Below are 130,694 nucleotides of genomic sequence, written 5' to 3'. Positions count from 1 at the left end.
GCTCAAGCCCAGCTTCAGAAGCAATCGTTAGGCAAGGGTAATTTCAGTGTAGGAAAGGAAGAAACAGCGTCTGTGCCACCAGTAAGTACAGATAGTAACGGTAGTATAAATCCCCCCGCACTGTCCCGCAGCCGGACAATTTTCTCATGGCTTCTGGAGGGAAATGCTGTTGGAATGCTCAACCGGTGTCGCTCATTCAGCCGACAGAAACTTTCAACCGGTTTTCCCCATTGAGTAGCGAGTCGGAGTCTGAGGCCGAGTCTTCTCTTGTCTCTACTCCTCCCGTTACGGGGTCTGAGACGCCGAAGGCTCCCCCATTAGCTCTGACAAATTGAAAACCCTAGTCATTGGCGACTCCATTACCCGCAGTATTAGACTTAAAACGAATCACCCAGCGATCATACACTGTTTACCAGGGGGCAGGGCTACCGACGTTAAGGCTAATCTGAAGATGGTGCTGGCTAAAGCTAAAACTGGTGAGTGTAGAGAGTATAGAGATATTGTTATCCTTTTACCAATGACCTGCCACTGGCATTAAACAAAGCCTGTGTGTCCATGTATGCTGATGATTCAACCATATACGCATCAGCAACCACAGCTAATGAAGTCACTGAAACCCTTAACAAAGAGTTGCAGTCAGTTTTGGAATGGGTGGCCAGTGAAACTGGTACTTAACATCTCTAAAACTAAGCACATTGTATTTGGTATAAATTATTCCCTAAGCTCTAGACCTCCGCTGAATCTGGTAATGAATGGTGTGGCTGTTGAACAAGTTGAGGAGACTAAAAAAACTTGGTGTTACCTTAGATTATAAACTATCATGGTCAAAACATATAGATTMAATGGTTGTAAAGATGGGGAGAGGTCTGTATGTGATAAAGATATGCTTAGCTTTTTTGACACCACACTCTACAAAGCAATTACTGCAGGCTCTAGTTTTATCTTATCTTGATTATTGTCCAGCCAGGTGATCAAGCGCTGCAAAGAAGGACTTAGTTGAGCTGCAGCTAGCCCAGAACAGAGTTACACGTTTTTGGTCTTCATTGTAATCAGAAGGCTAATATTAATACTATGCATGCCAGTCTCTCTTGGCTAAAAGAAGAGGAGATACTGCATCGCTTCTTGTTTTTATATAAAAAATGAGTGTGTTGGAAATTCCCAAATGTTTGCAAAGTCAACTTACACACAGCACAGACACTTACCCCACCAGACATGCCACCAGGGGTATTTTCACTGTCCCCAGGTCCATAACAAATTCAAGGAAACGTATAATATTATACAGAGCCATGATTGCATAGAACTCCCCTCCATCTTATATGGCTCAAGTGAACAGCAAACCTGGTTTCAATAAACAAATAAAGCAACACCTCATGGCACAATTCCTCTCCCAATGTGACCTACTTGTTGTGTGTATGTACTGACATGGAACTGATAGATGCACACACACACACGCACACTCACACGCACACGCACACACAAAAGTCTTAAAGTCTTTTGTCCGTAATGTCTTTTTCGTTATGTCGGACCCCAATAAGACTTGTATTTATTTATTTAACCTTTATTTAACCAGGAAGGGCTCTATTTAACCAGGAAGGGCTCTATCTATCAATTGCGACTAGCTGTCGCAATTGGCGTCAGCTAATGGGGATCCTAATAAATTTAAAAATCCCCCTGGTCAACACCCACCTCTCCCTGGTCTGTCCATTCCAGCCTCACACCCACCTCCCCCTGGTCTGTCCATTCCACCCTCACACCCACCTCCCACTGGTCTGTCCATTCCACCCTCACACCCACCTCCCCTGTCTGTCCATTCCAGCCTCACACCCACCTCCCCCTGGTCTGTCCATTCCACCCTCACACCCACCTCCCACTGGTCTGTCCACCACGTCACTCGTCAAACAAACTAGAATGTACTGTAAATAAATGGCTGTTGGTATGGCTGTTGTTGAACATATGGACAGAAAGAGCTAACATGGGCATAAACTACAAAAATAATTGTCTTGAATATTACTTGCAGTTAAGAACTCATCTCTGCCGCTCCATCTCCTCTCCCCCTCCCCCCTTGGCTTGGCTGTGGGATATTGAATGCACATTGATAATTCTAATAGAACTGTTAACAGGCATTTCCCAGAGATTGTGGTGAATAACTCCCTGCTATCAACCAATCAGCATCCAGGATCCAAACAACCGTTTTATAATAAGTTATTCAGTATTCTTCAAGAATCGAAAGTCCAACAATTTATGTAGCAATCCTGGACTTCCCAACAGCTGTTGGCATTAACTAGTGTTTATCTCCAGGTTTATTTGGTTTTCCAGTTCTCTGTGTAAGGCAAAGTAGAAGCAAAGAGCAGGCAATGATTATGAATTGCTTATGAAGAGAATACTTGTATTCAATCAACTATGGATATCAGTATTTCTGAACTTTCATAACTGAGTTTGATTGGTACAGCAGCTTGTCTTTAATAGAGCGAGTCGATATTTGATTTAGAAGTCTTACATCAGGTGGTGTGTTGGCCTTCACAGCTGAATGGATCATGGGTCACACCACAGAACTGTCACTTTATAAATGAACAGTCAACTCTCTCCATCCAACACAGTGCTGGCTGGAATGCCCAGCGGCGATTTTAGCATGTAAATCTTGCTGGGGCAAAGAAAATGATATGTGGGTTGCGTGCCAGCAAAGCCACAACACAACACTAAACAATACATTAATTCCACTATAACAAACTGTTAGGGCCTACATAAAGCTGTGCCAACAGCAGAGTCCCAACAGCAGTCCCAACACCTTACCACTGCTACACCTGGCTATCAGCGGAGCCTTGTCTAGCAGCGAAACAGTTCATTAATAATCTTCATTTACTACCTTTTAAAAAAACATAGCTGATATGGATGACTTGCTTAAACAAATGTGGTTTCTACTGGGAGAACACTAAGAACGGCTCATGTTCTGAATTCTGTCGCCGTACATTTCAAAAGTGCTGAACAAATAGTTACATTGACTACGTCCGTCCTAGTTCGCTCATGAATGTCTTAAGCGAAATTAAGGATAGCTTCTTATCCGCTTGTCTTGCCCTTATGTCATAGTTTGTACATCTCAATTGTCAGTACAGAGGCTTGTGAAAGTATTCATCCCCCTTGGCATTTTTCCTATTTTGTTGCCTTACAACCTGGAATTAAAATGTATTTTTGGGGGGTTTGTATCATTTGATTTACACAACATGCCTACCACTTTGAAGATGCAAAATATTGTTTATTGTGAAACAAACAAGAGATAAGACAAAAAAAATGAAAACTTGAGCGTGCATAACTATTCAACCCCCCAAAGTCAATACTTTGTAGAGCCACCTTTTGCAACAATTACAGCTGCTAGTCACTTGGGGTAGGTCTCTATAAGCTTGGCACATCTAGCCACTGGGATTTTTGGCCATTCTTCAAGGCAGAACTGCTCCAGCTCCTTCAAGTTGGATGGGTTCCGCTTGTGTACAGCAATCTTTAAGTCATACCACAGATTCTCAATTGGATTGAGGTCTGGGCTTTGACTAGGCAATTCCAAGGCATTTAAATGTTTCCCCTTAAACCACTCGAGTGTTGCTTTAGCAGTATGCTTAGGGTCATTGTCCTGCTGGGAAGTGAACCTCCGTCCCAGTCTCAAATCTCTGGAAGATTGAAACAGGTTTCCCTCAAGAATTTCCCTGCGTTTAGTGCCATCCATCATTCCTTCAATTCTGACCAGTTTCCCAGTCCCTGCCGATGAAAAACATCCCCACAGCATGATGCTGCCACCACCATGCTTCACTGTGGGGATGGGGTTCTCGGGGTGATGAGAGGTGTTGGGTTTGCGCCAGACATAGCGTTTTCCTTGATGGACAAAAATATCAATTTTAGTCTCATCTGACCAGAGTACCTTCTTCCATATGTTTGGGGAGTCCACATGCCTTTTGGCGAATGCCATATAAGCTRTGTTTTTTAAAGGCAGTAAATGAGGCTGAATGAACTGTTTTGCTGCCAGACAAGGCTCCGCTGATAGCCAGGTGTAGCAGTGGTATAGTGCAATTAATGTATTGTTTAGTGTAGTCTTGTGTAGTGACTTTACTGGCTTTACTGGCCTTTAAATGAACCTGAAATCAATGTTTTATTCAGATTAATTTCTTGTTTATATATTTGAGCATGGGAAGTGTTCATGTTAATTTAATAAATAAACTGAACACTGAAATAACAAAAACATCAAAGAGATTAAACGAAATGAAACAGTCCTGTCTGGTGCAGACACAAAACAGAAAACAACTACCCACAACACACAGGTGGAAGAAGGCTACCTAAGTATGGTTCTCAGAGACAACGATAGACAGCTGCCTCTGAGAACCACACCCGGCCAAACACATAGAACTAGACAACATAGAACAAAACATAGAATGCCCACCCCAACTCACGCCCTGACCAAACCAAAATAGAGACATAAAAAGGATCTCAAAGGTCAGGGCGTGACAGCATCACACATGATGTGAGATATATCTTGATTGATTGGGCCAGTTACTTTACTTTATTAAATGTAGCTTTAAAGGACTGTGCACATGAATCAACATTACTGTAAACATGTTAGTGTTAGCCAGCCAGTTAATTCTCATCTGTAGTTCCTGGGCAGATTATTAACATTAATTAAAATGACAATACAGACAGACAATGAGCACATGCAGAGCAGCACAGAATACAACAGGACAAGGAAACATATGACAACCAACCCTTAGCAGGCAGACAGACAAAAAGCAACCAAACAATACAACAGAAACATAAGGTATACAAAGCTCTCAAGCTATTTGGGAAAGAGTTCAGTTAATAGTTAGCTATTTCAAAGCCCTTTCTCCCCTACAATGTTGCATCATGGGTGCAGGGGTTCCCAAATCAAAGTTCATGAAAGTGTATATATAAGTTGAGATTCAGGTTAGAGTTACTCACTTCACAGTGGAGACACTCAAACAGGTAACATGTAATTACCTCAGCATTACAGTACTAGAACATAAAATAATAACTCTGAATCTGAAGAGTGTTGTCTCTGGTTAATGCTGTATTGTATCTGTAGATATCTGAGGACAAAAAACAACTTATCAGTCACACTGAAGGCCATTGAAGCCAGTTGCCAGAGGTAAGTGCTTTCTCTCTCTCAAGTAAAATCTAGACATTTTWAAAAAACCAAATTAGGATTCCAATTATATAATGTAATTTATGTTTGCATAACTTATACAAAATGGCTTTGGAGTATGAGGACTCTACTTACTCTAACTTCAAATATTTGACAAGCGTTGACAATTTATTTTTCCTTGTTTGACATAAAATACTGTAAAATCACCAGGAAATCATCTAAAAGTAATTTAAATGTATGACACCTGTTCATAAGTATTCCCACGCATAAATAGAGGCATATGTGATCGTATGACAATGTAATCAAGGTCTGAAATTATTCTGTTCTTCTCAAAATACTATATCTGTTTGGGAATCTTGCTGTCAATTTGCAGGGAACAAATTATTTATTTTCCAGTCCCCTGACCATCTGAAAAATCGGACCATGGCTGAATGTAATTGGGGACCCCTGGTTTATGGTCTACACTGGTACAGTAATTAATAGTAATAAACTAGTAATAGTCTAACTTACCCCTCCTGTTTCTCCATTTAGTTGATGCCATGGGGTTCCTGAGGGCTTTCCTGTTCCTGGTGTTGATGTGTGTCACAGTGATGGTACACGGTCAACCGGCCGACATTAGCCGTAGTTATACACACTTCCTCCGACAGCACGTCAAGGAGGATATGACAATACAGAAGTGTCAGGGTGTGATGGGCTACTTGGAGTTGACTGAGTCTGATAGCAAAAATTGCAAAGTAAAAAACACATTCATTAAAGCGAACTCGAATCAGGTCAGGGCCATTTGTACTGGCGGTGGCACACCTATTGGCAACAGTCGGTTTGAAAGCAATAATCGCTTCCCTGTAGTCATATGTAAACACAAGTGTAAAAAGAAAACGCTATGTCAACACACTCATCCCCGATGTGAATATGAGGGTTCTTCGTCCACCAGGAAAGTTGTCATTACTTGTGAAGGAGAATGGCCAGTGCACTATGGCGACGATATTCTTATTGTCTAATTTAGCTGATTGCTATGAACTGGTTCTCTGAAATAACTAATAATATGCCTAATTTGACACCTGAATTACTGTATCCTGTTTTGTTTTTCACCATGACGACAACACATTACTGGGGATTTTGGACCAATCTTCCTAGTTTTATTAGTTGATTAGTGTCCATTGATCTGGAAACATTTAATTATCTGAAAGAATGACCAAAGTAAATCTCAGGGTTTGATTAAATTTCAGTCCATTTTAGTCTTTGAAGGGGGCATACATGATCGTTGGATATTTATGTCAAGGCTTGCTTAATTTATAGGCCATAGTCCCATATTACAGTAATGCTTAACTAGACAGTAAACAAATGTAGCTAATTTCCAAACAAAAGAACAGAAGTGTTACCATAACCTTTGAACTCTTGTTTTCTACTACGAACTGAAATAAAATTCCAGATTATGTTTAAGTTTGTTTGATATAGATTTTTCACCAAATATCCTAATACTTTGATATGACAATTTTTATCAACCAAAAACAGCTTGAAATACTGTATAGAGAATTGCAAACAAGATGTCTCACAACTTGGTTTCATAAAGTTAGAAATGTCACATGCATACCATAAAACATTGTTAAAATGTTTTAGCCAAACATTATATTCAACCAGAGGAAATCCCATTGTTTACATATAGATTTCAATAGGCTTTGTGTGTGGTGCTCCCACATAAAGCGGTTGCTTAATTTTCATGTGTATTTCTGCTGTCATTCCAGGTTCAAGTTCGACATGACTAAATTAGCTGAAGTTGGCTAGCTATAGCTATCAAGTTACAAAATGTTATCCAGACTCTATAGCAAGCATTTTATTTAGAAAGGACGACCAGTCCTTTCGCAACTAAGGAAAAATAATACGACTGGGGGTGCGTTCGTAAATTCAGAGTGTTGTCAGATTGTCCTTTCGTAAATTCAGAGCGGATCGCTCTCGGAGAGTTCAGAGCGCTCACTGACTCTCTGGCTGAGGAGTAGGGTTGATATGAGCGTTCTGACAGTCAAGCACCCAAGCTAACTGGCTAAAGTTGGCTAGCTTGCTAGGTACTTCCAGACACAACTGGTTAGAACTGGTTAGGGTGTTTCCATGTTATCCAGAGCATTAGTTTCCTGAGGGGGAATAGACTCTTCACGACTGTCTTGGTGTGTTTGGACCATTCTTGGTGTGTTTGGCTCACACCAAGACCATTATCCCAGAAACCCTAGACCCACTCCAATTTGCATACCGCCCAAACAGATCCACAGATGATGCAATCTTTATTGCACTCCACACTGCCCTTTCCCACCTGGACAAAGGGAACACTTATGTGAGAATGCTATTCATTGACTACAGCTCAGCGTTCAACACCATAGTACCCTCAAAGCTCATCACTATCCTGGGATCCTGGGGCTAAACACCTCCCTCCAACTGAATCCTGGACTTCCTAACGGGCCGCCCCGAGGTGATGAGGGTAGGTACAGTTGAAGTTGGAAGTTTACATACACCTTAGCCAAATACATTTAAACTCAGTTTCACAATTCCTGACATTTAATCCTAGTAAAAATCCCCTGTCTTAGGTCAGTTAGGATCACCACTTTATTTTAAGAATGTGACATGTCAGAATAATAGAGAGAATTATTTCTTTCAGCTTTTATTTCTTTCATCACATTCCCAGTGGGTAAGAAGTTTATATACACTCAATTAGTATTTGGTAGGATTGCCTTTAAATTGTTTAACCTCTCTGGTACGCTAGCGTCCCACCTCGACAACAGCCAGTGAAAGTGCAGGGCGCCAAATTCAAAACAACAGAAATCCCATAATTAAAATTCCTCAAACATACAAGTATTATACACCATTTTAAAGATAAACTTCTTGTAAATCCAACCACAGTTTCCGATTTCAAATAGGCTTTACGGCGAAAGCACACCAAACGATTATGTTATGTCAGCGCCTAGTCACAGAAAACCATACAGCCATTTTCCAGCCAAGGAGAGGGCTCACAAAAGTCAGAAATAGCGATTACATTAATCACTAACCTTTGATGATCTTCATCAGATGGCACTCACAGGACTTCATGTTACACAATAAATGTGTGTTTTGTTCAATAAAGTTAATCTTTATGTCCAAAAACCTCATTTGAAATTGGTGTGTTATGTTCAGATGTGCATTGTCTCAAACAAACATCCGGTGAAAGTGCAGAGAGCCACATCAAATAACAGAAATACTCATCATAAACATTGATAAGAGATACAAGTGTTAAACATATGAATAAAGATAAACCTCTCCTTAACGCAACCGCTGTGTCAGATTTCAAAAAGGCTTTACGGCGAAAGCACACTTTGCGATTATGTTAGGTCAGCTCCTAGCCACAGAAACCCATACAGCCATTTTCTAACCAAGGAGAGGTGTCACAAAAGTCAGAAACAGCATTAAAATTATTCACTTACCTTTGATGATCTTCTGGTGGCACTACCAGGTCTCCATGTTAGACAATACATGTTTGTTTTGTTCGATAATATCCCTCTTTATGACCAAAAACCTCCTTTTTGTTTGCGCGTTTTGTCCAGTAATCCGAATGCACAAGGCGCGTGCACTAAGTCGAGACGAAACGTTTTTAAAAAGTACAATAAAAGTTTGTAGAAACATGCCAAAAATGTTTAAAATCAATCCTCCAGTTGTTTTTGTCATAAATAATAAATAATATTTCAACCGGACAAAAGCTTCGTCAATAGGAAAGGAGAAACAAGAAAGGCGCGTTCCCGATCAGGCGCATGGCTGATGTCTGGAAATTTCCACTGTCCACTGATTGAAAGTGCTGTATCTGGCTTTTTTATGGCAGTTTTGGAGCAGTGGCTTCTTCCTTGCTGAGTTTAACTGTGGATATAGATACTTTTGTACCTGTTTCCTCCAGCATCTTCACAAGGTGCTTTGCTGTTGTTCTGGGATTGATTTTCACTTTTCGCACCAAAGTACGTTCATCTTTAGGAGACAGAACGTGTCTCCTTCCTGAGCGCTATGACGGCTGAGTGGTCCCATGGCTGTCTCTTATACACATCTAGATGTGTATAAGAGACAGCACTGGAATTGTGATACAGTGAATTATAAGTTAAATAATCTGTCTGTAAACAATTGTTGGAAAAATTACTTGTGTCATGCACAAAGTAGATGCCCTAACCGACTTGCCAAAACTATAGTTTGTTAACAAGAATATTGTGGCGTGGTTGAAAAATGAGTTTGAATGACTCCAACCTAAGTGCATGTAAACTTCCAACTTCAACTGTAACTGAAGACATCGATGGAGTGGTTGGTGTACGTCGATTGACCTGTATGGTGGAYGGAGAAAAGAAGTTCACGTCATCCATGCTACTGTTCTTTGATGAAGAGTCTCTCCTTCTCATATAAAGTTAGGATTCATGAGATACCCTGTAAGCGTTTGTGTCAAGTGTGTGCAGAAGGGAAGAATATCGTATGCCAGAAGAAGGGAAATGCTGCAAATGTGGAGGTGAACATGCGCTTGAATTCTTGGAGTGCCCTGGTGAATGACAATGAGGTGGCGAGGGTGAGGAGTGTTTTGCGTGTCTCCTATCCGGAGGTGATGAGAAAATTGAAAGGAACGAGTGGCGGCGAAGAAGCAATGGTAGTAGAGCCACCACGACCAGTGAAAGTTTCTCATCAACGGAGAGATAGTAAAATGCTAAATGTTAAAAAGGTGGACTTATTATTATTTATTGCAATGGCCATAAACTGTACCGCACAGTCAGAGAATTCGAAGAAAATTGGAATCATTGTGTATACTGTTTTTGGGTCTTCGTGATTACCAGTTATTTAAAAAATATATATAAGTTGACGTTTTATTTTGTATGATATCATTTTCCCCCTTTCCTGGAATGTTATTTAAGTTTCTTATTGAATACCCCGACCAGCTCGTGGCGGTAATGCACCATTAACATTGGATGCCAACCGCCGTTAAACCCCATCGAATAAGTTTTCTGGGCTTGGACTTGAGCGGAGAAAGTCTCTGTGGGAATCGGACCCCTATGCAAGTGGCCATGTGTTATGTGATCGCACTAACCCAGTGTCTGCGGGAGGAGAAGTCTTACTGGTGTAACAGTGTTGCTTCCGTCCCTCTCCTCGCCCCTACCTGGGCTCGAACCAGGGACCCTCTGCACATCATCATTGGTACAACGCACATCTAGGAACTTTAGCTCCGCCAAGTAATGGACGTGATTTTTCCTGTATTCCTTCAGTTTGATGGCGTTTGCTGTCTCAACTAAATACTGTAAAGTAACTTCAGTTTGATGGCTTGATCATGTGTTTGCAGGTGAGGCTGACAGGGTCATTTTCCTCTCAGTAATGGTAGGACTGCTCCTGCTGGCTCTATTCGGCTTTCTGCTGTGGATGGTAACACAATGTGGTAATTCATACTGTGGAAGCCAAAGGAGGTTGGTGGGAGGAGCTATAGGACTGACTCCTTGAATGTATTAATGGAACACAAACGCCTCAAACATKAAAAACACGTTTGACTCCGTTCAATTGAGTCCATGCTATTATTCCATTACAATGAGCCCATCCTGCTATAGCTCCTCCCACCAGCCTCTGGTGGAAGCTGAATATTGAAATGTCTGATCTTTTGTTTTGTGTTTACCCCAGATACAAATAAAGTTGTCTATTTTATCCTGTTGTCGTGCAGATGCATCAAGTACCCTGTGGCTAAGACGTACCACATCATGCATAAGAACACAGAGGAACGTCACCCCATTAGAGACTCCTCTTTGGATCCAACTGGATAGGCACAGGAACTTTTATACACTTCAATACAATTAATTGAACAAAATAGTGAAAAAGCTAATTTTAAGATTGTGTATTGTGGGGGCTAAACTCATGACTATGATTACATTTCCATTATTAGCAGCATCTAGGCTTTCCACTTTGAAGAGCTGAGACAGAATGGCTATATAAGGAATGGAACATATAGGACCAGGGCCCGCTACCATTATAACATATACATCTGTCAGATGTGGGCATTAACAAGCAAGAACTGAGACGGAAGATAATGGTGGAGAAAAGTCAAGGGAAGCTATTTCATATAGAGGGAGGGGATTATATACGTTATGCAAATACGGAATACTATAAAGGCAGGGCTCTGTGATATGAGAATTGAGCTTTTTCCATGGAATTGCTCGGCTGTTACTCTGTAATAAAGTCTAACTGAATCTAARTTCCGGTATCGGTGCTAATATTTGACTCAATATTTTTCCACAACAGTATGTACACCAATGTTTACAAGCTTAGCAATTCTTTTGAAGAGCCCCCCCAAATATACATAATTTCATGGTTTTCCCTTTTTTAACTTGTTTGTTTTTTAGTGGTTGTATTGATATCATACTGTACCTGTGAATCTGTCTGACTGCCATGTGGATATTAATACAAAAATGAACACTAACATTATCCCCACTAGTAGCAAGAATAAAGTTACCAGAAGAGACTTGAATTCTGAAAACAGTAAAAATTGATTTACAGGCACAACATTTTCTTGACAGTTTAATAAAACAGAGTAGTCTATTTCCCAAAATTGTTACATCTTAAAGTTGTACTATCCTTTTACAGTAATGGAATGTGGTATCTTATATGGGAGTGTTGATATGAGGTCATAGTGGTTCCACTAACGGACTAGAAACCAAACGTTTTTTGAATAAAAACAAATCGCCATCCAGTGACCACTCATTCATTTGAATTGTGCACTTTGATAGTCAAATGCATCTATCATCGTTGAATTTAATAATGATGCTTCATTAATAAACAGTGAAAATCCATATTTAGACCTGGCATACATAACCACTCCCACACAGACTTACTATCCTAACGTACAAGGTTAAAAACCTTAGGAAACATATAATCCCCTCAAACAAGGGATCCTGCAATTTTTCATTAAAACAAGAAAAAAAAGGTGTGCTTGATTGTTCTCAATACATTGTTATTGAATTAACCATCTTCACTTTTCTATTACACTTCTCTTTTTACACACTTTCATTACCTTTTCAACCTTGCGTCTCTTGAATCAAGTCGATTTGTAGAGCTTTTTCTATTAAGTTATGATTTAATACTTGCTGTAAATGTTTGCTCTATGCTTGGTGGAGACTTGAATATCGTTGGCTACTTTTTCTCATCTTTAACCAGTCTTGTGTCATATCAGTTTTATTGAAGTTCCAAGTCAAACACTCACTTTCTCTCAACCCTCGCTGTTGTGTTAGTAAATGAGACATTTAGGAAAGAATTGTCTGAGGTACATTTAACGTGGCTTTTCTTTAGGGTTAAGACACTCACCACACCTCCATTATACACTTTTATCAATCACACATTTCTTTAACACTCAGAGCTCATTCAACCAAGCGGCCATTGGGATTTTGTTGCTTTTTAGAAAATTTCATACAAAAGTTTAAAGACTAAGAGCACCATTTTGTAACATCTATCAACACCCCATTCCTTCTTTCTTTACTAAGCCTTACTCAAACGATACAAAACCACAGACACACGCTGCTCCCAACCTATCATGAGTCTCAGGTACAATCTTTCCACGGAAGATCTCATGGGAAMATTTTGACGAAGGCTATTCCAGTGGTTCTCAAATATCCCTGGTTAATATCCCGGCTTCAAACAAAGACACATGAAATGCTTGTCCAGCGGTGTGGTGAGGTGAAATTATTCAGTAAAAATGCTATTCTACTTTTTCAAGGACACGTTATTGTAAGCTTTCTGACAGACAGTGCAACACAATCCTCTCCTTAATGCACTGCTCCCATAAAAAAAACATTGGCTTGCTTTATTTACACATCAGTTTGTCTGTTTAGAAGGAGACCTAAGTTTGTGATAAGCAACTGATTCCACAATGAAGTGGCAATTGATGAACAATGAAATGGATATTAACTTAACATGCCAATGTTACAAGGAGGTTGTCATCTGAGATGCACATTCCATAGAAACCAGCATACATAGGGGACCTCCAGGACCAGGATTTGGGGGAAATACTGCCCCTAMAACTTCCAATCAATTCCTGCATCGACAAAAAACAACACTTATATCAATAAATAAAAAAATACAAATAAACTGAATAAATTAGCAATCACTTCAGGGCAGGCTCCACAAAATGGTGGCATGCTCTAAGCACATTCCTAATAAGACCCTGACCTTACCGTTTATCTTTTCTTTCACTACAAGTTATACCTTCCACAACTGACTAAAGTATGTGGAGGCTTTAACATTAAGTTGTAATTTTATTGCTGAGTGGACAGTGCTCGTGTCTATTTCTATGGGCACAAGCACTGTCCATGACACAAACTGTTCAYACCCCTCTAGTTGGCAAAGAACATTTTTACTATTTTAAAGATAATTTCCTGCTATTCTACACGTTTTGCCATGGGGTGGAGAGAAAATGTTGCMGTTTTAAAGCTAATTAGCTGCAATTCTACACATTTTGTTCATGTAATACCTGAGGGATTCAAACATTACAACAAATTCAATGGGCTAAAAAACRTTAGCTGACATGGGTTAGTTCAGGGCTGCCCAACCCTCTTCCTTGAGATCTACCCACCTGTGGGTTTTCAGTCCAACCCTAATTTAAAACACCTGATTCTACTAATTAGCTGCTCAACAAGACCTTAACTAGCTTAATCAGATATGCAAAATTAGGGTTGGATTGAAAACCTACAGGACAGTAGATCTCCAGGAAGAGGGTTGGGCAGCCCTGGGTTAGTTGATCTGCAACTTGCACCCCACAGTTTGGGAACTATTGGGATAGGCAATCATAGGAAATSTAACTTCCCTTGTGCTTGAATACTTTTTCCACAAGGAGATTATTTTGTGCTGGATTCATGCACATTTTAGATTCAACTCCTCTCTTTCTCCTGTAGAATAAGCAAACGTATCTACTGTCATTGTGCTGATGATTAAATATCCCTCCTCAACCAAACCTCAGCTGGATCGTATTCAATAGGCACCAAACAGAAGAAACTGCCTGAAACAAGGTGGGATTGACTGGATTTATCCAATAAGAAATGCTTATTTTCATTTTGTGTTTCAAAAAGTTTTTTTTTCATTATTTGCCATAATGAACACAACCCTGAGCTTCAGGCTGTAGTAACTGGCTATCTCCAAATGGGGGCGACAGTGACCATAACTGATAACCAAAACAAAACCGCCAGCGAGAAGGCGGCTGGCCGGCTGACCGCTGAGATGGACCGTCCCTTGCTCCTGTTCCACTTTGATCCGGTTCGGTCTCTGACCCGCGGGGGCTTGATGGGTGTCTGGGGGTTAAGTGGGGGCTTACTGTAGGGAGGGGAGTAGGGCCTGTAGCCAGGCCAATCATCACTGTACCTCTCCCCTCCGCCGCCTGATCCACTGCCCTCATCGACYTCACCTTCAGGGAGAGACATGATATCAGACAGACAGAGCGACAGGCAGACAAAGGGCAGTTAAAGAGTGCAAATGTTGGGGGAGACAGTAGTAATAGGATTAGAACGGGATGACGAACCCGTCATAATATTTCTGTGGGTGGTGGGGGGGGGGACTTACTGTCCATGAAGTCAGTATCCTGTCCAGCCTGTGCATGTTTCAGTCTGTTGGTGGCTACTCTGAGCTCCATGATGAGCTGTCTGGTCCTCACGTCTGGCCTGGCAGTGTCCACCTCTACCTCTGGGTTATTGATCTGACTCATCAGCCCATCGCCTGCCACGTCAGGGAGGTACCTGATACACACACATCAAAATGACATAGCTACAGCACTGAAACTAATATCAATATGATAACAAAACACTAAATATCAGTATGATACATTCTTAGTTACCTGCTCGCACGCACAAATCTCCATCTTCTCTCTCCCCCTTGGACTAACATCCTCCTCCACCTTTACATCTGTCTCTTATCAAACACCCACCACCCCCTGGTCCACACCCACCTCCCCCTGGTCTGTCCATTCCAGCAGCGGTCCTCGTTGGTGACGTCGGCGGCCAYGTTCTTGTCGTTGCAGATGGTGTGTGGGAGAGACACCCAGAAGCCCCGCATGGGCCGCAGTCGCTCCTTCAGCTCTGACACCTGGAGGCGGGCGGACGGAAACTGGTTGATGCAGGCTGTAAAGTAAACCCTTATATAGCTGTTGAACATATGGAGGTGGGAAGCTCATTTTAGCCACGTCCTCGTCATCAAACAAACTAGAATGTACTGTATATAAATGGCTGTTGGTATGGCTGTTGTTGAACATATGGACAGAGAGAGCTAACATGGGCATAAACTACAAAAATAATTGTCTTGAATATTAATTGCAGGTAAGAACTCATCTCTGCCGCTCCATCWCCTCTCCCCCCTTCTCTTCCCCCCTCTCCTCTTTCCTCTCACACCTCACTCTCCTTTTTCCTCCTCTCCTTTCCTGATCTTCCCTCTCCTCTCCCCTCCTACCAGTCGGTCCAGGTTGGTGCCAGCAGCAGTGGTGGGCTTCTCCTCAGGGCTGAACGTACGGAAGGGTCTCCTGTTGCCCCCTGACTCCTTGGGGGAGCGCCGAGAACGGCCCGGGGCCAGTCTGGGACTCCCACAGCCCTGGAACACCTAGAGCCAAACCACAGAGATAAAGCTATGTATCTACAATGATGTATCTCTGCAACAATAAGGGTGAAACATGGATTTAAGAAAAAATAGCATCCCAATATYATCACGTACGTTAATAATGGTAGACAGTGGATACTTAAATTAAGAACAATATGAAGAATAATATGAAAAGTAGTAAAATTGCACTATGCAGTTTTTACAGGTACTTCCACAATTGATCAAGCAAAACAAAGGGGTTTTGGACTCAAAATGGTCTACCATGAGCAGTAATACAACTGTTAAACGTTAAGTCTTGTTTCAACCTAGGATGACAGCTGATGTGCATCTTATCAGCCATTCTATTATCTATATTCTATGATGTACATTCTATGATCTATATTCTATTGCACTGTGGATGTATAGCACATTCTTTTAATTTCCCTCCATCCCCTCCTCCCTCCATCCCCTCCTCCTCCCTCCATCCCTGCCTTAGTGGAGGTGGCGATGCTGTTCTCCTGCATGTGCATGATGGCCTCGGACACTTTAACAGAGATGGAGTCTGCAGCCAGCTCCATGTTAAAGGGCCCCTCCAGCTTCTCAGATACTTGATACAGAGCATCTGACAGAGTAGAGAGAGAGAGAGAGATGAAAGATGGAGCATTGAATAAAAGTGTGAAAACAAAAGGATGAAGGTAGGAAAGGGAAGAGATCTAATAAGAAAGATATACATTTTGTTTTTATGATGGGTGCAATGTTAAAAACGTTAGATAGAAATGCAATGTATAGAATAGGCATGACTAATTTATTCTGTAGAATAGAAATGCGAGTAGGTTCTATACAGTACATTTCTACATGCATCAGGTTTAACATCCCCTCTACCGAATCAGCCCAACAAAAGCCACCCACACCCCCGCTAATGCCCGCCTCCAATATCCACTCACCAATGAAATTGTTCCACTCAGTGTCCAGATCGGCTGTATTGGCCAGGCAGCCCTTCATCACGTTGAGGCAGAGGGCGTGGCAGGGGCGCAGGGAGGGCATGCCTCGACACAATGGGCAGTACCACTGACGCATCAGGGCACGCACACACCCCGCACCAGCACTCAACTGAAGGAGGAGACGAAGAGCAGAAGGTGTAGGATGTTAGGGAGAGCAACGGAACCACTAAAAGCAGACCAATAGAAGACAGAGTATTCTTCTTAATATAAGTGCACGGCCACATACACACAGTGTACCTTTGCTGCCTTGTTGACAATGTCACGGCCTATGGCCAAGCCTTGAACCAGTGCTCTGGCTGCAATGAATGCCCTGGACACCTGAATGAAAGAGAGATCAGCTAATAACTTCTGACACAAATCTACTCTACTGTATATCAATGCACTCAGTTCATTGTTTTCAAATAGTTCTCTCTAATACGATCGCCTATGTGTTACTGTAACGTTATCGTTGAGTTTCAGTGGTGATTTGAATTACTTATCACACCGGCTTCTTTTGTTAATTATGGTGACAAACATTACAAATTGGACCAACTTAGACGGATAATTCAATCAAATTACAAAATAACATATTGGTTTTCTTACCCTGTAAGCAGTCTATGGACAAGGTAATACCAGTCTATGCTTTGGTTTTGTTAACCCAAATTCCAAAATGACATATTGGTAAACTATGCCTTTAATATTATTAAATATAAATGATGTTAGTTTTCAGTTGATATACCAACCAAGTCTGCCTGACCTGTAAGCCTAGTTTCCGGGGCAGGTCCCCAAAGGGCTGCAGCTGCTCTGCATGTTTGTTGACACACTCCAGGTACTCGTCACTGAACTGGTACTGGGGGTTGACCAGAGAGAAGACCCGCTCCACCAGTCTGGACCAGAACTCTGACAGCACCTCTGTCAGGCTCACACTGCCCCCTGTAGACAAAAGAGGGAAAACATTTAGCAAAATAAATTGAAAATTTGCATTTCTTGTTGGATATGTCCAAGTACTCATTCCCTGTTTCAGTCAGTTTGGTGCCTAATGAAAATGTCCCTAGGTTAGGTCAGTCTGTTTCTACTTGTTCAGACATTTTGTTGTCGTCTTGTCAAACAAGGCAAAGATGTAGCATTGTCAAACTGATGAGATGGTGAGGGACATGTACTATAGTGACACAAGTACACAAATGCAAAGTCCAACAAGAGAGAAGAGAGAGAGAGAACGGTGTCCCCACTAACCTGAGTAGTATCGACGGAGCTCCACAAACAGCTCCTGGAAGACATTGGCGTTCTGGGTGAAGAGGCGCCCGTAGGTCTTAGTAAACATTTGATTCATGGACTTTTCAGACAAGTCTATGAGCTCCCTGAAGAACTCTGAGAGAAGAGAGGAAGGAATGAGATGGTCAAAAGCACGATACGGGGTAGACAAGTTCGTAGTCCGACACCACTGGGATTCAATACCACATTCTCACCAGTTCTCCACATCCCAAAGAAGAATTCAGTACCACTAAACCACAAGTTGTTTTGATTCAGTGGTTTCACTGGCAGTTACTCAGGTCTCAAGAACCATTGTCAAGAATAAGCTAGCTATGACTAGCTGATCCCCAATATAGGATATTAGTCTAGCAATAAAGGTACTTTTAGCCCTCTCAATAGAGAACATTTTACATACCAATCCTCAATGTTGTTGTCATTTTACATCACACTATTTACAGTGTTCCCTTATGCATCCTTATTATGATTGGATTTGCATTCCAGCTCACCGTCAAACTTGCGGTGCCTCTGTGTGAAAGTGGTGAGAAGGAACTGGCTGGTGTCGTCGATGGCCGACAGGAAGTCCGTCTCACTCTGATGGGCCAGAGTTTCCTCCATCTGACTGGAGCAGCAGGTGTAGTCCTGGGGACACAGACGCAGATGCTCGCCTGGACCAATAGAAAAACAGACAGGGTCAGATGCGAGCCAATCACAGACTTGGACAAGAGGTGTGTTGGCATATTGAGGTGTTCACCTGAACCAAAGGTAAAACAAGACGGGATCAGATACGAGCCAATCAGAGACAAGAGGTGTGGGCAGATGCACTAATGGTGAAGACCAAAGGATACAGCAGCGCTTGCTTTGACGTCATCAGCACTGTGAAGTCAACTTATGGTTATGGTTTAGGGGAGACATTTAGGCTACCTCAAATAAATCTGTATTTTTACCTCCTTTAGAGATAGTATGAAATGAGAGGGGGAGACGTAGAAAGAAGGGCTGATTCGCACCCACACTGACGGTGATGCATATGTGCTTGATGCGACCGCGTTACCTGCTAGACCAGCCTCAGAAACAGGTTTCTTCCCAAAATGACTTACCACCACTGCACATAAATGAGCAATGTATTAGGGCTTTGGTGATAACAGTATCGCAATATTTTACATGGATTTTTTTTCTTTACACGAAGAAGACCAAACTCTTTGGTCCTTTAAAAACCTGCTCCATGTAAAATATTTTGTGCTATATCTTGGAAAGTAAATRAATGTGGATGACAACATAATTATGTTTGTTTCCAAAATTAGGGCTTTTTTCCTAAAGAAGTTAAGTCCACTTTGTGTTTTGTTTCCKTGSCCCCMGCCCTACAATGTATCATATGAGAAATTCCACATTATCAAGAACTGATCATTCTACCCTGATTCTACCTTTATTGGAAAATGTCAATTACCCTTCATTGTGCCATGCTACCATGATTTTTCAAATGCTTTCATTCAATATAATAGCTCACAAATTAGGCCTACTTTGTTCATTCATTGAATGTCTATCAGTTTAGAACACACACCAACACTACCAATGTGGCAGTGGTTCTTCTGATCAGGCACTTATCCTTCTTCTTAATCTGTCTGTCATTAATACAGCCTTATTAAACATAAGGTAGTAATTGAAAATGGGCATTTATAAACATGATTTATTAAAACACAATCCATGGTGGCATCCCAAATGGCTCACTATTCCCTATATAGTGTACTACTTTCGACCAGGACACATAGGGAAATTGTTAAAAGTAGTGCACTAGATATGGAATAGGGAGCCATTTGGGACGTAACTCATGTCTTTGTTCACCAATACCCAGGTTGGACTGGGTATTACCGGCGGTAATGATATGCAAACATTAACGACCAGTAACAAGTCGGCGATCTCCAATGTCTCAACATGGGTGGAAAAAACATCTTATTGGAGGCAAACATAATATTACTCAATGATACCAACACCTGATTATTTTTCCCCCGAAAAACTTGGAGTGAGGATCCCAACTCCAACCTTTTATTTTTGGCTCTAGCTTTGATTTCTCCTCTGTTGCTCATTACCAGCCCTATCTCATTCCTCCAATTCTGCTCTCCCTCTCATAATCCCTCCTTCTCTCGGCCATCTGCTCCCCTGGCCCACGGGACAAGAGCCAAGACCCAGACAGAGATAACCAGACACACAATCAATATTGCAGTTCCCACATTCAACAATCACATATAGCCTACAGTCAAACCACTCAAACAAACCCTCATACATACGAAGGCGTGCAAAGCAGTACAACAAAAATCAACATTTGCCTCCCAAATGACACTTTAAAAAAGGGGCAATCAGCAGTTGCTACATACATTTTTGGACTTATAAATTATTTATATATACCCATTGATTCTTGAAGAATATAACTTAGAAATGCCTCATGAGCTTTGTTCAACTGTCATACCCCATCAGAACCAAAAATACACTACATGAACAAAAGTATGTGGGACACCGGCTCGTCGAACATCTCATTCCAAAATCATGGGCATTAATATGGAGTTGGTCCCCCTTTGCTGCTATAACAGCCCACTCTTCTGGGAAGGCTTTCCACTAGATGTTGGAACATTGCTGCGGGGACTTGCTTCCATTCAGCCACAAGAGCATTAGTGAGGTCGGGCACTGATGTTGGGCGATTAGGCCTAGCTCGCAGTCGGCGTTCCAATTCATCCCAAAGGTGTTCGATGGGGTTGAGGTCAGGGCTCTGTGCAGGCCTGTCAAGTTCTTCCACACTGATCTCAACAAACCATTTCTGTATGGACCTCGCTTTGTGCATGGGGGCATTGTCATGCTGAATCAGCAAAGGGCCTTACCCAAACTGTTGCCACAAAGTTGGAAGCACAGAATCGTCTAGAATGTCATTGTATGCTGTAGCGTTAAGATCTCTCTTCACTAGAACTAAGCGGCCTAGCCCGAATGATAAAAAACAGCCCCAGACCATTATTCATCCTCCACCAAACTTTACATTTGGCACTACGCATTCGGGGAAAGTAATTCGGGCAGGTAATGTTCTCCTGGCATCCCGGATTTGTCAGTCGGACTGCCAGATGGTGAAGCGTGCCTCATCACTCCAGAGAACACGTTTCCACTGCTCCAGAGTCCAATGGCGGCGAGCTTTACACCACTCCAGGTGACGCTTGGCATTGCACATGGTGATCTTAGGCTTAGGCTGTTAGGCCATGGAAACCCATTTCATGAATCTCCTGGCAAACAGTTATTGTGCTGACGTTGTTTCCAGAGGCAGTTTAGAACTCGGTGGTGATAGTGTTGCAACCAAGGACTGACAATTTTTACACGATCCAGCACTCGGCGGTCCCGTTCTGTGAGCTTGTGTGGCCTACTACTTCACAGCTGAGCCATGGTGCTCCTAGACTTTTCTACTTCACAATAACTGCACTTACAGTTGACCGGGGCAGCTCTAGCAGGGCAGAAATTTGACAAACTTACCGGTTGGAATTATATCCACATTGATAGTCACTGAGCTCTTCAGGAAGGCCATTCTACTGCCAATGTCTGTTTATGGAGATTGCATGGCTGTGTGCTCAATTTTATAYACCTGTCAGCAACAGGTGTGGCTGAAATAGCCRAATCCACTAATTAGAAGGGGTGTCCACATACTTTTGTGTGTGTGTAATTTTATATAAAAGCTTCTTTTACTCCAACTTTTGTAAACAAATAAAATGTAAACAAAGACTATACAGCCTCAAAACATGGTTAAAACTATAATTTCGATATCATGGATGGTCAGTCCTTGGATCCATAGCTCTGTCTATGAATTTGAGAGTGGTTATACTTCTCCAGCCCCTTCCCTCAGCTTTTTGCGGAAACAGAGGCGGGGATGCTGTTTTGTTATTGTTTCAAAATGCCGATTGCCGCTTTAAATATCCACAGCTCACTATCTTTGTCTGTCTGTTCTCTCACTTGAGCTCTCACACACACCCATTGCCAATGTCCCATGATAATGCAACAACTAACAGCAGTTCTCAAGTGTCACATGCACAAAACACTAATTATAATAAAAGCCGTCTTCAAAAAAATAAAAAAAGGTTGACAATGATTATTTTCTTTCAGTCATTCCCAGATCAGTCTAAAACAGCCATACTAATTAGGGGCGAGGCTCTTTGTTACACACCGGTGTTAGCAATTTACTCATCCCATAAATAAGCCTTACTGACAGACAAACCTGTTAATTCTCAATTTCGCTTTGTTCAGCAGTTTYTATCACATGGCATATTATCCAGTAAGGCTATACCAAGCAGTCTCTCAAACCCTTCATGTTGTGTRAAATAACATATAGCCTACGTTTGATGATTATTTTAAATCAATAACCACCAGTTTACTTTGAATAGCCCGTCTTACCGGAGATTTGAGTCAGCGGGGCAGTGTTCGTACTGTAGCCCTTCTCTGCGTACACATGCCGTGTCTCCGAGCAACTCCTACCCGCTGTTACCGGGCCCCAAGTCCATGACAGGGCAGCCAGCGTGCAGAGCAACACCGGGGGGTACTTCTGAGCATATAGCCGGGAAACCATCTTCCACTGTGACAGTGTCACTCACGGTAAATAGGCGAATTAATGGTTGACAAAAGATTGGCGACCAGGCAGCTCAAAAATGCCAAAAGTATCGAGATACAAACTAAGGCAAATAAATCCCTCGGAAAATCTATGGAATTATCTCCAGTTCCCCATTTTGTCTGTGAAAAGAAACACCCCAATAACTTCCAAAGATCAACTAGTCTATATTTTTGCAGAAGAAAAATAAATACATTGACAATTGGTCTGGGTGCTGTGAATAAATGCGCGCCTGGTTTGTCGGGTGCTCAGGTCCCACCCGGTGTTTTCTCCATCCCTTGTCTAGCTATCTGCTTCAGAACAATGAGCGGTGCAGCACGAGGAGGGCCGAAAGGGGTGAGGTGCGGCCATAGGGGGGCTGTTATAGGAGAGCCACCGCAAGGTCCTAAATTCGCAACCGCCAGTCTGAACTATTATTTGGAGCCACTACAACCCACTGCGAAAAAAATAATCACCCTTTTCTACATTAAAAAAACCCCGCAAATCTATTGCCGGCACACAATTTAAATAGACTCGAATCAAAATCTCGCTGTTCTAAGATTTTTATAAGTTTATTGACTTGCATACCTGAAGAATAATTMATCCCGTATTTGCATTTCTGATGGTCACATGCAAAATAATGTTGTCCAGCCACCAGACAGTTTTGCAATTTGGGTATGTCATACAAGATGCAACCGTTTCCATTGCCAGCAAGTAGGTCTATTTACAGAAAAAATCCATTGGCTAATGCAAACATGCTTTTCCATTGAATTGTTCTTTTTTAAATTATTATTAATTGCTTGATTACAGTAACAAACCAATGCAAATGTGATCAGCAGTCCAGTACTAACACTGGCCCATTAAATGTCAATTGAGAGCTATATTACTATAATTTGAGCCCTATAGGCCCCCAGAATCCAGATGTAGCCTATTGTGAGAAAGACATAATACCCAAAAGTAACAGTATAGCTTCAGTCCCTCTCCTCGCCCCAACCTGGGCTCGAACCAGATCAACTAGTCTATATTTTTTCAGAAGAAAAATAAATAAATTGACAATTGGTCTGGGTGCCGTGAATAAATGAGAATAAATGCACACATCGATGACAGCCACCCTCGAAGCATCGTTACCCATCGCGCCACAAAAGGGGAACAACTACTTCAAGGTCTCAGAGCAAGTGWCGTCACCGATTGAAATGCTATTAGCGCGCACCACCRCTAACTAGCTAGCCATTTCACATCGGTTACACAAAAATGATTCCATCTTCATTAACATTCTGCATTCACGTTGTTGTACATGAAATGTTATAATCAAAGTAGCTAACACGTGACCTGGAATGAGCCAGTGATCATAGGCCTACAATCCAGTCTACCACAGTGTTGAGTTGGCCTGGGCCTTAGTACACTTGCTTGAATGGAGGAAAACATATTTTTAGGTCTAGTGAAGACCTGCAAAAGGGGGTAAACTTGTGTGTGTTTTCATGCCAGCACTGCCTGTGAAACAGATGTTACTTTTCAACCACCCCCAGAAATTCTTTGCCTTATTCCGTTATTGATCAGTATTGGTGAGGGTAAATAGGCTATATGGATGTAGGCAGTGGGTAATTTAGAGCAGTAAAAATGTTAAGTCATTTAGCAGACATTCTTATAGAGAGCAACGTACAGTAAGTAGTGAGTGCATACATTGTTGTACTGGTGCCCCATTGGAATCAATCTCACAACCCTGTTGTTGCAAGCACCATGCGCTACCAACTGAGCTACACAGGGCATAATATACAGTGGGGAGAACAAGTATTTGACACACTGCCGATTTTTCAGGTTTTCCTACTTACAAAGCATGTAGAGGTCTGTAATTTTTTATCATAGGTACACTTCAACTGTGAGAGACGGAATCTAAAACAAAAATCCAGAAAATCACATTGTATGATTTTTAAGTAATTAATTTGCATTTTATTGCATGACATAAGTATTTGATCACCTACCAACCAGTAAGAATTCCGGCTCTCACAGACCTGTTAGTTTTTCTTAAGAAACCCTCCTGTTCTCCACTCATTACCTGTATTAACTGCACCTGTTTGAACTCGTTACCTGTATAAAAGACACCTGTCCACACACTCAATCAAACAGACTCCAACCTCTCTACAATGGCCAAGACCAGAGAGCTGTGTAAGGACATCAGGGAAAAAATTGTAGACCTGCACTTGGCTGGGATGGGCTACAGGACAATAGGCAAGCAGCTTGGTGAGAAGGCAACAACTGTTGGCGCAATTATTAGAAAATGGAAGAAGTTCAAGATGATGGTCAATCACCCTCGGTCTGGGGCTCCATGCAAGATCTCACCTCGTGGGGCATCAATGATCATGAGGAAGGTGAGGGATCAGCCCAGAACTACACGGCAGGACCTGGTCAATGACCTGAAGAGAGCTGGGACCACAGTCTCAAAGAAAACCATTAGTAACACACTATGCCGTCATGGATTAAAATCCTGCAGCGCACGCAAGGTCCCCCTGCTCAAGCCAGCGCATGTCCAGGCCCGTCTGAAGTTTGCCAATGACCATCTGGATGATCCAGAGGAGGAATGGGAGAAGGTCATGTGGTCTGATGAGACAAAAATAGAGCTTTTTGGTCTAAACTCCACTCGCTGTGTTTGGAGGAAGAAAAAGGATGAGTACAACCCCAAGAACACCATCCCAACCGTGAAGCATGGAGGTGAAAACATCATTCTTTGGGGATGCTTTTCTGCAAAGGGGACAGGACGACTGCACCATATTGAGGGGAGGATGGATGGGGCCATGTATCGCGAGATCTTGGCCAACAACCTCCTTCCCTCAGTAAGAGCATTGAAGATGGGTCGTGGCTGGGTCTTCCAGCACGACAACGACCCGAAACACACAGCAAGGGCAACTAAGGAGTGGCTCCGTAAGAAGCATCTCAAGGTTCTGGAGTGGTCTAGCCAGTCTCCGGACCTGAACCCAATAGAAAATCTTTGGAGGGAGCTGAAAGTCCGTATTGCCCAGCGACAGCCCCGAAACCTGAAGGATCTGGAGAAGGTCTGTATGGAGGAGTGGGCCCTGCTGCAGTGTGTGCAAACCTGGTCAAGAACTACAGGAAACGTATGATCTCTGTAATTGCAAACAAAGGTTTCTGTACCAAATATTAAGTTCTGCTTTTCTGATGTATCAAATACTTATGTCATGCAATAAAATGCAAATGAATTACTTAAAAGTCATATAATGTGATTTTCTGGATTATGATAAAAAATTACAGACCTCTACATGCTTTGTAAGTAGGAAAACCTGCAAAATCGGCAGTGTATCAAATACTTCTTCTCCCCACTGTATGAGACTGTAATATACAGTATCAAAAGATTATCCTATCAGAATTACAATAATTTCTTTACCCTATTAAAATATATGCAGACTCTAAAAGTATGTTGAAAATAGCACAACACAATCAGTATATTCTTCCTTTTGTAGTTGGATGTGAGAGTTTGTGTTATATACATAGCCTATGTTGAGAATTAATGGGGTCCTATGGTAATACAATCAATGCCTATATAATTCCAAATCGACTTTTCAAAAGTGTTAGGTTGTACTTTTTTAACGGAATGTCCCTTTTATATATCATTAGAGCTGACATGTGGTCAGTATTCCTTCTGTATCTTACCATAAATACAATTGTTAAGGGTGTAAAGCCTGATCCTAGGTCGGTTGTCTTTAAGGCCAATCCGTTCACAATTTTTCGTTACCGTGCAGAAATATGTGYTAACAACCAATCATATGAACCACATAACAAATTGTGAGCCAATCGCTGAACTCCACTGAGAGTTGTGTGATTTTCGCGCCGGCAGGTAGTGTGTATTTTTTTCCAGTGATCGTCTGTCATCGGATCTGAGGGAAACCTGTTCTATCCAAAATAGTTAGCTAGCTACCAAGTCATTACTTCAGATTAACACTACACTATTATCCAGGTAGGTAGCTAGAGACAATTTTGTATTATTTAACACATGTTTGTAGTTAAAAATGTTAGCTTGCTAGTTTGAATTTCGCACTGTTGACTAACTTTTACGGCTAACGTTAAACAGCTAAGTTAACTGTAACAGTAGCTATCTAGCTAGCTGTAATGTTAGCTAGCATGTTAGCTCTTGTCGGTTTTGCTTTTGCCAAGGCAGAATTGTAATATCCCGAACTCAATATGCTTGATCATATCCTAAAACTGTTGTTTCTTCTAATCGCCAACCTGTTTAGCCAAAGTTCCTGAATCCAACCCTCATCTACCTTTGTGAAGTGAACTCTACAATAACGTTAACATTACTGCCTGACCAGAAATATGGAAGTGCAACACTCTGATGAATCAAGCCATGACAGGTAAGTTAGGCTAGCTACCGGTAGCTAAACATGACAGTCATAGGTATCACAAATATAGAAAGAACCAGCTAGCTAGATAATTATGCAGACTTATTGCGTTAGGTAGATAGTGTGATTGTTTTTGACTTGTGTTGGCTTTGTTCATTACTACTTTTATTTGCAGTCTTGAGGAGATGGAGGACATCTCAGACTCTGGCAGTGACTTTGAAGTCCAGCTGAAGGCCATGAAGCGGAGAAAACAGACCACTGCACTACTAGGACCTCGGGTCTGTAATGTTTTTTTTCTTCTCTCACACACACACACACGCACACACACACACACCACACCACACCACAGGAGGTTGGTGGCACCTTAATTGGGAATTACAGGCTTGTGGTAATGGCTGTAGGGGAATGAGTGGAATGGTATCAAATTAGGGATGGGTGTGGGTAATCAAGTTCTGGAACTGACTTCAAAAATTGATCTTTAACCAGAGATCACATTTTGTTCAAATACTGTAAAACTATTTGGTCGAAATGTTGTCTTCAAGACAAAGTTAATGTGCTTTGACTAGTGTTCAATTTGTACATGTGCATTTGCGGAACACAACAAAAAAGAAACCAAGCCAAGCATCACAAAATTCTGCTCCCTAAAGGTCCTTTCCACTTCATGTCTCACTCACTCAATTGCGTTTCCACCGCTCCCTCTACACAGGAGTGCTGAGTGCACCTACAGAAATAAATGACCATAAAAATGTATCTAACTGATGGGATACACAAGCTACATTCCTTGCCAAATGACTTCAGTTTTATCACAAATTCAAAATGGACTGGTTAACTGAAGTAGGGAAATATGTGTTCCAACAAAGTTTTGGAATAATTGCGTAATTTTTGTTTAGGGTTCTTTCCGGATGTCACTAGCTACACAGCCACAAAGWCAACATTGGCTATTAGAGGTCGACCGATTATGATTTTTCAACACCGATACCGATTTATTGGAGGACCAAAAAAAGCCGATACTGATTAATCGGCTGATTTATTTATTTGTATACAATACTGAATGAACACTTTTATTTTAACTTAATATAATACATCAATAAAATCAATTTAGCCTCAAATAAAAAATGAAACATGTTCAATTTGGTTTAAATAATGCAAAAACAAAGTGTTGGAGAAGAAAGTAAAAGTGCAATATGTGCCATGTAAAAAAGCTAACGTTTAAGTTCCTTGCTCAGAACATGAGAACATATGAAAGCTGGTGGTTCCTTTTAACATGAGTCTTCAATATTCCCAGGTAAGAAATTTTAGGTTGTAGTTATTATAGGACTATTTCGCTCTATACCATTTGTATTTCATATACCTTTGACTATTGGATGTTCTTATAGGCACTTTAGTATTGCCAGTGTAACAGTATAGCTACCGTCCCTCTCCTCGCCCCTACCTGGGCTCGAACTAGGAACACATCAACAACAGCCACCCTCGAAGCATTGTTATCCATCGCTCCACAAAAGCCGCAGCCCTTGCAGAGCAAGGGGAACAACTACTTCAAGGTCTCAGAGCGAGTGACGTCACCGTTTGAAACGCTATTAGCACGCACCACGCTAACTAGCTCGCCATTTCACATCGGTTACACCAGCCTAATCTCGGGAGTTGATAGGCTTGAAGTCATAAACAGCTTGAAGCACAGCGAAGAGCTGCTGGCAAACGCACGAAAGTGCTGTTTGAATGAATGCTTACGAGCCTGCTGCTGCCTACCACCGCTCAGTCAGACTGCTCTATCAAATATCAAATCATAGACTTAATTATAACTTAATAACACACAGAAATACGAGCCTTAGGTCATATGGTCAAATCCGGAAACTATCATTTCGAAAACAAAACGTTTATTCTTTCAGTGAAATACGGAACCGTTCCGTATTTTATCTAACGGGTGGTTTCCCTAAGTCTAAATATTGCTGTTACCTTGCACAACCTTCAATGTTATGACATAATTATGTACAATTCAGGCAAATTAATTACAGTCTTTGTTAGGAATAAATGGTCTTCACACAGTTCGCAACGAGCCAGGCGGCCCAAACTGCTGCATATACCCTGACTGCTTGCACGGAATGCAAGAGAAGTGACACAATTTCCCTAGTTAAAAGAAATTCATGTTAGCAGGAAATATTAACTAAATATGCACGTTTAAAAAATATGTACTTGTGTATTGATTTTAAAGAAAGGCATTAATGTTTATGGTTAGGTACACATTGGTGCAACGACAGTGCTTTTTTCACGAATGCGCTTGTTAAATCATCACCCGTTTGGCGAAGTAGGCTGTTATTCGATGAGAAATTAACAGGCACAGCATCGATTATATGCAACGCAGGACAAGCTAGATAAACTAGTAATATCATCAACCATGTGTAGTTAACTAGTGAATATGTTAAGATTGATTGTTTTTTTATAAGATAAATTTAATGCTAGCTAGCAACTTACCTTGACTTCTTGCTGCACTCGCGTAACAGGTAGTCAGCCTGCCATGCAGGCTCCTCGTGGAGTGCAATGTAATCAGCCACGATCGGTGTCAAAAAATGCTGATTACCGATTGTTATGAAAACTTGAAATCGGCCCTAATTAATCGGCCATTCCGACTAATCGGTCGACCTCTAGTCCATACCCCAACCAGAAGCCATGGATTACAGGCAACATTTGCACTGAGCTAAAGGGTAGAGCTGCCGCTTTCAAGGTGCGGGACTCTAACCCGGAAGCTTACAAGAAATCCTGCTATGCCCTGCGACGAACCATCAAACAGGCAAAGCGTCAATACAGGGCTAAGATTGAATCATACTACACCGGCTCCGACGCTCGTYTTATGTGGCAGGGCTTGCAAACTATTACAGACTACAAAGGGAAGCAAAGCTGCGAGCTGCCCAGTCACACGAGCCTACCAGACGAGCTAAATCACTTCTATGCTCGCTTCAAGGCAAGCAACACTGAGGCATGCATGAGAGCATCAGCTGTTCCGGACCACTGTGTGATCACGCTCTTCGTAGCCGACGTGAGTAAGACCTTTAAACAGGTCAACATACACAAGGCTGCGGGGCCAGACGGATTACCAGGACGTGTGCTCCGGGCATGTGCTGACCAACTGGCAGRTGTYTYCAMTGACATTTTCAACATGTCCCTGATTGAGTGTAATACCAACATGTTTCAAGCAGACCACCATAGTCCCTGTGCCCAAGAACACAAAGGCAACCTGTCTAAATGACTACAGGCCCGTAGCACTCACACCCGTAGCTATGAAGTGCTTTGAAAGGTTGGTAATGGCTCACATCAACACCATTATCCCAGAAACCCTAGACCCACTCCAATTTGCATACCGCCCAAACCGATCCATAGATGATGCCATCTTTATTGCACTCCACACTGCCCTTTCCCATCTGGACAAAAGGAACACTTTTGTGAGAATGCTATTCATTGACTACAGCTCAGCGTTCAACACCATAGTACCCTCAAAGCTCATCACTAATCAAGAGGATAGAGTTGTGGTCGGATTTACCAAATGGAGGGCGAGAGAGAGCTTTGTACACGTCTCTGTGTGTGGAGTACAGGTGATCTAGAATTGTTTTCCCTCTGGTTGCACATTTAACATGTTGATCGAAATTTGGTAGAACTGATTTAAGTTTCCCTGCATTAAAGTCTCTGGCCACAAGGAGCGCCGCCTCTGGGTGAGTGGTTTCCTGTTTGCTTATTGCCTTATACAGCTGACTGAGTGCGGTCTTAGTGCCAGCATCTGTCTGTGGTGGTAAATAAACAGCCACGAAAAGTATAGCTGAAAACTCTCTAGGCAAGTAGTGTGGCCTGCAATTTATCACAATATACTCTACTTCAGGCGAGCAAAATCTAGAGACTTCCTTAGATTTCGTGCACCAGCTGTTGTTTACAAATATGAACAGACCACCCCCTCTCGTCTTACCGGAGTGTGCTGTTCTAACTTTCCGGTGCAGCGTATATCCCGCTAGCTGAATATCCATGTCGTCATATTGACTATAAATACACCAGGATATCAGCTCCAAGTGATTTTAATTTATGAAATCTGTTCCCAAGTATTCCCACACATAATAGAGAGATGTGTTTGTATAGAAATCTAAGCAAGGTTTGAAATTATTATGTTTTAGTCAAACATTATATCTGTTTGGGCTCCTTGAGTCAATTTGCACTCTACACATTTTCCGTTGTTATGTTACCCCCTCGATCAACTGCTAAAAAAATCGTCCCGTGGCTGAATCTAGTTGATGATCCCTGGCCTAGGCTATTACCCCTAAACATAGACATTTTCCACACTGAAAATATGCAAAAACATTAGTTTGATAAAGATAAAGAGCGTATTTTCATCAGAATCATTAAGCCTAGGCCTACTCACAAAACAGATTGTCTTGGCCATAATTCATCCCCATGCAGTGTTCAATTTAGAATTGTTCATCCATTTAGAAAATTCCAAGGAACAGGCATAATAAACTCAATCAAATGTAGATAAATGTGCAAATATTTKTTTCAATTATATATATTTTTTGCCATTTTTCTCCCCAATTGGTAGTTACGGCCTTGTCCCATTGCTGCAATTCCCGTACGGACTCAGGATAGGCGAAGGTCGAGAGCCATGCATCCTCAGAAACACGACCCTGCCAAGCCGCACTGTTTCTTGACACACTGCTCGCTTAACCCGGAAGCCAGCTGCACCAATGTGTCGGAGGAAACACTGTACAACTGCCGACCGTGTCAGCGTCCATGCGCCCGGCTCACCACAGGAGTCGCTAGAGTGCGATGTGACAAGGACATCCCGGCCGGCCAAACCCTCCCCTAACACGAACAATGCTGGGCCAATTGTGCACCGCCTCATGGGTCTCCCGGTCGCGGCCGGCTGCGACACAGCCCGGGATCGAACCCGGGTCTGTAGTGACGCTTCAAGTGCCTTGGACCGCTGCACCAATCGGGAGGCCCTTAAAAGTAGCTTTTTATAGCTTCCTTTTTTTTTGGAGTAGCATACTCTGGGGAAAAAGAAAAAAAAATCATGTGTGTACTCGAACAGTCAAAAAAGGTCAAATGCCCATCCCTATATAAAATACATCAAACACATGGGTTCCATTCCATTCGCTCCTTTCCAGCCATTAGCCTACACTGACACACACACAGATTCAGACATAGCCACCAGTATGAAAGTTAAGCAGGTGCCATTATTTTTTCTCAACGAAGACATAGCTAACCCACTCACTGTAACATCTGTTTGTTTAGATGTTATAGAGCTACATAAACTGTTTTGGGGGGAGCACTAACACTATTCATAGAATTACATTAATTCACTCACAATAGCCTTTTGAACCCTTTGTTTTTTCTCTTTTATCCCCAGCCACCCAAGAGACCTAGGCGTAAAGCTGCATCCCAGGCCAGCCCAAATCCCAGCACCACCTCCACCCCACCAGCCCGTTCCCCTCAGCCACCGCAGCCTTCCCCGGGGAGAACTAGGCAGCTCKGCTCCCCCAGGCGAGAGAGAGAGAGGAGGGGGAACCAGGGCATGAGCGCTGGGGATATGTATGAGGCTGTGAGGTCTGGAAAGAGTGCTATGGTGGTGAGAGAGGGAGTGAGGTATTGGTGTGGGGGGAGAAAAAAAGAGAATAGGTAGTGGGGAAATGAAGCCTTTACAGCCCACAATGGGGGTGATTATCATGCACTGCCAGTAGCTGACAGATCTGACCCTACTAAGGCCCTTTGATGTAGAGGTAGGAGAGCTGCCATTGGGTCACATAGTCAATGATTGACAGCTCATGGTTGTCCCACCCACTGTTGGGCTCTGAAACTCCAGTTCCCCAGTCTCTTGAGGGTTAGGGAGTAAAAGTGTGTTGAAAAGAGTTCCCTATTATATAGGAGCACAATAGAGATTGTTTTCAGCCTTCAGCACTCTCACATAGATGGATAAGTTTACTCAACTCAATGAGTACAAATTGCAGCCTAGTAGTACTGTAGAATAGTAGCTCTGCTCTAGGGCTGACCCCAATAAGTCGACTAGTCGATTGTTTGGTCGTTAGACCGTTTTAGTCGAACAGTAACGTGTGCGTGCGTGCGTGCGTGCGTGCATGTGGCTGCGGGAGCACCAGGAGGAGCTGTCCTCCATGATGAATGCTATATACATACACACACACACATATATATATATATATATGGGGCGGCAGGTAGCCTAGTGGTTAGAGCGTTGGACTAGGCCGTCATTGAAAATAAGAATTTGTTCTTAACTGACTTGCCTAGGTAAATAAATAAAGAAAAAAGAAAAATATATACTACCGTTCAAAAGTTTGGAGTATCTTAGAAATGTCCTTGTTTTTTAAAGGAAAGCAACAAAAAAAAGTCCATTAAAATAATATCAAATTGGTCAGAAATACAGTGTAGACATTGTTAATGTTGTAAATGACTATTGTAGCTGGAAACAAGAGATTTTTTATGGAATATCTACATAGGCGTACAGAGGCCCATTATCAGCAACCGTCACTCATGTGTTCCAATGACAAGTTGTGTTAGCTAATCCAAGTTTATCATTTTAAAAGGCTAATTGATCATTAGAAAACCCTTTTGCAATTATGTCAGCACAGGTGAAAACTGTTGTGCTGATTAAAGAAGCAATACAACTGGCCTTTAGACTAGTTGAGTATATGGAGCATCGGCATTTGTGGGTTTGATTACAGGCTCAAAATGGCCAGAAACGAAGAACTTTCTTCTGAAACTCATCAGTCTATCCTTGTTCTGAGAAATGAAGGCTATTCCATGCGAGAAATTGCCAAGAAACTGAAGATCTCATACAACGCGGTGTACTACTCCCTTCACAGAGCAGCGCAAACTGACTAACCAGAATAGAAAGAGGTGTGTGAGGCCCCGATGCACAACTGAGCAAGAGGACAAGTACATTAGAGTGTCTGCAATGATTTTATTTGTTGGCTTTATGTAGGCAATTTTTACATAGTTGACAATGGCAATAGAAGTTACTTTTAGGTTTGTATCATTTAGATTTGGATATAATTTTTATTAACCACAGTGATTTTGAGATATGAAGACGTTATTATAAGTTAAAGGAAACTGTCACGAAAATGTGCATATGAAAAACATAACTGGCACACAGATCGATAGAACTGGTAAGATAAATTGTCATTCAACATGAAAAAGGTTGCCGACTCCTCGTGTACCCTATTACCGGCATCTTCAGGAGAGTAATGGCAGAATCTGTGAAAGCCAGCAGGAGAGAGAGGAGAATAGCTGGGTCAGGTTAAGGTTTTTTTCTTCTGGTTATCAAGATCTCTTGCGCCCTCTTGAGGCATTTGTCTTATTACATCAACCGTTAAGCTCAATGCATACAGTTGATTTGATTAAAACACATAGGGTGTGTCTGTATGCGGAAAAATACACATTTAAAAGACTGGGCGGGAGAAGATGACAGACAGAAAATATGGTTAGAGGTTAAAGGGGAAAGGGATGACAGTGTATATACCCATTTCTGTTTAGGGAATGATAATATAAAAAGAAGGGAGGAGGGCATTAACTGGTAAGAAAGGAGTAACTGTAATCGCCACATAATGATGACAGTTTTGACTTTGTATGCTGCTCTCCCCTCATTGGCTGTGGCCTCCCTGTCAATCTCCAGGCGGTGGTGGACGAATGGCTAGACAGCTACAAGCAGGATCGGGAGGCGGGCCTACTGGAGCTCATCAACTTCGTCGTTCAGTGCTGTGGCTGCAAAGGTTAGGGGTTGCAAGGGTGTCTGAGAGACGGAGAGGGCAGGGGGTGATTGGGGCCAGGGGTCACTGGATTTTCTTTTAACCTGACCCCCAAAATAGCCATTGATTAGCTTTCTGTCTATTGATTTCTGGGCCGGCTCACAATGCAAGGACCAGCGTCAAGCGGCCTGCCATTTCAGTGTATACTTACACTAGTCTATGGATGGATAAAAGACTCTGATAAAGAAAGTTATGTGGGATGGAGATTTAAAACACATAATGTATTTAGCACTGTGTGTCACATCCAATTTTTTGTTCATTAACAAATATTACTTTGTGTTAGCATTTCATGTTTAGAGAAAATGAACTGCTTGTATGCTATTGTAAAGTGGTTGTACTATTGTAAAGTGGTTGTTCCACTGGATTTCATAAGGTGAATGCACCAATTTGTAAGTCGCTCTGGATAAGAGCGTCTGCTAAATGACTTAAATGTAAATGTAAATGTAGGGCCTGGTGATGTCAGCTTTGATCCTCTTCACCGGGGTTGTGTTCATTAGGATGCAATGGAAAACGTTTAAAAATGTTTTGCAACACAAAATGAAAATGAGCTTTTCTTAACGGATAAGTCCAGGTAGTCGTTTTCGCACGTTTCTTGTCTAATGAACACAACCCTCTTCCTTAGGTGTGGTGAGCAGAGAGATGTTTGACGGCATGCAGAACGCTGAGATCATCAGCACACTGACCAAAGATTTCAATGAGGTGAGAGAGCGGGGACGCCTTTTGGCATTGAACTTTAGATTTTTTTTAAATTGTGTTTTACACTTATCTCTTCGCGGCTCATGTAAAGTGCCCTGGGTTTGAGAAAAGCTTTATATGAATGATAATATCATTATTATTTCGTTGGAACAATGTTATTCAATTATATTTCCCACAGCTAATTTACACAACATTGAGCCCAAAACTAAGGAGATATTTTTATCCCACATATCTCCTGTTCTCCTCCCCAACACAGGATTCTGTGAACTACCCCCTGTGCTCCCCTGGCCCCCAGTGGCGTAAGTTCCGGGCTGGCGTGTGTGAGTTTGTGCAGGTGCTGGTGCGCTCCTGCCAGAACAGCCTTCTGTACGACGAGTACCTCTTCTCTGCCCTGCTGGCCCTGCTCACCGGCCTGTCTGACTCCCAGGTTAGGGCCTTCAGACACACCAGCACCCTCATCGGTGAGACACGGGACAGCCACCGCATATTGACCACAGTAGTGTTTTTGTTGAGGCCCAGCACACACTCATTGGTTCAATGTATTTACCAGCGAGGTGTGCTCTGTCTGTCTGTCTGTGTGTTCATGTCTGTCTGTGTGCATGACCATATTTTGAGGCATATGTCTGGCCCTGTGTGTCCATTCCTGTATGTAACTGTGTCCCCTCCCACTAGCGATGAAGCTGATGACTGGTATAGTGGAGGTAGCAGTGATAGTGTTTGCCCAGATTAAGACCACCCAGAGACGGTACGACGTGGAGAGGAGCAAGAGTGCCGAACACAGAGCCTCAGAGAGGCTGGAGGAACTACAGGCCACCATCAGCGAGGTAACGCGCGCACACACACCCTGATTCGGCTCATCTTCAGCACATCCCTACACATTCTGTTCAGTCTCTCGTGTGTGTGTGTGTGTGTGTGTGTGTAGCTGCGGGAGCACCAGGAGGAGCTGTCCTCCATGATGAATGCTACGTTTCGGGGTGTGTTTGTGCACCGCTACCGGGACCGCGTAGCTGAGATCAGGGCCGTGTGTATCGAGGAGATGGGCGTGTGGCTCCGAGAAAACCCTGGAGACTTCCTCAACGACGGATATCTCAAGTACCTGGGCTGGACCCTGCACGACAAGGTGGGCAGGCAGACAGACGCCCAACTACTGTTGTCACGTTAGCAACATTTTACTAATGATACAATAACAGGCCAAGTATCACGATACCAAGGAGTAAAAAAAAAACAGTGGCCTAGCGCCCTGTTCACCCCGTCCCCCAGACGCTTGTTCCCATTTTCGAAACGTTAAGCGCATGTGCTACACAAAAAACCTGCCACTGATAATCACACTTCTACTCAATACAACACGTTCAATTTAACTTCAAACTGTTCACTTTCTAATAGAGTACTGCATAGAATCGCTAATTTGCTGATATTTGCAAAGGACTAGATGTCATTTGGCTGGAGGAATGGGAGGAAGGAATATACATGCATAATGATCTGCATGTCATTGTGTCAGTAAGGGGAAAACATTGCATGAAACCTCTCTCATAAAACTCTCATGAAACACACTACCTCCCTCACACACTCTGTCTGTCTCCCTCTCTCATAAACACACACACCACTTTCTCCCAACAAACATACACACTGCAAATAGAATGTAAGTAGCACCAGAAAGAGATATATTTTTGATATAGTTCGCCTTATATGACTATTGTCGTGTCTTTGGCTATGCCGGATTAATTGATATGACATACTATTCTATAAAATAATTTCTCCGTAATTAATATTACCTGATTGAACTAATCATGTAAATGTAATTAACTAGAGGGACACCACGAAAGAATATTTATAGAGCTCTTATCTTCCGAATAAACTCTTAAAGACCTAGTAATATTTTACATCAATAGCAGTCAACAATAATCGTCATCTTACTTCAGTCTCATATTCTGAAAGTTGTAAATTCTTGGTTATCTTCACGAACCCTGGCTAACAAGTTGAATCAGCAATACAAAATTGGGTTTAATTATTTATTTACTAAATACCTAACTAAATAACACAGAATTACATATACACAGAATAAATCATACCTTGATTACAAATTACGTCATAAAGGAAAACGTCCCTAGCGGCCGGAACGGATATGACAGCTTGTTACACAAAAGAAAAGGGTCTGGGTTTGAGTGAAAGAGCGGGAAGACTGAGGAACAAAGGGCGAAGCTGTGGTATCGTAAATACAATATCTTATGCATTCTAAATTACCGCCCATTTGGAAAAGGAAAATGCAATAAATATTTACTCTGAGCTTTGCTTCGGTAGGTTGGTGGTAGATGGAAGGCCGTGTTGCCCAACCGGGTCCTTTGTCCTTTGAAGAATGTCTCTGCTGCTGCTGCTGAGTGGTAGACTGGATACTCTGTCTGTCCTAATTTACRTTTGCAGCTGCAGTTGCTAACAACGTCTAGGAGGTATCACTTCTATAGTGAATAAGAGTTCAAAGTTCATACCATTCGCAACCAAAGCTCATGCTGAGGTTGGCTTAGTTCTGTAGTTGACATGTTATCTGAACCATTCTGACATTAGACCGTCGTCCTCACATCCTCGGAACAGGAGTTTACATTTTTGTCAATGGCTTATATAGTGGAGGGAGAGGGGTGTGTCTGAAAAGTTTATAACCCATGTCTCTTCACAGGCTCGGGCCACTGGTTGAGCAGAGCCCTAAACTTATGAAAACCCAAATCTCTCATTTGGAAGCTAAAATTACATTTCATCTCTTCACAAATAATTTCATATTCAAACATTTGAATTAAACAACAATTCCATGTGAATCCGATACCTCTGATGTGCAGACTTTCCACAGTAGAGTTTGTCATTCTATCGTTGATGAGAATGTGCCAGATGACAACCGAACTGACATAATATACCTTAAGTACCACCGCATATGTTCACTTGGTCGGATTACCAGAATATAGTTCATTTCCCCCCAACTTCTGATGTTCCCAGAATCTCTATGTTAACCAAAGGGGCTTTCTAATGTCACATCAGTAGAGTAGGGAGAGGAAAGGGGGGGAAGAGGTATTTATGACTGTCATAAACCTACCCTCCAGGCCAACGTCATGACACTATAGTTAGCCTTGTTTTTATGAATTTGTTTAACCTTTATTTAACTAAGCAAGTCAGTTAAGAACAAATTCTTATTTACAATGACGGCCTACACCGGCCAAACCCAGACGGCGCTGGGCCAATTGTGCACCTCCCTATGGGACTCCCAATCACGGCCGGTTGTGATACAGCCTGGAATCGTAATGACTTCTCAAGCACCGAGGTACAGTGCCTTAGACCGTTGCGCCACTCGGGAGCCCTTATCTGACTATAGTGAGTTCTATATGAATATAGTTAGTCCCTATATGAATATGTTTAGCTCCTATATGAATATGGTTAGCTCCTATATGACTATAGTTAGCCCAATACGACTATAGTTAAGCCCAATATGACCATAGTTAGGCCCTATATGACCATAGTTATGCCCTATATGACCATAGTTAGGCCCTATATGACCATAGTTAGGCCCTATATGACCATAGTTAGGCCCTATATGACCATAGTTAGCCCTATATGACCATAGTTAGCCCTATATGACTAGAGTTAGGCCCTATATGACTAGAGTTAGCCCTATANTAGGCCCTATATGACCATAGTTAGCCCTATATGACCATAGTTAGCCCTATATGACTAGAGTTAGGCCCTATATGACTAGAGTTAGCCCTATATGAATCCTACCTTTCAACATCTCATGAGTAGCAGACCCTTCTCCTTTCTTCCTGTGCCAAGCTGCAAGCATGCCTGTCGCAAATCTGTTTTTTCTTTCTGGCACTGCTGCGTGATAGTGAACTTGCAACGCCTATCAGACTGGCCTGTGCTCTATATGGTTATGCCAGGGAATAAATTAATACAATGTATCAACTTTGCTAGCTCTGCTTGCGGGCTCCAATATATCAAATGTTACAACAGAAGACCGACCAGGGTCTACATCCCCCATCGCCATCACGGCTAAAATTATATTTTAAAAACTGATGAAAGAATAGATGCACAAGAAGAGTAGACAGAGAAAAGCAGGTGAGTGATGGCTGGAAGGGGAAGCAGGTGAGTGATGGCTGGAAGGGGATGCGGCTGGCTGATAACAGCTGCTGCATGTGAGATGTGCATGAAAGTAAAGTGGACATTATTAGACAGGTGCATACAAGAGACTAGTTTCTCGTTGCTTAAAATAATTTAAGCTGAACTTATAAACAATTGACTTTATAAGCATTTTATAACAAGCGCCAGCGGGTTCTATAGATCAGTAGGGCCGAAAAAGTTGGTAGTATCATATGAAATGTTACTATGGTATTCTAAAATGTTGGTATAAGTATCATGAACTTTTGGTAAGCAATAATACCGCGGTACACTACACGCAACAGAGGCACACAAGCGGTGATATTTTCCCAGTCTAAATAGTCTATTAGCCACAAACATTCTATCTAGTTGAATATCTTAAAACTTTGCTTTGAAAGACGACAATGATATTGAAAGTAATTGAAAGTAAACAGTGCAAGAATGTGTTGCATGTGGTGTGAGACTTCTCTTCCCCCACAGCAAGGCTCAGTGCGTCTGCAGTGTGTGCGGGCCCTGCAGGGCCTCTACAAGGAGAAGGACTTAATTGGACGCCTTGAGCTTTTCACCAGCAGGTTTAAGGTAGGTCTCCCTCTGCATCTTGTTATCTGGTCTCTCCATCTTGCTCTCGCTTTCTCTATCTCTTTCTGTTTCTTTCTCTATTTCTCTCTCGCTCTTTGTTTCTCTCGTTCTTTCTCTCTCTCCCTTTGTTTTTGTCAGTCTCCCACAGTTTTTTCTGTCCTTCAGTGTCATCTTTCAATGTGTCCGTCCTTAGGTGGGCACCAATTAGGATGTAGCACAACTCCCATGTTAAAAAGCTCTCCACCATCACTAAGCATGTGTGTGTGTGTGTGCACCCTCGCATTTTGGACACTCACAATACAGGATGCAGGTTACGTCACCATATCAACTATACCTCTAAACAATAGCCATTTCCGGTGGTATATTCACCCTCTGTCCCACTTTGTGGTAACCATTTGTGGTAGGGTTGTCATGATTCCAGTATCACGATGCTACGATACCAGATATCCCATGCAAAAAAATAGTAAAAGATGGCGCCGGAGAACAAGGCTGACGTTTTACGTATTCCTAACCAATTGTTTTGTGTTTTGTGTTTGTTTTTTTGCGTTGTTTGTAACTTATTTTTTTACTTATTTTGTACTTAATGTTGCTGCTACCGTCTCTTATGACTGAAAATAACTTCTGGGCATCAGAACTGGGACTACTCACTACGGACTGGCAGAATCCTTTTTTTCTTTTAACGAGCACGACGTGAATGATATACTGCTTCCCCGGGAACAGACCCAGATCCCCGTCAGAACCAGATCCCCACAAATGCACATTTGTGGCCAGCTGGAGGTCATTTTGCAGGGCTCTGGCAGTGCTCCTCCTGCTCAAAGGCGGAGGTAGCGGTCCTGCTGCTGGGTTGTTGCCCTCCTATGGCCTCCTCCACGTCTCCTGATATACTGGCCTGTCTCCTGGTAGCGCCTCCATGCTCTGAACACTACGCTGACAGACACAGCAAACCTTCTTGCCACAGCTCGCATTGATGTGCCATCCTGGATGAGCTGCACTACCTGAGCCACTTGTGTGGGTTGTAGACTCCGTCTCATGCTACCACTTGAGTGAGAGCACCGCCAGCATTCAAAAGTGACCAAAACATCAGCCAGGAAGCATAGGAATGCAACTTTTCAGGGAAGTTAGGAACCAATATACACAGGCAGTTAGGAAAGCTAAGGCTAGCTTTTTCAAACAGAAATTTGCGTTCTGTAGCACAATCTCCCAAAAGTTCTGGGACACTGTAAGGTCTATGGAGAATAAGAGCACCTCCTCCCAGCTGCCCACTGCACTGAGGCTAGGAAACATTGTCACCACTGATAAACCTACGATAATCGAGAATTTTAAGAAGCATTTTTCTACGGCTGGGCTAGACAATCTGGACCCTTTCTTTCTAAAATTTTCCGCTGCAATTGTTGCAACCCCTATTACTAGCCTGTTCAACCTCTCTTTCGTATCGTCTGAGATCCCTAAAGATTGGAAAGCTGCGGCGGTCATCCCCCTCTTCAAAGGGGGAGACACTCTAGACCCAAACTGTTACAGACCTATATTTATCCTACCCTGCCTTTCTAAAGTCTTCAAAAGCCAAACAGATCACCGACCATTTTGAATCCCACCGTACCTTCTCCACTGTGCAATCTGGTTTCCGAGCTGGTCATGGGTGCACCTCAGCCATGCTCAAGGTCCTGAACGATATCATAACCGCCATCGATAAAAGACAATACTGTGCAGCCGTCTTCATCGACCTGGACAAGGCTTTCGACTCTGTCAATCACCGCATTCTTATCGGCAGACTTAACAGCCTTGGTTTATCAAATGACTGCCTCGCCTGGTTCACCAACTACTTCTCAGATAGAGTGCAGTGTGTCAAATCGGAAGGGCTGTTGTTCGGACTTCTGGCAGTCTCTATAGGGGTGCCCCAGGGTTCAGTTCTCGGGCAGACTCTTTTCTCAGTACACATCAATGATGTCGCTCTTGCTGCTGGTGATTCTCTGATCCACCTCTACGCAGACGACACCATTCTGTATACTTCTGGCCCTTCTTTGGACACTGTGTTAACAAACCTCCAGATGAGCTTCAATGCCATACAACACTCCTTCCGTGGCCTCCAACTGCTCTTAAAGGCAAGTAAAACTAATTGCATGTTCTTCAACCAATCACTTCCCACACCCACCTGCCCGTCCAGCATCACTACTCTGGAGTGATGTTCTGACTTAGAATATGTAGACAACTACAAATACCTAGGTGTCTGGTTAGACTGTAAACTCTCCTTCCAGACTCACATTAAGCATCTCCAATCCAAAATTAAATCTAGAGTTGGCTTCCTATTTTGCAACAAAGCATCCTTCACTCATGCTGCCAAACATATCCTCGTAAAACTGACTATACTACCGATCCTTGACTTCGGCGATGTCATTTACAAAATAGCCTCCAACACTCTACTCAGCAAATTGGATGTAGGCTATCACAGTGCCATCCGTTTTGTCACCAAAACCCCATATACTACCCATCACTGTGACCTGTATGCTCTCGTTGGCTGGCCCTCGCTTCCAAACCCACTAGCTCCAGGTCATCCAAAAGTCTTTGCTAGGTAAAGCCCCGCCTTATCTCAGCTCACTGGTCACCATAGCAGCACACACCCTCAGCACGTGTGCCTTACCTCCTTAATCTTACTACATTTGCACACACTGTATATAGATTTTTCTATTGTCAAATCAAATTTTATTTGTCACATACACATGGTTAGCAGATGTTAATGCGAGTGTAGCGAAATGCTTGTGCTTCTAGTTCCGAACATATGCACGTATATGAACCAAACAAGTAATCTAACCTAACAATTCCACAACTACTACTTTATACACACAAGTGTAAAGGGATAAAGAATATGTACATAAAGATATATGAATGAGTGATGGTACAGAACGGCATAGGCAAGATGCAAGTAGATGGTATATGGTACAGTCTATACCATATGGATGAGTAATGTAGGGTATGTAAAACATAAAGTGCATAGTTTAAAGTGGCTAGTGATAACATGTATTACATAAAGATGGCAAGATGCAGTGGATGATATACAGTACAGTATATCCTATACAGTATGAGATGAGTAATGTAGGGTATGTAAACATTATATTAAGTGGCATTATTTAAAGTGGCTAGTGATACATTTTTACATAATTTCCATCAATTCCCATTATTAAAGTGACTGGAGTTGAGTCAGTATGTTGGCAGCGGCCACTTAAGTGTTAGTGGTGGCTGTTTAACAGTCTGATGGCCTTGGATAGAGAGCGTTTTTCAGTCTCTGGTTCCCTCGCTTCTGCACTGTCTACCGCTGTACTTTGTTCTAGCCGTGCTTTGGCTCTCTGCGGATGATAGCGGGGGGTGAACAGTTGGTCATGTGGGTCGGTTGGTTGTTGTCTGTTTGTTGAGCATCTCTTTATGTGGCTTCCATTTGTGCAATCGGGTGGTGTCAGGTGTCCTGGAGGGGCAGGTAGTTTGCTTGGCCCCCGGTGTATGCGTTGTGCAGACTACTACCTCTTGGGAGCCTTACGTTCGTGTGGGCCGAGGCAGTATGCGTACAGCGGTGGTTGGTGGTTCTTTTCCGGAATGTGTCGCTGTGGTGGGCGGTCGGCGATACGGCCCGACAGGATGCTCTCGACTTGCATCTGTAGAAATTTTGTGAGTTGCTTTTGGTGACAAGCCAACTTTTCTTCAGCCCCGAAGGTTGAAGAGGCGCGTGCTGCGCCTCTTCAACAACGCTGTCTGTGTGGGTGGACCAATTTAGTTTCTCCGTGATGTGTACACCCGAGGAACTTTAAACTTTTTCCCCACTTCTCCACCTACTGTCCCGTCGATGGTGGATAGGGGGGTGCTCCCTCTGCTGTTTCCTGAAGTCCACAATCATCTCCTTTGTTTTGTTGACGTGAGTGTGAGGTTATTTTCTGACACCACACTCCGAGGGCCCTCACCTCCTCCTGTAGGCCGTCCGTCTGTTGTTGGTAATCAAGCCTACCACTGTAGTGTGTCCTGCAAACTTGAATGATTGAGTTGGAGGCTGCATGACTCCCGCAGTCTGGGTGAACAGGGAGTACAGGAGAGGCTCAGACACGCACCCTTGTGGGGCCCAGTTTGAGGACAGCGGGTGGAGATGTTGTTCCCTACCCTCACCATGGAGGGCGGCCGTCAGAGTCAGGACCGTTTGCACGGGGGCGGTCGAGACCCAGGGTCTCGAGCTTGATGAGAGTTTTGAGGGTACTATGTTTGTTAAATGCTGAGCTGTAGTCGATGAACAGCAATTCTCACATAGGTATTCCACTTTTGTCCAGATGGGTTAGGCAGTGTGCAGTGTGGTTTGCGATTGCATCGTTGTGACCTATTGGGTCGGTAAGCAAATTGGAGTGGTTCTAGGGTGTCAGGTAGGGTGGACGGTGATATGGTCTTGACTATGTCTTCAACAGCACTTATGATGCACGGAGTGAGTGCTTACGGGGCGGTAGTCGTTTAGCTGCAGTTACTTATTCTTTCTTGGAACAAGGAACAATGGTGGTCTTGAAGCATGTGGGAACAGCAGACCGGGATAAAGGATTGATTGAATATGTCCTTAAACACACCGAGCCAGCTGGTCCTGCCGCATGCCTCTGAGGATCGCGCTGGGATGCCGTCTGGGGCTGCAGCCTGCGAGGGTTAACACGTTTTAAATGTTTTAACTTCACCTGGCTGCAGTGAAGGCAGCCCGCAAGGTTTTTGGGTAAGCGGGCCGTGTCAGTGGCACTGTATTGTCCTTCAAAGCGAGCAAAAAAAAGTATTGTAAGTCTGTCTGGGGAGCAAGACATCCTGGTCCGCGACGGGGCTGGTTTTCTTTTTGAATCCGTGATTGACTGTCAGAACCCTGCCACATACCTCTTGTGTCTGAGCTGTTTTGAATTGCGAAACTCTACTTTGTCTCTATACTGGGACCTTAGCTTTGTTTGATTGGCCTTGCGGAGGGAATAGCTACACTGTTTGTAATTCGGTCATGTTTCTGGGTCACCTTCCCTGGTTAAAAGCAGTGGCTTCGCCGCTTCAGTTTCACGCGAATTGCTGGCCATCAATCCACGGTTTTCTGGTTTGGGAATGTTTTAATCGTTGCTGTGGGTCAACGAACAATCATCAATGCACTTTTCCAATGAACTCGCTCACCCGAATCACAATATCGTCAATGTGTTGTTGACGCAATGCGGAACATATCCCAATCCACGTGATCAAAGCAGTCTTGAAGCGTGGAATCAGATTGGTCGGACCAGCGTTTAACAGACCTGATCGCGGGAGCTTGCTGTTTTATGTTTCTGTTTGTAGGCTGGAAGCAATAAAATGGAGTCGTGGTCAGCTTTTCCGAAAGGAGGGCGGGGAGGGCCTTATAGCGTCGCAAAGTTAGTATAAACAATGATCCAAGGTTTTACCAGCCCTGTAGCACAATCGATATGCTGATAGAATTTAGGGAGTTTTATTTTCAGATTTAGCCTTGTTAAATCCCCAGCTTACGATGAATGCAGCCTCAGGGTGTGTGGTTTCCAGTTTACAAAGAGTCAGATAAAGTTCGTTCAGGGCCATCGCATGTGTCTGCTTGGGGGGAATATATAGGGCTGTGATTATAATCGAAGAGAATTCCTTGGTAGATTAATGCGGTCGACATTTGATTGTGAGGAATCCTAAATCTGGTGAACAGAATGACTTGAGTTCCTGTATGTTGTTATGAATCACACCACGTCTTGTTGATCATAAGGCATACACCCCCGCCCCTCTTCTTACCAGAAAGATGTTTGTTTCTGTCGCGCGCATGCGTGAAGAAACCGCTGGCTGCACCGACTCCGTTAGCGTCTCTCGAGTGAGCCATGTTTCCGTGAAGCAAGAACGTTACATCCCTGATGTCTCTCTGGAATGTTACCAGTGCTCGGATTTCATCAACCTTATTGTCAAGAGACTGGAACATTGGCGAGTAGTATGCTAGGGAGTGGAGCGCAATGTGCCCGTCTCCGAAGCCTGACAGGAGACCGCCTCGTTTTCCCCTTTTTCGGCGTCGTTGTTTAGGGCACCGGCTGGGATCAGATCCATTGTATTGGGTGGAAAGGCAACACCAGATCCGCTTCGGGAGAGCTCATATTCCTGGTGTAACGATGGTGAGTTGACGTTGCTCTTACAGCGTATGAAAAGTTTGGGCACCCCTGACAATTTCCATGATTTCCATTTATAAATAATTGGGTGTTTGGATCAGCAATTTCATTTTTATCTATCAAATAAGTGATGGACACAGTAATATTTCAGTCGTGAAATTGGTTTATTGGATTAACAGAAAATGTGCAATATGCATCAAAACAAATTAGACCGGTGCATAAATTTAGGCACCCCAATAGAAAAATCACATCAATATTTAGTAGAGCCTCCTTTTGCTGAAATAACAGCCTCTAGAGCGCTTCCCATAGCCTCTAATGAGTGTCTGGATTCTGGATGAAGGTATTTTGGACCATTCCTCCTTACAAAAACATCTCCCAGTTCAGTTAGCTTGATGGTTGCGAGCATGGACAGCCCGCTTCAAATCATCCCACAGATTCTCAATGATATTCAGGTCTGGGGACTAGGGATAGCCATTCCAGAACATTGTACTTGTTCCTCTGCATAAATGCCTGGGTAGTTTTGACGCTGTGTTTGGTCGTTGTCTTGTTGAAATATCCAGCGCCGGCGTAACTTCAACTTTGTGACTGATTCTTCAACATTATTCCCAAGATCTGCTGATATTGAGTGGAATCCCATGCGACCTCAACTTTAATAACAAGATTCCTACATACGGCACGGCCACAACAGCCCCACAGCTGATGGACCCCCACCAATTTGACTGTGGGGTAGAGTGTTTTTCTTGAACGCTGTGTTCTTTGCCGCCATGCATAACGTTTCCTTGTTATGACCAAATAACTCAATCTTTGTTTCATCAGTCCACAGCACTTTATTCCAAATGAAGCTGGTTGTCCAAATGTGCGTTTGCATACCTCAACGCACTCTGTTTGGTGGCGTGTGTGCAGAAAAGGCTTCTTCCGCAATCACTCTCCCATACCAGCTTCTCTTGTGCAAAGTGCAACTGAATTGCTTGAACGATTGCACAGTGAACAACCATATGCGCAAGATGATGTTGTAGGTCTTTGGAGGTGGCTCTGTGGGCTGTTTTTGACCGTTCTCACCATTCTTCCCCTCTGCCTCTCGATATTTTTACTTGGCCTGCACTTCTGGCCTTAACAAGACTGTGCCTGTGGTTCCATTTTCCTCATATGTTCCTCACAGTGGACACTGACAGCTTAAAATCTCTGCGATAGCTTTTTGTAGCCTTCCTCTAAACCATTTATTGTTGAACATCTTATGTTTTCAGGTCATTTGAGAGTTGTTTTGAGGCCCCATGTTGCCACTCTTCAAGAGGAGAGTCAAAAGAGAACAACAACTTGCAATTGGCCATCTTAAATACCTTTTCTCATGATTTGGATGCACTTGTCTATGAAGTTCAAGGCTTAATGAGCTCACCAACCAATTGTGTGTTCCAATTAATCAGTGCTAAGTAGTTACAGGTATCAAATCAACAGAATGACAAAGGGTGCCACATTTTTGCATAGCCTATTTTTCACATCTGATTTAATTTCATACAACTTATATTGCTACACTAAAATCTTTGTCTGGACAATACCCAGTACTCAGCTTTTATGTAGAAAAATGAATGGCAGTGCCACTGTGATCATTTTCTGTGACGAATAAATTATTATGCAGCCTCAGAGGGGTGCCCAAACTTTTTCATATGACTGTATATTCAGTAGTTCCTCCCGACTGTATGTAATGAACCTAAGATTACCTGGGGTACCAATGTAAGGAATAACACATAACAACACAAAATACCTGCATAGTTTCCTAGGAACGCGAAGCGAGGCGGCCATCTCGGTCCGGCGCCGGAAAGTAAGGATATTGTGTTATTGACTGTACGTTTGTTAAATCCCAAGTGTAACTCTGGTGTTTGTGTCGCACTGCTTTGCTTTATCTTGGCCAGGTCGCTGTTGTAAATGAGAACTTGTTCTCAACTGGCCTACCTGGTTAAATAAAGGTGAAATAAAAATAAAAAAAATACAAAGCTCTCCCTCGCCCTCCATTTTGCAAAGCTGACCATAATTCTATTCTCCTGATTCCTGCTTACAAACAAAAATTAAAGCAGGAAGCACCAGTGACTCAAATCAATAAAAAAGTGGTCTGTTTTGCAAGCACAGACTGGAATATGTTCTGTTGTTCCTCCGATGGCATTGAGGAGTACACCACATCAGTCATTTGCTTCATCAATAAGTGCATCAATGCCGCCCCCCCACAGTGATCGTAATCCAAACCAGAAGTCATGGATTACGGGCAACATCCGCACTGAGCTAAAGGCTAGAGCTGCTGCTTTCAAGGTGCAGGACTCCTAAATCCCGCTATGCCCTCCAATGAACCATCAAACAGGCAAATTGTCATTGCAGGACTAATATCGAATCGTACTACACCGGCTCTGACGCTCGTCGGATGTGGCAGGGCTTGCAAAACCTTACAGACTACAAAGGGAAGCACAGCTGAGAGCTGCCCAGTGACACAAGCCCACCGGACGAGCTAAACTACTTCTATGTTCGCTTCGAGGCAAGTAACACTGAAACATGCATAAGAGCACCAACTGTACCAGACGACTGTGTGATCACGCTTTCCGCAGCCGATGTGAGTAAGACCTTTAAACCGTTCAACATTCACAAGGCCTCTGGGCAAGACGGATTACCAGGACGAGTACTGCGAGCATACGCTGACCAATTTGCAAGTTTCTTCACTGACATTTTCAACCTCTCCCTGTCCGAGTTTGTAATACCAACATGTTTTAAGCAGACCATCATGGTCCCTGTGCCCAAGAACACTAAGGTAACCTGCCTAAATGACAACTGACCCGTAGCACTCATGTCTGTAGCCATGAAGTGCTTTGAAAGGCTGGTCATGGCTCACATCAACACCATTATCCCAGAAATCCTAGACCCACTCCAATTTCCTTACCGCCCTAACAGACCCACAGATGATTTTATCTCTATTGCACTCCACACTGCCCTTTCCCACCTGGACAAAAGGAACACCTATGTGGGAATGCTATTCATTGACTACAGCCCAGCATTCAACACCATAGTGCCCTCAAAGCTCATCAATAAGCTAAGGACCCTGGGACTAAACACCTCCCTCTGCAACTGGATCCTGGACTTCCTGACGGGCCGCCCACAGGTGGTTAGGGTAGGTAACAACACATCTGCCACGCTCATCCTCAACACAGGTGCCCCTCAGGGGTGCGTGCTGGGTCCTCTCCTGTACTCACTGTTCGCTCATGACTGCACGGCCAGGTACGACTCCAACACCATCATTAAGTTTGCTGATGACACAACAGTGGTAGGCCTAATCACCGACAACGACGAGACAGCCTATAGGGAGGAGGTGAAAGACCTGGCCGTGTGGTGCCAGAACAACAACCTCTCCCTCAACATGATCAAGACGAAGGAGATGATTGTGGACTACAGCAAAAAGAGGACAGAACACGCCCCCATTCTCATCAACGGGGCTGTAGTGGAGCAGGTTGAGAGCTTCAAGTTCCTTGGTGTCCACATCACCAACAAACTAACATGGTCCAAGCACACCAAGACAGTCGTGAAGAGGGCACGACAAAACCTGTTCCCCCTCAGGAGACTGAAAAGATTTGGCATGGGTCCTCAGATCCTCAAAAGGTTCTACAGCTGCAACATCGAGAGTATCCTGACTGGTTGCATCACTGCCTGGTATGGCAACTGCTCAGCCTCCGACCGCAAGGCACTACAGAGGGTAGTTTATACGGCCCAGTACATCACTGGGGCCAGGCTTCCTGCCATCCAGGATCTAGGCAGAGGAGAGCTCTAAAAATGATCAAAGACTCCAGCCACCCTAGTCATAGACTGCCCTCTCTGCTCCTGCACGTAATGCGGTACCGGAGCACCAAGTCTAGGTCCAAGAAGCTTCTAAACAGCTTCTACCCCCAAGCCATAAGACTCCTGAACAGCTAATCAAATGACTACCCAGACTATTTGCATTGCCTGGCCCCCCCCCTTATTTTACACCGCTGCTACTCTCTGTTATCATCTATGCATAGTCATTTTAATAACTACCTACATGTGCATATTGTGTCAACTAACCGGTGCCCCCGCACATTGACTCTGTACCAGTACCCCTCCCTGTGTATTTTCTCGCTATTGCTATTTTACTGCTGCTCTTTAATTACTTGTTACTTTTATTTCTTATTCTTACTTGTTTTTATTTTTTTTAAATCTGCATTGTTGGTTAGGGGCTCGTAAGTAAGCATTTCACTRTATGGTCTAGTACACCTGTTTTATTTGGTCGCATGTGACTAATATAATTTGATTTGATTTGAAAAAGAAAACAGGAATTAGACTAAACTCGATGGTCCTATTAAAACCTACTGTATGTAAATTGTGGGTGCTATAGCTTGCCAATTAAACTAATGTGACTCTAGGTGACAACATAATGCTGTTTGTTTCTAACAGTAGGACTGTGTTCTTCAAGAAAATTAATCTGCTTCATGTTTTGTTTCCTTGCCACGATACTTCCGAATATCGCAATACGGGTATCGTGACAACCCTAATTTGTGGGATTTTAACTCTGTACATATTGCAGTTTGCAGGTTTTGTTTGTGTGTAGAACAGATGGCTAATAGTCAATTCTCAAACATGTCAGTTCAAATGGCTTCATAAACCCCATCAAGCCCCATGTGTTGCATGAGATAGTGGCTGTTTATTCCTTGGCTTAGTGAAATTGGACAGCTCCATCCTTTCTGTTGTCTTTGTGTGTGCGTGTGTTTCTGTTTAGGAGAGGATGCTCTGCATGGTGCTAGACAAGGACCCAGACGTGGCGGTGGAAGCTGTCCAGCTGCTGACTTGGCTCTCCAACAGTGAGTGTGTGTGTGTGTGTGTGTGGTGTTGTGTGTGTGTGTGTGTGTGTGTGTGTGTGTGTTGTGTGTGTGTGTGTGTGTGTGTTGTGTGTGTGGTGTGTGTGTGTGTGTGTGTGGTGTGTGTGTGTGTGTGAACGTCTGCCAGCAAGTGTTTGCCGTTATGGAATTCTATAGTGTGTGTGAATGCGTGTAACTGTGTTGAGGCTATGTGAATTTCTTGTATGTTTTTATTTTTGGTTCACACAGTAGTAGATTGTGCGTTGTGTGGCATTACTCTGTAAATAATGTGTGTGTGTGGTGCGTGCAGAAGGACAGAGGAGGGCTTGTCCGAGGAGGAGTGTAGCCATTGTGTACCTTGGTGTTTGCCTCCCCAGAGCCTGGCATCTGCTGCTGGTGCCTTCCTCTACACAAAATCAGTCATCTCTACATCCTTAAACCATCTCTAACTCTCTTCTATCCTCTCTCCGTCCCACATGATATCCCTTTATCCTCTAGCCATCCCTACCACTATCACTTAAAAATATCAATCTATCTTGTGTGTGTCAGCTGGTGTTAGTGCGATGAGCAGCGAGCCACAGAGGCAGACATGGGCGGCCGCCGGGCCGCCTTCTTCAACCTGCTGGTCTCCTTTTACATCCAGAGTGAGGTAAAGCGCACTACATTGCTGCTGCCATAAGATGAGGAACAGAGTCTGACAGACCAACGAAGCTGCACACCTCTATTTTTATTGTTCAATGTATGTTATTTTGACCCTTAATTATTGTTGTTACTGTTGTCCCGTTGATAATATTATGATTATTATTTTAATTATGTTGATATTGTAAATCTCCAAATAAGCTTTGGCAATATGTTACACTACTGTTCAAAAAGTTTGGGTCACTTAGAAATGTCCTTGTTTTTTAAAGAAAAGCCTGTTTCTTTGTCCATTAAATAACATCAAATTGATCAGAAATACAGTGTAGACATTGTTAAGTTTGTAAATGACTAGTGTAGCTGAAAACGGCAGATTTTTTATGGAATATCTACAGAGGCCATTATCAGCAACCATCACTCCTGTGTTCCAAGTTTATTATAATTTTAAAAGGCTAATTGATCATTAGAAAACCCTTTTGCAATTATGTTAGCACAGCTGAAAACTGTTGTCCTGATTAAGAAGCAGTAAAAACTGGCCTTCTTTAAGACTAGTTGTGTATCTGGAGCATCAGCATTTGTGGGTTCGATTACAGGCTCAAAATGGCCAGAAACAAATAACTTTCTTCTGAAACTCTCAGTCTATTCTGTTTCTGAGAGAAATGAAGGCTATTCTATGTGAGAAATTGCCAAGAAACTGACGATCTCGTACAACGCTGTGCACTACTCCTTCACAGAACAGTGCAACTGGCTCTAACCAGAATAGAAAGAGGAGTGGGAGACCCCGGTGCACAATTAAGCAAGAGGACAATACATTAGAGTGTCTAGTTGAGAAACAGACGCCTCAAAGTCCTCAACTGGCAGCTTCATTAAATAGTACCCGCAAACACCAGTCTCAACGTCAACAGTGAAGAGGCGACTCGCGATGCTGGCCTTTTAGGCAGATTGCAAAGAAAAAGCCATATCTCAGACTGGCTAATACAAATCTAAGATTAAGATGGGCAGAAGAACAGACACTGGACAGAGAAAGATTGGAAAAAGTGTTTGAGGTGTTCGGATCACAAAGAAGAACATTCGTGAGACAGAAAAATGAAAAGATGCTGGAGGAGTGCTTGACGCCATCTGTCAAGTGTGGTGGAGGCAATGTGATGGTCTGGGGGTGCGTTGGTGGTGGTCAAGTGGGAGATTTGTTCAGGGTAAAAGGAATCTTGAAGAAGGAACGCTATCACTCCATTTTACAACGCCATGCAATACCCTGTGGACAGCGCTTAATTGGATCCAATTTCCTCCTCGTAGTAACCTGGTATATTTATGTTTACCAATAGATGGCAGTATTGACTCGACGGGGGTTTGCTTCCCTCTATCCGTAGCTATTTCCTATGTCTGCCTATTTAACTATGATTAAGAAAGCTTCAGGTAGTTTAAGCCAGGTGCATAAGAGAATGTAAATCTAAGTTACAATTAAATACTAAACCGTACGTAAGTCTCATGAGTCGTAACTCTAAGAAGCCTTTAAGGATACTACACTCCTAAAACAGGACAATGACCAGCTCCAAACTATGCAAGAACTATTTAGGGAAGAAGCAGTCAGCTGGTATTCTGTCTGTAATGGAGTGGCCAGCACAGTCAACACAATTATTATTTCAATTAAAAATCATTATTTATAACCTTGTCAACATCTTGACTATATTTMCTATTCATTTTGCAACTCATTTCATGTATGTTGTMATGGAAAACAAGGACATTTCTAAGTGACTTCAAACTTTTGAACCGTAGTGTACATTGTTACGTCACGCCAGTAAAGCAAATTGAATTGAATTGAAGAAATATGCTGCGCTCTCTCTCCTGTCTCTCAATTCAATTTAAGGGCTTTATTGGCATGTGAAACATATGTTAACATTGCCAAAGCAAGTGAACTAGATAATTAACAAAAGTTAAATAAACAATAAAATTGAGAAGTAAACATTACACTCACAAAAATTACAGAAGAATAAAGAAATGTCAAAGGTCATATTATGTGCCAATAATTCAAGTACAAGGGAAAATAAATAAATAAACATAAATATGGGTTGTATTTGCAATGGTGTTTGTTCTTCACTGGTTGCCCTTTTCTTGTGGCAACAGGTCACAAATCTTGCTGCTGTGATTGCACACTGTGGTATTTCACCCAATAGATATGGGAATTTATCAAAACTGGGTTTGTTTTCTAATTCTTTGTGGATGTGTATAATCTGAGGGAAATGTGTCTCTAATATGGTCATACATTTGGCAGGAGGTTAGGAAGTGCAGCTCAGTTTCCACCTCATTTTGTGGGTAGTGTGCACATATCCTGTCTTCTCTTGAGAGCCAGGTTGGCCTACAGCGACCTTTCTCAATAGCAAGGCTATGCTCACTGAGTCTGTACATAGTCAAGGCTTTTCTCAAGTTTGGGTCAGTCACTGTTACGGGCAAATAGCATTATAGTATGCTCAGTTTTTTTGTTAATTCTTTCCAATGTGTCAAGTWATTGTCTTTTTGTTTTCTCATGATTGGTTGGTTCTAATTGTGTTGCTGTCCTGGGGCTCTGTGGGGTCTGTTTGTGTTTGTGAGCAGATCCCCAGGACCAGCTTGCTTAGGGGACTCTTCTCCAGGTTCATCTCTCTGTAGGTGATGGCTTTGTTATGTAATGTTTGGGAGTTTCTTTTCTGGATTTTGATAATTAGCGGGTATCGGCCTAATTCTGCTCTGCATGCATTATTTGGTGTTTTACGTTGTACACAGAGGATATTTTTGCAGAATTCTGCATGCAGACTCTCAATTTGGTGTTTGTCCCATTTTGTGAATTCTTGGTTGATGAGTGGACTCCAGACCTCACAACTTTACAGGGCAATGGGTTCTATAACTGATTCAAGTATTTTTTGCTAGATCCTAATTAGTCTGTCAAATTTTATGTTCCCTTTGATGGCATAGAAGGCCCTTTTTGCCTTGTCTCTCAGCTCGTTCACAGCTTTGTGGAAGATACCTGTGGCACTGATGTTTAGAATCTGTGCAGAATATCTAGGTGCTGCTGTAGGCCCTCTCTCCCTCTCTCTCTCTCCTGTCTCTCTCTCCTCTCTCTCGCCTGTCTCCTCTCTTTCCCTACTGTCTCTCCCCTCTCTCTCTCTCTCTCCGGTCTCTTTCGCTTTCTCTCATTCAATACAGTTTCTGGGTCAAACACTTTTGCCTGGCTTAATTAATAAAAATATAATAAAAACGTTTGAAATAAATAGCTTTTCCTTTTCAGTTTATTAGGAGGTCATTGAAAATGTCAGTTTAGTTCCGGAATTTACTGATCTAAATTCAAATTGATCCCAACCCTGGTATATACTGCAGCACCACAACATACTCTCCCTTTCATTCCTCCCCCTCTTTTCTCCCTTTCGATGTCTCTGAATCTCCCTCCCCCTGTCTCTGTGTGTCAGTTCCATGAGCACGGGGCCTACCTGGTGGACAGTCTATGGGGTGTAGCAGGCTCTGAGCTGAGGGACTGGGACACCATGACATCACTGCTGGTACAGGAGGCTGACCAGGGACAAGGTACAGAGTTTGTTTAATGTTTACCTGACAAAGACCATGTCGGTCGAAACGTTGCATTTCAATCACTCATAGCTCTTAAAGGATCAGTTATTGTTAGCAAACAGTGAGCGGACATTGTTGTTGTAAAYCACTGGTAATGGACATTGTTGTTGTAAACCACTGGTAATGGACATTGTTGTTGTAAACCACTGGTAATGGACATTGTTGTTGTAAACCACTGGTAAAAAAAAATGTCGCTCCACCATTGCCCCCTCTTCTTCTTTCCTGCTTTTCTTTCTTCGAATGCCCTCATCTTTTTCCCTCTGTCTTCTCTATTTCTTCCCTCTCCCTCCTTCCCCGACTGTCCTCTTTCTATCCCTCACCTCGTTCTCCTTCCCTCATTCTCCCCCCCCTCTCCATCCCTCCTTCCATCTTCCTCCCCATCCCTCCCCTTCTCTCTCTCTCTGTGTGTCAGGTCTGGTGGATGAGGAGGAGGGGGCGTTGATAGAGTTGATGATGTGTGCTGTCAGACAGGCAGCTGAAGGACACCCGCCTGTAGGAAGAGCTCAGGCCAAGAAGGTGACCACCACCCACACCACACCAACACTAAACCAACAGACAGGAAAAAGACTGCAGGGTCACTAAATTGCATTGACAAGAGTTTGTGTGTGTGTTTTTTTTTTTTTAGATCCTGAGCATGAAGGATAAGAAGACCCAAGCCCAGGACAAGAGACGCATCACCACCCATTTTATCACTATCCTGCCCCAGCTGCTGGCCAAGGTAGTGACAAAGAGCATATTGATACCGCTGCATGATAAACCATTTTTCCACATTTTTTTAGGTTACAGCCTTATTCTAAAAAAATATTTATTTTTTWAAATTCTCAATCTACACACAATAACCCAGAATGACAAAGCAAAAACAGTTWAAMAWWWWTKTTTGCTTAATTATTAAAAATGTAAAAYCACATTTACATAARGTTTCAGACCCTTTACTCAGTACTATGTTGAAGCACCTTTGGCAGCGATTACAGCCTCGAGTCTTATTGGGTATGAMGCTACAAGCTTGACACACCTGTATTTGGGGAGTTTCTCGCATTCTTCTCTGSAGATCCTCTCAAGGTCAGTCAGGTTCGATGCTTTTCAGGTCTCTCCAGAGATGTTCTATAGTGTTCAAGTCCGGGCTCTGGCTGGGCCACTCAAGGACATTCAGAGACTTGTCCCGAAGCCACCCCTGCRTTGTCTTGGCTGCGTATTTAGGGTCATTGTCCTGTTGGAAGGTGAACCTTCGCCCCAGTCTGTGGTCCTGAGCACTCTGGAGCAGGTTTTCATCAAGGATCTCTCTGTGCTTTGCTCTGTTCATCTTTGCCTCGATCCTGACTAGTCTCCCAGTCCCTGCGGCTGAAAAACATCCCAACAGCATGATGCTGCCACCACCATGCTTATCCATAGGGTGCCAGGGTTCCTCCAGACATGACGCTTGGCATTCAGGCCAAAGAGTTCAATCTTGGTTTCATCAGACCAGAGAATCTTGTTTCTCGTGGTCTGAGAGTCTTTAGGTGCCTTTTGGCAAACTCCAAGTGGGCTGTCTTGTGCCTTTTACTGAGGAGTGGCTTCCGTCTGGTCACTTTACCATAAAGGCCTGATTGGTGGAGTGCTGCAGAAATGGTTGTCTTTCTGGAAGGTTCTCCCATTTCCACAGAGGATCTCTGGAGCTCTGTCAGTGACCATCGGGTTCTTGGTCACCTCCCTGACCAATACCCTTCTCCCACGATTGCTCAGTTTGGCCGGGCGGCCAGCTCTAGGAAGAGTCTTGGTGGTTCCAAACTTCTTCCATTTAAGCATGATGCATTAAGCACTGTGTAACGTAATAAAATGTGGAAAAGGTCAAGGGGTCTAAATACTTTCTGAAGGCCCTGTATAGTTCATATATTATATTTTAGGACTGGTTAACGGTTAGTTATTTTTTCATTGATTGAGTTATTTCAGGGTTTTTTATGGATGTGTGACTTGATCACCATGGCTATTTGATGTTACTAACATATTTCTGATTCTAAGCTTTTTTTCAAATTGTTTTGTAATTTTGTCACACAGTACTCGGCGGACGTGGAGAAAGTGACTTGCCTTCTGAAGGCTCCGCTTCATTTTGACCTGGAGACCTACAGCAGCACTGGTAGACTGGAGAAGGTGAGAGAGAAAGAGAGAGACAGGAGAGAGAGAGAGTGACAGGACAGARAGAGTACGAGAGATCTTTTTTTACTCGGACACTACTCCTACTTTCTCCCACTCAACCCACTCAATACCTCCCTCGRCCCAACAGACCCACCAGTTGAGAATCACTGGCAGAGAGAGCACCCTTTACACAGCTGCTCCCCCTRTAGGCTAAAATACAACATTACACAAGGGTTGTCAACTCAAGTCACATGACTTGGATTCAAGTGCAACTTCTCTGTTTATTCCCCCCCCATCTCCCCCTTCAGTATCTGGATCTGCTGCTGGTCCAGGTGTGTGGCATCGTGGAGAAGCACACGGAGTCTGGTGTTTTGGAGGCGTGTGCTCGCGTGGCGTGTGCCCTCTGCCACGACAAGTACACCTTCTCCGGCCGTGCCGACCTGGTCGTCAGCCAGCTACTGGACAGTCTGACCGACCGCTTCAGCTCCCACCTCAACGAGCTGCTGCAGGTACACACACACACACACACACACACACACACACACTCTCTTGAAGCATGTTGATGATGTTCTATCCCTCCCTCTATCTCCGTGCTCAGGGCACTGCTGATGAAGATGAGGTGTACAGTGCTGCTACTGCCCTGACGAGGATCGCAGCCTTCAGCAGGTACACTAGTGTGTGTGTGTGTGTGTGTGTGTGTGTGTGTGTGTGTGTGTGTGTGTGTGTGTGCACCATATTGGTGTTAGACTGATACTGAGGTGTGTGTTTTCAGTGCCAAGGACCTGACTTCATGGAAGCTGTTTGAGCCCTGCTTTCAGCTGCTGAAGAGTGGAGTGGAGTCCAGAGACATCGACAAAGAGGTGTGTGTCCGTGTACACACACACACACTGACTGACACACACACCTATTGAACATTGCAGGAAGAAGTGTCATGTAAAATAACCAAACTCCATCAGTGTTGTCCCATGTCGTTTCAGCTGATGGTTCCTGCTCTGAAGTGTGCAGCGTTCCACGTGCTCTGGGAGAAAGTCAGGGTGGCCAACTCTACACCAACCAAGGTGCTCATAGCATGGCACTGCCCGTCTGRCTTCTCCACCCACTAAGTTAGAGCATGGCACTGCCTGCCTGCCTGCCTTGTTAAGATGGCCCTACTTCCCTACCTTATGTACCCACTGAGGTGCCCCCCTTCAAGCATGGCACTGCTAACCTGTCATATTTACCAGCTCACCAGCTGTGTGGACAGCAGGCAATTAACACAGCAATCTGTTGGAGTGCACCACAGCGACACTCACAGGCTCAGTCTCGCACACAGACACACACATGCAAACAGTTATGACTAGGCATTCACATGTGTTGTTTACACAAGCTTGAGCCCCGGCATAAACACAGACAAATAATTTTCTTAGTACTGCTTAGTCACTGTCTGTCACCGTTGTTCTCAATCTGTTGCTCTGTCCCTCTCTCTCACCCTCACCCTCCCTTTCTCTCCCTCACCCTCCCTCTCCCTCACACACACGTCATGTACACACATATCTGCAAATTCACATGTACCATTCTTTCACACACCCCTCCAAGGCAGAGGTAAAGCGTCTGAAGAAGGAGGTGCGTTCGTTCTGCATCGTCTGTCAGAGCTGCCTGTCTGTGGGCCAGCCAGAGATCAGAGACCAGGTTAGTGGGGGGGGGTATTGATATGTGTGTGTGTTCAACAGGGTTGACGTCAATTCGAATTGAAGCCAGTCAATTCAAGAAGTAAACTMAMATTTCTAATTYAATAACTGAAAAGGGTCATCTATTTTCAAATGACTTCTGAGTAAACTGAACAGGAGAAGCGATTTAAGGCATGTTTTTAACACTTTCTTTTTATTATTCATGACTTGACTGACATCAATTGGAATTAAGCACAAACTCTGGTGCTGGAGTGTGTGTTGATGTGTTGCGTCTTTCCCTCGGTAGGCGTTTGAGCTGCTGTGTGACATGCTGCTGTTGTTTGGGGTGAGCTCAGTGAGGTCTCAGCCCACCTTGCAGCCCCTGGCCCACCCCCCCTCCGACTCCCTCCGCTTCGACATGGCTGCCTTCCTCCTTGACTATGTCTTCACTGAGCCTGACGACGACCAACTGTCCAGTAGGGCAACCATCACAACTATACTACCTACACCAAAATGGCACCCTACTCCCTATTTAGTGTACTACTTCTGACCTGGGCCATCTCTTTCTCTCTTCTCACCCCTTGCTATCTCTCTCCCTCTCCCTCACTTCTTTYTCYAGGTGAGGCAGAGGGAGTTGAGGAGGTGAAGATGGCTACTCTCCAGCGGCGGCGCAACCAGCTGGCCGGCTACTGTAAACTGGTTATCTATGGGATCCTGGATCTCAGCACTGCCACTGATGTCTTCAAATACTACAGCAAGGTAGAGGAGACAGAGGGGAGGGGGGAGAGAGATAAATAAGAGTGGGAGAACAGGGAAAGAAGGATGGAAGAGGAATGAGAAAGGGGTAGAAATGGGGAGGGAGTGAGAGAAAAGATGGAAGACGAAAAGAGCGAAATATAGGATTAGTGAGAGAAGGGCATGAGAGGGGGGAATGTGCAGTTAGTGAGAGGACAGGAGGATGATGGAAGGGAGGAGTGTGAGAAAATGGAGGAGGGGTGAGAAAATGGAGGAGGAGTGAAAAAGTGGAGGAGGAGGGTTTAAAAGGTGGAGGGGTTAAAAGACCTTTGCTTGAAAAACGRRAAAAAAGCATAACTAGTACTTTGTCCATTTTGAGACACTGTAGCCAGTATACACTTACTCAAAATTGTCCGAATTAATCCAAGATAACTCAAGAAATCTGTCAAATGTTGACGTTTTTGCCGAGGAGATATTAGTCGCACAATTTTACATTTAAGTTTTGGTGCAGTTTGGTGCAGTATTTCTAAATGAAAAAATGTGCATGAAAMTGAGTCAATACTCGTTGAATGACAAATACTTTATTGAAGAATCCCTACTKTTGACCAATCACTGACGACGGCTTGCCTTAAGAAAAAAATGATGTGTGCCTGAAATAAATGAAAAAACCCTTACCGAAGTCCAAAACGAACAAAAACATCAAAAAATGTCATAACATATGCAGGAACTCTTTCGAACTGATTCGGGTTGGGAAGCATGCAGACGCCTTAACTCTTCCATGGTTTGTTGGACAAAGCCTTTCAGGAAAATAAATGGCAATTTGGTAGGGTTTTTGGATAAATGCCGAAAATAGATCAGTGGTAAACACAAGCTTAGGAGATCTTATACATTTTGTTCTATGATATCATCTTCATCAGCTAATGTCACTTTTGTGAATTTAAGAATGTAWGTTATAAAAAAAGCACAAAGGCTTCATAATTCATAAATGTCATGTTAACTGACTGAAATTATCTCATAGAACAACGCGTTTAAGATCTCTTGAGCCTGTGTTAACCTCAGACCTTATTATCAACATTTATCCCAAAACCCTATTCTTTCTCTATTCATTTTCCCCATAGGGATGGTTGAACCAACCAGAGGAAAYTAATTTCCGGGTTTTAGGACTACTAGCTGGCGAACTATATGTAGCTGTAGATATGCAGAGATGGACAGGTAGAACCAAAGAGATATGGAGAGGTAGAACCATAGAAATACAGAGATAGAATGAATCATTGTAATTTTAGAGGTAGGACCATAGAAATTGGATGAATCATTGTATTTATAGAGGTAGAACCATAGAGAGGGTGACAGTCTTGTCTACTTCCTCTAGTTCTACAAAGACTACGGTGACATCATCAAGGAGACTCTGAGCAAAACCAAGGTGATCAGTCCAGTGCAGAGCGCCAAGACTGTCTGCCTGAGTCTGCAGCAGGTGTGTACGTGTGTAAATTAAATAATATGTTTGTTACAGATGTACTATATATTCATATATTACTAATTGTGTGTGTGTCAGTTGTTCTCAGCACTGGCTCCAGAGTGCGTTGATGGAGGCCAGGAGTTTGGGGAGATCAGAGAGCTAGCTAAAAGGCTGGCCATGAGCTTCGGCATAGACCTGCACCGCGTCCGCAAACCATTGGTGTCCCTGCATATGTCAGTCACATATACACACTAAATGTCAATATAYACTACCGTTCAAAAGTTTGGGGTCACTTAGAAATGTCCTTGTTTTTGAAAGAAAACTCATTTTTGGTCCTTTAAAATAACATCAAATTGATCAGAAATACARTGTAGACATGGTTAATGTTTTAAATGACTATTGTAGCTGGAAACAAGAGATTTTTTATGGAATATCTACATAGGTGTACAGAGGCCCATTATCAGCAACCGTCACTCCTGTGTTCCAATAACACATTGTGTTAGCTAATCCAAGTTTATCATTTTAAAAGGCTAATTGATCATTAGAAAACCCTTGGATTAGCTAACGCAACATGCCATTGGAACACAGGAGTGATAGTTGCTGATAATGGGCCTCTGTACACCTATGTAGATATTCCATAGTCATTTACAACATTAACAATGTCTACACTGTATTTCTGATMAATTTTATGTTATTTTAATGGACCAAAAATTWGCTTTTCTTTCAAAAACAAGGAMATTTYTAAGTGACCCCAAACTTTTGAATGGTAGTGTATGTATTGTCCCAATAGAGAAATTAATTGTGCAGCCAGTAATTTACCATTTACAAAAACATACGCACACTTGACAAAAAATCTGTTTGAACTCAAACTTTTTGATAACTTTATTTATGTCTAGCTGGTATGTAGAACAAAGTGTTCTCTGTTGGTCAGGGATGGTATCCGGTTTGCGTTACGGGAGGCAGCAGACGTGGAGCAACCCCCCAACATGCCCTTCCTTGAGATACTCAGCGAGTTCAGTTTCAAACTCCTACGTCAGGACCGAGCCCAGCTGTGAGTCACACACACAGCAACTAGACACATAAGGATATGCATGTCCTTTTTCCTCACATTTCACACTTGCACACAAGAAACACAAATAGAGCTGTCCGTTTGTTTCAGATCTACATGAAGTGYCTAAAGGAGAGTCCTGACCTGAGTCTGTTTCTCCCTCTCTCTCCCTCCCTCCCAGGTCTGCTTTCCTGAGTGCTGAGTGTGGCTCTGCTGCCCCCTCCTGGCCATCTCTGAGGATGTACCAGCGCTCTCTGCAGTCTGGCTCCTCCAAGCCCCGAGAGGAGGGGGAGAGGAGCGCCACGCTGTCCCCCCACAGCACCCCTGCAGCCAAACGCAGGAGGACTACCCCCCAGGGTCAGCAGCACACATACACACATATTACTAACAAAGAGATAAAGGTATAGAGAGGTGATTATTATTATGGATCCCCATTAGTTCCTGCCAAGGCAGCAGCTACACGTCCTGGGGTCCAGCAAAATTGAGACAGTTTATAAAATGTTTTAAAAAATGACCATACATTCACAGATTTCACAACACACTGTGTGCCCTCCGGGCCTTACTCCACCACTACCACAAATCTACAGTACATTATTGCCCTGGTGAACCATAATTCCTGATTTTTGTGACCCACTTTTTTACAACACATGGTCTAATGTAATTGATCAAATGTGTTAAGAGGGGAGTAATGGCTTGGAACATTTGAGAAGGTTAATGGTTTTCTTTAAAAAGAAAAGGGTTGGATAGGTGGAGTTTTGCGAGCTGAACAGAGATCTACGAGTTTTGATCCACAGAAATCCTTTAAAAATCATGAGTTGTACTGTATATGTAATTCTATGGTTTGACCCCTGACTTCTCCTCCAGGGTCAGTGTCCAGCGCTAGCAGAGGGCCATGGCTGGACAGCAGCAGTATCCATAGCAGCGTGGCCACCCCAGGCCTCACCTCCACCGTGCAGAGACTGCCATCCAAGCACCTGCCCGTCACACATAATACACAGGCCTCCACCACAGGCTCYGACAAGGGCAGCATCATATCCGAACCCGAGTCTGATGACRACTTTTCAGAGGGGTAACTTTCTCACCTTTTAACCTAAACGAGAAAACAACATGTTTTACTTAGCTACACTCACCTACTTATTTATTTGCTTAGTGGAGCTAAAACATTTAATTTTGCTCTCTACTCCAGCATTTTGGATTTAAGATCAAATGTTTTATATGAGGTGACAATACAGAATGTCACCTTTTATTTGAGGGTATTTTCATATATATATATTTTACCGTTTAGAAATGAATGCACTTTATGTATCTAGTCCCCCCCATTTGAAGGTGTCATAAGTATTTGGACAAATTAATTTATAGTTTATTAAATTTAGTCAAACGTTTAGTATTTGGTCCCATGTTCATAACACGCAATGATTAAATCAAGCTTGTGACTCTACAAATTTGTTGGCTGGATTTGCTGTTTTGGTTGCGTTTCCGATTATTTTGTGCCTGTGCCTAATAGAAATGAATGGTAAATAACCTATTGTGTCATATTGGAGTCACTTTTATTGTAAATAAGAATATAATATGTTTCTGAACACTTCTACATTAATGTGGATGCTACCATGATTAMGGATAATCCTGAATGAATTGTGATTAATGATGAGAGAAATTTACAGACGCACAAATATCATAACCCCAAGACATGCTAACCTCTCACCATTACAATAACAGGGGAGGTTAGCATTTTGGGGGGCGTATGATATATATGCCTCTAATTTTCTCACTCAACATCCACAGCGGCATCCACAGCAACCTGGCCACCCCAGGCCTCACCTCCACCGTGCAGAGACAGCCGTCCAAGCACCTGCCCGTCACACATAATACACAGGCCTCCACCACAGGCTCCGACAAGGGMAGCATCATATCCGAACCCGAGTCTGATGACGACTTTTCAGAGGGGTAACTTTATCACCTTTTAACCTAAAAGAGAAAACAAAATATTTTACCTAGCTATATATGCACCTACATACACTACCRTTCAAAAGTTTGGGGTCACTTAGAAATGTCATTGTTTTTGAGCTGGAAACTGCAGATTTTTTATGGAATATCTACATAGGCATACAGAGGCCCATTTTCAGCAACCATCACTCCTGTGTTCCAAGTTTATCATTTTAAAAGGCTAATTGATCATTAGAAAACCCTTTTGCAATTATGTTAGCACAGCTGAAAACTGTTGTCCTGATTAAAGAAGCAGTAAAACTGGCCTTCTTTAGACTAGTTGAGTATCTGGAGCATCAGCATTTGTGGGTTCGATTACAGGCTCAAAATGGCCAGAAACAAATAACTTTCTTCTGAAACTCGTCAGTCTATTCTTGTTCTGAGAAATGAAGGCTATTCCATGCGRGAAATTGCCAAGAAACTGACGATCTCGTACAACGCTGTGCACTACTCCCTTCACAGAACAGCGCAAACTATCTCTAACCAGAATAGAAAGGAGTGGGAGGCCCCAGTGCACAACAGAGCAAGAGGACAAATACATTAGTGTCTAGTTTGAGAAACAGAYGCCTCACAAGTCCACAACTGGCAGCTTAATTAAATAGTACCYGCAAAACACCAGTCTCAAAGTCAACAGTGAAGAGGTGTCTCTGGGAAGCTGGCCTTCTAGGCAGAGTTGCAAAGAAAAAGCCATATCTCTGACTGGCCAATAAAGAAAAGATTAAGAAAAGAACACAGACACTGGACAGAGGCACTCTGTTACACTGTATTTCTGATMAATTTTATGTTATTTTAATGGACAAAAAATGAGCTTTTCTTTCAAAAACAAGGACAATTCTATGTGACCCCAAACATTTGAACGGTAGTGTACATTCATTTACCCACCTTGTCCTTCATTTCTCTCTTTTCTGGTAATTCCTGCCCCCTTTCTCTGTCTGAAAACATTTAYATTTGAGTCATTTAGAAAGATGCTCTTATCCAGAGTGACTTACAATAAGTGCATTCAACTAAAGTAGCTAAACAATCACATATCACAATCACTGTGAGTAAAACCTCCAAAAGTAGCAGCAATCTGCTAAGTTAGTGCTAGTAACAAAATACMATTTTAAATGCAGGGAAACTCCATAACCCTTACCTTAGTTCCTACTGGTGTTTGCAGATGGGAAGAGATTGGATAGGTGTAGGCAATATGAAGGAAGCTCCCCATAAACCACTGGAAGGAAAGGTGGAGCCATCATGCCTTACACCTATCCAATATCTTCCTATTTGCAAACACCAGTAGYATGTACCAGTGTATATAATCTTACTTTTTTAATTACTAGTTAATTATTTGCAGGGTGGGGGAAGATTTGTCCTGTTACACACAAATATGTMATGGAAATGTGTTACTTGCATACCCCAACTCCCCCTGAAACACCAGCAGGGAGTGGGGTCACCACTGTCCAGCACCCCTGGAGCAATTAGGCTTAAGTGCCTTGCTCAAGGCCACAGAGACAGATTTTTCACCTTGTAGGCTCCGGTATTCGAAAAAGCGACCTAGGTTACTGGCCTAACGCTATAATTTCGAGGCCACCWGTCTCCCCTTTGAATTAATTGATGTAATGAAAAGTGCATTAAAAATTAAATTTATTATTAAACCTGTTCCAGTTTGTTCAGATCTACAATCACTGAAGAGGGAAGGGGCGAGGGGTTCCTTTTTGAAAATGTTTTGACATTGTATCTTGTCCAGTTCACTGCAGCGCAAGGTGGAACCCAGGCGAAGGAGCAAGCTGTCTATTGCACAAGCCAGCCCCTCTGGGCACTGTGACCTCGAATCACATCTCACCATGTGAGTGTGTGTCTGTGTGTTTTTGCGTGAGTGTGTTTGCGTGTGTGTGGGTTTAGGGAGAAAGCAAAAATKATTTTATCTGATCATGTAATGTTCATACAATCTTGTTTACAATTTCACTTGACAAAGTTATATTAAAATAAAAAGAGAATTGATGTGGCTGCATGGGGGGTTTTCTGTTACATTTGAAAGAGTTTGTGGTTTGAAATACCCATATACAATATGTGTTATTAGGCTGAGTCTGATTGAGGAAGATGRGGATGATGAAGTGGAGGAAGAAGAGCCTGAGATTGAGGACTTCGAGAGTGACGATTCTGACCACGACACCGCCTTTACACTGGTAAAACACAAGCCCACTCAGATCTGACTTGTTGGTACACTGACCCTATAATGTCTACCATGGTTGCTATTCCTTTGTTCCCTCACCTCTCTTTCTTTCTTCTCCTTTTCTCTCCAGCCGTCCACCCGTCACTCCACCAGTTACTTAGAGGAGTTGTTTCAGTGAGGGAAAGGATCCCAACACAGTAACAAGAACAACACTTATAGGAGAAGTCCTGATAGTCTTACGTTGGTATCCCTCAGACAGGCATTTCAGGGTTAAACAGTACAGCACATAATGTTGTTACACTTGTTGTAAACTCTTATTAGAAATTTTTACGTTGAATTAATAAAATACAAGTGCCTTAACATTATGAATGTTTCAAAGATGCAATGTGAAAAATATCTTCATGGCTCATATAGGAATTGTTTGACACATGGTGTTTTTCTTGTTTATGACTTTGTGGTTGTTTCCAACTGTTAAATTAGCACTGATTTAATATGTATCATTAAAGAACCAATTTCTGAGGATATTGTTCTGTGGTTTATTTAAACAGATGAAAGTTGAGCTTTTAATGCAAGATGGGGATATTGTATGTTAGTATACTTCCGTTCCATCATACCCATCGCAAGACCCACTGATTGATGCATATTTATAAAACCCTCGTATCTCTCACTCCACCCTATCTGAGATACCCGCTGCAGCCCTCATCCTCCACCCGTTCTGCCAGTCACATTGTGTTAAAGGTCCCCAAAGCACAAATCCCTGGGTTGCCCCTCTTTTCAGTTTGCTGCAGCTAGCGACTGGAACAAGCTGCAAAAAACACTCGAACTGGACTTCGTTTGAATGAATTTGGCAGTACATTCAACCGGCCTCACAACCGCAGACCACTGTAACCAAGCCACCCCAGGACCTCCACATCCGGCTTCTTCGTCTGTTGGATTGTCAGAGTAGAGGGAGGGGGTGTACTGAGGATTATTTCTGTCTGTAATAAAGCCCTTTTGTGGGGAAAAGTAATTCTGATTGGCTGGGCCTGGATCCCCAGTGGGTGGGCCTATGCCCTCCCAGGCCCACCAAGGGCTGCACAGGCATGTGAAATCCATAGATTAGGGCCATTGAATTGATTTCAATTGACTGATTTCCTTCTGTGAACTGTAACTCAGTAAAATATTTGAAATTGTTGCATGTTGCGTTTTATTTTTGTTCAGTTAACTTTTTTTATGCACAGAATTTGAGGTCATTGCTAGAAAGCATGAAACGCAATCTAAATTTTTCGCGCCACCGATGACGTAATATACTAGTTTGTTGAATCATGTGACAACTGCATCGCCGCACTTTTCGCGCCACAGTGAAGCCACGCCTTTCGTAATAGAAATGCGCGTTTTGATTGGAGCACGCAGACGACAGACTCGCGCCAGTTTTTGCAGTTGGACCTCCAATTTGTTGTCTCCCGGTGCAGAAAGAAAAGACATTGTTAAAAAAAATATATAATAACTGATAAGTTACTTAATATATTTGGGTTTAAGTCAAACCACAGTACTCAACTACTCGAAAATCATGGCTCCTAAGGATTACTTGGCTGAGAAAGGTATGTTTTTTTTAACAAGCTTGCTGAASTTAGCTAGCGCGTTAACGTCAGGCACGTTCATTTTGATAATGGAGGCTAGTAGCATGCTCACTCATAACTACGTCTGAGCAACAATTAATGTAAGAACATGCAATTGGACTTTAGAATGACTTGATAAATAGCTTGCCAACCAACATTTTTGGGGTAAGTTGGGGTTGACTAGCTAACGTTAATCGGTTAACGTTACTTTATGGTCTTTCTGTCTGCTCAGCCAAGAAGCCAACTGAGTTAATATCTAACAATTTACTAACATATAAACTGTTCAGGCTTGGCCGCCCCTACCCAAATAAAGGAGCCTAAAGTTACGTTTAAGGACCATCGCTACATGTTCTGTTTAAAGTCTGGCTCTTGAAGCCAAAATAGACACCTACTCATTTTAAACGGGAATCGATTCTTAATTGCGGTAACGTTGCTGTTATAGAAACAAATACACCTACTTTGATATCACAATTCCACAAATGCAATATACACACGTAATGTACAATGTTGACAGTATTTTAGTGACAACAAGTTTGTGACGTCCGTCTTCCGTTTAAACTCGGGTGATCGGAGACGCAGATAGCAACGGTTTGCTAATTAGTACAGGTAGTCGACGTTTTTATGCTTCCAAAACCGTACCGCAAAAGATGCGTGTTAACTTTAAAGCCGAGCGTCGGGGCTCTTCACCAAACTCCCCCGTACAGAACTGGTCGTGATCACTGGCTGTCTCCCCGTGCACAACACCATCTGGCTAATTGTGAAGTTGTTTAGGTAGTTAAAATGTTGGACAATGATACCGGTTAGGGATTGCTACAGGGTGGCTTGCATGTTACCAAGCTAAACGTATATATTTTTTAACTAGCTTCAATTCTCAGTAACCCGGATGGAACTCAAGAGGACAAAGAATTACGCGCGAGGARCACATGGTCTAGGGGCGTAGAAAGACAATGCTAGGGGTTGCACTCATAGTGAACGATAACTCACCAATACTACGAAATTGATTCAGTCAAAGAAGTGTTAATTTTTGTACATTTCATTTGCGCAATTTGATAGTGGAGTGGAATAAATGGCTTGCCAGTGGCTAGTTAGCAATCCACACGCATTTTCAACAACGATACCCTTCTCATCCGCGGGAGTGGGCTGTTCTTTGTTACAGGCAGCTGCAAGTATGGGCGTTATGATGTTTGTCGGTTGCTAGCTACTGCTGGTCTAAAGTCCAGGCTAACGTAACGGTGAATTCGACCATAGCGCGTCAATACACTGGTATTGAAACGAAGTTATGTTTTGAAGCAATAACCAACTCAATCCATCAGTTAAATTGGGACTATTTTATGAGTGATGGTATAGCGGAGGATTTCTCTGAGTGACYAGGCTCAAAGCCATGTGCTGCTTTGTTTACAAAAACATTCCAAATCCAGAATGTTTAATTTTGTGCTCTACTAAGAAAGTAAGTGAAATATGCATATTGTGTARCTAGAGATTGGTTTTGTTTTGACGTGTCTAAAATACAGAATGTTTCACATTTTGAGGTGGGGGTTATTTTCCCAAAAACGAACAACAGCGTTTTTGTTGTGTGAGTGCACTGCTAACCTAACCTGTAACGTTAAATCATTGGTTACATTKTTGTAAAGGTTTGAACACATCCACAAATTTGGAAAACATATGACGCCCACATCCGAGTTAAAGGGACAGTACTTCAATGACTCATCATGTGGGATGCGTTGTTAAAGTGGCTCATCAGAGGACAACACAGCTTGCAGTATGTAGGCCCTGGACTCCAATGATGGCAATTTTCTAACGTTAAACCCCACACAAATGTATACATCTCATTACCTGAATTGTATTGACACTGAAAACAATTAATTGTGGATGGTGAACTAAATTAGATTGTTCACTCAGTTTGACACAAGTTCCCCAGTTCAGACCCAGGCTATACTCTACCTGTAATATTCATAGCATTCAATGTACACTGTTAAATACACTGTTCTCTCTTTCCCGCAGAGAAATGCAAGAAGTTCCTTCAAGAGTTTTACAGTGAGGATGACAATGGAAAGAAGGTCTTCAAATATGGAGCTCAGCTTGTGAGTATGGCACTGACTTTCATGATCCTGTTTTTTCTGTAATTTGTCACGCCAGTCCTTCTTTGTCATTTGTAATTTAAAGTCCATGATATAATATGATAAATGGTTTTAAACCATGTGGTGGGTAAAGTATTATGGAGAAAGTACTCAAAGTGAAAAAYAAATTATCAAAGTATGTGTCGTGGCGAGCCTGACGGCCAACATCTTCCTCCCCTGCCAACCCACTGAATGGTTGAGTCAAAAGGCACAGTAATACATTGCATTATTTTGAAGAAGAGAACCTGAAAGCTGAAACTTGTTGGTTCWACTCTGCAATAAATAAGAGAGGTGGTGGCAGTGACCCTTTGACCAATGACTGATGGGCAGGAACTGTTGTTGTTTTTTGCAGAAAGGGCTGTGCAACATCTGTGCTAGGCCACAAATCAAAATATTCTACTGTCTCTGATAGCAGTCCTGTTTTCTGTAGGTTGCCTTGTCCCACAGGGAGCAGGTGGCTTTGCAAGTGGACCTGGACGATGTGGCCGAGGAGGACCCAGAGTTGGTGGAGAGCATCTGTGAGAACGCCAAACGCTACATGGGCCTGTTCGCCGATGCCGTCCACGAGCTGCTGCCAGAGTACCGTGAGAGAGAGGTATTTTTTAGCTGCATTAATACAAACGTGCTCATTTAAGACATCTGTCCTGCTTGACTTGGATATTGATTCTGATCAGGCAGTTGCTAATTGTTAGTTTTAAGGATGAAATAACCTGTAAAACATTGAGTCTGAGACTTAACTGCACCGATACCCATCTCTTCTTTCACCCAGGTGGTGGCCAAGGATTCCCTGGATGTGTACATTGAGCATAGGCTGATGATGGAGCAGAGAGGTCACGACACCGCAGACACAAGGGATCCTCGCAACCAGTACCCAGCAGAGCTCATGAGGAGATTGTGAGTTCACTTAGCTAGCATGTTTGCCGTTGTCTCCGAGTTGGAACTGGACATGAACCTGGATGAATTACTTAGAAAAGTGAAAACTGGTATATAGTACTAGTCAAGTTTGGACACCTACTCATTCAGGGGTTTTTCTTTATTTGTGCCATTTTTTTGTGTTTTTATAATTATAGTGAAGACATCAACTATGAAATAACACATGGAATCATGTATTATCCMAAAAAGTGTTAAACAAATGAAAAATTTTGCAATTCTTCAAAGTAGCCACCCGTTGCCTTGATGACAGCTTTGTACAYGCTTGGCATTCTCTCAACCAGCTTCATGAGGTAGTCACCTGGAACGCATTTCAATTAACAGGTGTGCCTTGTTAAAAGTTAATTTGTAGAAWTTCCTTATTGCGTTTGAACAAATCAGTTGTGTTGTGACAAGGTAGGGGTGGTATATAGAAGATGGCCCTATTTGGTAAAGGACCAAGTCCATATTATGGCAAGAACAGCTCAAATAAGCAAAGATAAACAACAGTCCATCATTACTTTAAGACATGATGGTCAGTCAATTCGGAAAATGTCAAGAAATGTCAAAAAGWTGATTGAATTGCTGTCGCAAAATCCATCAAGCGCTATAATGAAATTGGTTCTCATGGGGACCGCCACAGGAAAGGAAGACTCACTGTTACCTCTGCTGCAGAGGATACGTTCATTAGAGTTACCAGGCTCAGAAATTGCAGCCCAAAGAAATGCTTCAGAGTTCAAGTAACAGATACATCTCAACATCAACTTTTCAGAGGAGACTGCATGAATCAGGTCTTCATGGTCGAATTGCTGCAAAGAAACATTACTAAAGGGCACCAATAAGAGGACTTGCTTGTGCCAAGAAACACAAGCAATTGGACATTAGACCTGTGGAAATTTGTCCATGTGGGATTTTTGGTTCCAACCGCTGTGTGTTTGTGAGACTCCCGAGTAGGTGAACAAATGATCTCTGCATGTGTGGTTCCCACAGTGAAGTGTGGAGGTGCGTTGCTGGTGACACTGTCTGTGACTTATTTAGAATTCAAGGCACGCTTAACCAGCATGGCTACCACAGCATTCTGCAGCGACACGCCATCCCATCTGGTTTGCGCTTAGTGGGACAGTCATTTTGTTTTCAACAGGACAATGACCCAATACACCTTCAGGCTGTGTAAGGACTATTTGACCCGTGAAGGAGAGTGATGGAGTGCTGCATCAGGTGACCTGGCCTCCACAATCACTTGACCTCAACCCAATTGCGATGGTTTGGTATGAGTTGGACCGCAAAATGAAGGAAAAGCAGCCAACAAGTGCTCAGCATATTTGGAAACTCCTTCAAGACTGTTGGAAAAGCATTCCAAGTGAAGCTGGTTGAGAGAATGCTAAGTGTGCAAAGCTGTCATCAAGGCAAAGGGTGACTACTTTGAAGAATCTCAAATATAAAATAAATACTTTTTTGGTTACTACATGATTCCATATGTGTTATTTCATAGTTTTGATGTCTTCACTATTCTACAATGTAGAAAATAGTAAAAATAAAGAAACCCTTGCATGAGTAGGTGTCAACTTTTGACTGGTTGTGTATATCAAAAAGTATTCTTATTTTGACTGGATGCATGTTCTACTAGATACATGCCATGCCCATTCATCTCATGATGGCTGATTTGCGTATTTGGGCAACAAAGAATAACAATTATTGCATTCCCTCTGATCTCGCTCTCTCTCTCAGTGAGCTCTACTTCAAACCGCCCAGCACTGCCAAACCCAAAGTGGTCCGTGATGTCCGTGCAGACAGCATTGGCCAGTTGGTGACAGTTAGGGGCATCGTGACCCGTGCCACTGAGGTCAAGCCCATGATGGCAGTTGCCACTTACACCTGTGACCAGTGTGGCGCAGAGACTTACCAGCCGGTAAGCAATTGGCGTCTTATTGCACCAACTTGTCAAGGAAAGGAGATGAATTATATAATTAATTGACTTGATCTCATGGCTGGGTAAATGCATTAACCTCTCTGGGATCGTTCGGGATGTGAGCCTCCCACCTCGCCTACAGCCAGTGAAATTGCAAGGCACCAAATTCAAACAACAGAAATCTCATAATTAAAATTCCTCAAACATACAAGTATTATGCACCATTTTAAAGAAACTTGCTGTAAATCCAGCCACAGTGTCCGATGTCAAAAAGGCTTTACGACGAAAGCACACCAAACGATTGTTAGGTCAGTACCTAGTCACAGAAAAACGCAGCCATTTTCCCAGCCAAAGAGAGGAGTCACAAAAAGCAGAAATAGAGATGAAATGAATCACTAACCTTTGATGATCTTCATCAGATGACACTCATAGGACTTCATGTTACACAATACATGTATGTTTTGTTCGATAAAGTTCATATTTATATCCAAAAATCTTGTTTACATTGGCGCGTTATGTTCAGTAGTTCCAAAACATCCGGTGATTTTGCAGAGAGCCACATCAATTTACAGAAATACTCATAATAAACATTGCTAAAAGATACAAGTGTTATGCATGGGATTTTAGATCCACTTCTCCTTAATGCAACCGCTGTGTCAGATTTCGAAAAAGCTTTACCGAAAAAGCACACCGTGCAATAATCKGAGTACAGCGSTCAGACAACAAAACAAGCCATACAGATATCCGCCATGTTGTGGAGTCAACAGAAGTCAGATATAGCATTATAAATATTCACTTACCTTTGATCTTCATCAGAATGCACTCCCAGGAATCCCAGTTCCACAATAAATGTTTGATTTGTTCGATAAAGTCCATCATTTATGTCCAAATACCTCCTTTTTGTTCGCGTTTAGTACACAATCCAAACTCATGAGGTGCGGGCAAGTCCAGGTGAAATTTCAGATGAAAAGTCATATTACCGTTCGTAGAAACATGTCAAACGAAGTATAGAATCAATCTTTAGGATGTTTTTAAAATAAATCTTCAATAATGTTTCAACCGAGAATTCCTTTGTCTGTAGACATGCGATGGAACGCAGCTAACTCACGTGAGCAGCTCATGCAAGACCCCTGACTCAAATCAGCTCCCATTCCTTCACAGTAGAAGCATCAAACAAGGTTCTAAAGACTGACATCTAGTGGAAGCCTTAGGAAGTGCAATTGGACCAAATTTACACTATCTTGGATAGGCAAAGAGTTGTAAAACTACAAACCTCAGATTTCCCACTTCCTGGTTGGATTTTTTCTCAGGTTTTTGCCTGCCATATGAGTTCTGTTATACTCACAGACATCATTCAAACAGTTTTAGAAACTTCCGAGTGTTTTCTATACAAATCTACTAATTATATGTATATTCTAGCTTTTAGGACTGAGTAGCAGGCAGTTTACTCTGGGTACCTTTTTATCCAAGCTACTCAATACTGCCCCCTGTCCCAAAGAAGTTAAAGTTTGTAGAAACATGTCAAATGATGTATATAATCAATCTTTAGGATGTTATCATAAATCTTCAATAATATTCCAACTGGACAATTCCGTTGTCATTAGAAAGGAAAGGGAACGAGCGTCGTGCTCACGGCCAAGCGCGAGACTAAACTAATGTCTTTCAGCTTGACCACTTGTTGAAACRGCTCTTATTCAATCCCCTTTCACAATACAAGCCTGAAACAACTTCTAAATACGGTTGACATCTACTGGAAGCCTTAGGAAGTGCAATCTGACCTTACAGACACAGGATATTGGATAGGCAATCACTTAAAAAAAAAACTGCAAACCTCAGATTTCCCACTTCCTGGTTGGATTTTTCTCAGGTTTTTGTATGCATTATATGCATATCTTAGCTTCTGGGCATGAGTAACAGGCAATTTACTCTGGGCACGCTTTTAATCCAAACTTCCCAATGCTGCCCCCTATCCCAATGAAGTTAAACACTGTCTGGTACAGAAACATTTCAGTTCTCTTGGTTCCTTTCCTCATGCTAACCCAGACCCCTCCCTGTCTTATCAGATTCAATCCCCCACATTCATGCCCCTCATCATGTGTCCCAGTCAAGAGTGTGTCACCAACAAGTCAGGCGGCCGCCTCTACCTGCAGACCCGAGGCTCAAAGTTCGTCAAGTTTCAGGAACTGCGCATACAGGAACACGTAAGGACCTTTGACTAAGGAATCTGAAATGCAGCAACACGTTCAAATCATGTAGCTCTCCGGCGTGAGAAGTTGAAGGCAAATAAACAAGCACAAGTCAGACTAAGTCTTACTTTGTGCTGGTTTGAATCCCTAACTAACCCGTGCCTCCATCCATCTCCAGAGTGACCAGGTTCCTGTGGGAAACATCCCCAGGAGCATGACCATCTACACCCGCGGGGAGAACACACGCGTGGCCCAGCCTGGAGACCACGTGGCTATCGCCGGCGTCTTCCTCCCTCTGCTGCGCACTGGCTTCAGACAGGCTGTCCAAGTGAGTGCACTCAAACGCGTTACAAAACCTTTTTTGAGAATTATCCTAAAGTTTAACAACATTACATACTGTAAGTTGGAGGAAAACTGGAATTTTACTCTACCTGTGACTTGGCTGAGATGTAAAGTTAGACTTGTTGAAGTTAGAACGGCCCATAGGGCAGGAGGTTGTTTYTGTAACCTTAGGCTACAGATGTACAACTACATCCCCTGGACAGCAGGCTACTTGGCTGGCTTAGAGGTGCCGTAGTTTTTTTAACCTTTTATTTAACTAATTAAGTCCGTTAAGAAGAAATTATAATTTACAATGATGGCCAAACCCGGACAATGATGGGCCAATTGTGCGCCGCCCTATGGGTCTCCCAATCATGGCTGGATATGATACAGCCTGGATTCGAACCAGGGACTGTAGTGACGCCTCTTGCACTGAGTTGCAATGCCTTAGACCGCTGCGCCACTCTGGAGTTGTAATTTGTCTGTCTGTTTCTCTCCCTCTCAGGGTCTGCTTTCAGAGACGTACCTGGAGTCCCACAGCATCACTCTAATGAACAAGACCGAGGATGATGAGCTGGGCACAGCAGAGCTGAGTGAGGAAGAGCTGCGCCAGATCACAGGTTCTTAATCTTTTCAGTGATCACAGATCAATGTTGGCAGTATTATGAAGCTTCTCAGTGTTGCTTAAATGTTTCCTGTCTTTTTGGATCTGCCAACAGTGTTTTGGGACTGTGGGTTGTTTTCAGACCTTTCTCATGCTGTTTATCCAAGAGGATGTTCTGACGTGAATGGACTGAGTGTAACTGAATAGTTTGGTTCATGCGCTCCTCTCTTACTTACAGAGGAAGATTTCTATGAGAAGCTTGCTGGCTCCATTGCTCCTGAGATTTTTGGCCATGAAGATGTGAAGAAGGCTCTGCTGCTGCTCCTGGTTGGAGGAGTGCAGCAGGCCCCCAAGGGTATGAAGATCAGAGGTGAGTGCAATAAAACCCTTCCACTGCCCTGTAACATTGTCCATTTAAAATGGCTGCTTTGGCTTTCATTTGAGTTAACTGGAGTTTCGGGATGTTTTACTAATGACCCTGTTTGGCTCCTTCCAGGCAACATAAACATCTGTCTGATGGGAGACCCAGGAGTAGCCAAGTCCCAACTGCTGTCATACATTGACCGCCTGGCTCCTCGCAGTAAGTAMAATCTTCTGGAACTATCTGAAATATTTCTTCATGTCTCCATTTTTCACTGGTCCCAGGTCACACAACTGGTGAAAGCAACATGCTAAATGGCCTACTGGAAATTGACTRAAAGGTTTACACCCTTTTGCACAGTTGTTGGATTAATATGTAAGAAAAGAGAGGTCCTAAATTGTATTCAAGTAGATAAATGATTTAAAGATTGTATTTGTGCTCCTGACATCATGGGCCTAGCCATGACCATTCCCCCTGACCCCCTCCAGGCCAGTATACAACGGGTCGAGGTTCCTCTGGCGTGGGGCTGACGGCAGCGGTGATGCGTGACCCCCTCACCGGGGAGATGACCCTGGAGGGTGGCGCACTGGTGCTGGCCGACCAGGGTGTCTGCTGCATCGACGAGTTTGACAAGATGGCAGATGCCGATCGCACAGCCATCCACGAGGTGATGGAGCAGCAGACCATCTCCATTGCCAAGGTGAGCTTTCTCCTTACCAAAGCCATATCTGTTTGGCAACTAACACTTTAGTTGTGTAAGGCTATTCATGGGTGGTTTTAACAAAGGAGAACTGACAAGATTTTCTACCTGTACCCCTACAGCAGGTTGGCGTTTGTCTTCCAGCTTGTCCTGGAGACAGAGCTGAGTGATTTTCCCCTTAGATGGGCCAGCTGCGAAGTTGAATTTGGCTATATTGTAAAATTTCATGAAAACCAAAAATGCTAATTGAAGGTTATGCGTTAGGGTTAGGTTTGACTTTGTAGTTTTACCAGCTAGTGAACACTGCAGAGTTGCATCCGGAACAAGATTCATGATGAATAACACTAACCTGCCTCAAGAAGACAACRTAGAACATGACAGTCTCAACACTGAGCTTTTCCCCTACTCAATGAGAATTGGGATTGACTATTATCCTGGTATTTTACAAATGTTCCATCTCGGGTACGCCGGTCTTTCCCTCCAAAACCGGAAGTGTCATTCAAAAGCATATAAATGTCTGGATTTGATTAGAACTTACATCAGCATGAACCAATTCAATTCCGTCTTAGGTCAGTTAGGATCACCACTTTATTTTAAGAATGTGAAATGTCAGAATAATAGTAGAGAGAATGATTTATTTCAGCGTTTATTTCTTTCATCACATTCCCAGTGGGTCAGAAGTTTACATACACTCAATTAGAATTTGGTAGCATTGCCTTTAAATTGGATAACTTGGGTGAAACGTTTCAGGTAGCTTCCCACAATAAGTTGGGTGAATTTTGGCCCATTCCTCCTGACAGAGCTGGTGTAACTGAGTCTGGTTTGTAGGCCTCCTTGCGCACACACACTTTTTCAGTTCTGCCCACACATTTTCTGTGGGATTGAGGTCAGGGCTTTGTGATGGCCAATACCTTGACTTTGCTGTCCTTAAGCCATTTWGCCACAACTTTGGAAGTATGCTTGGGGTCACTGTCTATTTGGAAGACCCGTTTGCGACCAAGCTTTAACTTCCTGACTGATGTCTTGAGATGTTGCTTCAATATATCAACACAATTTTCAGAGGAAAAGTACGATCTTTGTCCCCRTGTGCAGTTGCAAACTGTAGTCTGGCCTTTTTATGGCGGTTTTGGATCAGTGGCTTCTTCCTTGCTGAGCGGACTTTCAGGTTATGTCGACATAGATTGGAGGCGTAMCTGTGGATGTATTTCAAGGCCTACCTTCAAACTCAGTGCCTCTTTGCTTGACATCATGGGAAWWWWTTTTRCTGTGGTTTTTACCTGGTCTGGAGACCAGTTTTACTGTGGTTATAGATACTTTTGTACCTGTTTCCTCCAGCAATGTCTTTTGCTGTTGTTCTGGGACTGATATGTACTTTTTGCACCAAATTACGTTCATCTGTAGGAGACGGAACGCATCTCCTTCCTGAGCGTTATGATGGCTGCATGCTCCCATGGTGTTTTATACTTCAGTACTATTGTTTGTACAAATGAACGTGGTACCTTCAGGGGTTTGGAAGTTGCTCCCAAGGATGAACCAGACTTGTGGAGGTCTACAATTTTTTTTTTTGTCCTGCGGTCTTGGCTGATTTCTTTTGATTTTCCCATGATGTCAAGCAAAGAGGCACTGAGTTTGAAGGTAGGCCTTGAAATACATCCACAGGTACGCCTCCAATTGACTCAAATGTAAATTAGCCTATCGGAAGCTTCTTAAGCCATGTCATAATTTTCTGGAATTTTMTAAGCTGTTTAAAGGYACAGTCAACTTAGTCTATGTAAACTTCTGACCCACTGGAATTRTGATAGTGAAATAATCTCTGTAAACAATTGTTGGAAAAATTACTTGTGTCATGCACAAAGTAGATGTCCTAACCAACTTGCCAAAACGGTAGTTTAACAAGAAATTTGTATGTAACTTCCGACTTCAACTGTACTCTATATGATATAGGCTACTGCACATTACGCACAACAAACAAAAAGCTCATAACTGTAGCTAGCTACAGTACATTCTGAACGTATTCAGACCCCTTTACGTTACAGTATTCTAAAATGTATTAAATGTGATTTTCCCCCTCATCGATCTACACACAATACCCCATAATGACAAAGTAAAAACAGGTTTTTAGAAATGTTTCAATTTTATTTAAAAAAAACAATTGCATTTACAAAAGTATTCAAATCCTTTACTCTGTGCTTTGTTGAAGCACCTTTGGTCTTCTTGGGTCTGAATACTTAAGGCACTGTATATGGATGACTTATGAAGCCAGGCACATTGAAGTTGGTCTATTTATTATAGACCTAATTAAGATTTCCTCTCACCTTTCTTTAACAATTAAGGCAAGGACTGTTTTCTTGTCTCCTGACTCYGCTGCTGCCTCCGCCGTATTGTTCTCAACACCAATATGCTGGTTAACTTTACTATTATGCTTATAACAACATGGTCTAGGAAAAGGCACCAATTCAACAGTGCACTGATGTTACAGCACTGCTGACAGCGACCACTATCCCAACCAGGGCGAAAGGCTCATGTTTGCAACAAATGCACTATCACAATAATGAAAACAAAATGGGAAAAGAACTGTAGGCTGTTACATCATTACTTATCACCATATGTCAGAGGCATGAAAAATGAGCGAATGGACTTAAACAGGTGGAAGGCATATAGCCTACCAAGATGCATCTCCACACACAACACCACAATATTCTGGCAAAAAAAAATAACTTCACTCACCCAGTAGCATGGGGGCTATTTAGGTGCGTGCTGATGCTGCCACAGGTAGGGGCGCAAAATATTTAGCTTGTCCATGCCCAGCGTGCCTCTCCAGGGTGCTGTTGGAGAGATGTGGTGCTCCATCAAATTAATGTAACATAAATGATGTAGCCTACAGACTGGAGACCAAATGTATTACAATGTTATGAGACATACTTTTTCAACCATTAACGTATTAATAAGGAGAGTGCGGGAGAAAGTCTACTAAAAAGGCAAGCAGGCAGACGTCAGCTTTGGAGCGGTTGCTGCATAATCACAGGTGGCCAGCAAATGGTGCTGAAAGTAATTAATTTCAACAGTTGTCTTAAGTTTTAATGACTTAACTACAACGAGGGCTTTGTTGGAGCCTTTCTTCCTATATAAAAAAAGGTAGGCCTATCAGTTTGACAGATTCAATTATCCATAGATTAGGGCGTAATGAATATATTTCAATTGACTAGTTTCCTTATGTAACATCTGACATTTTCATGATGCGTTTAAATTTTTCTCTGCCATCTAGAACAAGATTATCTTTTTTGGGTGCAATTTGAAGAGTTTGAGATTGCGAGTGCTTGCGCTTGTACTTCATTTTCTTTTATTAAGCAACGATACTCGGGTGATGGGTTTTATATATTTTAATTGCCGCTGCAAAAGTTTAGTCTTTAGAAATTTCAAAAAAAGGTTAACCCCGAAAGCCAGGTGGAGATGGGTAAATGAAACTTTAAATCTGTCTTTATATTACTGTAGCATAGGCTATGCTGCAGCAAGTGTAGGCCTACCTGTTTACTATGGTGAGATGCGCTCCATACTGAGCATTGATTTATCATGCAGAGGCTGTAGAGAAGCCAGATTTAGACRTCGCATATTATTAACAGTTCCATTTCACACCATGCTGTTCAAATAATTTATTATAATTGACCGGTTTCTGTTATTTATCCTGGTAAAAGGGAGTAGTTTTGTGCTGTAAATCTCTAACCGGGTTCCCGCCATTCAACCCTAAAGAGAATATGGGTGACTGACTCATTCCCTTCCCTGGTCAGGCGGGCATCATGACCTCCCTCAACGCCCGCTGCTCCATCCTGGCAGCCGCCAACCCTGCCTATGGCCGCTACAACCCGCGAAAAACCATAGAGCAGAACATCCAGCTGCCAGCCGCCCTGCTCTCCCGTTTCGACCTGCTGTGGCTCATCCAGGACAAGCCTGACGCGGAGGCCGATCTCCGCCTGGCCCAGCACATCACCTATGTTCACCAGCACTGCCGCCAGCCACCCACTCACTTCACCCCCATCGATATGAAGCTCATGAGGTCAGTGGTAACAGCCTGGTTGACGTATTGCTCTTTGTGGGGCTGGAGGTAAAATAACCAACTATTTAGAAATCATTGACTAGAAATTCCTCTCACATGCATGTTTTAGCTTATGTGACTAATTGTGTGCTCCCTCCAGACGTTACATCTCCCTGTGTAAGAGGCGACAGCCCGTCATACCCGAGTCGCTGGCTGATTACATCACGGCGGCCTACGTGGAGATGAGGAAGGAGGCGCGTGTCAGCAAGGACTGCACCTTCACCTCCGCCCGTACACTCCTGTCCATCCTCCGCCTCTCCACCGCCCTGGTGAGACTTTCACCCCATCCTGAGTACAGGCTCCTACCCTGACTGGGAGCATATTTAGGATGTGGAGCGGTGTAAGAGTGGGTGGTTGGACCGTCTACTACAGCCCAGTTTGTGCTAAAGTGCTTACAGTGCAGGTAGTGGTGATGCCCAGCCTACCCGCAGTATGAGCACTTCTTTCACACGCTGGGCACTAGGTTTTGTGTCTACCTACGCTCATGCCTGCACTGACTGCTCTTTTGAATGACTGCTTCCTGTCCATTAAGACTGGAGGAATGTGATGCTTCTCACTCTGTGGTCTCGTAGCTCCTGGGAGTCAAAAGTGCTGTTTGTGCAGGTAGCTGACTCACCTGCCCTACTGCAAAACCAGCACTTCCCGACACCCCGACTGCACTGTGCTACGTCTGGGTGACCACGAGCGCAAGCCTGCGACTCCACTGGGTGACCCTGTACTTATTGAAAAGGTGCAACCCTTGGTCACCATTTAGAAATGCATTGTTTTATTTAAGCATGGTTAAAAGGTTTGTTTCGGCCTTCATCTGAATAATCGCACAAAAGGGATGGACAAGTTCATATAGAGCATGGGGAAGACTTAGGGAGAACTCTCTCAACTGGTGGTGCTAATGAGAGGTGTGGTAGACTACCGCTTGGTCTTCAGGGGTACGGTGGTCTGTCTCCACTTAGTGATAAAATTCAGAAAAGGGTAAAACGATTGGGAAGACTGGGCAAGCATTTTTCCACTGCAGTCGATATTGATGTAAAACCATTACTGTAAAATACGTCAACAGCATAGSCAAAAAGCACTAACACAACTTATTTAAACAGTTGGTGAGCTCCAATAGCCAATGGGGGGGGGGCCCTCTACTTCCCCAAATTCTGTCAAATACTACTTCCATGCCCTTTATGGAGTTTGTGCTGAATTAATATTGTAGTCAAGCCTGGGTATAGTTAATGTGTTAATCTGTCTGTTTTCTTGTTTGGTCCTAGTCAGCTTTGCAGGGTGGGCAGTCAGCCTGTTTGTAGGAGCAGCTGTGCAAACCCAAGCAAAACTGACTGTGACCAGAACCAGTCGTCGCTTGTTACCTGAGAGCCTTCTACAATACAACCATGGCCTGTACAGCCACCATCACTGTTTTAACAAATCATATTGTGTTGATTGACTGTCAAGCCTCATCCATTGGGAGGGACTAGCTGGTGTTGAGAGGCGGAGACTTGGGCAATTGCCAGCCATTCAAGAGGGCATTGCACTTGTCTCGGTCTGACAGTGCCGGCACAGCGCGACCTACGATGTCTAAAAGACACTAACAGTTGATTATTGCATTTCTTTTTGGTGTGTGTTCTGTGCTGTAGCCTATATAGCTACCTGGTCTGTGGTCTCACGAGCCCCCCTCTCACAGGCCCGTTTGCGGCTGGTGGATGTTGTGGAGAAAGAGGATGTGAACGAGGCGATGAGGCTCATGGAAATGTCCAAGGACTCCCTGCAGGCCGACAAGTCCAGCACCACCAGGTCAGCTCCTCTCCTCTGTGGGAAACTGCCAACAAGGCAGTCCCCGATGACACTTACGCATTAATAAGATCTCTGAGTGGATGCCTTTTGGGTGAGGATTGGGTTATAGCAGAGTAGGGGGAAGACTTCAAATGTAATGGGTATTCAGTAGCTATACCAGAAGGTGGTTAAATTCCAGGGTTTTTACTGCCTTTGGTTCACATGACAGTGTGTTTACTGGAGAAGACCTTAAACCCTATAGAAATAAGTGCTTCACCACACGTCCCTGTTGACTTCAAATGTGTTGTCACATACTACTGTGCTCGTCTACCTCGAGGGATTCAAAGGAGTTSATGTAAGTATGTTGCGCTGTATGTTTCAGAAGCAGCAGAGCTATATGGCCAAGTGCATTTGAAGCACAGGTTGGGTCAATGCAATTTTCTGTCCGTTTATTTGGACATTGATTTGTTCCTGTCAAATAGGCATTCCGTTTCTAAACAGACCAGTCRGTAGGCCCTAATTTGTGGGTTTGACCCCAACCCTGATGAAGTTCCACAACTTTGAACCCTCAACCTTTTTTGATCCCGTTGTTTTCCAGAGCCCATCGGCCAGCGGACGTGATCTTCTCCCTGCTGCGCGAGCTGGCCACGGAGGGTGTGAAGGGCCGGGGTGGGTCCGGGGGCCTGGTGCGCATGGCAGAGGCTGAACAGCGGTGTGTTTCCCGTGGCTTCACCCCTGCCCAGTTCCAGGAGGCCCTAGAGGAGTATGAAGAGCTCAACGTGTGGCAAGTCAACCAGGCCCGTACCCGCATAACCTTCGTCTAAAGCAGGGAGGTTTGATTCCGGTCCTAGAGGGCCTGAACACTTTCTGGTATTAATTTTACTCAACTGGTGTCCCTGGTCTGAATTAGTCCCTGATTAGGAGGAGAGGATGAAAACCAGAAGCGTTTCGGCACTCGAGGACTGATGCTGTGTTCCCTTCACCAGCCACGGGCCTTTTTCGCCCAAACCCGGTCAAGGGCTCTGCCTGTGATGAGATGCTTAATGGGTTGTTGACTGTGATGGGACCCCTAAGTGTGTCCCCATCTACACCGTCACAACAAATAATTAAATGCAAACATGCATGGTGGTTCTTGGCTTTGTTTTGCAATGGTTAAATGTTGTTAACTGTGGGATTTTGCTTACTTGGCTATTAAGTGCTTTTTTWAAATGTTTAGATGGCTGCTCTCAAATAAAACTCTGTAAATACAATTATTTCATATGAAATCTGTTTGACTCAACCTCTTTTGTATTACATATACAATGGTCATTGGAGTAGGCCTTTAGCTCTTCAGTTAAATCAATGCCTGGAGCTGACATTTTGAGCTTCTGTGTTAACTTTAATATTAGACAACTTTAATATACTTCGGCTATAGGGGAATTAATGGACAATACTTTCAATGCGCTCTTAAATGCTTGTACATTATGAATGTCAGTGTTAATAAATTCATGGCTTAACTTGATTTGTGGCTTGTTACACATTTTGTCTTAACTATTCCTATTGATTTTCAAAACTATCAAAAGCTTAATTTCCTAATACATCATGACTTGTGCCACAGGGTTATTTGATACAGCAGGCYACTTACTACTGTATGTGGGTCACTGTCCCTCTGACTAAAATAATTTTGTTTATGTACATGTGGAAAGAAGAGCTGTAAAGGCTCCTGACATCTGGTTTGTTTTAGGATCAGTCTTGCTGTGTAGACAGTAATTTATGCTTTCGGTCTYGCCTGTAACTACATTGAATACGATCATGCATGTTTTTGTCATACTTCTGTGGACGTGTGAACACGCAATATAGGCATATTAAAATCCGCTATGCAGGGAAATGTAAAACTATTCCGTAAACCTGAGTTGATTTATAGCCCAGGTRAGACTTGACTTGGGTCCATAACCGGAGGGAAATTTATGTATGGACCACTGTTTATTTTACCACAATAGGACAGCGTCGTCTCACTGTAAATTCTCCACCCAGCCAGGTGTTCGTTCAAATTCATCTCATCGAAATTATACACCTGTCGCATAAAGGCGTTTATTTCCTCAAATACAACGTTCGGCTGCACGAGGTATAAAACAAAGGGCACGCACAATTATTTTTCTTCCCCAAAGCGCAGTCAGACTCGCTGAGCAGTTGCAGGAGGGGAAAGCCGCACAATCTTGACTAAACTATTTGGAACTGGAATAAATGCTGCACTGAACATTGACMAACACGATTCCAATCAAAATAGAACATTTTRAGAAATACTGTAGCCTACTATTACTATAGCTTACCAACCCAACTCAATTTGTTGCCAGTGATGTATCCTGTGGTTTTCAAACTTTTGGGCCCGCAACCCCAAAAAAGCAGTGATTAGAAAACCATGCGCGCACAATCGCTGCGCAAATGTAGCTTGTCATTACAGCCATAAACGGTGATGCATTTTCAAAACGCAATATAGGCTACAGAAATAAACTGCGTTTTACACCTGCATTTGGAGCTTAAAGTAATTCACGTTAGCAGCCAATTTCAACTAGAGATATGTCACTCGAGTCCAGAGCAAGCAAAATCATATGGCCTAAGTGTAGGATTGCAGGATCGGATGGAAATCATGTTTTGTCTGCGYTGCACCATCACTTTGAAGGGAAATATCGTAATAAATTCGCCAGAATGTTACATCTTCATCCYATACTATTGAAGACAGTACGATGTTAAAACTGCTTATCTTTAGACATATCGCCAGTAGACACCCAAACGAGGCATATCTGGAATAGGACAATTCTCAATCRCCAGGTAATTTATTGTTCTGGCAAAGATGCGTCCGTAGTAGATTGCTAAACTGTATTGTATATGGGTGGTAAACGTAGACCTACTTTGTTTTTGCAAGGCAAAACTGGAGGAACTGAAACAAGTACTTTCTGGTCACTAATCTGGATATGAGCGCCCATTTTGCGCGCCAATTGATGACTGCTCGGGTCAACAACCAMCTTTTTGGTTCTGAAGCAAAGAKGAGAATTTAAGGACGACTTGCGTGCAGTGGGTTCAGGACAACTACAAAAATATATAATTTGGGGGGAAATTTGTTAACGGCTTGGTCGGGGACAGTTCCTCTGATTTCAACACACTGCACACAGGCTTGTATATAATGCTCAGTTGCATACCACACATTTTGTTCTATATTAGTGTTATTTTCTACACATTATTGACTTCATGCTATTGTAGGCCTAGATTGCTTGGGTCCACTTTTGGAAATTCTAGTTTTGCGCTGATGAAAAGGCTGTAAGGTTTTTTCCTAACATGGCAATATTTTCCCCAGGGATACCCTGCTATTTCTACTCAGCAGGTAATRTTTCCTCCCAGACTTACTGTGAGTTTCCATTTGAAGTCAGGACTTTTTATGACTTTGCTGCTTACGTCCAGGAGTTTTTATTCTTARTTGGCGCCAGAGGCTCTGTATTAAAATAGCGTTTTAAAGGAAGGAGGAGACAATATTATTGTTTCAATGGTTTTGTGATTCTATTGGACAGGCACTCACACGTCAGACTGATTGACATGGAGACCTATATTTATCACACCTACCCTCACCGGTACAGGAAAGACAGCAGCCCATGCACAGGTCAGTACGGGGTATCTTCTTTAGCACATATGATCTGAAAATTTAAGTAATATTATTCACAATAATCAGTATATTTTCTAAACTGCAGGAAGAAGCATCATTTTACACAGAAATTGCATCTCATCTCTCCTTTTATATATTTTCATGCTGTTTAATACCGAGGATAACAAAATATATGCTGATCGTTCACAGGACATGTTATAGCCTACTGCTGTTTGAATGTATTTATTTGCGTTGTCATCTGGTATTTGGTATGCATGGTTTAATTACATTTGGGGATTGGCTATTCTTAGAACATACAYAGATGAAAGTATTTATATGTGAAGATCAGATCTTGAACAGTTCCCAAGTTAAACWAAAAATATAAAATGTCATAATGTTACTTTCCCACTCGGGAATTAAAACAATGTGACATTTAGATTTTTAGCTTTAGTTTGAAACTGTTACAGGTCACATGTAAATACATGCATCTCAGTATGTACAGTAGATTTAATTAAATAATATATGTCAATGCTCACTGAAAAACAAAACAATTGAAGCAAGATGTACAATGCAAGTGATAAAATGCAGTGGCTGGTTTGCAGGTGGTCAAGATGATTTCTCCATTGTGGCTGGTGGGGGCAATATGCTGTCTGACGTTGCTACCAGGTGGGATAACGTTATTTTAGGCTACATGAGTTTGGTAAAATGAAAGTTATTGAAATGATTGTCCTAAGTAAATATTCAATGTGGAATTGGATGATAACTGACTGATGATTCTGTGGCATGTGTATCCTCTGCAGTTTGGCTGGAAGCAAAGTCTCTGCTGAATACTATCAAGCAGGAAGGTAACTGAATGTTTAGGGGGGATAACATTTAAAGTTTTTGCTTTCGAGCTTCTTGATAAAATTATGTGTAGTACCAATGCTTTACTTTTGTTTGATACTGAAAGCAACATATCTATGGTAGTTATAAATGCTAGTTGGCCTGTCTTTCTCCCTCTGTGGCTTTGCTCTCCCTCTCCACTGATCCACCTCTCCCCACAGAGATGAGCCCTGTTAGTGATGTGAGTATTGATTCGGACAAGGCTCATGGCTTCCTGACTCACTCACGACCAAAGCGCAATGTGGAACCCAGGTGGTACAGAGGCAACCCCGACTTCCAGGCTTACTACCGCTACTACAATAGCATTGGACACACAGAGGGGGTGAGAGAGGAAAGAAAAACAATCAATAACACTCATGCTATGCATTAACTAATGAAGCACTGACTACTAACTAATGAAGCACTAACCACCACTAACAATAAATTAGGCATTATTTGTTTTCTCAAATTATTCCATCTCTCTCTCTGTATGATTAAAAAAATCTGTATCTTGTCTTTATTTCAATCTGTCTTGTACCTCTCAGCTGTATGAGATTGACCGGATCAGGCTGCTGTACCAGCAGATGAGGCAGCTGGAGCATGTATATGGCCCCAACGCCTCACACTTCCAGAACAAATTGGGAGTGCCCACCGTCAAGAAGTGCGACCCGGCCACGGACAAAAAATGCAAAGCCCTACCCCCTCCCCCAATAAAAAGCACCTCTCAACCCCCTCCTGCTCCTGCCATCTCCCAGGCTGACGTCATGTACCTGTGCAATGCCAAGGACCCCCTCTGCAAGCCCCATATTGTCTACCTCCCCACCGGGGCATTGCCCGTACTGTGCGACCCCCGCTACCACCCCTCCTGCAACCTCCACAAGCTCCCTCCTCCACCACCACCCCCAATGCTTAAAAAATCTGCCCCACAACTACCACCCCCCGCCCCAAAAAAGTCATCTCCCCCTCCGGCCCCCATCCACACCTACAAGGGCATGGAGTATGACTGCAATCCCTACTGGGACCCAGACTGCCTGATAGACCACCCACCTAGACCCTTCCATGGCAAGGCTGGCCCACCCCCTCCTCCCGTTGAGGAGGAACCAGTTGAGGACGCACCACCCCCTGCAGCCAGCAACAAGAAAGTGGCCCATCCCTATCCCTACTATGGCTACCACTATAACTATGGGCATGAACTCTATGATCCAGTCCGCTTCCAGTACCCCTCCCCACCTTCTGATTCCCCTGATGATAGTGGTAGTGACTAGCTCATCAAAGCTCTAAAGGCAGTATCTTTACTTACGCCTCAAGTGTTTTGTCAATAATGAAAGAAGAGTTGTTTTCCCCTCCAGATGTAGATTTAGAAGGACGAAGCAGCAGAGACCATAATTATAGGTCTTCGAGCTATTAAGCATGTAACCGTCTTATCAATGTGCTGGTGACGCTGTTATGGGCAGGAGAGCAAACCTATTTGTACAGCAATGACCTGCAGGAGAGTGATGCTATATTACAATGATTGGAAATATTACAACGATAAGACTGATTGATTTATTACTGTCCAATGTTCCGTTGTCTATTCAGCATCCAAAATCATTATTCAGTTACACAATTTTCATAGCAAAAAAAGATAAAGTAAATATTGACTCAAATTATGAAAAATAAACTTTTTAAAAACTGTCTCTGGCTTGTCTCTCTACTGAACTCTGTTTGTATACCACATGCCAGTATTGCTTGTTACTGTAGGTTTTGTGTAATTAAAAGGCAAAMATTTTGATACGTGGCAAGTGAGAGCTTGAAAGAGAGGATGATAAAATCCGATAGAGGAAAGCTGACTCCTGTCTTTGCCACATGGCTGGTAAACTTGGGCTCCTAAAGAAAAAGTGCAGGCTGGCGGTCATTATGTTGACATCTGCTGCCTTTTAATATCCAAATAAATGCTGACCTGAAACTGTCCTAACTCTGTTTCCTCCACCCCTTTCCTGTCTAATGCACCTCACACAGTACCTCCCCAAGGCCATGCACAGCAGGAACAGACTACATTAAAAAAACAGGTAACTGCAAACACATTGTCACTTCCGGCCAATAATCCTAAAAAAACATGCTGACTCCACAGACCTGACTTTATACACTTGTTTTAACCTGTGGGTCTCTGTATTGTGTTGCGTTTGTGTACCTACTTGAGTACAGGCTACCTTTAAGCCAGGAACGTGGGTTCGATTCCAGCTGGGGTCACCAACTCGAAAATGTATGCAAGAATAACTAAATTCTTAGTCCTGTTTATACCTGGTTCTAACATACGTCTATTTCCCTGATCTTGTCCACATCCTGATTGTGCCCACATTTTTAKACAGGTTTACTGTAGATTATTTAAATACGCATTGTGATCAGATCTTCCTTACCATCTCCGGAGGTAGTCAGGGGGACCCATTATGTCTGCATATCTAAAAGTTTAGACGGATCTGGACAGTGAAATTATTTAAATCCTCCTTATCCTGCCCTCTAAAATCATTTACAGGTGACATAATTGACTTATGGCATCAATGTGTCTTAAAATAAATACATATTATTTTGAAAGAATAAACTACATATACAAAAGTATAGGACACCCCTTCAAATTTGTGGATTTGGCTATTTCAGCCACACCCGTTGCTGACAGGTGTATAAAATCAAGCACACAGCCATGAAATCTCCATAGACAAACATTGGCAGTAGAATGGCCTTACTGAAGAGCTCAGTGACTTTCAACGTGGCGGCATCATCATAGGATGCCACCTATCCAACAAGTCAGTTCGTCAAATATCTGCCCTGCTAGAGCTGCCCCGGTCAACTGTAAGGACTGTTAATGTGAAGTGGAAAGTCTAGGAGCAACAACGGCTCAGCCGTGAAATGGTAGACCACACAAACACAGAACAGAACCGCCAAGTGCTGAAGCGTGTAAAAATCATCTGTCCTCGGTTGCAACACTCACTACTGAGTTCAAACTGCCTCTGGAAGCAACCTCAGCACAAGAACTGTTCATCGGGAGCTTTGTGAAATGAGTTTCCATGGCCGAGCAGCAGCACACAAGCCTAAGATCACCATGCGCAATGCCAAGCGTCGGCTGGAGTGGTGTAAAGCTCACCACCATTGGACTCACGTTCTCTAGAGAGGAAWTACGCTTCACCATCAGGCAGTCCAATGGATGAATCTAGGTTTGGCATATGCAAGAACGCTACCTGCACCAATGCATAGTGCCAACTGTAAAGTTTGGTGGGGGAGGAATAATAGTCTGGGGCTGTTTTTCGTGGTTCGGGCTAGGCCCCTTAGTTTCAGTGAAGGGAAACCTTAATGCTACAGCATACGGTTTCCTGTTTCAGCATGAAAATGCCCCCGTGCGCAAAGCAAGTTCCACACAGAAATGGTTTGTTGAGATCAGTGTGGAAGAACTTGACTGCCCTGCACAGAACCCTGACCTCAACTCTATCGAACACATTTGGGATGAATTGGAACGCTGACTGCGAGCCAGGCCTAATTGCTTAACATCAGTGCCCTACCTCACTAATGCGCTTGTGGCTGAATGGAAGCAAGTCTCCTCAGCAATGTTCCAACATCAAGTGGAAAGCCCTCCCAGAAGAGTGGAGGCTGTTATAGCAAATGGGGGACCAACTCCATATTCTTCCCATGATTTTGGAATGAGATGTTCGACGAGCGGGTGTCAACATACTTTTGGTCATGTAGGGCCAGGATATCTGGTCACAATGCAGACACATTTTACTAATGCAATAGCTACAATGTGGGCACAATCATAATGTGAATAAGATCAGGACAAAGGACACATGTCAGCACCAGGTATAAACAAGGCTCTTGAGTAATAGTGTCAGATACCAGTTGTTACTCGTGTCTGTTCACTAGAGATGGACGGAAGCACTACTGTGTTATTATAAACCAGGTGGTTTGAGCCCTGAATGCTGATTGGCTGAGAGCCGTGGTACATCAGACCGTATACCATGGGTATGACAAAACATGACTATTTACGTTGTTAACGAGTTTTATAATAGCAATTAGGCATCTCAGGGGTTTGCGGTATATGGCCAATATACCACAGCTACTGGCTGTATCCAGGCACTCCGCGTTGCGCACAACTGCAATTAATTGGAAATATACCACACCTCCTCAGGCCTTACTGCTTAATTATATATTTGTTAATGAATATGAATCTGTTAGCTATAATTTAAATTGATAAATGGCCTTATTTTTACTTTTTATTGGTGGACAAACAGAAATCAAAGTCCCAAGAAAAATCTTCAGATTATTTACTTACAGAAACATGGAACAAAACAAAGAAAAAGCGGAAATTGTATTTTCTGTTCATGTACATGAAATCATTAATGTGCATACTGACAAATGTCAAAGTGCGAGTGAAAATGTGAGTGATTTTGTACACGGTTTCCTTCTTCCTGTTTGTGTGTGTGATTTTCTGGTATAGATAGGAGGCCTTTGAGACACTTCTAGCATTTGCTACCTTTGTAAACAAACTGGTTTGATGAGAACAACATTCACTGGTATCTGAGTGTGTGTGTGTGTGACAATTGTTACTTAACATAAAATACAGACAAACAAATGGGAAAGCAGTGCTTGTGACCTCGCCATCTCTTCCTCCAATCACTCTTTCTCTCTGTGTCGCTCAAAAGAACAGTCCTCTCATCCTCCGGCCGATGCCCTGTCTATCGTACAAGACGTTGAACTTGTTGATGAACTGGTTCATGCTGTTGCAGGTCTTAGTGATGGTACCTAGGTAAGCCATGAGGCCCACGTCATTGCATTGCTGAAAAAAGTGAGAAGCAAGGAGATTAATATGCTTTTACAGTACTCTGCCAATCCAACATGTCTAAGCATTCTCAAATCATCACCCTTATTGAGTGATTTAAAGAAGGAATTTTGTCAAGGTTTAGTTCATTCAAAACAACGTACGTTAATTATCCTGCCAATTTGGCAGATTATCACATTACCAAGACAATAATCTAAAAACAATGGTGCACACATGTTCACACCAAGAGCTGAGTTTTGCCTAGGTGGGGATGACTTACATCATAGAAGTCAGTCTTGAATTTGATGGTGCTGAGAACAGGCAGTCTATGGCACAGAGCATTGGCTTCTCTGAGGATCTCGTGGTTAAATGGCACCTCTCCTGGGTCGTACCAAATCAGAAGGGGAGAGTTAAAAGAGAGCACGAGGGAAAAATATACACACAACAACAACAGGTAAGATAAGATACAGTTGGGATATACCAAGGAGAAGAGACAGGGTTGAAAGACCATGTTTTTTCTTTTTAAAGCAAGGGCTGGAAATTATATCTATATTAGTAACAGCATCTTCTTTCCAGACTCACTTGAACATGCATTATTTCATCCCTCATCACACGATAGAGTAAGCAGTTCKCTCACCTGCTTCCACTGCTTTGACATATTCCAAGATGACTTTCACCCTGCTGTGGAGCATCTTAATTGCACTGTGTTGTGCTATGAGATGTTCGGCCACTGAACAGAAGAGACACACAATGGAGAGGGTGTTTAAAAAAATGCCCGTCAGACAGTGGGGGGTAACCATTGTCCACCATAACTAGTTACCTGTTGAATTCTCCCCCGTGCCTGTGGCTGTCATGCGAGCCACGTGATCCACTCCAATTCGCTCCGCCTCTTCTGTGGCCAGAGTGTACCCCAGCTCAGCAAACAACATGGTCGCCTGGGATTGGTCAAGTCAGAAGGACAGACAAGCTTACAAATCAGCCACTAGTACTAATCACAGTGGTGTGTTTCCACTAGCCAGTAATTGCATTAAAAAAAAAAAATTAAAAAAAAAAAGAGAAACTAAGCCTATAAATACAATTATTGCTGGCCAAATTGACCAGGAGAAGAAAAAAAACWATGGTAGGCAGGCTAACAGCGCATCACCCACTTATGGGAGAGCAGCAGCCTCTGCCACATGGACACATTGATACACCGTGATCATTGGTGGTTAAATGAGCACATGGAACTCAGATGGCCAATAACTCCCATTGTCAACTAATTCAAAATACATAAAACAATTCTGGTTCATTCAATCACATTGATCTCTCTACTAAACCGGTCTGCCTCCCTTTCTATCTGTCCTGACTTGAGCTATCGCTAGTGAAGTGCAACATTGTATCAAATCAATCAACCAACTGGATGGAACTGAAGCTGTCTCTAACGAACTTGCACCATTGTATTAACTAGCCTATTCAGGACCCTCAGAGTTTCCTGCACACCAGTGAGCTCGGGTCAGACAGCTGTTCTTGCGCAATGGACTTCCTGTGTGAGGTGACGAAAAAAAATGGCTGACAAGCTCAGCTTATTAGTGGTGGCTGTGGTGAGTTAAGACAATCAGAAATCAAAATCAAAAGGGCACATTCCTACATTTGAGCCAGGTAGGCTACTTCAAAGCATGCGCTCTCCCTCAAGACAGAGAAACCATACCCATGTTCATTGCTTACATGGAGCACTTCAAATTAAAGACATTGACAAAATATACAAAACTCCAAAATGATGGTTATGAAATGAACCATAACTTCTTTCTCACAAGTGTAGCTGGTTGTGAACTCTGGAAACAATGTTTCCACTCTGAGAATGAGAACATAAATGATTGTAGGCTTAATTAGTAACAAAATGCATTAACAGAAATTAATGTAACCAAATGACAGGGATTGTAATGGGGAATGTATCAAAATAAACAAATCAAAGAGCAAACAATTCACACAATGGAACAACGAATGCACAAAAATTGGCGGGAGATAGCGGAGTGCATTCTGGAGAGCAGAGCGCGAGGTCTTCTGGGGGGCAGAGCGCAGGCCTTCTGGAGAGACGCAGCTATAGGCCATCTTCGCCACACACCCCCTTCTCGTCTCACCATTTAAAATTAAGACGAATTATCTTCACATATTTTAGATGCTTTTCCCTGACAGCCGCCACTCAATCAGCTAGACCTTTCGCCACAGCTGCCATCTACAACATACTTCCTCATATGCCATTTCTCTCCTGTTCTATTGGTTTTCATATCAACTTTCTTCCCTTGTCCAGAAGCAAAAGGCACATTCCTAGTCATATTAGCAACCCATCCTAGTTGTTGCGTCATTAGATTCACCATCTTTCTAAGTTTCTAACGGAGATTTTAATCTCTGTCATATGCCACTGGCATCAGGTGGTGTTCAGAATGGCTTTTTTTAACCGCAAATTGCATTTTGGCAAATGTTTGAAAATTAAGTTTGATTGGCTGCTTCATTACAGGAGTTGCATATTTTGTTAAAATTAATTACCATAATCTAAATGTGAATTCTGTCATTCTGAGCACCATGGTCGGACACCCTAATGGGTTACGCACCCAAAGCATATGGGTCCGGGAAATGTCTCAAATGGGCGGTAAATTAAAATCTTCCCGGTTACGTTGTCCAGCGCCACATTTTCCTAACGGAAACCCTGGTGTGTGTGTGTGTGGTAGGAGAGCTTGAGTTACCTCTCCACTGATGATGTCGATGACAGACTCATACACACTGACAGGGAGCTGGGGGAGACAGGACAAAAGCTTCAATTACCACATGTAGAAAAGCTATCTCTACCGCATCATAGCAATGTAACTGCCTGACATAAAAGTAACTAAAAATGTAATTTAAGAATAATGTTTCACATTAATATATACAGTACCAGTCAAAAGTTTATACACACCTACTCATTCAAGGGTTATTTATTTTTTTACTATTTTCTACATTGTAGAATAATAGTGAAGAAAACAAAACTATGAAATAACATAYGGAATCATGTAGTAACCAAAAATATGTTAAGGAAAGAAATTCCACAAATTAACTTAACAAGTCACACCTGTTTATTGAAATGCATTCCAGGTGACTACCAGATGAAGCTGATTGAGAGAATGCCACGAGTGTGCAAAGCTGTCATCAAGGCAAAGGCTGGCTACTTTGAAGAATCTCAAATATATTTAGATTTGTTTAACACTTTTTTGGTTTCTACATGATTCCATGTGTTAATTGAAAGTTTTGATGTCTTCACTATTATTCTAAAATGTAGAAAATAGTAAAAAGATAGGTGTGTCCAAACCTTTGACTGGTACTGTACAGTTGAAGTCAGAAGTTTACATACACTTAGGTTGGAGTCATTAAAACTCGTTTCTCAACCACTCCACAAAATTCTTGTGAACAAACTATAGTTTTGGCAAGTCGGTTAGGACATCTACTTTGTGCATGACACAAGTAATTTTCCCAACAATTATTTCACTTATAATTCACTGTATCACAATTCCAGTGGGTCAGAAGTTTACGTACACCAAGTTGACTGTGCCTTGGAACATTCCCGAAAATGATGTCATGGCTTTAGAAGCTTCTGATAGGCTAATTGACATCATTTGAGTCAATTGGAGGTGTGGATGTATTTCAAGGCCTACCTTCAAACGCTGTGCCTCTTTGCTTGACATCATGGGAAAATCAAAAGAAATCAGCCAAGACCTCAGGAAAAAAAGTGTCGTGTTTCCAAATGCCTGAAGATAGCACGTTCACCTGTACAAACAATAGTACGCAAGTATAAACACCATAAGACCCGTCATACCACTCAGGAAGGAGACGTGTTCTGTCTCCTAGAGATGAACATACTTTGGTGCGAAAAGTACAAATCAATCCCAGAACAGCAAAGGTACTTGTGAAGATGCTGGAGGAAACAGGTACAAAAGTATCTATATCCACAGTAAACGAGTCCTATATTGACATAACCTGAAAGGCCACTCAGCAAGGAAGAAGCCCATGCTCCAAAACCACCATAAAAAAGCCAGGCTACGGTTTGCAACTGCACATGGGGATAAAGATCGTACTTTTTGGAGAAATGTTCTCTGGTCTGATGAAACAAAAATAGAACTGTTTGGCCATAATGACCATCATTATGTTTGGAGGAAAAAGGGGGCGGCTTGCAAGCCGAAGAACACCATCCCAACCGTGAAGCACGGGGGTGGCAGCATCATGTTGTGGGGGTGCTTTGCTGCAGGAGGGACTGGTGCACTTCACAAAATAGACGGCATCATGAGAAAGGAAAATTATGTTGATATATTGAAGCAACATCTCAAGACATCAGTCAGGAAGTTAAAGCTTGGTCGCAAATGGGTCTTCCAAATGGACAATGACCCCAAGCATACTTCCAAAGTTGTGGCAAAATGGCTTAAGGACAACAAAGTCAAGGTATTGGCCATCACAAAGCCCTGACCTCAATCCTATAGAAAATGTGTGGGCRGAACTGAAAAAGCGTGTGTGCGCAAGGAGGCCTACAAACCAGACTCAGTTACACCAGCTCTGTCAGGAGAAATGAGCCAAAATTCACCCAACTTATTGTGGGAAGCTTGTGGAAGGCTAGCTGAAACGCTTGACTCAAGTTAAACAATTTAAAGGCAATGCTACCAAATACTAATTGAGTGTATGCAAACTTCTGACCCACTGGGAATGTGATGAAAGAAATAAACACTGAAATAAATCATTCTCTACTATTATTGTGACATTTCACATTCTTAAAATAAAGTGGTGATATTAACTGACCTAAGACAGGGAATTTTTACTAGGATTAAATGTCAGAAATTGTTAAAAACTGAGTTTAAATGTATTTGGCTAACGTGTATGTAAACTTCTGACTTCAACTGTATATCGTCCATTTTATAAAAAAAATCTAAATGAGAAACTCACATCTGTGTGTTTGGTCATCGGGTTGAGCTTGAGGAAGAGAGGACTCTCAATTATCTCACACACCTGAAGTGAGAAGAGAGGAAAAGCCAATAAGCAAACAGCACACAGTTGGCCAAATAACCTCAAATGACTGACATTTAAATCTTTCAAATCACAACAATTCACTGACCAATTACAGTAACAGTTACTTTTATCATGCCTCTAATTTCTCTCCCATGGAAAATAAATGTATTCTCCTTTGCTCCACCTACCTGCTTGTGAATGTGGATGTCTGATTGGTCACAAGGACCACCTGTGGTATACCAGCCCAGGAATTCCATGTCCTTGAAGACCTGTTTGACTGAAAGAAAGCAGAGGTCAAGTAGGTCCCTCCACTAATGTAATCTTATTCACTGTGACCCAAAAGGCAAAACTGATCCTAGACCAGCACTTATACYGAGGTTCAGTTCCGTTTATAACACCAAGGGCTTCAGGTACAAGCCTACTATTACATTTTTCCACTTCAGAGATGGTGGGAAACCATGACACGGCACATCAATCAATCACAACTTGATTTTCAATCACAACAGTAATCAATGGGGAGTGACATCTGACTTTTTCTTTGTATGGTAGGTTAGTGAAATTAGACTCACACTGCTCCTCCTTGGTGTAGTAATACTCCTTGTCAATGTGTGCTCGGTCATCTACCAATTGATGAAGCAGCTCAAAGGAGTTCATCACCTCAATGTTTCTACCCTCCTGCTTCCCGATTAACGCGCCGATCACTTGGTGAGAAGGAAAGGATGCAATGCAACATTAGGCAGATGGTTGGAATGGATACACATGTAGGCTATAGCAAAGTCCATTGAAATTGTGTCATTAACTCTAACCTCTCCCATGTATGATTCCCTCCCCACTGTTGAGGTATTGGTTATCTTGTAGAGTCTTAACTATTTTAATTAATGTCTTAAAGTTGAAATAGTTCTAAAGAAGTTTAGACATTTACAGAGCAATTTACTGAAAAAAATTAAACATCTCTCATCCTCTTATTCCATGCCAAATTAAGACTGTATACAACTATCGGTATTCTTGAAAACTAATCAGCTCACATACCCTGCATGGGCCGCCCCTCCTGAGAGCGGATGCGAATCCAGTGATCTGAGATGTTGAGGATGACGAGAGGATGCAAGGCAACAGAGACACTGCCGGTGACCCCAGAGACCATAACACTGGGGCTGGCTGTGGGACAGAGAGAAGGTGGGTTTCCTTTATTGTTGGTCATCTCTAAAGCCAAACGTAGCTAATATGGCCTTAACACGAACACCTGCCTCAGAGCAAACAAAGCATTTTTGTTCTTGTCTTTAATAATATTATTTTCTTTAGACGATTGTTACAATATCCGTGTGCAGTTGAATTGGGTGGATTTGAGTAATCTAACTTTATAGGATGAGTAACGTTACAGTGATGACTAGTTAAATAAAAAAATGACATTGATTCTACTCATCAAAGCTATGATATTTCAACAATGCTATCCCAATCCACATATTAAAAGATGTCATCATGAAACTTACTAACAGTTTAGAAAAATATAGGTCGCTAGGTATAGAGGACCTGTTACTGCGCTGTTATTAAAACTAGTTAAGGCAAAATAGTTAACGTTTTAACATGTTAACTGTTACCTAGCTAGCAATCGATAAACTAACGCTAGTTGTTTACATTGCCGATGTTTAGTTAGGTAATACGGACGGACCAATCAATGTGACGGCGGTTGAATTAGTTTGTTAACTAGCAAATATTAACTGCACTTGTTTGGAAATTGCATATACCAGTAACGTTAATATACACACACAAGTGCTGGACAGCCACCTTTTCTAAATTAACTAACGTTAGGTAGCCTCGCTGTAGTAACGTTAGAGAACGCATAAGCGAAATAATGGCAAGCTAAATGCGCTAACACCATCGACAAAGGAGTATAGTTGAAACCTACACAATATGTATACAACCTTATCATAATCAGATAATAATTTCCCTTAAAGCACAATCGATTTACCTGCCCCATCCACCTCCATTCCACCACCATTGCTCGTCGCCATCTTGTCCGACTTACAGCTGCGCAAGCCCAGTAGAACGAGGCGTTTTTTCTCAAACGCAAACACCGAACCCAACGCGCACGTGCGCCATCGTGCATAMATTTATTTTGTTCCCCTACACCAAACGTGATCACGACACGCAGGTTAAAATATCAACAAAAAAACTCTGAACCAATGACATTAATTTGGGGACAGGTCGAAAAGCATTAAACATGTATGGCAATTTAGCTAGTTAGCTTGCACTTGCTATCTAATTTGTACTAGATAGCTAGCATGCTGTTGCTAGCTAATTTGTCCTGGGATATAAACATTGAGTTGTTATTTTACCTGAAATGCACAAGGCCTTCTACTCCGACAATTAATCCACACATAAAATGGCCAACTGAATCGTTTCTAGTCATCTCTCCTCCTTCCAGACTTTTTCATCTTTGAATTTATATGGTGATTGGCATCTACACTTTTACCACAACCGGCAAAACATTTCGTCTTTCAATTACCCACGTGGGTATAACCAATGAGGAGATGGCATGTGGGTACCTGCTTCTATAAACCAATGAGGAGATGGGAGAGGCAGGACTTTCAGCGCGATCTGCGTCAGAAATAGGAATTACTTCTATTTTTAGCCCATGGCATTGCAAACGCTCGTTGGCGCGCGCGAGCTGTCTGGGTGCAATAATTGAATAACATGGAATCCTAAATTTATTTTGCGACGCTCGCGCACGCAACGTGTCCGGTGTGGTCAGCATGTAAGGGGCAGTGTTTGCTGCATTTACACAGGAGTTTTGGTGATACATGCTTTGGAAATTATGCCGGTGTTATGCTTATTTATTATTTGAAATGTTTACGCCATTATATATATCTGGTACGGTCACATAAAATGTGCTAATTTCGAGCATGTAGTATTTCAGAACGTTTAGGAACGTTGTAGCTTTAGCACCCGTTTCTGCGGGATTTATTACTTGAATGCAACTTTGGTACGTCGGTGTATTTTGTCCGTGTACTCGACGGTACTTTTTGTTTACAAAATGGCAGACTTCAGAACTTCTACCCTCGATTACTTTCCAGAGAACATTTTAATTGATATTTTATCATATTTAGGTGTGCGAGAGCTCATCCGAACTGGAAGGTAAAACAAGTTAGCTGCTCAATATCAATTTTCATGATAACGTCAATGTTAGCTTGAAGAACACTTCTCTTTGTCATGTCATTCATGTGGTGTATTTGCAGGGTGTGTAAGAGATGGAGACGCCTTGTAAAAGACCAAAGACTATGGCGAGTTGTTGATCTAACTGCATGGAAAGGGGTAAGAATGGTGTCCATTATTGCATGTTGATCTTACCATTTCAAGACTTGTCATGAAAAGATTACTGAGGCTACCATGTCTGTCTAAAGACGTCAGCCATTTTGTGATATAGCCATGTTTATCAGGTTCTACATTCAATGATATTTCAGCAGACTTGATTTTATTATTGATAGCTACTTGTTTGAGACCTCTCACATTCTGCAACAAAATGCAATGTTGATACTTGCATTGCAGGCTTATTTCCAGTGTTGGGGGAAGTTACTCTGAAAATGTGTATAATTTACAAAACTACCAATTACTTAACACTAGAAGAAGTTAACCTACACTAAAGCTACCCTTAAGACAAATATGGTTTACTTAACTAAAGTTACTTTGAAAAAGTAGTTCACTACATCCAAACAATTTTGTGAAATTGTATCATTTTAAGTGTCAGGCTACAAATTGCAAGACCGATGACTTTGGGGGTCATATGTTAACGTAATGTAGCCTATTAAACACAAACTGTTTCAAGTGAGAATTAGGAAGGTTGAATCCCGAAAATGAAAGGAAATAATTGCCTACTTAAAACGCACTTAATTTTTTGCAAAAAACAGTGTCGTTCTAGTAGTTAGCGATTATGGTAATGAACTACTGAAAAGACTACCTAGATTTGAATTTAGTTCAACTACCACCAAGCTACTGCAAAATGTAGTTAAATTACTAGTTGAACTACATGTAGTTCACTACTCCCCAGCACTGCCTATTTCCTACCTGTTGACCAGCTAACTCTACAGAACTTTCAAGTTATCGCTCAAACACTGATGCATTGTTTCTTCCCCATCTCTCCCTCATTGGATGTTTTCATTCTTCAACTGCTCTTCCTGCCCTTGGTGTCCATTTTGGGTCAGGTGACATCGCGCATGCTGTGGGTTCTTCTACGCCAGTATCTGGGCACTGGGCTCCGATGCCTGCGGCTGCGTGGCTTGCTGCTCTCTGCTAGAGGTGGGGCCTTTCTCTCAGAGTCCTGGCTTAAGGCTTTGTCCTCCAGGTGCCCCCGTCTGCGTAGTCTTTCCCTGCTGCACGCAGACCTGAGAGGCTTGCACAGTTGCCAGCTCCTGCCCACAACACTGCAGGTCCTAGAGTTGCGTGGCTGCGAGCTACCACAGGGCTTTTTCACCCAGACCCCACTCAGTCCTGAGAAACAAGCTGGAATGGCATCAACTGCTGCTACTCAGCAACAGGGACGTGTTCAAACTGGGAAAGTGCCTGCCTCCACATCAGGGATTGCCATTGAGACGATGGTCCTTGACAACGTGCCCTCCTTCACAGACCAGCACCTGCAGAGTCTGGCGTCTTGGTTAAGGCTTAGCCGCCTAGAGCTCCGCAACGTCCTTCGTGTCACAGCGGAAGGCCTTAGGCGCAGTGCCGCCCAAGAAACTGACTCGGGCTTAAACGGGCTCTCCAGGCTCAAGTACCTGGAGATAGGGCACTTTGGGCGACCGGGCGCCCAGCTGCAAATGGCCTCCCTGGGGCTCGGAGTGGGCTGGCTGGGCCTAGAGGAACTAAGCCTTGGCGGTAAGGAGGTGGGACCAGGCCTGCTGTCCGCCAGCCGCCTGAGGGACCTGAAGCGCCTGCGCCTGAGATGCTGCAAGCTGAGAGAGATGCAGGTGCTACGTAGCTGCAGGACACTGCGGGACCTGCGCAGGTTGGAGTTCTGCGAGGTGTTCTTCCAGGTTTGCCCAAAGACACCAGAGAGAGAGGGGGAGGTGGAGAGGCAGGGAGAGGGTGAGGAGGGGAGGGAGGGTGGCACAGATAGTTGTGATGATAAACTGGAAGAGAATGACCCTGTGCCAAGTCTGCGCCGCTCACTTGCTGCTCTGCTGCCACAATGTGCACTAGTGTTCACCAACTGCACCGTTACAATAACCTCAGACTAGATTGCATACTGGATCTGTTACACATCTGGTCCCTTATTCTACTATTGTAAAACATTCCTCTCAATTCAGCCTGTTGCAAACTCATGCTTTACCTTCATTCACATATGTGTTTWAAAAAAAATATTTGAAAGCTGCAACAACAATTTTAAACTCGCTTACAGCTATGCTATTGAACAAAGGGACAGTTAACATTTCCTGTGACTCCCATTAAACCATTATGAGAGGAAGCACCTGTTTGCTGTATTCCCATCCGCAATGGATAAGTTGTGGTTCCTCTTTTAGTCTAAATGTGTGTAAGGAAGTGGTTAAACTTAAAAGCTTGTTTTAAATGTACACCAGAGAGGCATCGCAGCGACCAATAAATGATGACTTCAATCATGTACTGTAATGGACCTGCTACAGCCATCGGATGTCCAGCACTGCCATCAGCCATTGAGGGAAWTCTTCCTTTGAAATCATTGAAAGCTGCTGTACTGCTTGCGTTGCGTCTAATGGCAAGCTCAATAATTGCAGAAGTTCCGTTCTCGGCAGCTGATCTGTACATCCATTCTATCTTGKGAATGGAAATATTGAGGGAAGTAGATTTTGGTTGGTTTCTGTGTAGCAGGTAGAACGTCACATTGACGGCGAAATATATAGAAACTGGGGGGGGGGGTTTAAATAACAGCTTGGACAGTTATCAGTACGTTGCGGGTATTATGCAATTTCAAAACCATTGCTGTTAAAATTTGCTGTAGCCCACTATATGTTTTGCTAACTGGAAAAATACACTTATCCCCACTTGAGTTGTGTGATTCTCCAAAGCAGTATGTTATCTTTATTAATTACGAGAAAGTAGAAATGAAAACTGTTAACCTTTTTCAATCAAGAAACTGTGGTAAATAAAAATGGCACAATGTATTTTATGTGTGTGGGAAATGATCATCTATGAATAATGTGTCAGGGTTGAACTCCATTATATGCTTTGWAAATAATTCAGAACAAAGGAAAGGACATTGGGATACCATGCTATGTCGGGGAGGGGGGGGTCAATGTTCTTTCATGATAAAATAATAAACTGTACAAGTAGTTCAATGTGCACAAGAGATGAAGACCATTTAAAACAGTTTTAATCCTCAAATGTGACACACAGCCATAAGACAATAGCTTAACCTAATAATGCAACACAAAACCGTGCTTCTACACCTGCATTGCTTGCTGTTTGCGGTTTTAGGCTGGGTTTCTGTACAGCACTTTGATATATCAGCTGATGTAAGAAGGGCTATATAAAAACATTTATTTTGATTTGAAAACATTCTAGAGTATTTCAGCCAATAACAGATCATTAGGCCTGCAGTCATAGTGAATGGTAGTGAAATACATTATTGAACGTGAGCGTAAGTGTCTAATGGACCATTCTCATTGTAAGTGGTAATTTTGCAGTAACACGTTGCCTTTGAGAAGGTGAAAGCGGAGACTTAAATTCCAGGATTTGGTAAAAGTTTTAATACAGAGCTTTGGGGTACATGTGAAAATGCAAAGGCTGATAGTGACAGGCTGAACGAGCCGTGGCCAATAGCATGGTGGTAAAGCATGGCTAAAAGGCTCATTGTTGTTCTGAGAATAATCAGAACGACTATATAATTTACAGTAGCCTCCAAAAGTATTGTGACTGACACATTTTTTTGGTTGTTTTGGCTCGGTACTAGACCTTTGGATTTGAAATGATACAATGACTGAAGTTAAAGTGCAGACTGTCCATTTTAATATGAGAGTATTTTCTGAACTGTTTATAAGTTACAGCACTTTACATAGTCCCTTCAATTTAAGGGACCAAAAGTATTGGGACACATTAACTTTGTGTATTAAAGTAGTAAAAAGTTAAGTATTTGGTCCCATATTCCTAGCACACAATGGCTACGTCAAGCCAAATGTTTGTTTTGGTTGTGTTTTAGATTATTTTGTGCCCAATAGAAAGGGTAAATAATATTGTCGTTTTGGAGTCTCTTTTATTGTAAATAAGAATAGGATATGTTTCTAAACACTTCTATATTAATGTGGATGCTACCATGATTACGGATATTCCTGAATAAATCATGAATAATGATCAGTATGAAAGTGAGATGCACAAATATCCTACCCCCTCAAAAAAATGCTAAAGTCTCCTGTTATTGTGAGAGGTTAGCATGTGTTGGGGTATGGTATTTGTGGGTCTAACTTTCTCACTCATTATTCAGGATATGGATGAAAATACCCTAAATGTAAAGCTGATAGTCTGTACTTTAACCTCAGTCATTGTTTTATTTCAAATCCAAAGTGCTGGCGTACAGAGCCAAAACAAAACAACTTTCACTCACCCAATACTTTTGGAGCTGACTGTATAGTCATTCTTAATGACATAAATATGCATCATTACAGACAGTGGTTGGTATGAAACTGCTACAACATTCAGTGAACAGAGAGACATTTGCTACTTTGTCATGGTTTCTGGTACAGAGTGTTTATTTATTTTAATTTGATTTAACCTTTATTTAACTAGGCAAGTCAGTTAAGAACAAATTCTTATTTACAATGACGGCCTACCCACGACGCTGGGCCAATTGTGCGCCGCCCTATGGTACTCCCAATCACGGCCGCATGTGATTCAGCCTGGATTCGATCCAGGGACTGTAGTGACACCTCTTGCACTGAGATAGTGCCTTAGACCGCTGCGCCACTCGGGAGTAAAGAGTACATGATGTTCAGTAGTTTGAACTAGTTCAAGATTGGGAGACAGGATGTACTTTGGGTGGGAAAGAGCAGGTCTTCTCAAGACTGTAGATGACTGTTTAGAGAAGACATTCTACTGTTGTGGCGGAACAAGTGAGTGTGGTTTTAAGTTAACTTTGCTGCTATTTGTGGATCTAGGTCGCACCTCAAGGAATCACTTCTATCCTCACAATATTTGTTCTCAGATACAGTATGTGTGCGCATTCTGCAATAGCCTTTATCACTGATTAACATTGCCTGTTTCAGCGTGTGTAAATGTACAGTAAGTCAGAATATCTTTCATGATAAGTAGAAGCTCAGTATTGACAAGTCATGATAAAAACTGAGCTTGACCAGTCTTGATTAGTGGGCTCTGGAAGATCATGGGTCTTTACACATTCTAATAGCCCCTAACACCTTGTCTATTATCTTCATATCACACCCCAGTTCAGCTCAGCAGGCAATCTACTCCAAACATTTATTTAGTAGGCCTACAACTTAGCTCATACATTTTTAAAACGTCTTAAGAATGATAGACAAAAAAGTTAATGGAGTCTATTTTCATACAATCATCAAAGATAAATACACTACCGTTCAAAAGTTTGGGGTCACTTAGAAATGTCCATGTATTTGAAAGAAAAGCAAATATTTGTAGCTTTTTTTTTGTCCATTAAAAGAACATCAAATTGATCAGAAATTGGTGCAGTGGTCTAGGGCACTGCATCGCAGTGCTAGCTGCGCCACCAGAATCTCTGGGTTCGCGCCCAGGCTCTGTCGCAGCCGGCCGCGACCGGGAGGTCCGTGGGGCGATGCACAATTGGCATAGCGTCGTCCGGGTTAGGGAGGGTTTGGCCGGTAGGGATATCCTTGTCTCATCGCGCTCTAGCGACTCCTGTGGCGGGCCGGGCGCAGTGCGCGCTAACCAAGGGGGCCAGGTACACAGTGTTTCCTCCGACACATTGGTGCGGGCTGGCTTCCGGGGTGGAGGCGCGCTGTGTTAAGAAGCAGTGCGGCTTGGTTGGTTGTGCTTCGGAGGACGCATGGCTTTCGACCTTCGTCTCACCCGAGCCCATACCGGAGTTGTAGCGATGAGACAAGATAGTAATTACTAGCGATTGGATACCAGAAAATTGGGAGAAAATGGGATAAAATTTATTTAAAAAATAATTATAAATAAATAAAAAATTGATCAGAAATACAGTGTAGACATTGTTAATGTTGTAAATGACTACTGTAGCTGGAAACGGCAGATTTTTTTTATGGAATATCTACATAGGCGTTCAGAGGCCCATTATCAGCAACCATCACTCCTGTGTTCCAATGGCACGTTGTGTTAGCTAATCCAAGTTCATCATTTTAAAAGGCTAATTGATCGTTAGAAAAACCCTTTTGCAATTATGTTAGCACAGCTGAAAACTGTTGTCCTGATTAAAGAAGCATACACAACTGGCCTTCTTTAGACTAGTTGAGTATCTGGAGCATCAGCATTTGTGGGATCGATTACAGGCTCATAATGGCCAGAAACAAAAAACTTTCTTCTGAARCTTGTCAGTCTATTCTTGTTCTGAGAAATGAAGGCTATTCCATGCCAGAAATTGCCAAAACACTGAAGATCTCGAACAATGCTGTGTACTACTCCCTTCACAGAACAGCGCAAACCGGCTCTAACCAGAATAGAAACARGAGTGGGAGGCCCCGGTGCACAACTGAGCAAGTACATTAGAGTGTCTAGATTGAGAAGCGGATGCCTCACAAGTCCTCAACTGGCAGTTTCATTAAATAGTACCCGCAGAACACCAGTCAAAACCATTTTCAGCTGTGCTAACATAATTGCAAAAGTGTTTTCTTTTAAAATGATAAACTTGGATTAGCTAACACAACGTGCCATTGGAACACAGTAGTGATGGTTGCTGATAAAAAAAACTGTTTCCAGCTACAATAGTCATTTACAAAATTAACAGTGTCTACACTGTATTTCTGACCAATTTGATGTTATTTTAACGTACAAAAAATGAAATGCATTTAAAATAGCAACCCACTTAAAACAATAWATTGAAAAAGAAGCAGTCAATAAAAGAGATCAAATGTTATCAAAGAACATAAACACAAAGGCGTCATTGATTAAAACAGGATTTTAACACCTCAATCAGTTTCACAGTACAATGCAAAGTTATGTATATATATATATAAAATAGATAATAAAACCTATAAAAAGCATGATACACAAACAATGATGAATAATCTGTTTTTTTACCACTACAGTTTAAGAAATAATCAGTAGTTTTGGTCTCAAATTCCCAATGCTAGGCACCTTGATTTTTGTTTGGGGGCAGGCAAATGATGTTGAGCTCACTGCAAATTCAATCAAATCAAATAATCAATATCAGTAGWACAATAAAAAAGGGGCAATTTTTTGGGAGTAGCGCTTGTTTAGATTATGTCCTTTACATCAGAAATTACAATATCTTTCCAAAATAATATCTGGTGAGTAAATGAGACTGGAGAGTGTATGGAKAATATTATTTCACATCCGTTTTGTAGGTTAGGCTACTAGACTTAATGAAAAAGGGTAACATTTAACGTATTATCTGGAGCGTTTTCCTAAGGTTAGTTTGATTATTTACACTCYGCTTATCCATTGGAGAAGGTATTGTAACGGTTTCGGCTTATTAGTAGCCACCCAGATGAATCAATTATCAAAATACGCCATAGCCTAATTTTACATGGAATTATAGAAATCAGTAAGCCTACGTCAGTGAATATAGTGAATATAGCCTACATTAGACATGTTTCCATTGTCGCAAAATGGAGGGGGAAAAATGTCGCAAAAAAATCATTATGTGTCAACACCTTCAACAGCCGAAGCTAAGTAGTAACATTAACATGATGTCTTCTAATTGCAGTCGCTGTACTCATAATATACAGGAGAACGATCGCCTTACGGCGAGAATAGCTGTGCTACAAGCCCAGCTTCAGACGCAATCGTTAGGCAAGGGTAATTTCAGTGATTTCAGTGTAGGAAAGGAAGAAACAGCGTCTGTGCCACCAGTAAGTACAGATAGTAACGTTAGTATAAATCCCCCCGCACAGTCCCCGCAGCAGGAAAACTTTCTCATGGCTTCTGGAGGGAAATGCTGTTGGAATGCTCAACCGGTGTCGCTCATTCAGCCGACAGAAACTTTCAACCGGTTTTCCCCATTATGTAGCGAGTCGGAGTCTGAGGCCGAGTCTTCTCTTGTCTCTACTCCTCCCGTTACGGGGTCTGAGACGCCGAAGGCTCCCACCATTAGCTCTGACAAATTGAAAACCCTAGTCATTGGCGACTCCATTACCCGCAGTATTAGACTTAAAGCGAATCACCCAGCGATCATACACTGTTTACCAGGGGGCAGGGCTACCGACGTTAAGGCTAATCTAAAGATGGTGCTGGCTAAAGCTAGATTTTTTTTTCTTTTTTTTTTTTTTCTTGGCGGGCGATGTTTGTAGAGAGTATAGAGATATTGTTATCCACGTCGGCACCAACGATGTTAGGATGAAACAGTCAGAGGTCACCAAGTGCAACATAGCTTCAGCGTGTAAATCAGCTAGAAAGATGTGTCGCATCGAGTAATTGTCTCTGGCCCCCTCCCAGTTAGGGGGAGTGACGAGCTCTACAGCAGAGTCTCAGCACTCAATCGCTGGTTGAAAACTGTTTTCTGCCCCTCCCAAAGATAGAATTTGTAGATAATTGGCCCTCTTTCTGGGACTCACCCACAAACAGGACCAAGCCTGACCTGCTGAGGAGTGACGGACCTATCCTAGCTGGAGGGGTGCTCTCATCTTATCTACCAACATAGATAGGGCTCTAACTCCTCTAGCCCCACAATGAAATAGGGTGCAGGCCAGGCAGCAGGCTGTTAGCCAACCTGCCAGCTTAGTGGAGTCTGCCAATAGCACAGTCAGTTGTAGTCAGCTCAGCCGTACCCATTGAGACTGTGTCTGTGCCTCGACCTAGGTTGGGCAAAACTAAACATGGCGGTGTTCGCCTTAGCAATCTTATTAGGATAAAGACCTCCTCCATTCCTGCCATTATTGAAAAGAGATCGTGATACCTCACATCTCAAAATAGGTTACTTAATGTTAGATCCCTCACTTCAAAGGCAGTCATAGTCAATGAACTAATCACTGATCATAATCTTGATGTGATTGGCCTGACTGAAACATGGCTTAAGCCTGATGAATTTACTGTGTTAAAATGAGGCCTCACCTCCTGGTTACACTAGTGACCATATCCCCCGTGCATCGCCCAAAGGCGGAGGTGTTGTGCTAACATTACGATAGCAAATTTCAATTTACAAAAAAAAAATGGCGTTTTCGTCTTTGAGCTTCTAGTCATGAAATCTATGCAGCCTACTCAATCACTTTTATAAGCTACTGTTTACAGGCCTCCTGGGCCATATACAGCGTTCCTCTCTGAGTTCTCTGAATTCCTATCAGACCTTGTAGTATAGCAGATCATATTCTAATTTTTGGTATTTTAATATTCACATGGAGAAGTCCACAGACCCACTCCAAAAGTCTTTCGGAGCCATTATCGGACTCAGTGGGTTTTGTCCAACATGTCTCTGGACCTACTCACTGCCACAGTCATACTCTGGACCTAGTTTTGTTCCATGGAAAAATGTTGTAGATCTTAATGTTTCCACATAATCCTGGACTATCGGACCACCATTTTATTACGTTTGCATCGCAACAAATAATCTGCTCAGACCCCAACCAAGGAGCATCAAAAGTCGTGCTATAAATTCTCAGACAACACAAAAATTCCTTGATGCCCTTCCAGACTCCTTCTGCCTACCCAAGGACGTCAGAGGACAAAAATCAGTTAACCACCTAACTGAGGAACTCAAATTAACCTTGCGCAATACCCTAGATGCAGTTGCACCCCTAAAAACGAAAAACATTTGCATAAGAAACTAGCTCCCTGGTATACAGAAAATACCCGAGTCTTGAAGCAAGCTTCCAGGAAATTGGAACGGAAATGGCGCCACACCAACTGGAAGTCTTCCGACAGCTTGGAAAGACAGTACCGTGCAGTACCGAAGAGACCCTCACTGCTGCTCGATCATCCTACTTTTCCAACTTAATCGAGGAAAATAAGAACAATCATCAAAATTTCTTTTTGATACTGTTGCGAAACTAACTAAAAAGCAGCATTCCCCAAGAGAGGATGGCTTTCACTTCAGCAGTAATAAATTCATGAACTTCTTTGAGGAAAAGATCATGACCATTAGAAAGCAAATTACGGACTCCTCTTTGAATCTGCGTATTCCTCCAGGGCTTAGCTGTCCTGGATCTGCACAGCTCTGCGAGGGCTGGGATCGGGAGAGACACTTAAGTGTTTTAGTACTAATCCTTGACACAATGATGAAATAATCATGGCCTCTAAACCTTCAAGCTGCATACTGGATCCTATTCCTACTAAACTGCTGAAGGAGCTGCTTCCTGTGCTTGGCCCTCCTATGTTGAACATAATAAACAGCTCTCTATCCACCGGATGTGTACCAAACTCACTAAAAGTGGCAGTGATAAAGCCTCTCTTGAGAAAAAGCCAAACCTTGACCCGGAAAATATAAAAACTATCGGCCTATATCGAATCTTCCATTCCTCTCAAAGATTTTTAGAAAAAGCTGTTGCGCGCAACTCACTGCCTTCTGAAGACAAATAATGTATACGAAAATGCTTCAGTCTGGTTTTAGACCCCATCATAGCACTGAGACTGCACTTGTGAAGGTGGTAAATGACCTTTTAATGGCGTCAGACCGAGGCTCTGCATCTGTCCTCGTGCTACTAGACCTTAGTGCTGCCTTTGACACCATCGATCACCACATTCTTTTGGAGAGACTGGAAACCCAAATTGGTCTACACGGACAAGTTCTGGCCTGGTTTAGATCTTACCTGTCGGAAAGATATCAGTTGTCTCTGTGAATGGTCTGTCCTCTGACAAATCAACTGTACATTTCGGTGTTCCTCAAGGTTCCGTTGAGACCACTATTGTTTTCACTATATATTTTACCTCTTGGGGATGTTATTCGAAAACATCATGTTAACTTTCACTGCTATGCGGATGACAACAGCTGTACATTTCAATGAAACATGGTGAAGCCCCAAAATTGCCCTCGCTAGAAGCCTGTGTTTCAGACATAAGGAAGTGGATGGCTGAAAACTTTCTACTTTTAAACTCGGACCAAACAGAGATGCTTGTTCTAGGTCCCAAGAAACAAGAGATCTTCTGTTAAATCGACAATTCATCTTGATGGTTGTAAAGTCGTCTCAATATAAAACTGTGAAGGACCTCGGCGTTACTCTTGACCCTGATCTCTCTTTTGACGAACATATCAAGACTGTTTCAAGGACAGCTTTTTCCATCTACGTAACATTGCAAAAATCAGAAATTTTCTGTCCAAAAATGATGCAGAAAAATTAAATCCATGCATTTGTTATTCTAGGATTAGACTATGCCAATGCTCTACTTTTCCGGCTACCCCGGATAAAGCACTAAACTAACTTCAGTTAGTCGACTAATCTGGCTGCTAGATCCTGACTAGAAACCAAGAACAATCTTGTTCTATTACTCAAAGTGCTAGCTTCCCTTACACTTGCTTCCTGTTAAGGCCAAGGAGCTTGATTTTCAAGATTACTGTTAACTATAAGCGTTATGGGCTTGCTCCTACCTGATCCTTTCCGGTTCGGTCCTGCCGCTTACATATCACAATTACGTACGCTACGTCACAAAGGACCAGGCCTCTAATCTGTCCCTAGAATTTCTAAGCAAACAGCTGGAGGCAGGCTTTCTCCTATAGATCCTCCATTTTTCACTGGAACGAGGGTGGCACCCATGTGAGAGACGGCACGACTCCGTTCTTCAACCTTTTAAGTTCCTATTACTGACAGACTATCTCTTCGTAAGGTCAGTTATGATTTGAGTGTAGTGCTGGGACCCAGGGAGTAGTGAAGCGTGAACGGAAGGCTCTGGGCAACCGAACCGCCCTTGCTGTCCTCCTGCCAGGCCGGTTCCCCTCTCTCCACTGGGATTCTCCTCTAACCCCTGGTGACGGGGCTGAGTCAACTGGCATGCTGGTTGCTCTTTCATCGCCGGTGCCCTTTAGAGGGTGCGTCACCATGATGGGTTTGATTACTGAGCGTATCTTCTGTCTCGGCGTTGGGCCCCGCCCTGGGTTTGTGCTGTCGGCTGGGAGACCTTTGTGGGCTAGTACTCGGCCCGTGTCTCAGGAGTTGTAAGTTTGTGGTTGAGATTTCCCCTCAGTGGTGCGGGGCTGTTGCTTTGAGCAAAGTGCGGTTGTGGGGGTATATCGCTTCCTATTTGGCCCTGATCCGGGGGTTTCTTCGGATGGCCAGGCCGACAGTGTCTCCGTGGACGCTCCCCTGTCTCAGCCGTCCCAGTGATTACTGCTGCGGAGTTAGTTTTGCATGGCCGGGGCTAAGGGTCGTGTGTTACGCTGGGAGTACTTCTCCGTGTCTTATTCCAGTGTTGCCGTGTGTGACATTTAAGTGATGCGCTGCCTGCTCTCATGTCTCTCGTTCCTCTCTTTCGTCTCTGAGAACGCTGTAGCCCTAGGACCATACCTCAGGACTCCGCCGCATGAATGACACACCTTGCTGTCCCCAGTCCGCCTGGCCTTGCTGCTGATTCCAGTTTCAACTGTCTCTGCCTGCGGTTAGCGGAACCCACCTACCGTAGTCCCAGAGCCTAGCTGCATTTTCAACTCTTAGATCCGGCTATGAAAGCACAACTGAGATTTATTCCTGATTATGTCATTATGACCATTTGCTTGTCATTTAGTGAACATTATTGAAAATCCTGGCCTCTCTCTAATTCTCCTCTCTCTTTCTTTCTCCTCGGAGGACCACTGAGCCTTAGCGACCAATCCGTCGGGACTACCGGCCGTCGGTGACTCCTTCGCTGTCCCAGTCCGCCTGGCCTTGCTGCTTATTCCAGTTTCAACTGTTCGCCTGCGTATATGGAAAACCCCCTCACCTGTCCCAGCACCCTGCGTTTTCAAACTCTGTAATGATCGGCTATGAAGAAGCCAACGGAGATTTATTCCTGATTATTATTTGACCATGCGCTTGCGTCATTTAATGGAAATTTTGAAAATCTTGAGCTCTCTCTAATTTTCTCCTTCTCTTTTCTTTCTCTCGGAGGACCTTGGGCCTAGGGACCATGCGTCTGGGACTGCCGCCCGTCGTGACTCCTTGGCTGTCCCCAGTCCGCTGGGCTTGCTTGCTATTCAGTTTCAGCTGCCTTCGCCCTGCGGTTATGGAACCGCCACCTGTCCCAGACCTGTTGTTTTCAACTCTTGATGATCGGCTATGAAAAGCCAACTGAAAATTATTCATGATTATTATTTGACCATGCTTGTCACTTATGAACATTTTTGAACATCTTGGCATAGTTCTGTTATAATCTCCACCCGGCACAGCCAGAAGAGGACTGGCCACCCCTCATAGCCTGGTTCCTCTCTAGGTTTCTTCCTAGGTTTTGGCCTTTCTAGGGAGTTTTATCAGCCACCGTGCTTCTACACCTGCATTACTAGCTGTTTGGGGTTTTAGGCTGGGTGTCTGTACAGCACTTCGAGATATTAGCTGATGTACGAAGGGCTATATAAAATAAAATTGATTGATTGATTGATTGATGTGTCCCGTTCTGACCTTAGTTCCTTTTTTATGTCTTTATTTTAGTTTGGTCAGGGCGTGAGTTGGGGTGGGCATTCTATGTTGTTTTTCTATGTTTTGTTCTATGGTTATATTTCTATGTGTTTGGCCTAGTATGGTTCCCAATCAGAGGCAGGTGTCAGTCGTTGTCTCTGATTGGGAGCCATATTTAGGTAGCCTGTTTTTCATTGTGTTTTGTGGGTGGTTGTTTCCTGTGTCTGTGTTTGTACCATACGGGACTGTTTTGATTTTCGTTTGTTCATTCACTTTGTTATTTTGTATTTTTGTAGTGTTCAGTTTTATATATTAAAATGGACACTTACCACACTGCACATTGGTCCAATATCTTTTACTCCTCATCAGAAGAAGAGGAAAGTCGTTACATTATGACGTCTAATGGAAACTGCAGATATAGGAGAAACTTTCTAAAGATTGACAACAACAAAAAATGTATTCTGAAGGTATTACAATTGTAATCGATCAAGAGCGTTGAAATCTGTAATGATATCAGAGCTGTACAGAGCACATCAGTCAGTCAACCACGAAAATAGCCGCCGAGCTAACGTTTCAATTTATTTTCAATCACCATGCTTATCACTTTGGTCCGACATAGGCCTATATGGTCACCTGCAATTTAATTGGTGAATGAATTTTTATTTAATGATAAAAGGCAGCTATTACTTGAAAAATAATACATTTTTCACGTCACATCATTCTGTTTTTATCGACACAAGATATTTCAATGGAAATGCACCATAGTTGGCTGGCAACTGTCAAATTTATTTTCATTATGCGACTTTCCTAAATGTCGACAAAAAAATCTGTTAATGAATGGAAAAATAGACAGTGACTTTCCTTTTCCGAGTATGTGGACTACTCAGTCCTTCACTTTTTTGTACCACTTTGTCGAGATATGTTCCCCTCATCTGGTTTCCCATGTACTAAATAATATTTTAGCATAATTTAAAGCACATTATTGTAAAATAACAATTATGGTGGCTTACTCTTCACTAAAGCAGTGTCATTATCAGGCCATATGAATATTAGGTTAATGCATCATTATGTTTTCATTATTATTATTATTGGTATTATTATTTAATTCAGTAGGCCTATATGGATTATCAAGCATGGTTGTTTAGCCCATGTACAAAAGAGCATAAGAGCCTATAGGGACAGTTTTGAAGGTATTTCGTACACTTAGGATTTTGTTGATGAATAAGGCAAAACATCACTCTGAGACCTGGCCATGTGGTGCCAGGACAACAACCTCTCCCTCAACTGATCAAGACAAAGGAGATGATTGTGGACTACAGAAAAAKAAGGATCGAGCGCTCCCCCATTCTCATCGAAGGGGCTGCAGTGGAGCAGGTTGAGAGCTCAATCAAGTTCAAAACAAAAATTCTGATTCCATCCCAACTACAATATTTTCGCCCAAGAATAGAACTGCCAAAGGGGGTGGAGTTGCAATCTACTGCAGAGATAGCCTTGCAGAGTTCTGTCATGCTATCTGCAGGTCTGTGCCCAAACGTTCAAGCTTTTTTTTAAATCCCACCTTCCAGAAATAAGTTCTCTCACTGTTCCGTTTGTTATAGACCGCCCCCGCCCTCAGCCCCAGCTGTGCCCTGGACACATATGTGAAATTAAATTGCCCCCATTTTCTTGCAGAATTTGTACTGTTTAGGTGACCTAAACTGGGATTACTGCTTAACACCCGGCCGTCCTACAGATCTTAAGCATGGATGCCCTCAATCTCACACAAATGATCAAGGATCCTACCAGGTACAACCCTAGAAAGAATACAGTAGACAGCCCACGTCAAACGTGTGATTTATGACCCTACTTTATAGGTCAGGTGTGTATGCCCATATATGGACATCCTGCCTTCCGTTCTCACGCCTTAGAGTGAGTGTTTATTTAACCAGATAGTGCATCTGTTCCTTTGAAGCTGTCATGATGATTGATGTGTAGGGATCTCGTTGAACTGGGAGATGTGTTTGAACATTTCAAAGAGTATGGCCCCCTACCCTGTTGTAGTGACCTTAGGGCTGTTGTCTATGAAATAGGAATGCCCTGGGTTATTGGGGGGCAGCCGCATTATAAAKAAACCCCAGAACACCAAACAAGAAATTAAAATAAACCCAGAACACTAAACAACAAATTAAACATGTCTCCTAGGCCAATTGTAGGTGTACTTTGTGCCTGTGTCAAGAACACAATGACAAAAACATCGAGGACATTCTGTGTGAGGCCCCTGCATGTTTTAATGGAGTGCTGGATATGAGTGATGGACATATGGGTTACATTTTCCAACCGGAGGATTCAACTGTGAAAATTTTCACAGACAGCGGCCACAGCCCCCTTTATCAAACAAAACCCGGGAGTTTTTCTCCTGCGCTGCGTATGAGAGAATGGCTTAAGATACGGCTCGGGCTATGCCAGATCGAACATGCCCTGAGTGGAACAACGCTGCCCGGGTATGCGCTGKAAGAGGAAGTGTGCGGGCGAGATGATTTGAAAGCCATAACAATCTCTTCAGTGGCGTATAGTCCAGACTCCAAAGTGACAATTTTAGCATGTGCCCAATTCAATAGTTANCCCAATTCAATAGTTAAAATGCTACAAAATCGGTTAGTTCATATGTATTTTCCAAATCCTGCATGGATGTGAACTATTTTGTGCCTGTCTTTAGCTTTAAGTGGAGCGATTATCGTATATTCCTGGCCATGATGAAACAGCTGGACAATCTTTTCCAACATCGTGAACAATTACGTCGCTGGGCGCTTCTATCCTTAAGACATACCCGGGGTCTAAATGCAAGACGTTTGATCTATCTGGGTGAAGAAAACTTACGGAACGTGGATTGTGCAGGATATCTTGCGAGGCAGACCCTGTCTGGAAGATGCGGAATTAGAAATGGATGGGTATCTGGGTTAACCATATAGCCGCCCCTTTATCTGTAAGAAAGGAATAGTAAAATTGTTTAACTAATTATAGCATGTTTAAAAGTTCTGTACTAAATATTTAGAATTAAATAAAGGGTTTTAAAATTGTATCTCACCTTTAACGAATGGAATATCCATCTCTCTCTCTGTCTGTCTCGGAGAAAATGCTTCAGGAAAGACACCTGTGTGCGTTTTTAAAACAATGGGCTTTTCGGGGGGGTTGTGTGTGTCTGCAGTGGTTTTAAAACAATGTTTTTTATTTTCATATGAATACAGTCTTTCCTACAACAGACAGTTATAAATATAAGCATTTAAAGGGTATTAAAGTTTAGTACAGTGTTGTAATAATATATATATGTTGTATAACAAATTTTGTGTGTAAAAACATTCTGGCATGGTTAAATATTGCGCTGTAAAATTGTTTTAACTAATTATAACATGTTTTAAAAGGTCTGTACTAAATATTTAGAATTAAATAAAGGGTTTTAAAATTGTATTTCACCTTTTAACGAAAGGTATCTGTCTTTTCTCTCTCCCAGTGTGTCTCAGAGAAAGGCTTTCAGGAAAGATGTGTGTGTGCGTGTGTGTGCGGGCGTGTGTTTCAAAACAATGTTTTTTTCGGGGGTGTGTGTCTATGTGTGTGATTATGTCTCTTCAATTGTGCTTGAAACAATTTAAAATTAGGGGTCATCTGCACATAAGCCTCTCAAAACAGACGTTTTATCCCGAGGAGGGGGGTTACGTGTGTGTCACGTTCCGGACCTATTTTCTGTTGTTTTGTATGTGTTAGTCGGTCAGGGCGTGAGTGTGGGTGGGCATTCTATGTTTTGTGTTTCTATGTTTAGGTCTGGTAATCAGCCTTATATGGTTTCTCAATCAGAGACAGGTGTTTTACGTTTTCCTCTGATTGAGAACCATATATAGGTTGGCTGGTTCACACTGTTTGTTTGTGGGTGGTTGTCTCCTGTGTGTGTGTATATGTTTTGCACCAATACGGGACTGTTTGTTTGTTTCGTTCGTTTGTTTTGTAGTTAAGTACTTGTTTCGTTCGTTCTTTTCGTGTTTCATGTAAGTTCGTCATTCTAAGTCTGTCTACTTTCGTTTTTGTTATTTTGTATCATTTCAAGTATAGTTCGTTTTGTTCTTGTTGAAATAAACTTCAGTATGTCATTTCAACGCGCTGCACCTTGGTTTAATCCCTGCTCCTCCTCTTCGGATGAAGAGGAGGAGGAGAACCGTTACAGTCTGTGTGTGTCTCTTCAATTGTGCTTGAAACAATATCGACACTATCGGATCATTTGCACACAGGTTGTCTCCAAAAACAGCAGGTGTTATTTCCTGGGCTGTAGGGAGAAACAGTCAATCCCAACAACCAGCATAGAATATGTCTAGACACCCCTAAGGTTTAAAAACAATGTTTTTTTCKAAACAATATCGACACTATAGGTTCATTTGCACACAGGCTGTCTCCAAAAAAAACTGTCAAACAACAAAACAAACCCCCAGGTCTGTAAATTAATTCCATACATCTTTGCCATTTGGACACAGCTGCTCATCTGAAAAGTATTTTCCAGCTTTTCTGCAAGCCTATACACATGGAGAATTTAGAAGGTGTGGATTTGGAATTAATATATTCGATGTTGTGTGCGTTAGGTAGTTTGGGGGAAATGTATGATATTACAAAATTACTGCACGGTTTGGAACTTTCTCTCTCTCTCTCTATTATTAAACCGGTGTTATATATGTTTTTACCCATATTCTTAAAGGGGTGGACATTGACATTTCAGGTATGTATTTATGTCAAATGTATGTTCTTTTTTTAAGTTAAAATGTATATATTTCGTATAAATAAATGTTAATATTATTTAAAAAACGTCAATATGATACCTGACATTTACACATCTGCTACCTKGAATAATTGATTTGAATCATCCAACATTAGATGAGAAATCAGAGGTGCAAACAGCGGCCCTACGGCCAAAAGCTATTTTCGACKTAAGTCAAAAATAAAATGTGTAATAATATTTATACATTAAAACAAAAAGTGTGTACCCTATTTTAAAAGCTAATCTTGTGTTTACAGTGGACAGCCCCCCAACAAAGATACATGATGCATTATGGACTCTACCTCTGAACAACTTCATGGCCACTTACTCAGCTGGGCCAGGGGCGCTTTAATTAGGTCAGGTGGAAATGTCCAAAAGATCTCATCCCCATAAAAGGAGGAAATCGCCATCGCCCGATCTCGCTGCTTTCTCTTCCTTAACTCCTAATCCTGAAGTTCTGTGCGTCCATGAATCCACGTAAGTCCACCGAATCTGTTACCTTTCATCTGAACTATCTGTTGYGATCGGGAGAGTGGGCCATCAGTTATTGTTTATAGTTATTACCGCGGAGCACGGCTTGGAGCGCACGCTTCAAATCTATTATGTAATGTGAATGGTCAATGATCACGGCCCTACGGATCATCTCAGGCCAATTATGCCATCGATATATGGTTAATATGTCATGAAATTACATGTACACATGAAGACACTTGAAAGGGTGAAATATGATCTATTCTGATATCAAACTAATGGGGATTATAGATTGAATAACCGATCACTGTTTGTAATATACTTCTCATGGTTATGATAAATAGTCATGAGCATAAATGACTCAAGGATGATTCCATCTTTAGCCTGCACATCTTTAGCCTGTACAGTGATAAAATAATTTAAATGTTGAAAGATAATGATAAAATAATTCCACGCTGAACCCTTATAACTGTGTGAAATTGATTAGAATCATACAATTATAATCTGATGATGTGTGTAGGATGATTCCTATTGACTTCTTAACCTCTCTGGGATATGTGGGACGCTAGCGAAAGCAAACGATGCTATTATCTGAGGACAGCACCTCAGTAAACAAACACAGACAATCCTATTTCAACCCTCCAGGCGCGACACAAAACGCAGAAATAAAAATATAATTCATGCCTTACCTTTGACGAGCTTCTGTTTGTTGGCACTCCAATATGTCTCATAAACATCACAAATGGTCCTTTTGTTTGATTAATTCCATCGATATATATCCAAAATGTCCATTTATTTGGCGCGTTTGATCCAGAAAAACACCGGTTCCAAATTGCTCAAACGTGACAACAAAATATCTCAAAGGTTACCTGTAAACTTTGCCAAAAAATTTCAAACTACTTTTGTAATACAACTTTAGGTATTTTTTACGTTAATAATCGATAAATTTGAAGACGGGGATGATCTGTGTTCAATACAGGATTAAAACCAACTGTAGCTAGCTTTCTGGTCTCGCGCCTCTAACAAACAGGACACGTCGAGTGACTCTCGTTCAAAGATGGCCGTACTTCTTCATTACACAAAGGAATAACCTCAACCAAATTCTCAAGACCGGTGACATCCAGTGGAAGTGGTAGGAACTGCAAGCAGTTTCCCTTGGAAATCTGGTTTCCCCAATGAAATCTCATTGAAAAGACAGTGACCTCAAAAAATAAAAAATTATGAATGGTTTGTCCTCCGGGTTTCGCCTGCCTAAATAAGTCTGTTATACTCACAGACATGATTCAAAACAGTTTTAGAAACTTCAAGATGTGTTTTCTATCCAATCTACTAATACTTCTTCTGGGGATGAGTAGCTGGCAGTTTAATTTGGGCATGCTTTTCATCCAAAATTCCGAATGCTGCCCCCTACCCTAGAGACGTTAACCAGGGCAAGGATGAGTTTTGTCTGAGTCTGCCCAAGACGGTGACATTAGTTTAAAACTGTTGGGGGCAACGCTTTTTATTAAAAAAGTGTCTGTATCTCCGGCAGTCGTCTGGGTCACTCACAGGCTTGATGAAAGGAAATGCCCTTCACCCTCTCCAAAGAAATACCATGAAACCTTTAGCATACCTGTGAGCAGTAAGAATCTGCAGTCAAGAAACCTTTTTCTATGCCCTTTACCCCGCTACATGGTTATAGGTTTGGGATCACACCTCTAATACAGCAGCTTTACATAAAAACCAATTTATTTTCAACACCTCAATGCAGAGTATGTAGCTCTCTGTCAGGACCGGACGTCAGGTCCCTTGCTAAGGCTTCCAACCACAATTTAATAACAACATATCTGTGCGAGAATTTTAACAATTCTATTCCTGAGCTACCGGGAGGCATCTAAAAGATCTCTCTTTACCCATTGACCAGAAATAATTTTGCAGAGGGAATACACATTGTTATGCTTTCAATTATCACCTGATGATGACACCTCAGGACATCTGTCTGTGGTGTCCCAAGGTAAACTCAGGCTGGAAATGCGTTTCCGCACGTCTATAGCCTGTACAGTGATTAAAATAATTTAAATATGTTGAAAGATAATGATAAAATAATTCCACGCTGAACTCTTATAACTTAGTGTTGTGAATTGATTAGAATCATACATTATTATCTGATGATGTGTTGTAGTTTTAGTCGGAATTAGGTAACCTCACTTAACACCCATCCCGGATCCAGGGAGCAATCCTCAGTCAGTAAAAAAGCTGACTAGCATAGCCTAGCATAGCGCCACATAGTAAATAATAGATATAAAATATCATGAAATCACAAAGTCCAATACAGCAAATGAAAGATAAATCTTGTGAATCAGCCATCATTTCCGATTTTTAAAATGTTTTACAGCGAAAAACACAATATGTATTTCTATTAGCTAACACCAATAGCCAAAGACTCAACCGCATATTTTCACCATGTTTTACCGCATAGGTAGCTATCACAAACCGACCAATATAGATATAATTAGTCACTAACCAGAAACAACTTATCAGATGACAGTCTTTACTAACATGTTATACAATAAATGTGTATGTTTTGTTCGAAAATGTCATATTTGAGGTATAAATCTGTTTACATTTTGCAGCTACATCAAAAATATCACCAAAGCAAGCCAGAATATTTACAGAGAGCAACGTGAAATACTAAATCTATATATAAAAATTTATGAAAATACATGGGTGTACAGCAATACATGAACGGATAAACATCTGTGTGAATCAGCAATATTTCAGATTTTTTAAGTGTTTCAGCGAAAACTAACACATATGATTTAGTTACACAAGTAGCCAACACACAAACCAATTTATTCACCGCCATAGATAGCATTCCGCAAAAAAAAACAGCAAAAAGATATAACTTACTAACTACTTGACCAGATTCATCAGATTGACATCTATATACATCAGGTTTTACAATACACTTATGTTTGTTTCGAAAATTTGGCATATTAGAGCTTGCAACCGTGGGTTATACTTGTGAATTGTGCATGATTCACCAGGAATGTCCGGAGTATTTTGGACATCTCACCTAATTCTGACCAAAGAAACTCATCATAAACTTTACATAAAAATACTTGTTGTATGCAAATGAAAGATACACTGGTTCTTATGCAACCGCGTGTTAGATTTTTAAAAATAACTTTCCATAAACAAACAGCTTGCGTTATTGGCAAGACAGCCGCCGCAAAAAGGCAGAGAATAGGATAACATTTTCACGAGAAATACGAATAACATCAATAAATTGTTCTTACTTTTTGTGAGCTTCCATAGAATTTGTACAAGGTAGTCCTAGGTCGAGGATAAATCGTTGTGTGGTTTTATAAGTGTTTCCTGTTCTCCTGTCCAAATTCGTGCCACAATGCTAGCCAATGTTGATGACGTTCCCAGTTTCTATCGACGCAAAGAACGGAAAACTCCAAAAGTCCCAATAAACTTTGAATAAACTGATGAAACTCGGTTGAAAAAACCTACTTTATGATGTTTTTTCTAATATGCTATAAATAAAAACCAGAGCCGGAGATATCCGCCGTGTAACCGAACGCTTTTCAAAGCCAAGTCGAGCTCCGCCTAGCGCCTTGGTAGACAAAGGAAATTCCTGACCTCCCCACTCCAAAGGCTCTTGTTCGACCTCAGATCAAGCTAGACACCCCAGTTTCCATTCCACTCCTGTTTGACATTCTTGTGGAGGGCGTATGAAGTGGCATGCATTATCGAATAAATTATTAGGCAATTGAATAGGCAGGCCTGGGAACAGTAGCATCGCTTTTCAGATTTTTCACTTTCCTATATGGAAGTTTGCTGCCACAAAATGAGTTCTGGTTTTACTCACAGACAGCTATTAAACAGTTTTAGATAACTTGAGAGGTTTCTATTATCCAATAGTAATAATATATGATATTGTACGATCTAGAATAGAGTACGAGGCAGTTTAACTTCATTGCCAACTTATAGGGGTGCTGTTCCGCCATGCATTTGGTCTCCAAATTAAACTGCCTCTCTCAATTCTTGATCGTACAATATGCATATTATTGTTATTATTGGATAGAAAACACTTTTGAGTTTCTATAGCCGTTGAATTTGTCTTGAGTGGTACAGAACTACTTCTACAGCACTTCCTGACAGGGATCAGATACTTCAAGGAAATTTCTGACCCCTGATCTGGGGTCGGTTTTAAGTGCCTGTAAATGCTATGAGAACCGACACTGCCTACGTCTTCCCTCTGGGTGTTCAGTACGTCATGACGCTATTGAATGGAGTCGATGCGCAACAGAGCCACTATAAAACAACAAAACGTGGAAGTACCGTTCTTTCCCTTCGGGCGTCTTCACGCAAGATGGACATCGGACTGCTCCTTCAAATGGTTGTTTAGCCAGCAAATTCTCCGGTCAGTTTTTACTCGTTATAGTTGTAAGAAACTCATAATGTAGTTAAATTTGAACCGTTTTATAGCAATATATCCCGTTAGTGCGATTTTGAGCGAATTTCTTTGTCGTGCACTTTGAAGCTTTGGGCCACTGTTTCGGGTCTCGGTCGATGTTAGTGGACATTTCGAAGCGGACAGAGGACATCTATCGACAAAGAAGATTAGACCCAAGAAAGGTACATTGCCCAAGAATCTGATGAAATCACCTCATAGTAAGAAAATATTAATATGATTAAATCGTTTCTTCGAAATATTTTTAAACGCATATTCCGCCATTGTTGTTATCGCCCTTCACTTGGAAACCCCTGTATTGCACAGTAAGGTAATTTTAGAAATGTAAATCAGCGTTGCCATTAAAACTAATTTGTCTGTCGATTCCTGTCAAACCCTGATTTTTAGTCAAGTATATGATTAGCTTTCGATTTAACTAGATCCTACTGAAGATGACGTCCGACATTTTGAGGCTTGATTGCTACATATCTTTCATTGTATGACCACGCGTTCTTGTATGGCTAAATATGCACATTTTCAACAAAACTCTATATGTATTGTTGTAAAATGATGTTACAGGATGTCATCGGAAGAATTCTGAGAAGGTTGGCTGAAAAAAATGTATATATTTTGGCGATGATTACGTTATAGCTGTCTCTTTGGCTGAATCGATGCTTCTGCGTAAACGTTTGCACATGTGGTATCCTAACTTATCGATTTATGTGTTTTCGCGTTTAAAACGCTTTAGAAAATCTGAAATATTTGTCATGAAATCACAAAGATCTGTTGTGTTTCCATTGCTATGCTTTGTCATTTTTATGAAATGTTTATGATGAGTAAATTGGTCATAACACGTGCTCTCTGTAGTAATTCTAGTCGAGTTTTGATGGTCGGTTGCAATTGTAAACTGTTGATTTCTACCTGAAAATATGCCACATTTTTCTAAACAAAACTATTCCTATACCATAAATATGTTATCAGACTGGTGCATCTGATGAGGGTTTTTCTTGGTTAGTGGCTATTTATATCTTTATTTGGCCGAATGAGTGATAGCTACTGATGCCAGGAAAAAAAATGGAGTAGTTAAAAAAGTGGTTGTAATTTTGCTAACGTGGTTAGCTAATAGATTTACATATTGTTCTTCCCTGTGAAAAACATTTTAAAAAACAGGAAATGATGCGGTTTAATTCACAAGATCTGTATTCTTTCATCTGGTGTCTTGGACTTGTGACTTTAATTGATATTTAAAGATGCTACTATCTACTTGTGAAGCATGCTAGCTATGCTAATTCAGTGTCGTGGGGGGTGGGGGTGATCCCGGACCGGGGTAGAGGCTCGTGAAAAGGTTTAATTTGGGCACGATTCTTTCCAAAGTGAAAACAGCGCCCCCCTATTGACAAGAAGCAATGTATCTGTATAGTGGAAAAACACAGACTGTCTGAGCAAGGCGTAGCTTAGGATTTGAACTTGTGTGTGAGTGTCTAGTAAAATACCAAAGAACAATTAAAACTGWGTTTGAACCGACCTGGCTAGGCCTCTGAGAGACTTGGAAGAGGACATGGAGTACTTCTCAAGGTCCCCCTTATCTCGGGGGAATGGAACTGTCGGCTGGGGAGGGATACAGAGTGGTGCGAACTGTGGAGAAGGACTGTTTGTGTGTATGTATGTGTGTAGGATACCTACTGTTTGTGTGGAAGTATGTGCGCAGCTATAAAATGGATGTTTTTGTATTCTTGACTTCAGAACGTTCTCGTGAATAAACTGTACTATCTTTTTGCATAAGCTGAGTCTTTGACTAATTATTATTAAACCCTTGGTCTTACAGATCTTGGGGATTGGTCAGAGTTATTGATTGATTGTTATTATCATTGGAATTGAAAATTCTCGTGACAACAGTTAGCATGATTGTTTGTAAATGTCCGAAGTCAGGTCTTAGTGGATTATTATTAAGGATCGTTGAGCAAAGACATGAATACCCAAGAGCTGGAAGGGCTCATGAGCCGATTGATTGGAAAATAATTTTGTGGAGTGTGGGCTTGTGATGAATTACCTATTGAGAAATGGTCGGAGCGGCCGGCCATATTTATTGTCAATACCCATCCTAAACACATGCCGGGTGAACATTGGCTAGCTGTGACATTAGAAGATGAAGGAGGAAGAAAAATCACAACTTTTTTTGATTCCTACAGCTTTCGCCCCGGTTTTTCACATTTCCCCAAATCTATTAAAGAGTTTTGACCAAAAACGGATCAAAGATATACTACAGTATCAAACAAGTGCAAGATAACATTTCCACTACATGTGGTCAACACTGTGTATTCTACATATGCCAAAAAGCCCGGGGAGTTTCTTTTGAAGATGTTATGTCTCTTTATAATGATGCTTTAAGAAGTAATGCTAACGTTGTACCTTGTTTTGTTAGAAAATATCAAAAGTGTTCAAATATGTGTCCTCTAACTTCTTTGGGACAGGGGGGCAGTTTTGAGTTGCTTGGATAAAAAGGTGCCCAGAGTAAACTGCCTGCTACTCAGTCCTAAAAGCTATAATATGTATATAATTAGTAGATTTGGATAGAAAACACTCTGAAGTTTCTAAAACTGTTTGAATGATGTCTGTGAGTATAACAGAACTCATATAGCAGGCAAAAACCTGAGAAAAAAATCCAACCAGGAAGTGGGAAATCTGAGGTTTGTAGTTTTTCAACTCTTTGCCTATCCAAGATACAGTGTAAATTTGGTCCGATTGCACTTCCTAAGGCTTCCACTAGATGTCAGTCTTTAGAACCTTGTTTGATGCTTCTACTGTGAAGGAATGGGAGCTGATTGGTCAGGGGTCTTGCATGAGCTGATCACGCGAGCTCACGTGAGAGTTTAGCTGCGTTCCTCGCATTTCTAAAGACAAAGTAATTCTCCGGTTGAAACATTTATTGAAGATTTATGTTAAAAACATCCTTAAAGATTGATTCTATACTCGGTTGACATGTTTCTACGAACTGTAATATGACTTTTCATCTGAAATTCGCCTGGACTTGCCCGCGCCTCGTGAGTTTGGATTGTGTACTAAACGCGCGAAACAAAAAGGAGGTATTTGGACATAAATGATGGACTTTATCGAACAAATATTTTTTTTTGTGGAACTGGGATTCCTGGGAGTGCATTCTGATGAAGATCATCAAAGGTAAGTGAATATTTATAATGCTATATCTGACTTCTGGTGACTCCACAGCATGGCGAATATCTGTATGGCTTGTTTTGTTTGTTCTGAGCGCTGTACTCAGATTATTGCATGGTGGTGCTTTTTCGGTAAGCTTTTTGAAATCTGACACAGCGCGGTTGCATTAAGGAGAAGTGGATCTAAAATGCCATGCATAACATTGTATCTTTTAGCAATGTTTATTATGAGTATTTCTGTAAATTGATGTGGCTCTCTGCAAATCACCGGATGTTTTGGAACTACTGAACATAACGCGCCAATGTAAACTGAGATTTTTATATAAATATGAATTTATCGAACAAAACATACATGTATTGTGTAACATGATTCTATGAGTGTCATCTGATGAAGATCATCAAAAGTTAGTATTAATTTTGAATCTCTATTTCTGCTTTTTGTGACTCCTCTCTTTGGCTGAAAAATGGCTGTGTTTTTCTGTGACTAGTACTGACCTACATAATCGTTTGGTGTGCTTTCGTGTAAGCCTTTTGAAATCGGACACATGTGGTGGGATTAATACAAGTTTATCTTTAAAATGGTGTAAAATACTTGTATGTCTGAGGAATTTTAATTATGAGATTTCTGTTGTTTTGAATTTGGCGCCCTGCACTTTCACTGGCTGTTTTGTTGTGGTGGGACGCTAGCGTACCGAATATCCAGAGAGTTTAAGACCGTGTAATCAGGCGTATGCTCACGTCAAAATGTTTCAATAATTCACAAATGTTAATTCTTAATTTTTTAATAGAAATCTATTGAATTTAATCAGGTCATTCAAAAGTCTAACCACCCTGAGAGATCGCGATTAGGAAAAGGTCCGGAGACGTTCAGGGGGTAAATGTAGTTATCATCATCCTTTCATAGGGGGAGGGGTTGTTGTGGACATCTTTAGGGGTGCTGTAGCTCGTTGAAGGTTTTTGTTTTAAAGCTTGAATCTGTTGACGGAGCTTATAGTTGGGTACCTCCGAGAGGGGAATGTTGAGAGATTGCCAGGCGCGTAAGAAACTGACGCCACCCAGGAGGTCTTCTGTCATCAGCAACCTTGTGGGCTGCCGTGGTACTTTTAAGCAAGTCAAGCATATGTGAACTTTGACAACAGGCCCTGAAGGATAAATTCCTCCTTGTGTCATTCCAAGGTAGCGGTCCTCTTTTGAGTCTTTTATTTGTTCATAATGTATCTAACATTTTTACGGTTACATGCCGGAACATGTTCAAGAATTATGATAACTTTATCTTCAACAGGCATTTGATCTTCAGCCGGTAAGATCGCCGGTCCAGGCATTAAGGGGCTTGGCTCTCGCTAGGCCGCGTCATCTTTCAAAAGGTCCTGTAAGGAAGCGTTAAATGGTTGGTCTCTCTCTCACTTCTTTTTACCAAGGCAAATACCTTTTGGCAAGAAGGTTTGGTGTTTTTTTACCTTATCATAGGGGTTCAATCTTTTTCGGTTCAAATAATCCTTCATGGACCGTATCCAAATCATTTTACCGCTGTTTTGTCTGATATTTTCAGAACCCTGCATTTGTTTCTTAAGTCTATCCAATCTTGTTTGAGGCACCAAGTACTTTTATTTGCCATCACCTCTGTGTTCAAACCCCACGTCGGCAGCAATAAGGCTGGTGATGAAGGGCACAGCTATAGTTAGAAAAGGCAGAAGAAAACCCCCAGACGGTTGTTATGCTATGTCTTTTCTTTGAAGACTGGCCCTTTTAATTGGCAAAGTTTGATCGCGGTCTTTTGTCTGCTTTAATTTTTTTTAATTGGGTTCAGGGTGAGTGGAATGCGTCCTTGAGAAGAATTCAAAGCAATCTCACATAGGGATAATCATGAGATGTGAAGAACAGTGACCCAGATTGCCTTCCGTTTTCTTTAGGGCTAGCCCCCAACTAGGCTTCTCAAGAGGGGCAGAATTTCTTTTTAAACGCAGAGACATAGCGGTTACTTTTTTAGGAATGTAAGCAAGCCGGCCACTCCCACGGATCAGGAGCCTCAGGTGTTCTGGAGTATTTGCTTTTTACTCCACGATTAAATAAGAAAAATGGTGCTTTGGTAGCGTCTCATAGCTCTCCATAAAGTAGGATTTTCCTTCCCGGGGTACATCTGTGAGGCTAGAGTGGTTAATTTGTAGTTTGTCTCTAGGGGTTTTTGAACAAAACCATGTAATTGGCGTTCAAACTATGGTGAGCGGTATTTTATACCTTTGGTGAAGCCACATTCTGCACCAAGTAAAGCCAGGACAGGTTTCTATGATGAGTATATTTGGGTAAAAGCTCGTGCAATTTCAGAGATGTTCGCTACCCTGCAAATAGGCATATTCGTCCAAAAACCAGCAGATTGTTTTTATGAGTAGGGAGAGTTCATCATCAGAACAATGATTCAGGTATTCTTCAACAACTTGATTTTTATTTTCTTCAACAGTTCATCATACAAAGGTTTTGATAACACGAATACCACACAATAATTTGTCAGGCTTTCTGAGATAACACATGTTCAAATTCTCGAAATACTTTTTTACAAAACAAGTTTTACCACTATTGGAGGGGCTGCGATTAAGGCCGAAAATGGGTAGTTGCACAGGGGGTCAAAACTTTACAGCAGCCATTTATATTAAGCTTTAAGACCACTGGGGCTTGTGCATAAGTCAGTAGCAAAGGGCAATGTGGTCCCGTCAGGTAAGCAGTCTCTTGTCATAGACTACCCTGAATTTTAGTATGTGGAGGCAATTCCTTGATGGAGCACTTTTTATCCTAACATTTTTTTTGTTTTAGGAGCTCAAATTCACAGATCTGCCACAAGTTTGCTTAGCTTCGGTCTCGTTATCATTATGAACCAATCGACCAATGGGTAAGTGATTGGGATTCAGTAATCCATCAGTTTAAACACGGGTATCGCACACGTGGGCGCACGGGGTGTATATTATCTATATGGATTAGAGATACTTCAAGGCTTCTTCGCGGTTCGGGCTTTCTAATCGACCAACACCGAACGGGTGGAATTTTGGTCACATTCTTATTGCATTAATTTAGTTGAGTCATTCGTTCTCTCACTCATTGAGCGATTGCTTCTAACGAGCAGGTAGAGAACAAAGATGCTTCACGATTGTAATAGGTGGGTGGCGAATGCCCATCGACCTATCTATTGTTATCGAAGAGTCGTAAGTTTACGTTTAGAAAAAGAAGCAAGATGGGATATTGTTTGACTTAGAATCGGGACTGGCAGGGGTCATATTTTGGTCAACTGTTATCGTTTTTTTGTCGGCCTACGTCTGTGAGTGTAATTAAAGACCTTAAGAAGATGTGCTGTATAGTAGTGGCTTAATAGTAGGAAACGGTTTTGACCCCGGGGTCTCTGTGCGAATAGCTGTCCACACTGAGTTGGTCGTCAGCGGCCTTTCTCAATGTCGGGCCAGCAAGGTCCGGCGGGTGGTCAAATGTCCCTAATTAGTGGGTAAGACATCTTGTAGTATTATAGATAAAAAGGTGTTTACATATTTACCGGGACGGGAGTGGTTGGGGAAAAGCCTGTAGCTTTTTGTCTTAGCAGTCTACGAATCGCACCTTGTCGCTCTCAGTGTGTGTTCCAAGGTGTGGGTTGATCAGCATAAAGCCTTCTTTTGGGAAGTCTAAATGAATAGACAAAATATGTGAATGGTTGATGATCGCTACTTTGGTCGATTAGATTTCGAACTAAATATTTAATTTATAGTTAGTATCATATACTGAATCTGGGGTTCTGATGGATGTCATATTATAATGACTTTCCGTACATCATACCAACAATCATCGCTGTGTTTTTTGGGGCCATACCGATTTTGGCATCTCTTGGCGTAAAGTTGGTTCGGGTGCACGAAACAGAGAGTGATTAAGTACAACATGATTAATTTTGCGACCACCGATGTTCTTTTTTTTGGCATATTTATTGATCTGAA

At 42.3% G+C, this 130,694-nt stretch overlaps 7 protein-coding genes and 1 long non-coding RNA gene across 12 annotated transcripts; 6 read left to right on the top strand and 2 right to left on the bottom strand.

Moving 5' to 3' along the window:
* Nucleotides 1-4,903: 4,903 nt before the first annotated feature.
* Nucleotides 4,904-6,577, top strand: LOC111965928 (ribonuclease-like 3). Its single transcript, XM_023990356.3, has 3 exons — nucleotides 4,904-4,977; nucleotides 5,078-5,140; nucleotides 5,669-6,577. The coding sequence occupies exon 3, from the start codon at nucleotides 5,677-5,679 to the stop codon at nucleotides 6,133-6,135; it is 459 nt and encodes a 152-aa protein (XP_023846124.1). The 5' UTR covers nucleotides 4,904-4,977; nucleotides 5,078-5,140; nucleotides 5,669-5,676; the 3' UTR covers nucleotides 6,136-6,577.
* Nucleotides 6,578-9,215: 2,638 nt separating this feature from the next.
* On the top strand, nucleotides 9,216-11,846 carry LOC139027978 (uncharacterized). Its single transcript, XR_011480105.1, has 2 exons — nucleotides 9,216-10,547; nucleotides 10,824-11,846. It is a non-coding gene; the product is annotated as an uncharacterized lncRNA (long non-coding RNA).
* Nucleotides 11,662-22,892, bottom strand: gpc2 (glypican 2). The gene is made up of 11 exons (XM_023990355.2): nucleotides 22,345-22,892; nucleotides 18,441-18,599; nucleotides 17,917-18,051; nucleotides 17,441-17,616; nucleotides 16,942-17,022; nucleotides 16,648-16,813; nucleotides 16,195-16,325; nucleotides 15,581-15,727; nucleotides 15,084-15,220; nucleotides 14,702-14,874; nucleotides 11,662-14,546 (listed from the first exon to the last, which is right to left on the bottom strand). The coding sequence occupies exons 1-11, from the start codon at nucleotides 22,514-22,516 to the stop codon at nucleotides 14,275-14,277; spliced, it is 1,749 nt and encodes a 582-aa protein (XP_023846123.1). The 5' UTR covers nucleotides 22,517-22,892; the 3' UTR covers nucleotides 11,662-14,274.
* A 4,179-nt stretch (nucleotides 22,893-27,071) lies between these two features.
* LOC111965520 (cohesin subunit SA-2-like) lies at nucleotides 27,072-66,927 on the top strand. Its single transcript, XM_070444270.1, has 31 exons — nucleotides 27,072-27,164; nucleotides 32,267-32,485; nucleotides 34,544-34,640; nucleotides 35,299-35,375; nucleotides 35,629-35,833; nucleotides 36,045-36,196; nucleotides 36,295-36,492; nucleotides 39,984-40,082; nucleotides 50,970-51,055; nucleotides 51,359-51,467; nucleotides 51,608-51,697; nucleotides 55,122-55,236; nucleotides 55,691-55,794; nucleotides 55,904-55,996; nucleotides 57,310-57,402; nucleotides 57,696-57,896; nucleotides 57,986-58,053; nucleotides 58,160-58,247; nucleotides 58,365-58,445; nucleotides 58,963-59,055; nucleotides 59,341-59,509; nucleotides 59,653-59,792; nucleotides 61,138-61,239; nucleotides 61,321-61,457; nucleotides 62,156-62,275; nucleotides 62,454-62,629; nucleotides 63,137-63,341; nucleotides 64,055-64,216; nucleotides 65,982-66,080; nucleotides 66,315-66,420; nucleotides 66,538-66,927. Exons 1-31 carry the CDS (start codon nucleotides 27,072-27,074, stop codon nucleotides 66,583-66,585), a joined length of 3,825 nt encoding a protein of 1,274 aa, XP_070300371.1. The 3' UTR covers nucleotides 66,586-66,927.
* Nucleotides 66,928-67,788: 861 nt separating this feature from the next.
* On the top strand, nucleotides 67,789-84,455 carry mcm7 (minichromosome maintenance complex component 7). Its single transcript, XM_023990350.2, has 15 exons — nucleotides 67,789-67,987; nucleotides 70,007-70,086; nucleotides 70,553-70,717; nucleotides 70,892-71,016; nucleotides 72,760-72,940; nucleotides 75,004-75,141; nucleotides 75,305-75,454; nucleotides 75,953-76,067; nucleotides 76,290-76,421; nucleotides 76,548-76,631; nucleotides 76,901-77,112; nucleotides 80,898-81,163; nucleotides 81,303-81,471; nucleotides 82,866-82,975; nucleotides 83,553-84,455. Exons 1-15 carry the CDS (start codon nucleotides 67,957-67,959, stop codon nucleotides 83,776-83,778), a joined length of 2,184 nt encoding a protein of 727 aa, XP_023846118.1. The 5' UTR covers nucleotides 67,789-67,956; the 3' UTR covers nucleotides 83,779-84,455.
* A 2,086-nt stretch (nucleotides 84,456-86,541) lies between these two features.
* On the top strand, nucleotides 86,542-89,104 carry LOC111965924 (uncharacterized). The gene is made up of 5 exons (XM_023990349.2): nucleotides 86,542-86,585; nucleotides 87,170-87,233; nucleotides 87,368-87,412; nucleotides 87,611-87,771; nucleotides 87,974-89,104. The coding sequence occupies exons 2-5, from the start codon at nucleotides 87,179-87,181 to the stop codon at nucleotides 88,691-88,693; spliced, it is 981 nt and encodes a 326-aa protein (XP_023846117.1). The 5' UTR covers nucleotides 86,542-86,585; nucleotides 87,170-87,178; the 3' UTR covers nucleotides 88,694-89,104.
* Nucleotides 89,105-91,700: 2,596 nt separating this feature from the next.
* On the bottom strand, nucleotides 91,701-99,701 carry LOC111965922 (COP9 signalosome complex subunit 6). 2 transcript variants are annotated; one of them, XM_023990348.2, is made up of 10 exons: nucleotides 99,546-99,701; nucleotides 98,242-98,367; nucleotides 97,782-97,913; nucleotides 97,401-97,489; nucleotides 97,150-97,212; nucleotides 94,932-94,979; nucleotides 93,032-93,146; nucleotides 92,849-92,941; nucleotides 92,492-92,592; nucleotides 91,701-92,229 (listed from the first exon to the last, which is right to left on the bottom strand). In XM_023990348.2, exons 2-10 carry the CDS (start codon nucleotides 98,351-98,353, stop codon nucleotides 92,089-92,091), a joined length of 894 nt encoding a protein of 297 aa, XP_023846116.1. In that variant the 5' UTR covers nucleotides 98,354-98,367; nucleotides 99,546-99,701; the 3' UTR covers nucleotides 91,701-92,088. The 2 variants fall into 2 exon arrangements, with proteins under 2 accessions (XP_023846116.1, XP_023846115.1); XM_023990347.1 differs by lacking the exon at nucleotides 99,546-99,701 and adding an exon at nucleotides 99,179-99,285.
* A 168-nt stretch (nucleotides 99,702-99,869) lies between these two features.
* LOC111965519 (F-box/LRR-repeat protein 12-like) lies at nucleotides 99,870-103,337 on the top strand. 4 transcript variants are annotated; one of them, XM_070444267.1, is made up of 4 exons: nucleotides 99,997-100,080; nucleotides 100,317-100,344; nucleotides 100,446-100,521; nucleotides 101,409-103,337. In XM_070444267.1, exons 1-4 carry the CDS (start codon nucleotides 100,011-100,013, stop codon nucleotides 102,435-102,437), a joined length of 1,203 nt encoding a protein of 400 aa, XP_070300368.1. In that variant the 5' UTR covers nucleotides 99,997-100,010; the 3' UTR covers nucleotides 102,438-103,337. The 4 variants fall into 4 exon arrangements, with proteins under 4 accessions (XP_070300370.1, XP_070300368.1, XP_070300369.1 ...); XM_070444269.1 differs by lacking the exon at nucleotides 99,997-100,080 and adding an exon at nucleotides 99,870-99,964 and having other exon boundaries at nucleotides 100,446-103,337; XM_070444268.1 differs by lacking the exon at nucleotides 99,997-100,080 and adding an exon at nucleotides 100,111-100,192 and having other exon boundaries at nucleotides 100,446-103,337.
* Nucleotides 103,338-130,694: the final 27,357 nt, after the last annotated feature.

The sequence above is a fragment of the Salvelinus sp. IW2-2015 genome, linkage group LG6.2 (assembly GCF_002910315.2).
Source record: "Salvelinus sp. IW2-2015 linkage group LG6.2, ASM291031v2, whole genome shotgun sequence".
NCBI lineage: Eukaryota > Metazoa > Chordata > Actinopteri > Salmoniformes > Salmonidae > Salvelinus > Salvelinus sp. IW2-2015.
This window is presented reverse-complemented; position numbering and strand designations above follow the sequence as displayed.

Coding starts and splice junctions, on each gene's coding strand:
- LOC111965922 (XM_023990347.1), bottom strand. CDS start 99,221: ATGGCGACGAGCAATGGTGGTGGAATGGAGGTGGATGGGGCAG. Junction 98,368..99,178: donor AATGGAGGTGGATGGGGCAG/GTAAATCGATTG, acceptor TCTGTCCCACAG/CCAGCCCCAGTGTTATGGTC. Junction 92,942..93,031: donor CACGGGGGAGAATTCAACAG/GTAACTAGTTAT, acceptor TCTTCTGTTCAG/TGGCCGAACATCTCATAGCA.
- LOC111965928 (XM_023990356.3), top strand. CDS start 5,677: ATGGGGTTCCTGAGGGCTTTCCTGTTCCTGGTGTTGATGTGTGTCACA.
- mcm7 (XM_023990350.2), top strand. CDS start 67,957: ATGGCTCCTAAGGATTACTTGGCTGAGAAAG. Junction 67,988..70,006: donor GGATTACTTGGCTGAGAAAG/GTATGTTTTTTT, acceptor TCTTTCCCGCAG/AGAAATGCAAGAAGTTCCTT. Junction 82,976..83,552: donor GACAAGTCCAGCACCACCAG/GTCAGCTCCTCT, acceptor GTTGTTTTCCAG/AGCCCATCGGCCAGCGGACG.
- LOC111965519 (XM_070444266.1), top strand. CDS start 100,244: ATGGCAGACTTCAGAACTTCTACCCTCGATTACTTTCCAGAGAACATT. Junction 100,345..100,445: donor GAGCTCATCCGAACTGGAAG/GTAAAACAAGTT, acceptor GTGTATTTGCAG/GGTGTGTAAGAGATGGAGAC. Junction 100,522..101,408: donor ATCTAACTGCATGGAAAGGG/GTAAGAATGGTG, acceptor ATTTTGGGTCAG/GTGACATCGCGCATGCTGTG.
- LOC111965924 (XM_023990349.2), top strand. CDS start 87,179: ATGATTTCTCCATTGTGGCTGGTGGGGGCAATATGCTGTCTGACGTTG. Junction 87,234..87,367: donor CTGTCTGACGTTGCTACCAG/GTGGGATAACGT, acceptor TATCCTCTGCAG/TTTGGCTGGAAGCAAAGTCT. Junction 87,413..87,610: donor GAATACTATCAAGCAGGAAG/GTAACTGAATGT, acceptor CTCTCCCCACAG/AGATGAGCCCTGTTAGTGAT.